Below are 144179 nucleotides of genomic sequence, written 5' to 3'. Positions count from 1 at the left end.
GTCCACTTCTCAGATTTCATATTTCAGTATACTAATTCAGCACTAATCCTTTATGGGTTCCAGAGTAGCATGCTACTCTCCAAAAAAGCGCTTCAACACCTTATCAAGGGTAGCAAGCACTATATGAATGCAAACCTTTTCCCCTCTATCCCTCCACTACCCTTCTCTATTCAAATAACTGAATAACATATCCACCACTCAAATTACTTTCATATTTTACTTTACTAACATTCAACACTAACCCTTTATGGGTTCCGGAGTAGAGTGCTACTCGCCAAAAAAGCACTTCAACACCCCATCAGGGGTAACAAGCGCTACATAAATGCAAACCTTTTTCCCTCTTCTATCCCTCCCCTACCTTTCTCAATCCAAATAACTGACTAACATATCCACCACTCAAATTACTTTCATATTTTACTTTACTAACATTCAACACTAACCCTTTATGGGTTCCGGAGTAGAGTGCTACTCGCCAAAAAAGCACTTCAACACCCCATCAGGGGTAACAAGCGCTACATAAATGCAAACCTTTTTCCCTCTTCTATCCCACTGCTACCCTTCTCTATCCAAATAACTGAATAACATATCCACCACTTAAATTACTTTCATATTTCAGTGTACTCATTTTGAACTCTAATCTTTTATGGGTTCCAGAGTAGTGTGCTACTTGCCAAAAAAAGCTCTTCAACACCCCATCAGGGGTAACAAGCGCCATATAAATGCAAACCTTTTTCCCTCTTCTATCCCTCCACTATCCTTCTCACTCCATATAATTGACTAATATCCACCACTCAAATTACTTTCATATTTTACTACTCTAATTCACCACTAATCCTTAATGGGTTTCCGGAGTAACATGCTACTCGCTAAAAAAGCGTATCAACTCCCCATCAGGGGTAACAAGCGCTATTTAAATACAAACCTGTTTTCCCTCTTCTCTTCTTCTGCTTTCCTTCTGAATCCAAATAACTGACTAACATATCCACCACTCAAATTACTTTCATATTTCACAATACTAATTCAACACTAATCATTTATGGGATTCAGAGTAGCGTGCTACTCACCAAAAAAGCGCTTCAACACCTCGTCAGGGGTAGTAAGCACTATATAAATACAATTACAATACAATACAATGGATAAAACTGTGCTGTATACCAGCATTTCACATCAAGAAGGCATAAGAGCATTGAAGCATTTTTTTAGATACTAGACCTATACTTACATCAGCATATACAGAGACGTCTCCAAATGATACCATGGTGTATGCAGAACAATTGTTTTTTGTTTGATCAATGGAAATACAGGCAAGTTAGAGGGATAGCTATGGGTACCTGTTTTGCCCCCAATTATGCTAATTTGCATATGGGCTGCTGGGTGGAGCACGTGCTCGCAGTCGATTTGCCCAGGATTGGTCCAAGAACATTGTCCTTGGGGCGCATTTTATTGATGACCTGTTTATACTATGGAAGGGCCCACCGGGGTGTGCAAAGTCATTTCCAGACAAACCTAACACCAATAATCTGAATCTCTCTTTTATCACAAACATAAGTACACCAGAGGTACACTTTCTAGAACTATTCATATTCATAAGAGACCATCAAAGCCACACAAAAACATTTAGAAAGTCTACGGCAGGTAATTCTATACTTCAACGCAGGCAGCTTTCATCCAACAAAACACACTGAACAACAGAATTCCCTATGTGGAGAATCACTGCATGAAATGAAGCTGTAGTGATGTGACTACACTGGAGGAAGTACAGGCGCTACTTAATGACAGATTCCCAGCCAGAGGATACAACCAGGCAATTCCTGATACTGCTAGGAAGAAAGCTTATTCAAAACAAAGAGATGCATTACTTTTTAAGAAAGGGAGCAAACAGTCAGCTGGTTCAGGTCAATGGAGAATGATTATAGGTTATTCAGTTTACCATCAGAAACAAAGGGGAATCCTGTCAACACACTGGGATCTCATTAAGAGTGACCCGGTACTTGGCAGACTGCTCCCAGAAACCCCCTTCTGACTTTCAGATGGGCAAAATCTATGCTCCATGAACTGGTGGTCAGTAGTCTAAAAATTAACAAACCAGAATCATGGCTGAGGGGCTGTCCAGAGTTCTAACGATGCCATTTGGTGTAAAGCATGTAAATATGAACCGAACACAAAGGAATTCAAGGCACCCTTACTCAACACCCGATTGAATATTCGCAGTTCATATAACTGCAGGAGTGTTTTTGTTGTTGATGTCTTGCAGTGCTCCTGTCCGAAAATATATGTAGGAGGCACAATTCATACGATGCATGTTAGAGTATTGCAACACCTAAGAGCCATAACAAATAAGGACAAGAGTTACCCAGTTACCAGCCATATTCATGATCACACGGGGGCAATGAAGTTGGTCTGGTCTATTTCATTATAGACTTGGTTCCAAAAAATGTCGGATGAGGCATCAGGGAATTAAAGCTAAGGAAATTAGAATCTGGTTATATAATTGTCCTATGCAGCAAAATGCTGAACAGTTTGGATTTGGATGAAGAATTATATGATCAAGTGTAAGACATTTGATGCCGACATCCTTTGTTCTGTTCAAATGGCCATGAGTAGATTATCACATGTTGAAAACTGAAATTTTGTTATTTTAAAGCACGCTGGGCCCTTTTTTGTTAATATAGACTTCTTAGATGAACAAGTTTGTATAATAAGGAAGGTGGTCCTTTAAACTAATGTGCTTGGAGGAATGAGAATATTTGGTCATTAATATAAACTATAGGAAGGAGAATGTTTCATCTTGAAGGTGCCATGGATATGGTACCCACCTCGAAGAATACATTAATTGAGTTTGAGCTATACATGTGTGATGTTGCTAAATTGAGTTTAATCATCTTCTTGATGATCTGTAGAGCTTTCCCACCTATGTTATGTGTTAAAGAAATCTTTGGTTGTCCTCAGCACATTGGAGGAATTAGGCACTAGACTGTCATGACTGACCTTTGACAATAATTGATTGTGATGAATTTAAAAAAAACATACTGATTTGGAAGTCTTGTTTATATGCACCCAATTCTTCCTGAATACATCTGTGGTGAACATGTATACAAACAGAAATGTGTGTAATGTAACTTATTTTAATTTTATAATTGTACATTAATATATTTTGCACAAAGCACCTCCGCATGATGAATTCAGGAAAGTAAAAGTGTTTTTACTATGTCCATGCCCTTACACGTGGAATCCTTGACGGTATATATTACATGCTAAATGGCATCCTTGCTGTGTGAGCAAGGTGGTGCAAACTACCGAAACGTGTCAGAGCAGTCTGTAAAATAAATGTTTGACAATCAAATCCAGCCGTGCCAGTGCCTGTGTTGAGGTGGCAAAGCAGGAGTGGGAGTGGAGTATATAGATGTATCCAAAAGGGAATGATAGTCAACGTTTTGACCCCTTCATGCAGTCAAGGTTATTGGGTCCTTAGACTGGGGTTTTCAACAGGACAAAAGAGGTGGGGAGCACCGAATCTGTAGGCAGCGAGAGAAAGCAGACTTCCAAGTCAGACAGCAGACAGAGATTGTTCTGTATCCTAAAAGGAGACGATTGATTCATTTATGGAAGGAAGCTAAGCAATGACGTGTTTAAGAAAGTGTGGGATCTTTTGACCCACCAATATCTGTGGACCGGACGGTCACTAGAAGATGAATGATCGCGCCTTGTTTTAGCCTTTGAACTCAAGAGCTTCAAGGAGCCCACCGTTCTCATTCTTCAGCCTGATTTCTCTCACTGCCTACAGATTTGGTGCAGGGGTCAAAACGTTGACTATTGTTCCCTTTTGTATACAAGCTTGATGACTGAGATTTGTTTTCTGTGTCAATACAGTGCTATGATTTTTTGTAATAATAATTCACATTTGTAAAGCGCTAACAATCATCCGTAAGCGTCTCCAGGCACTGGGGGCCGTCGGGAAGATTAAGCAAGCTATTGCCCAGAGTCACATGGTGCTGGACTAATCTGCCACCGGCGCCGAGGATCGAACCGTGATCCCCAGATCCCAGCGTCAGTCACCCTGGTCGTGGCTCCACACCTCTCCACACGTCTGGGCATACCCGGTGCACTTAGGGTGAGAAAGCAAAAGACACACAGTTGATGGACGGAATGCAGGACAAATGAAAACATTCACCCCAAGTCAAGAGATCATGAGGGCATACTAGCAAGAACCTTGTTAAAATTATCGCTATTTTAGCAGCAGGAAACTGCAGCTAAAATGGCGATAATGGGCTTGCTGATATGCGTTATAGAATTCCACTAGAAGCCCAGGTTGGATGTGCAGGACATCTAAACTGGGCTTCTATTGGAATTCTATAACCCATACTAGCAAGCCCATTATCGCCGTTTTAGTGGCAGTTTCCTGCCGCTAAAACGGTGATAATTTTAACGAGGTTCTTGCTAATATGCCCCTTGGTGCTTTGTGTTTAAAACACTAGAGATGTTCCTTAGAGTTCAATTAGTTACTTGTGCACGTGTAGGCCTCTATTCCAAGTACTACACAAAGTATACCACCCCTAAAGCAACTGTTGTGCCTGTTATAGGCTGGGCAGGTTTCAGCATGTAAATTTTATGTACATATGGCACATTACCTTTCTTTTTTTGCAAACCCTCACAAACACACTTTCCTCTTGAGCACTTATCTTCTTCTCCTCCTCCTGAGCACCGTTTTTTCAAATGTATAGACAATTGTGATGTCTCCTTCAATTTATTGATGTCTAAGAAAATAAACTGCATTTATTGCAGATATGTGATGGTGATGCTGTGAATGTCTTTATTAGCCTTTTGTGAAATTATCGCTACTGTGGCCACTATTCGCTAACACAGGCTGAAGTATTTGTTTAACCACTTATATACACATTTAGAGAGCCATAAAGGTGCTAAAACAGGCAGTCATATACAGGCACAAGGACTTAAACATGTCATGGCATTACTGCAAGTGCACTACTCAACTCTTTCAGGTATGTAGCCAAGTTCTGACACAACATTCTCATTTACATTTTTTAAACAACACAGAGCCTCTCTCTCACCCAAGTACACAGCCAGAGAATGACTTATAGATTCAGACAAATACTCAGGCACATACTCAGAAACACCTTCTGTATGCAGCAATATCAATGGCAGTTGTATGCACACCTACATACCCCTGTATTCCCTAACACAAGCAATTACGTATTTGTTCTAGTACTTCCCTACTTATCTGAGTGAGTGTAGGAGTGTAGGAGTACACTAGTAGCAAGCCCATTAGATGTTTAAGTAAATGTGCCTGTATGTGACTGTCTGACTATGTCTCTCTAAATGTGTACATAAGTGGTTGAACAAATACCTTGGTGCTGGCTGCTGCATGCATAAGTCATTTCTGGTCAGTGACTGTATACGTGCTTTTGTAGTTGTCTCATTAGGTGAGAGAGAGGCTCTATTCATTTGAGAATATATATATCAGTTACTTTAGGGGTGGTATACTCTGTGTAGTACTTGGCATGGAGGCCTACAAGTGCACAAGTAACTAGTTGAACTCTAAGGAACATCTCTATTGTTTTTAACACAAAGCACCATGTTTTATGGCATACACATTCAGAGAGCCATAGAGGTAGTGAAATTGACAGACCATGTCTACTACTTAGAGTTTCAGAAAAAGGACAACGGTGGAGGATTCCCGACAGAACAGCACCTGGTCAAATATTCTCACAGAATTAGTTTAGACCCACACTATAATATATGGGACAATATGTGTGCACACTTCAAAAACACCCACCGTTACAATGTTGGTTCAAGACATGAACTATGGTATACTTTAAACAAGGTCAAGGTGCACCACTTTAGAAATTGTAGAAACTGATAACTTTGATGAGGTTAACAGCAATAATCACATTAGTTTGTTACTTGTGTTCTTTGAGACTTCTTTATTGAGTTCAGTTGAGAGTAAAAAATACACACAGGAGCTACAGCCGACGCGTTTCGTCCTCTTGGGACTTCTTCAGGGCTGTTTACAAAAAAATGACAATATACAAAAGACATACGATTAAAATCTACATTAAAAACAAAAGCAGTTATGCTCATATAGAAAAAGCCAGGCTTCATAAACAATTCATTACAGGAATAAAAACTAGTGCAGGTAGTTCAGACAAATTGCTAACAACAGTTAGAAATAGATGTCTTCATTAATTTTGAACTTTTTGAAATTTTTCTAATGTGGTCAGGATGTTCTGGGTTATTGCATATTGTCCTCCATATAGGTCTATCCCTCTTGTGTCTGTAACCCTCCTCCAAGAATAATAGAACATTCTGTATATCTATAAGGAAGTGGAGAAACCAGCATCCAGAAGTTAGCAGAAAGGATAAACAATAGCTCTTCTACAGGAATAAGTAGCGCTTAAATACAGAACATACCACAATAAAGAATGAGATAATGTCCTTGTATCCTCTCCCGCAGTTATTATGATTCGTGGAACTGTCTGTGACGTTTAACTGTGCTCAAATAGGCATCTAGAAATAATTAATGAGAAAACATGGATGAGTGGTCAAGTGAAAGCCATCTTGACCAAAGAACAATCTAAGAAAAACGGGGAGGTTACAATAGCTATGAGTGGTTGAAAGTGAAGCCTAAAACATACCCTGTTCAACAAAATAATTTTCTGTGGAGGAATCTGATCTGTCCGCGCCGTTCTTGATCTTAGGCGAAAGGTATCTATTTGTAGTCTCGTTCTGCAAAAGCTCTTTTATAGGGGTATTTCAATATTGTACATATGATTCTCCTATAGGACAAACAAAGTGTTTTTAGAATTCTCCTCAATAATTGCTCCCCAGAATTATTACGTTTACTATTTATAAGATGGAAAGGCTAGTCAGTGATCTAAGGGCAACGGAACTAAATACTTCCATGATACCTTTATCATACCGTACTTGAGCAACCATTGGGGAAGGCTAACCAGTTCTAACTGTATAGGCAATGAACTAGAATCTCATCACTTACATCAAAATATGGATGATAGTCCAAGTAGAGCTGGAACCAAGGTAAAAGGCGTGGGATGTAGGTTCTGTCTGGCTATCTACATCAAAGCAGAAACAAAAACCGAAGCAACAACAAAAACAAAAAAAAAAAAAAAAAAAAAAAAAAAAAAAAAAAAAAAGCAAAGACACACAGAAAAAGTACTGCATGCAACAGTACGTTGCACTTCAAAAGCGCTCATCCCTGCCATGTGGTCAATAATATACCATTTGGCGAAATGTTGCGAATGCGAAGAAACTGCAGTACTGATGAGAGTTTCCAGACAAATATTAGAGAAACCGAGGAACGCTTCCTCCAAAGAGGTTATCCTTGAAAAATACTCAACAAAGCAAAGGAGAGAGTCGCCAAAATAACTAGGGAAAGCACATTGGAAAATAGGTTCCCAAAAAAGATCAATAAATTTCCCCTTGCTTTCTCTACGAAATTCACTGATGAGAACAGTAGAGTTTTTAATACGTTAAGAAAACACTGGCACCTCTTGACAGAGATCCCCAGCATCAAAAATGATCTCCCATCGAAACCCAAAATTGTGTACAGACGTGGTCACAACTTATATGCTTTGTCCCAGTTTGGTGACCGCTGTGGAACAGAAACACTGTTGGCTTCCGCCTAAAACCATGGTTTTTTTTACGTGCAGAAACTGCAATGTTTGCAATTTAGGAAAGGATAAGACAACATTTTTTTGTTTTAACACAAATAAAACACACAAAATCAAACATCTCATAAACTGCAACACTACTTTTGTAGTATATATTATAGGCTCCCCATGTGATACAATCTATGTGGGTAGCACGAAACGACCTTTGAAACAAAGGATTCAGGAACATAAATATGCGATGACCTTCCATATGCAGGACAAGCACAAACCAGATGACATATGTTAGGAAGTACTGAGACAATTTATTCATGTATGTAGCCAAGTATTTATTTAATCATGGGTAGAAACATAGGAACACAGTAGTTATGGGAAAAATTAGAAGGGAATGAAAAAACAACAGAAATATAATCAGTGAATAAAAAGGCATGAACAGTTTTTGCTCTCCAGTTACTTTTTCGGAATCGCAGTGCATTTCGTGTGCATTCCGTGCAGTTCATGTGAAGGATCTCATTTGACCGTTTGAAGGTATCTCCAGGGGTTTGCTTGTGATGTGACCTATACTTCTGGGGAGAAGTGAGGTGGTAGTGATGTGGTGGCCGTGTTGGAGAATTAGGCCAAGAGTGAATTGGGCTCATTGTGCCACTGGAATTAAGCTTTTCCTGGAATTCTAATTTTTCCCATAACAGGCGGTTTTCTATGTGAAAAGGTTATATTCAGGCAAAAGTTTTGATTAAGAAAGTCCTGAAGATGATCCCCTTATAATTGAGCTTGGGATCGAAACGTCCGTCGACTGCTTTAAGAGTGTCCCATGTTTGAAATTTATTGTATTAGAGTATGGCTGTCTAACTCCAGGTCACACTGTTGATTTCAATTTATGTCAGTGGCCTGTTAGCTCACTTTGTTTGCCTGATATTGTTTGCACTCACTGTCTTCTCTATTTCCTCCTTTGTGTATGGCACAGGACTGTGCCTTACAGTAACCTTGATGTCTTTGGTTACCTATTTCATTCAAACATCTGAATAGATTATTACTTGAATAAAGATTCCCTGCCCGGCTGGGTAAGGGATTTTATATACTATATAGTAGCCCATTGTGGTCTATATATTAAATTGCTAAAACTACCTTGTTTATGCTGGGGACCACTTGTTTTCTTTGAAATAATTGATACCCATGGTCCCAGGCCATTTATTGGGTTCCCCTTGTTCTTTCTAAAATATACCTCTAACCAGTGAGCCACACTGCTCTATATGAAGAGAAGAGCCAAAAATAAAAGGCTAAGTAACTTTTGCAATGTTTTCAGTGGTGAATAGAGACATACGTTAGGTACTGAGCCTTTCTTTAATGAAGAAAACTACTTGCACCATAACAGATTAGTGCATGCAGTTGAGGAGTCTGGACGATGTTATGAAATGAAGAATGGTTCCCTAATTCCAAAAGGTAATTGTAGCTAGAAATGTAGGGGAAGTGATAGCTGAAAACATACAGGGAAGGCGTAGACAGAATCCTGTATACAAATGGGACTATAGCAGTATTTGTAGTGTTCGGCAGGATCCATTGATATATTGAGACCTTTCTTACGGCAGTTTCCAAACAGAAGTCTAAAACAGAAAATTGTAGCTTTGCAAGGATTGGATCCATGCAACATAAGAAAGTATACATTCAGTACATACAGTATATGTCAGTACTGTTGTAAAAGTTGGAGGGCAACAAAATGCCAGCTAGAGCAGTCCACAACAGTTAGAATTAGTTCTAATCCCTCAAGAACTGCAAGACCTGCAATATTGAAATGTTTATAAATCAGTTCTAATACAGTCCAAACTATAATATGCATAGAGTCAAAGATAGGGAAGGTGCCTTCAACAGAGTTACAGAAAGGTCTTAAATGTAGAGTTGTATACTTCAAAGAAAGGGAGGTTCCCCTGTTATATGTATCAGGGAGGGGGATATTCAGTCATACAAAGTTGAAGGTCCCTGTTATGGTTGTGGCAGACTAGGATCACTGAGAGAGAGCTAAAAGGGGTTTTGTTGTTTAGTTTTTTTTAACTATTTGTCAGTTAAACAAGGGATTAAACAAGGCAAACTACAGAGCTAAATGTAAACAAATTACTAAAGTACACAAGAGTAAATGGCACTGCTGCAAGGAATGTAAAAATATACACAATTTATTTTAAACCTCCCATCTGGGTTACAATCTAAAATATAATATAAAACAATTTAAAATACCATCTGTGGTGGCAATGTAATAAAATAAACAAATATACAGTCAAAGTTATGTTAAAAAAAGGTCGACGCAGTGTTTCGGTGCTAATCAATCTTGACACCTTCATCAGGACAAAAAAGACATTTGACTCCGTATCTATAAATGAATAACAGTATTTTAGCATCATTGTGTACTCTGTTTTTTATATTTTATACATGCACTGCTTTTTAAAAAAAAAACATATTATCTGGACAATCCACACTATACTAATCCCATTTTTCTACCTAACCCCAGTTATAGATTTGTTGATGTTGTCTATCTGGCCATCAGGCTATCACTATTAGTTACCATGTCCCATTCATTTAGTTCTAAAAGGTATGGTTATATGTACCTGTATCTTAAGTTGGGAGAGCTTTTCAATTGTTATCCCACTCGATGAACGCTTTTCAAATAGTTATCACCGTTGTATTTATAAAAAAGAGAGCAAGTCTGGGGAGGATACAAAAACAACAATACTACTCCTTAATTTTATTATTACTACCCAAACTGCCACAAATCTTGTGGTGGTGGCTGATTTATTTACCTTCATATTAGAACTCAAACTTATCTATTTGCACGGAGGAACCAACGTTGATGATAAAAGAGGATCCTTTTCGGACAGCTTTGCTCATTCGCAAAGAGTCTTTTCTTAGTGACCTGAATATAGAGAGATCACGTGTAATAAGTCTTCTATTCGTTATTCTAATTATGAGATATGATATTCTCCTTATTTTGCTTGGTGTCCCCTACTTCATTATTCACCAGCTTGGTATGAGTTTGGTCTCTAGCTGCGGTTGAGTTAATCTTCCCCGCCCATCCGGATACTTTTCATAGATTCTACGAATTCCTAATTTGCACAGACTTCTGATATTTTTTACTTTTGATATATAAAACTCCCTTGTGTCCAAATTTCTGGTTTATTAGACCGATATCGGGCACCCAGCAGTGGTCATGTCACAGTTTGTTGTTATTCTATATTTGTTCGTTTTATGAAATGCAAAAGATGTATAAGGCAATCAGAGATTTAAGCGGTAGTCGGGGTGGTGCCTAGTTCATGTTTGGTTATAGGTCACAAAAACGAAAATTGTTTTGTGTTGTACCCACTAGTAATTTACTTAATTTAATATTGTGGGTATAGTCATTAGAGATCTATAGCTATATATCTAGCTGACAGAGTATATCCTTATTCCATTTTAAGGGCATCCTCCCTGGGGCACGCAATTTCACATACCTTAAGCTTTGGAATCGGCCTCTTTGCGAATGAGCAAAGCTGTCCGAAAAGGATCCTCTTCTATCATCAACGGTGGTTCCTCCGTGCAAATAGATAAGTTTGAGTTCTAATATGAAGGTAAATAAATCAGCCACCACCACAAGATTTGTGGCAGTTTGGGTAGTAATAATAAAATTAAGGAGTAGTATTGTTGTTTTTGTATCCTCCCCAGACTTGCTCTCTTTTTTATAAATACAACGGTGATAACTATTTGAAAAGCGTTCATCGAGTGGGATAACAATTGAAAAGCTCTCCCAACTTAAGATACAGGTACATATAACCATACCTTTTAGAACTAAATGAATGGGACATGGTAACTAATAGTGATAGCCTGATGGCCAGATAGACAACATCAACAAATCTATAACTGGGGTTAGGTAGAAAAATGGGATTAGTATAGTGTGGATTGTCCAGATAATATGTTTTTTTTTTTAAAAGCAGGGCATTTATAAAATATAAAAAACAGAGTACACAATGATGCTAAAATACTGTTATTCATTTATAGATACGGAGTCAAATGTCTTTTTTTGTCCTGATGAAGGTGTCAAGATTGATTAGCACCGAAACGCTGCGTCGACCTTTTTTTAACATAACTTTGACTGTATATTTGTTTATTTTATTACATTGCCACCACAGATGGTATTTTAAATTGTTTTGTATTATATTTTAGATTGTGACCCAGATGGGAGGTTTAAAATACATTTTGTATATTTTTACATTCCTTGCAGCAGTGCCATTTACTCTTGTGTACTTTAGTAATTTGTTTACATTTAGCTCTGTAGTTTGCCTTGTTTAATCCCTTGTTTAACTGACAAATAGTTAAAAAACCTAAACAACAAAACCCCTTTTAGCTCTCTCTCAGCGATCCTAGTTTGCCACAACCATAACAGGGACCTTTAACTTTGTATGAGTTGTATACTTGCCATTAGATTTCAAGCAGAATCTTGAAACTGTAGGGGTGCAGAAAGATTTGGAAGAAGCACTTATTATTTTAGTCAATGGTGTCCCTACAAAAAGCAAATAAATATGGCAAGAGCTAGTAGATGTTAGCAGTGTAAAAAAGCAACATTATATCTGGTACAAAATAATATTTATTATAAAGATGTAGTTGTTCTTCAAAATTTGGCACTTAGGAAGGATGACACATCAACATCAAGAGGCAAAATTGAAAAGGTGGATCAATCCTGGACAGGAGCAATGCATTATCACTACAGTATCTATCCTCTGTATTCTAAATAAATTATTCATGATGCAATTGATCTCTTTCAAATGAAAGAAGCAAGAGGACTCCCTTGAGTGTCTGGAAAAAAGGTTTAGAAGCTAAATTTGTTTTGCATCTCTTACCCACAGGAATGGGTGGTTGGTATGATGACCGACCTGTACAGATACCAGCAGTTGAGTGCAGATCAACCACACTATACTCAGAGGATCCTAGATCTCACAATTGCATTCCCTATACATTTCACCTTTTATTTGAGAGGGACTTGTCAGGCCTATCTTATGCAGTAAACCACATTCTCAAGATAGGAGGGAATCTGCAAAATATCACTGCAAGGGAATTCATGGACAAAGTTGAAGTAAATGATGAGAATCTTATATATAACTTGATAAATTTGATGGCGTGCCAACATGACACCGATGAATATTGGTATCCACATCACAGTGAGCTGAAATGCATGTTGAGAAACCTAGGGGCACTTACTTGATTTCTAACACTCAGTTGTGCAGAGTATGCATGGATGACCTCCTTGATTTCCTGTGAGAAGCTAACTCAAATATAAAAGACATCAATCTGAAGACTTAATGAGATCTTTGCTCACTGAATCCTGCAAACATTTGTAGATATTTTAACCACAGGTTTCAAAAAATGATGACTTTAATCTGTAACTAAACTAATCTTCCTCTTGACCAAGTAACTGATTTCTTTTGGCACAAACAGTACCAAGCTAGATGTGCTTCACATATTTACATGCTGTTATGGGTAAATGATGCCCCAAAATTTGGAGCAAACACGAATGATTCCATCTTGCCTTTTATGCAACACTATGTAACATGCACCGTCCCAAAAGATGGTGCCGACAAGGGCTTGAGACACTAAGTCCTATGGTTTCAAACACGCAGATGTGGAAAGTTCTGTTGTTGAAAATACAGATGCAAAGGAATATTTTACAAGAGATGTTGTTTTGGATTCCCACGACCACTTAATTCAGAAGGAAGAGCCAACAGATTTTTGTCTGCAGTCAGACTTACCCTGACATGGAAATCACCTAAAAATACATACAACCTCAGAAGAACAGACACTTCTAAGAATATCAGTGACTATAACCCTGTGATTCTGAAGATGTAGAATCCAAATATGGATCTACAATGTGTTGCAGATAACTCCATTGCTGTTGCTCGCTGCATGACTTAATATATAACAAAATCACAAAAGACAGAGATGAAAGAGATGTGGGAGGAGATTTCTGCAGAAAATAATCTTAACAAGAAATTGAACAGCTTCAGTTTGAAAATGCTTTCCTGCAGAGAAATAGGTTATTATGAGTGCTCAGACATGTTGAGCTCAGGTAGTTTGCTGTCAAAGTCAAGAGGGATTGTGTGGGTAAGCCTAGGCCTTACAAGCAGTCAAATTAGAGTACTAAAGTCTTTCCCAGAAATATAGTATCTCATATAATTCATTCCAGAAAGTCGAGATATTTTAAAAAACTAACATGCTGGATACATACTACCCAAGAAGAAGTCCTCCCCTTAAAAACATGTGTTTCTATGAAGTACTTCAGCAGTGCACATATGTAATGTAACGGAAAACATAGAAGAAGGAAGAGATGGAGTACTTGGATGTGATGGTTGTTTGGTCGGACCCAACAAAAGAAATGTAATTAACCACCTAAAGCTTAGTTGCCAAACCTCAGAGAGAAGAGAGTTTTTCTACTTGCCACTTTTGCAGTTGTTCAAGCTATGGCACGCAGAATCAGATTTACTTGAACACTATGACTGTTACGACAGCTCTTTCAGCGCTGTGAAAGAGACCATTGAGTGCTCAGTCTTTCCAACCTACCTTCAAATGTTGAAAGATGAGATTGAACAGGAAGAAACCATCGCTGCTGAGATAGCCAAGGAGAGTTTACAAAGCAGCCAAAGTTCTGCATCAGTGAGTCAAGATCTGTCAAGAACCAATTATTCTAAATGAAGCAGCTCTAGCTATGAATGAGGTAGAGACTGCAATGCAGCAAGAAAAGAGAGGAAACTGTGGATTTTTCACACTTAGGGGCCGATTATGAGTCTGGCGGCTCATGAGAGCACGACGGTAATGGTCTTCTGACCGCCCTTTTACAATAAGGGCAGTCGGAACAGCATTGCACCACTGCAGCTGCCAGGGAACTAGCGTTTGCTGGTGGTGTTGTGAAGGTCAGGAGGCAGTAATATGCTTGACGGGCCCGCCTCAGTCCTGCCAACCATGTTACAAGTTTCCTCCCTGCCATGGTTTTCATGCGGTACCACTTACATGAAAACCGTGGTGGGTAAGAAACAAAGGGAGCCGTACAGGGCAGCCTGGTGCATCACCCCCTGTGGATGCACACAGGAGGGCACAACATGTGTCCCCCTGTGTGCATGTGCACCATTTCCTGCACGGCATTGACTTTACAGTCCATGCCTTGCAGAAACTGTTTTTGGCATTCCCATATTTAGGGCACCACTGTGGGAAGGCCCAAAAAAAAAGCCCGCCAGACAGGAGGAAACTCCTAATCTGGCATGCTGTCTGACCACAGCTTTGGTGGTGCAGCAGCCAAGCAGACCCGACTCCGCACCGCCAAAGTGGTAATCAGGCCCTTAGTAGAGTAACTGAACAATGAGAAAAAATAAATTTACAGCTAAATTAAAGGTAAAATAGAGCATGCATTTCTCCACGAGAGGTAACAGTGTGAATGTTCTTTGTACAAATCAATATTACTATACATTAATGGTCAAGCGGACAAAGGAAAAAGCTTTGATATGAAAGTTCTCACTGGTTATCTACAGAAGACTACAGAAACAAATTTATCATGTGAGGTAATAGCACCAACAGGATTAGCTGCACATAACATTAAAGGTATTAATTTATGTCATCTAATAATGCTACCAGTTGAAGATGACAATAAACTGGAATGCCAGAAACTATCTGCTGAAGCTTGCCATGAGCTATCAAGAGTACTGAGGAAACTAAAGCTTGTAATCATTGATGTCAGCATGGTATCCAACTTAATGCTTGCTTGCTTTCATAAACTTAAGAATGCAGCAGATTTTAAGAACAAACTATGATGTACTCTTTGGAGGAATGCATGCAATTGTATTTAGTGACCTACTGCAACTCACTCCCACAAAAGCAAAACTTCTTCAAAAACATGTGCATAATAAAACAAGAAATTCTCTGGGTAGTATCGGCATTATAAATATTTGGTTACACTTTGAATACAAGGAACAAGTGAAACACATGCACCATGCATCTGATGTATATTATGCAGACATACTGAAGTACATTAGCATAGAAGTTCTACCAGAAGAGGTAAAATGTGCTTTGGAAAGTTGTCTTATCAAAAAACTATTTCCATCTAATAATACAGCAACTGAGCTAATTCACATTTTCTTTGAAGAACAGAAGTTTTTAGTTTAAACAGCACTTCAAGAGCGCTCCAACTTTAAAGAAAAAATATTATAACTGGGGAAAGAATATATCTAGCAAATTACAGTTATTACTCGCAGATAAACTACAAGCAAAATGAGATGCTTTGGAAAAGTCTGTCTCGAAAACTGCAGGATTAGAAAAGATTGTACATGCTAGCAAACACTGTTGAATTTTCTAGGAAGGGCTAGTAAATGGGAAATGGGCAAAGTAATTAATTGTATTGATTTCCCAAACAGAGATGAGGTTGAATACTTGGCAATAACATTTGATCAGATTGAAGCAGATAAGCTGTTGTGTTGTTTATTTTTTGCTAGTGAAAGACTTATATGTGCTGCACCAACAGTTCCCACTCACTCTAACGAATGTTGTAACTGTCCATAAATCACAAGGTTTAAGTATAGATACAGTTTTTGTTTATATCAGAAGTACTGTATTTAAAGAAGGAATGTCATATGTAGCATTGTCACGAGTTAGAACATTGGCTGTTTTGTTTTTAATTGATTTTGATGACACGAAAGTTAGTGCTGATGCAAGCTATGTAAGATAATACAATCAGTTGGGAAGTGTATAGGCTCATCATTTAGGCCAACACTATGTTTATGAGAAATGGATAATCTGTCCAAAACTGAAGATTACAAAAGAGTGCCCAGATGCTGAAGAAAAGAAATAACACAAGGACAAAGTAGAAGCTGTCAAGAATAGAAAACTGGAAATTGATGTAGATATTGTAGGTTACGAGTTGGAAAATAGTTCAGGTGTCAACTGCTATGTAAATGTTGTTCTCAATGTAGTATTTCATTTACCACACATAGTGAACTAGATTTATCGAAAAACAGATAAGAGATTGTGTTCTGCACTGTATCACATGCTCCAATGTGTAATGACTGACATAACTGTGATATATTCTGCTTCAGGTATTCAAGACCTTTTAGATATATGTAGTGGATCAATAATGTATACTCTCAACAGTCAACAAGATACACAAGAGTTTATTATGGTTATGTTTGGAGTTTTAGAAGAAGAAGATGTAAATATTGATGATTTATGTGGACTAAGTTACACATGGAACCATAACTGTGAATATTGTGATTATTCATCTACCACTCAAATAAATTCTGAGCGTTTTATTTATTTAACATTACCAGATTCCAAAACTGTGGCCTTTGACAAATTGTTGAAGAATGCTAACCAACATATTACCTGTCCAAATGGCAGATCAGATCATATCATTACATTAATCCCAAGAACAACTGGAAAATTGCTTATAATAACACTACAACAATGCAGAACAGATGGTTCCAAATTGGAAACTCAAATTATAAACTTCAAGGCTGTACAAATATCAATTTTGGGAAGAACGTTTACTACTTCAGCTATCATTTTTTATGAAGGAATTGATACGAGCCCTGGAGCCTACACTGTTTTTTTAAAGAGTGAAACTGGATGGACGACGGATTCAAACTATGGCTTTCTTCCAAATTACGATACTCTTATCTTTTCTTTCTTCAACCAAAGTTCTAGGGAGAAATTGTGGATTTAAAAAGTGGCATACGGTGTTTCTTTTATGTGGTTCAACAGTGTTTTTTAGACATTTCCCAGCCTATTCAGGGTAATGTCTTTATAATCTTCTTCGAGAAGGAAGAGAAATAGGTGGTGCACTGCTGAAGTAGTCACTTGTGTAATTAGGTCAAAAGTATGGGTGCACTCAAGGGTAGCGTTACCGTCAACGCTGAATTAATACGAATATGTGGTGTATGCATGGAACATGCAGGGACATCCCCTGGTGAGGCACTCCGAAATGGATCAATAGATTGATTCCAGAACTTGTATGAAGGTTTGTAAGATTTTAATGTTCAAAAGTAGTGAGGTCGCAGTATTTCACTGATATTTAAGTCATATCAATGGCATTAGTTGAATGCATACATATTAATTAGTGCGTCACGAACTCCAATGCATTTCGGGCGTGAACGCCCTTTATCAAGGAGAGCTGAAAGAATAAGAAACGAGCCCAAATTAGAATAAAAGAAACAAGTAACGAGGGTACTCGCTACTCCAGTCTACCGGTCTGAGATAGTCGAAGTGGATTCACCCGTGTCGGTGGACGCAGGATAACAAGAACACAGTAGACGATGAAAGTAAACATAGAAATAAGCAACAGATTAGCCTCCCTCATCTTTGCTTCATGCTCTCTCCTCTGAGGGGAAGTCATTCTCCTCTGAGCAGATGCATGCGAGTGCACAGATCTGTTGGAGTCCCTAGAAGGAGATCTATTTCTCCTAACCCCAAAGTTAGGCCTGCTAAGGGTCAGCACTGGGGGTCCCCCAGTTCCTTCCCTATGCAGGTCTAAGTTGGCCCTTGTAAGTCTGCTGACTATCACAGGGCCTTTGTCTGCCTCATCCCCAGATGGTTCTTCCTCTTCCTCCTCCTCCTCATCTACATTCTCTGTTTCAGGGAGGTCTGGATCACCAAGTGTACCTTCTAAGGGGGGCATGCTCCCATCTGGATTAGAGGGGCCTGCAGTAGCAGCCCTTCTGGCATCATATGTCTCTAAGAGACCTAACAGAAAAGGAGTGGTAGGGTTAGAACCCTGTTTCAATTTCCTGGAGGTACACCATTGTCTCATCTCCTGGAAACTGAGAGCTGCATATCTGGAAAGGACCTGTGGAGGGTCACTAACCACTAGGGGAGTCTCTGAAGTCTCTCCTTGGGTAGACATGCTTTCTAGTGAGGTGTAAGTGATGCACCTACCTACACTATGGGTTTTCCTACTGATCCCTTGCTAAGAGTTGTAGTCAGGGTGTGCTAGGCCCTTTCTACTACAACAGCTGGTTCAGTAGAACTCAGAGTATTTCTAAGCTTGTTATATGTACCTAGAGTACCTTATGTGATCTTTCGAATGATATTTCAAGATTATATGTGGTAAAAACAATAGCAAGCTCAAATCCCAACCGCTGCACACCAATGTGAGAAGTTGGCCTGATATATGATGCTCACTAGTTCTAGTGATCACCTTGTATCAGTCCAAACAACCCTTATGGTGATTGGTTGTAAGTCAACCTTATAGACCAGCTATCCTAATGGTAGCATGGACAAAGCAGTCTTAAGCTAAACTCTTTTGGCATGTGAAGCCCGCTGTTTTACCACAATATAACCCCTTGAATACCAGATGAAAGGACACCACACAGGTTGTTATGAAAATAAACAGTATATTTATTAATAACAACACCTCTGAACTCTTTATGAGGTCAGAGGGCTAAGCACATGACAATCTCTTAAGAAAAATACGACAAGTTGCACAAAATTACAATGGTGCCCTAGGGGCACCACAAACCATATACTAAGTAAGTGGAATGTGAAAGTCGATAAAAGGAATGGAGCTGTCCAGAGGCTGTAGGATCGATGGGACCACGCTACACTAACTCTAGGGAAGTAATAGGAGGCCCATGGATCGCGTGTGCAGAGTGTGAACTCACACACGAGATGCGTAACAACGTCTATAGACAGTACAGTTCAAGCAAAAGGTGAGTACGGACAATCCTGACTAGTTATGACAAAAACGACTGTGGAACTGGACACTAGGACAGTTAGACTACCCTTGAGCACCGAAATGCTCTCGTTACCTCACCCACGGGCTGCGGGTGCATAGGTGCCAAAGTGTGTCGGGTTCTCGCGTTGAAGTCAATGGAGCCTGAAAGAAAAGATGCTACAGGCGACCAGGAGGAAGATGTCCCGTGCGATCCAAGGGTGGATCGGTGAAGAAGAGGACCTGAAAGCAGAGGGGACAGTGTTCAAAGTCACTAGCCAGTGACCGGTGTGGAACCAAGGAACCAGATGCTGTCGTCGCGATCAGGTGAAGAGTGGACGCTTGACTCTGCAGCCACGTGGACCAGGAGGTGTCTTCGATGTCCAGGATGGAGGCACAAGCTGTCCCACACAGGCTCTCGCTGTCGGCCATGTCGGATCCGGAGTTGGAGTCAACAGGCCTTGGCAAAGGCAACCCACGCGGTGAAGGGAAAAGACGTCTGGTGCGGACTAAGAGAGTCCAGGGTGCCCCTCTTTTGGAAGGAAGCAAGGGCCAGTCTGGAGCAACCAGACCAGCAGCAAAGATTCAAAGGTTCGTCGTCTAGGAGGCCACTAGCCAGCCGGCAAGTGACCAGACAACGCGTCGAGCAGCAGACAAGCAGAAAGGCCCCACGCAGATCTCGTGGATGCTGGAGGGCTGATCTTCGGTGAAGGGGCTGCTCGGGGCTGGGGCTTCTCAGTCCCAAAAGCACTTGGTTGAGTTTACCTCAGGAATCGTGCTGGAAGTAAAGTGCAGTTTCTTTCAAGATGGCCGGTCCCACGTGTCTCGTCGCACCCACGGATCTCAGCTGTGCTGCAGATGTAGGTTGAGGTCGGAGAGGTCTGGGAATTGCCCACAAGGGAGATTTCTTCAGCCTTCTGTGGAGCAGAACGTCGAAGTCCAGAGTTTCTTCTTGTAGAGTAGTTCAGGATTAATCTAATTTGGAATGGGACCAGCTCCTACCTTTATCCTGCTAAAGGGGGCTGCACTACTGACTAGGTCCCTCCCCTGGGTGGGACCAGGAAGGGGGGTGGTTACACCCCCTATCCTTTGTCCGGTTTCCCGCCAGAGCTGGGGCTGGAGTGCCCCAGCAACTGGTTTGAACCGGTGTATGCACAGGGCACCTTGTGTGCCCCAGGCATGTCTCATTCCGTTCAGGCCTCCCTACCTCAATACACACAATCCTGTCTGGGGTGGTGCTAGCACCTCCCAAGGCAGGAAACCCTTTGTCCAAGCCTCCCTCGCTGGAAGGACTCCCAGCAGCAGGAGGTCAGACTTGTGTCTGTGGTGGCAGCATCCATTTTGTGATGCCAAGGCTCGAGTTAACTTTAACCGGGGTTCACAGTTACATACATGTCGTGTCCCTCTAGAAGGGTGGAATGCTACCCCCGTCGCTAGAATTGGCAAGGGGGTAGTATTCCAATTCGTATGACACCTTACTCGACATGTTTTGATAATGTTATACCAGAGTTAGCATTTAACCGCGAGGTTGATAATGCACTTAAGAGTATATGGTATAGCGTTATCATGGAAACAGCTAAAGGACTTGGTTCCGAAAGCTGTAGACAGGCTCAGCTCATGCTAGAGCACCATCTCACATAATTCCAAGCACTCTGCCTTCAGGATTGATAAGGCCTGCCATAGGAGTGACTGATAGGAGGATATGTGTCCATTTTTAGGGTTAGATATAGGTAAACTATATCTATAGCAAAGGGTGATTACACCACCTTGCCCCAGCTGTCATGCAGCCAGTTGTGTCAGTTTTATATGGCCAGCCAGGGGTGGCATAATACATGCTTCAGCCCCTGGTAGGCCCTGGGTACACCTATGCCCTGGGTACCTAAGGTCCACTGTACAGGGACTGATAAGGTGGCCCAGTACCAATTGGTAAATGCACCTAAAGTACATGGTTGTACATTTAGAGAGAGAACAGCTAGGCTGTGGGTCTGATTAGCAGGCCCACAGCCAGGGAAAGTCGTAAACCAGTGAAGCAAAAAGCAAAAAATCAGGGGTGACCATAGGATTGCAGACCCCACTCTCCTACATCTAGAAGCACCACATCAGAAAATATCATATACCCTTAGCGAATATAAGATGGAGTAAAACATGTAAAAGGTAAAAGAGACTGCATGCCTGACAAGCTGGCAAAGCTATCTGCTTTTTCTTGAAAAGTTAAGGGCATGAACTAAGGCCCTAGTAGAAATTTTAATTACTGGTAGGCCTGAGACCTGTAGGAGTCACCACACTTAAAGCCCTGTCCTAAATCTAGCAACACTGGGGAGTCTCAGAGTATATTAAGGATGACAGACAGAGTACCTTGTGGAGGGAACCAGCTCAATCATGAGGAACCTAGAGAGTCATTTTAGAAATATAAGTAGCTGATCCCAAGAAAGGAAAAAATATCTGCACGGGTATGACCGTCAGTAGAGGGATTACCAAGGCAATATTTATTGTGAGGGTTAGCACAGAACATGACACATTGTTAACAGGAAGGAAGAGTAATACTCTTAACTAGTCTTGGATAGAGTTGAAGGCCATCACAGGAAATAGTGCTTGATAAAACTGGAAAATATCTCTAGAAGGCTTCAGTGAATAAGGTTCAAATTACTTTTGTGAGAGGCACAGTCTAGTCAGACTCAGGTGTAGGAGCTGGATGCCTAAAACGTGCATCTATGTGAAATCTAGGTTGTTTTGGATCAAATATGACTTCTTAGTGGTTTTGATAAACCTGGGATTGCATAGTGTTGTTGCCTAGAATAAGGTAGGTATGACTCAGGTCACCTAAAAAGTGGAAATATCTATCAGCTCCTGTGTTTGAAGCTTTGGGTGATGGAGCTCAGTTCACTTTTATGACAAACTCCCAGACTTACCCTAAGGAATGTACCAGGGATCTCAGAGAACAAGAAACTGTAGTAGGCAGGTAAATCATCTGGCAGTTTCGCCAATGTATTTGTCATTGCCTGCTGTCACTAAGGAGTCCTCATATTGTAATTTCCATTTCCATTAACAATTTGGAAGACTATCTGTGCTGACCTTTGAACCATCAGAGAGGAGATTCATGGCCGGCAGACCCCTGGGTTCCATTGGATAATGTGCAGCCTTAAGCACCAGTACCATGACACTGCCCTGGAGGCTCTGTAAGACCAGACAAATATCCAAGGTGGAATTCTCGATCTAACTGAAGTGAGGATATGGGGAGGGTCTCTTTTGTTTGAGGCTAAATCAGATATCATCTAGAGGTCTGTGGGTTCAGTGGAGGTTTCCCCTGACTGCCGACTAAAGACAGAGCATGTTATTCAGACTGAGGGGTGTCAGGGGTTGCCTGATCTCCACCCAGAGGACAATCAGCTAGATTAAGTGGTGCTCCCAGGCCATGATAATGACGCAGCCCTGACCTCTAGGAGGACGGGAAAGACTGTTCCAGGGATGGACCCTTGAGACGAAGGCACCCAGGAGGGGTTTATGGATTCTCTTCAGGGTGAAGAAAGCAAGCCTTTTCAAACCACTGATGTTGTAGGAAGGATTTTTTTATATTGTTTTCACTCTGGTTAGTCCCAGCCAACTCGTTTACACTCACAAAACTTTACCTTTACCTACACTGAAGGGTGCTTTGTAATATCGAGCCAATCTATATTTGTGTTTTCGTTTTTTATCCTGCCCAGTTTTATGTGTAACTTTTCTCATAAAGTCTCACATTGATATTGATTGTGGCTGTGACAATGATGAAGAGATGAAAATAACTCTTGTCATAAGAAAACACTCTTCTTGGCACTTGTATTTGTAACTATTGAACATTTTTATTGACGTATGTACAAAACGATACTTAAATATGACTGCTACAAATTACGCTTTGGATCTTGAATATCAGAAACACTCTTAAGTGTGATCTGTTTTCTCATGTCACTTAGTACACATACCTTTATCTCCTCAGTGTTCTGTCTCTAAGCATTTTGCAGCAGCCAAAAAGGATGTGCTCTCTATGCCTCTTCTTACAAGGGATCATTTTCTTTCTGCCTTTATTCTCATTCTTATTAAGTAGCCTCTCTGTCTTTCACCCTCCTGTATTCTATTATTTCTCTGCTTCTCAGAAATCGTGCTTGTTATACACACTTCTATGAAGAAGCACCTCGAGACAAATGAAAAATATTGTAAACAAAAATGTAGGAACCAATGAGCCTCTAGTCACAAGTAGAAACATTAATTTTACGAAAATAAGGAAAGGACCAATTGGCTTTCATCTTCAAATAGTGGAAACGGTTTAGAAACATAGATAAACAAAAGTACTTCTGCCTATAAGTAGAGAAACGTGTACCTCCTTCCACAATTTCAAATGGGACAGCAACTGTGCCTTAATGTCATTTATTTGGCAAGGAATGTGAGGCGCTTTGTGAGTGTGCTGAGTTATGCTTAAAATGAAGGCTATTGCTGATGCAATTGTTAATACTATGAAAAATGTACATGACCACGCATGGAAAATAATGTAGTACATTGCGTATATTTTTATTTATTCTATTTATTTTACGAACCATGCCTTTGGTACATTACGTGTAACTCAGTTTAGAAATACATGAAACCATATTTTATCGTACAAACCTAAATGTAGAAGAAAAACCAATATGAGGCAGTAATAAGGTAAATCTGCACTAGAGGCAAGGAACATATAAAATAACAAAATATACAGCGAAGAAGTTCAGAGGTTGAGGATTAGTTTAAAAACAAAGGAGAGAGTTGAAAAATATTTTCTGATGTTTGATAGGGCGGGAGCTTTCCTAATGTCACTAGTAGAGCTATATTCAAAGCCTTTTTAGAACCAACCTTTAGCTTTTATTGAAGCAGGATAAACAAATAACATAAAGGACCAAGGGCCTGGATTCGAGAGTTGAAGGTCAAGATTTACAACAATGGTGGAAGGTTGAAAATTAGGTTTAGTATTGGTGTGGTGAGGCTCAGTAGTCATGTGATTGTGCATCCCATTATTGCCCATGTGAGGTTGACAGTGGTGCTTCCAACTCACTTGAGGCCTGTACAGCTATGAGTATCCGTCACCCAATGAACTTCTTTTGGTGCATGGAAAAGAACATGGGGACAAGATTTGTGTCTGTCTCCTCGACTGATACTCTGGTGGAACTCATAAAGTTTCACTTCGTGGAATTCCGTGCAGTTAGATAAAACGTCTGCAAGATTCTATGGAGTTCTGCAAATGGCCATTAATCAACACATCCTGTTGCTCACCCTTGTTTTTAGTAATGGGAGCTAATTTTGCCCTGAAAAATCAGCACGAATGGCACCACGCTGCATGCCAGAATGTGCTGCATCTCAGGTTGGTTTTGCTACTACTCGAGCAGATTTTCTACTTGACCGGCCGTTTTTTCAACACAAAAGGTTTGCAACCACCCCTGTCCACTTATCTTGAGAAAATCTCGCCGGGTGCCCTCTTAGAGCCCTTGAATCGCACTAGGGGATGCCAATTCTTGCTCACCCATGCCCACTACACTTGCCGAACTGCGCATGAGAGAAAACTCTGCCATGCAGCGGTTGGTGGAATTTGGCCGGGACTCCATGTTACATGTGTAATGCGAAGTGGCCAAAATACTATGAATTCCGCTGGCGGAGCGGTATTTTCTGCCAAATCCTTGTGTGTATCCACAATGCTGAATGAACCAGATTACTGACATACTATCTAAACCAACAATATAGTGTAACATAAATTTCATGTCAAAAATATCATTACACAAATATCATATCCCTATTCTTATAATGTCAAGTACAGAAATAGCTAAAAAAAATACTGTTTCACACTAATACTGTTAAAAAGATGTACAAATATTGTTTCTTAATAAATATAGTTTAAAGTTGTGATTCTTAAATATTTTGTTATATACCTTTAATATAATGTTAATTAAATAAATCTCATTAATATTTAATACTATAAATAAATATATACTTACATAAACACACATACATATATTTGCACATACATTTATATATGTTGCAGTCCACGACCACTTCTTGAACTGCAACAGGTGGGCTTTCTTCTTTGTGGGCGAAGCCTTCAGACATGGATAAGAGGGCTGCAGGACTGATATCCGATCACGTGGAAAGTCTCCTGAATTACCTGGGCACTGAAGAAGGCAACACTTTGCCGAAATGCATTCGCCACATTTGTGCTAATAAAGAGCTTCCTTCAATGTCCCCCGTTGTGGCCTCTGCTCTTTCGTGAGGAGGAGTTGGGATTGACATTATATATATATATATATATATATATATATATATATATATATATATATATATATATATATATATATATATACAAAAAAGAAGGGGAGAACTCTGGGTAGGTCTCAGTTTAGGTGGAAAGCAGCTCCTGTTAGAGCACTCTCAACACCAGCGACACTCTAGATCTGCTCGCCTCAAATGTCTGTTTTTCTATCAAAGTTTTTAAGCATAGGATTAGACAGTGCTATCCATGCCGAGATAGAAAATGACAAAGTTTTTCGCCATTTAAACAGCAAAGTCTTTAAGCATAGGACTAGTACAGTGCAGTCCTTGCCGAGCTGTCAAATAACAAAAGCCATTTATCACTCCAGGCACAATATTACAGCTTTGAATTGGTAAAATACCAACTCAAGCCAACCTGAATCCTATGCTTAAAAACTTTGATAGAAAAACAGACATTTGAGGCGAGCAGATCTAGAGTGTCGCTGGTGTTGAGAGTGCTCTAACAGGAGCTGCTTTCCACCTAAACTGAGACCTACCCAGAGTTCTCCCCTTCTTTTTTGCATAATTTATGCGTCACTCTATGCCTGAAAGGGTTTTGTTTTGACTTAATACTGGGTGCTCCCTTGTGTCTGGACAAAGCTATACCTCTCTGAAGAGCTCTAATTAGAGCGAAACACTGTGTCAGGGGTTGCTTTTATTCATTTCAGGTTGGCTTGAGTTGGTATTTTACCAATTCAAAGCTGTAATATTGTGCCTGGAGTGATAAATGGCTTTTGTTATTTGACAGCTCGGCAAGGACTGCACTGTACTAGTCCTATGCTTAAAGACTTTGCTGTTTAAATGGCGAAAAACTTTGTCATTTTCTATCTCGGCATGGATAGCACTGTCTAATCCTATGCTTAAAAACTTTGATAGAAAAACAGACATTTGAGGCGAGCAGATCTAGAGTGTCGCTGGTGTTGAGAGTGCTCTAACAGGAGCTGCTTTCCACCTAAACTGAGACCTACCCAGAGTTCTCCCCTTCTTTTTTGCATAATTTATGCGTCACTCTATGCCTGAAAGGGTTTTGTTTTGACCTAATACTGGGTGCTCCCTTGTGTCTGGACAAAGCTATACCTCTCTGAAGAGCTCTAATTAGAGCGAAACACTGTGTCAGGGGTTGCTTTTATTCATTTCAGGTTGGCTTGAGTTGGTATTTTACCAATTCAAAGCTGTAATATTGTGCCTGGAGTGATAAATGGCTTTTGTTATTTGACAGCTCGGCAAGGACTGCACTGTACTAGTCCTATGCTTAAAGACTTTGCTGTTTAAATGGCGAAAAACTTTGTCATTTTCTATCTCGGCATGGATAGCACTGTCTAATCCTATGCTTAAAAACTTTGATAGAAAAACAGACATTTGAGGCGAGCAGATCTAGAGTGTCGCTGGTGTTGAGAGTGCTCTAACAGGAGCTGCTTTCCACCTAAACTGAGACCTACCCAGAGTTCTCCCCTTCTTTTTTGCATAATTTATGCGTCACTCTATGCCTGAAAGGGTTTTGTTTTGACTTAATACTGGGTGCTCCCTTGTGTCTGGACAAAGCTATACCTCTCTGAAGAGCTCTAATTAGAGCGAAACACTGTGTCAGGGGTTGCTTTTATTCATTTCAGGTTGGCTTGAGTTGGTATTTTACCAATTCAAAGCTGTAATATTGTGCCTGGAGTGATAAATGGCTTTTGTTATTTGACAGCTCGGCAAGGACTGCACTGTACTAGTCCTATGCTTAAAGACTTTGCTGTTTAAATGGCGAAAAACTTTGTCATTTTCTATCTCGGCATGGATAGCACTGTCTAATCCTATGCTTAAAAACTTTGATAGAAAAACAGACATTTGAGGCGAGCAGATCTAGAGTGTCGCTGGTGTTGAGAGTGCTCTAACAGGAGCTGCTTTCCACCTAAACTGAGACCTACCCAGAGTTCTCCCCTTCTTTTTTGCATAATTTATGCGTCACTCTATGCCTGAAAGGGTTTTGTTTTGATATATATATATATATATATATATATATATATATATATATATATATATATATATATATATATATATATATATTACAAACAAAACGCCCTGAAGCATTGAAGGGGCACTCTCCCACACTCCAGACCTCGCGGTCTAATATTACCTCGTTGCAGTCTTTTCCTTCATTGCAATAACAGTCTTTTTGTTGTTAAAAAGCCGACGCGTTTCGAGGCATTCCACGCCTCTTCTTCTTGGGCAAACAACAAGCATTGATAGCTCACCATGTTGCTTTTCAGCCTTTATGTAGATCGCCTTCAACGGGCGGAGCTTAGTGCAATGTTCATTAGAGCATTTCGGGAGTTGAAGTCCCCCACAGTGAGCATTAGTGACATCCTTGGTAGGTTCAATGTCTTGAATTATTTAAATGCAATGTTCTGATTCCTATATATATATACATACACATATATAATGTAACACAATTATAAGAAATTAATATTTACATTATATGTATTTATATTATATATATACTTTTTATTTTTACATTGAAATATTAAAATCAATTAATTCAAATCCAAAACATTAAATTAATTACCAAACAAACAAAATGTAAAACAATATTATATATATATATATATATATATATATATATATATATATATATATATATATATATATAAATATATATATATTACCTACTGGCGGTCGCCAGTAGGTAGTTATAGTTAGGATTGTTTTTCATAGGGAAATCGCAACATTCTATTGGGAATAACTTTGGCGCCGGTTGAGGAATCTGCCTGAAATTTTCCTCAACTTTGCCGCACGGCGCTCTGGTCTTTCCCTGAAAGTTTGGGGGGATCCGTCAAGCGGAGGCCGAGATAAAAAGGGTGGTCCCAAAACGTGTTTTCCCCATGTTAATTTCCATAGGGCGGTCGGACTCACTTTTAGCTCGAACGGCTGAATGGATTTTCACCAAACTTGGCAAAATTGTAGGGACTGGTAGCCCGATGTGCTTTGCTATGTCGCAAGATATGTGCTCCAGAGGATTTTGAGTAATTTAGGTTAAAAAAAATATATATATCTATAGCCGCGCCCCTGTACGCGGACCGGGGAGCGCTCCGGGCGCGCCACGCGACTTGCGCACAGAAAGCTGATTGGCTTTCGGGTGTCTGTAAACATTCCAAACAGTCCGGAGCGGCCGCCATCTTGTGTCTCGGTAGGATCGAGACACAAGAGGTGGCAAAAACAAAGGGCGAAATAACGAAAAGGGGGCAGAGTAGACCCCCCCTGACCCCCTAGGTTTGATGTGGGGGCCATAAAAGGGTCCCGCGGGTGAAAACATTTTTAAATTTTTTTCGATTTTCGCGGGGGGAGCGCCCGGTACGCGCACCGCGGAGCATACCGGGGAGCGTACTTTGGGGAAAAATAGTGAAAATAGTAGTGTAAAAAAATCATTTTGAGTGATGAGAGGTAGGGTAGCTCTGAAAAGAGCTTTTGGGTTCTGTGGCTGTTTTAGGTACCTACAAGTACGTCCATACACACCCACACGCACACAACCCCACACCCCCACAGCCACACACTCCCCACACATACCTCACACACGCACACCTCCACCTACACCCAAACACCCCACACCCCAACACCGACACCTTACACATCCACACCCACACCCACACACCCCACCCCCCACACACACACCTCACCCCCCCAACACACACACACACACGCACACACAGATACCTCACAGACACACCCCACACATCCCACACACACACCTCCCTCCCCCCCACAAACACACACACCTCACAGACACACCCACACATCCCACACATACACACACATCCTACACACATACCCCCCACACCCACACACCTCCCACACACACCTCACACACCCACACCTACACCTACACTCAAACACCCCAAACACCCACACCCACACACACCTTACACACCCACACACCCACCCACACCCACATACCCCACACACCTACACACACCTATACACCTCACCCCCCCAGACACACACACACACACACCTCACAGACACACCCCACCATCCCCCACACACACCTCCCCCCCACACATGGGGAAAACTCACTGAAACTGTAAAATAATAATTTAAAGTGCTTAGAGGTAGGGTAGCTCTGAATAGAGTTGTGTTGTGTGGGTGATTTAAGTACCAACATGTAGGTACCAATGCAGAGTCTTAAATTCAATGTACACCTTTTTTCTGTAGATATCTTGCATGTTGTTACAGAAGTTATTGTGGTATTTGGAATCCATACCATAGTCTGTCAGGAAAGCAGAAACAGATCCTTTAAGTACTCCCTGAGAAGACCTAGGGGATCATGGGTAGTCTACCCTGCTCCCTTATGATGTTTTAAAATTGCACAGTATACTGTAAGTTTCACTTTATACTATAATATAAATATAAATCCTTTAAGTACTCCCTGAGAAGACCTAGGGGATCATGGGTAGTCTACCCTGCTCCCTTATAATGTTTTAAAATTGCACAGTATACTGTAAGTTTCACTTTATATTATAATATAAACATAATCATTTTGGTAGTACTTCATGAATTAGATATAAAAATGAATAATGTCTCAAACAATTTTTAATTATTAAATAAAAATGTATTGGTTAGAATTTTCATAGTTCAATAAAACTTCCAGCATTAGATCATCTGGAATCTCCTCAAAAATGCATGTTTCTATATCTTGTAAACATTCAATAAATTGTTGATCCAAAGACTGATCCATAAAATCTTCTTCAACCAAATCTTCATTAAGAATCTTCTCATATGTAATCTCGAAGGAAAGATAGATGTTTTCTTGCTCCCCTTCCATTTTTTTGCTGTAAATTGCATAAAAAATAACTATATCAGTAGAGTTAGGGCACTGTTGGGTTTAAGTTCAGACAGTAGTTCTGATTTTTTAACAGTGAAGTTAACTTTGGGCAGTGTATGGTAACAGGCAGGAAGTAGATATATAAAAAAGTGCCTGTGAAGAAGCGTAAGTAAATTCATATTTATAGCAGAGAAGCCTAAGTCAATCCATAAATATAACAGAGGAGCCTATCTCTATCTATAACTATAGCAGAGGGACAGTAAATAACTATCAGAAAACGTTTTTACAAATTAACTGAAAGTGCCCCTTACAAATTATCAACTTACTTTACAGAGAGGTGAAGAAGAAAAAATGCGAAAATCCTTTCAAGATGTACCTCAGGTAGTTGTAGTCAAAATGGCCATGTTTCCCTCTCATTTTTCATTTATATTCATGTACATAACCAATCAAATGTCAGGAAAAAAAAGTTGAAAATGAAAGTAACATTTTAATTGGTTGTAAATTCTAACACTTCAGATGTGTTTTTGTCATGTAATTTACCTCAGGATATTTAGACAATGCTACAGCTCAAATGGCTCAATGGAATTCCACCAAATTTGGGAAAATGGTAGGGATTGGTATGTAGTAGGGCCTATTCTATATTTGGTGAAAGTGTCTCCAGTGGTTTTTATGTAAATTAACTTTTAAACATTTTTGGGAGTGCTTCCCGGTGCGCACCCCAGCACGCGTACCGGCAGCGCTACGGGAGTCCTCCATCTTGTGTTTCGGAAGAGTTGAGACACGAGATGGAGGACAAACAACGTTGGGAATGGGTAAAAAGGGGCACGGTAGACACTCCCTGACCCCCTAGGTTTTCTGAGGGGGGCTTACGAGGCCCATATAGGCCCAAAAATATATATATTTTTTTTTTATTTTCTCGGGGGGAGCGCCCGGTACGCGTACCAGGGAGCGTATCGGGGAGCGTACTTTGGTGAAAAACAGTGAAAAAAGTTAGAGTAAAGTAATTGTTTTGAGTGATCAGAGGTAGGGTAGCCCTGAAAAGAGCTTTTGGGTTCTGGGGCTGATTTAGGTACCTACAAGTAGGTTCCAATGCACAGTCTTAAATTTAGGAGGAATATTCTATTCCCCTCATCTGAGAAGTGCACACCATCTCCTCTGTAGATATCTTGCATGTTGTAACGCAAGTTATTGTTGTATATTGAACCCATTCCATAGTCTCTCATGTAAGCAGAAACAGATTTATTCACATGTTTCCGTGCTTTCTCAAATTGTGGACAAAATTGGTTGGACCACCTCCATTTCTGTCTTTGGCATATATTGGAAAATACCAAGGCAGTTTGAGGAAAAAGTGCCATCAATTGCCCAAAGGTGTCCTTTAAAACCATTTCCAGACCTACCCCAGTCAAAGTGCCTAAGTCATTTCCTCCACAGTGCAGAATTATCAGGTGAGGGTGTGGCAGATGCAAAAAGGTTTTCACCAATGGTATCAATTGATGACATCTCAATCCTCTCTGGCCAATCCATTTAATGTTCACATTTGGTAAATCAAGGTTGTGAAAATTTCTGGTAGCTGCATACCTTTGAGCCCAGTGGGTGTAGCTATGTCCAATAATCCATACAGAATACACGGTAAGAGGAGGTTCTGGTGCAGTCAGATGAAGTGTGGGAATGAAATGGCAGTTGGAACAGTATGAGTTTAGAAAAAAAACTGTGGAGTTTCAGTGCTCTTCAATCACAAGCAATGATTGGTGGATTCAGATAGTTGAAAACTGGAAGTTAGAGTGCATGGTTCTTTTCTGTGAAAGAAGCAATTTGAATGGTTAAGAAAAAGTCACTTAAAGAAAGATTGCAGCGGATAAGCTGGTGTATTGAGAGGTCAAACATCCTTGCTTAGTTCATTTGCAACATTGTAGAATAAACATTTAACCCTGAGAGCTTAGTGAGGAGGGAGTTGCTATGGTAACAGGTAGAAAAGGCTGAGGGGGGAAGGGTGTTGGTTTGAAAATAGAGAGGGAAGAGTTTTGATTGGTTATCATGTGCAATATGTGTGTAGAATTAGAAGTTCTCTGTGCCATTCATGGTTGCAGTGCCTGAAGTACATACCTTTTGCTCTGCTAAAGAAATATTGGTGTGTGTGTCTGACACTGTTCTCAATCTCCTAAAGCATTTGTAAAGGTGAGTAATGATTCATTTAATATACATAGAGACTTGTATACTCTATGGAGTAGATTTGGAAGCAAATTGTGGTTTTTTAATGTTGCTTTGTGTCATGCTTTTTGATAATGCTTGGTAAAAAGTTTTTACTGCATAGAGGAATTGTATTTTGAAAATTATGAAGTTTGAGTAGTGACATGGAATGCTTGTACATAGGACCTGTGCTGTGTTTCTTAAATGTGATGTCAAAAACGATTTTGGGAAAAATGAATGGCTTTTACATTTTTTCGAAGGAATAAATAATGTGTGCATGTTTAAAGAAATACATTTGACTCTTTACAATGATGTTACCTGTGTTAACTCAGTGTAGGAAGCACATTGAGTTTCTTTGCATAGAGGAATTGTATTTTGTAAAATTGTGGTTTCAGCAGTGACATGGAATGCTTGTACATAGGACCTGTGCTGTGTTTCTTAAATGTGATGTCAAAAACGATTTTGGGGAAAATGAATGGCTTTTACATTTTTGAGAAGGAATAAAGAGTGTTTGCATGCTTAAAGACATACATTTGCCCCTTTCACAATGATGTCACCTGTGTTACCTCAGATTAGGAAGTAGATTGTGCAGATGAGGTGAGGCATGTCCAGAGGTACAGAGGAGGTGAGGCCTTTGTTCAAGACTGTAGTGGGAGAGAGGGTTTTCCTAGGGAGCGTAGGTGGTGAGGCTTGTGTCTAAGAGTGCAGTGGACTAGGCTTCATGAAGCCTATCCCAGACTGCACTCTTAGACACAGGCGTCAATTTGACTCTTTACAATGATGTTACCTGTGTTAACTCAGTATAGGAAGCATATTGAGTTTGTTTGCATAGAGGAATTGTATTTTGTAAAATAGTGAGGTTTCAGTAATGACATGGAATGCTTGTACATAGGACCTGTGCTGAGTTTCTTAAATGTGATGTCAAAAACGATTTTGGAGAAAATGAATGGCTTTTACATTTTTGAGTAGGAATAAATAGTATCTGCATGCTGAAAGAAATAAATTTGACCTTTTCAGAATGATGTTACCTGTGTTAACTCAGTGTAGGAAGCACATTGAGTTTCTTTGCATAGAGGAATTGTATTTTATAAAATTGTGAAGTTTTAGTAGTGACATGGAATGCTTGTATATAGGTGCTGTGCTGTGTTTCTTAAATGTGATGTCAAAAACTATTTTGGGGAAAATGAATGGCTTTTACATTTTTGAGTAGGAATAAATAGTGTCTGCATGCTTAAAGAAGTAAATTTGACCTTTTCACAATGATATTACCTGTGTTAAGTCAGTGTAAGAAGCACATTGAGTTTCTTTGCATAGAGGAATTGTATTTTGTAAAATTGTGAAGTTTCAGTAGTGACATGGAATGCTTGTTCATAGGAGCTGTGCTGTGTTTCTTAAATGTGATGTGAAAAACGATTTTGGGGAAAATGAATGGCTTTTACATTTTTGAGAAGGAATAAAGAGTGTCTGCATGCTTAAAGAAATAAATTTGCCCCTTTCACAATGATATTACCTGTGTTACCTCACATTAGGAAGTAGATTGTGTGGATGAAGTGAGGCATGTCCAGAGGTCCGGAGGAGGTGAGGCCTTTGTTCAAGACTGTAGTGGGAGAGAGGGCTTTCCTGGGGAGCATAGGTGGTGAGGCTTGTGTCTATGAGTGCAGTGGACTAGGCTTTATGAAGCCTATCCCCGACTGCACTCTTAGACACAGGCGTCAATTTGACTCTTTACAATGATGTTACCTGTGTTAACTCAGTGTAGGAAGCACATTGAGTTTGTTTGCATAGAGGAATTGTATTTTGTAAAATTGTGAAGTTTTAGTAGTGACATGGAATGCTTGTATATAGGTGCTGTGCTGTGTTTCTTAAATGTGATGTCAAAAACAATTTTGGGGAAAATGAATGGCTTTTACATTTTTGAGTAGGAATAAATAGTGTCTGCATGCTTAAAGAAGTACATTTGACCTTTTCACAATGATGTTACCTGTGTTAAGTCAGTGTAAGAAGCACATTGAGTTTCTTTGCATAGAGGAATTGTATTTTGTAAAATTGTGAAGTTTCAGTAGTGACATGGAATGCTTGTTCATAGGAGCTGTGCTGTGTTTCTTAAATGTGATGTGAAAAACGATTTTGGGGAAAATGAATGGCTTTTACATTTTTGAGAAGGAATAAAGAGTGTCTGCATGCTTAAAGAAATACATTTGCCCCTTTCACAATGATATTACCTGTGTTACCTCACATTAGGAAGTAGATTGTGTGGATGAAGTGAGGCATGTCCAGAGGTCCGGAGGAGGTGAGGCCTTTGTTCAAGACTGTAGTGGGAGAGAGGGCTTTCCTGGGGAGCATAGGTGGTGAGGCTTGTGTCTAAGAGTGCAGTGGACTAGGCTTTATGAAGCCTATCCCCGACTGCACTCTTAGACACAGGCGTCAATTTGACACTTTACAATGATGTTACCTGTGTTAACTCAGTGTAGGAAGCCCATTGAGTTTGTTTGCATAGAGGAATTGTAGTTTGTAAAATTGTGAACTTTTAGTAGTGACATGGAATGCTTGTACATAGGTGCTGTGCTGTGTTTCTTAAATGTGATGTCAAAAACGATTTGGGGGAAAATGAATGGCTTTTAGATTTTTGAGAAGGAATAAATAGAGTCTGCATGATTAAATAAATATATTTCAACCTTTCACAATAATGTCACCTGTGTTACCTCAGATTAGGAAGTAGATTGTGCAGTTGCGGTGAGGCATGTCCAGAGGGACAGAGGAGGTGAGGTATGTGTTCAAGACTGTAGTGGGAGAGAGGCCTTTCCTGGGGAGTATAGGTGGTGAGGCCTGTGTTTAAGAATGCAGTGGACTAGACTTCATGAAGCCTATCCCACACTGCACTCTTAAACACAGGTCTCACCTTCTTTGTACCCGTGGACAGACCTCTCTTCCACTACACTCTTCAATACAGACCTCACCTCTCCTGCACCCCTAGACAATCCTCACCTCATCTGCAACCCTGAATAGACTTCAACTAATCTGTATCCTTAGACAGGCCTCAGCTTATTTACACCCTTGGACATGCGTCACCTCATCTGCACCCAGTTACCATCATTTATACTCAATACATTGAGGCCTGTCCAGAGGACACAGATGAGGTAAGGCGTGTCCAAGGGTGAGAGGGGGTCAGTCCTCTCCACTGTACTCATGGACACTGAATGCTTGTACATAGGACCTGCAGTGTGTGTCTAAAATGTTATTGAAAAAACGATGTTGGTGCAAATCAATGAGTTTTAGATTTTTGAGAAGGAATAAATAATGTCTGCATGATTAAATACATATATTTCATCCTTTCACAATAATGTCACCTGTGTTACTTCAGATTAGGAAGTAGATTGTGCAGATGAGGTGAGGCATGTCCAGAGGGACAGAGGAGGTGAGGCCTATGTTCAAGACTGTAGTGGGAGAGAGGCCTTTCCTGGAGAACATAGGTGGTGAAGGCTGTGTGTAAGAGTGCAGTGGACTAGACTTCATGAAGCCTATCCCCTACTGCACTCTTAGACACAGGTCTCAACTTCTTTGTACCTATGGACAGAGCTGTCTTCCACTACACTCTTCAATACAGGCCTCACCTCTTCTGCACCCCTGGAGAATCCTCACCTGATCTGTCACCCTGAATAGACCGTTTGCTTTTTGTCATTGCTTTGTTGTTTGGTAATAGTGGTCTATAATGTGCTATTTATTTCTTTAACACAGATTGAAATCAAGATTTCAAGAGTAAGGAAAGATGCCCTCAAGGCAAAGGAGAAGAAAACATGATAACCGCAAAAAAACAAAAACAGCAACGGAATTACAGCACTCTTCCACAACAAATACTTCAAAAAACAGGAACAAAGCTCCTGGTAAGACAACTAAGTCTTTCTTACGGAACATATGTAGATAAAAAAAAAATGTTGGACAGCATGTAGAAAAAGAGAATGAGCGAGTAAATTTGAAAAGGAAGGAGAGACCCTCAAAGAATCCTACAACTAGAGCAGGAGAGAATAATATGTATAGGAATAGAAGGCAGAATCAGTTTAGAGACATTCGTAAACGAATGTTTCGCAATAGGGTGGTTTTAAATTTGTTAAAAAACATTAGGAAAGGTAAACAGAGAGCTGCTTTTTATAAGAAAAAGAAAAGTGTAGAGAAGATTGTTGATCAGGCTTTCGAAGTTAAGAAAAAATTATTTATTTTAATAATTAATAGAATTAGGACACTTAACAAGACAATTGATGTTTTCAAATCAAACAGTAGATGGAAAAGAGTAATTAATCCGACTAATTTTTGTAAAGTTTTTTCAGGAGAATGGATGCACAGTTCAAGTTGTGAGCCATTTTTTAATGAAGAGAGTTACTTCCAGGAAAATGATTTAGTGCATGCAGTTGACACCAGTGGTCGAGCGTATGAAGTGAAAGACGGTTGTCCGATTGAAAAAGAGAAACTTGTGCCTAGAGAACCAGAAGAGGTGTTAACTGATGAAGTTTTAGGGAGACGTACTAAGGGTCCAGTGTACACTTGGAAGTGTAGTCGTATTTGTAGTGTGCGACAGGAATCAATTGATTTGTTTTGTAATTTCTTACGTACATATAGTAAGAAAAGTCTAAAGCAGAAAGTGAAGTTGTTGCAAGACTTAGATCCTTGCAGAGTGAGAGAAAACACAGGTTTGCAAGGGCATTCACTGGCTTGTCTTTCTAGAAAAGTCTGTCAGAGTGTTTTTCATCATTTTAGGATGTTAGCAGTGCATCATACCAAAATGAGGAAATTAGTGAGAATGTTGTATTATGCAAAAAGTCCAGCACTTAAGCTTAAACAATTAAACAGTGCTCTTTTGCATGGAACTGAATTAGCTGTGAAGCAGATTTGTGAAGAAATTGAGATTTGTTATTTTGGTGAAAAAGAGGACAGTGTAGAAATTGACACAGCAATTCAAGGTAATGTGGAAGACAATGTACAGATTTCAAGTACAGAAAAGTTTGAGCAGGAAATTACCAGGTTTAAGGTGAAATCAAGTGAAAGGCCGAATTTTACTTGTGTGTGTTGTCGACGAAGTCATTATAAGCATCAAAGTAGATTAGTTGATTTATACGTAAAAAGTGAAAAGATAAATAATTATGAGTGGAAGGATTTTGCAACTTATTTGTGGGTGGAGAATTGTTTTGATTTGAGTTCTGATCAGCGTATTTGTAAATATTGTTATGATAAATAAAATCAAAACAGAATGCCTGCTAGAGCTGTTCATAGTAATCTGGAGTTGGTAGACATTCCCCGTGAATTGATGGATTTAAATACATATGAGTCTATTTTGATTCAATGTGTCCATCCTTTTCAGGCAATTGTTCGCATGGAGCCTAAGATAGGGAAATTGCCTCCTACAGATTTGCAGAGAGGATTAAAGGGAAGAGTTGTTTATTTGCCTCTAGATTTCAAAAAAAATATTGATACAATTGGTATAGAAAAAGTAGAAGAGGAACCTTTAGTTATTCTAGTTAATGGGGTTCCGACAAAGAGTAAGAAAATCTGGCAAGATTTAGTGGATGTTAGGAAAGTCAAAAAGGCAACGTTGTATTTAGTAAAAAACAATGAGTATTACAAAGATGTATGTGTTGCAGCAGAGGAAACAGCTGCAGATGAAGACAGTGATTGTTCAGGCGGCCAAATTGAAAAAGTTGATGTGTCTAGAAGTGAAGAAATATATGAACATTATACTGTTCATTCTTTGCATTCCAAAGAAGTAATGGGGAATGCAATTGAATTGTTTCAAATGAAAGCAGCAAAAGGAAGTCCCATTAGTGTATGGGAAGAAAGTTTGGAAGTTCGTTGTTTTCCACAGCTATTTCCAACAGGTCGAGGTGGACGATATGACGATCGACCACTTCAAATTCCTGCATCTGAATATCGAACTGTAAGATTATATGCTGAAGATCCAAGGTTTCGTCAATGCATTCCCTATTTGTTTCATTTACTGTATGAAAGTGACTTGTCTCGGCTTTCTTATGCCGTAAACCATATACTGAAAAGTGGAGCACATTTGCAAAATGTTTCGGCGAGGGACTTTATGGAGAAAGTGAATCTGCAAGATAATATTTTGGAATCTCATTTAATCAATCTCATGGCATGTCAGCGTGGTACAAATGAGTATTGGTTCCGTCGTCACGGGGAATTGAAATGTATGCTAAGAAACTTAGGAACTCCTACATGGTTCCTCACTCTTAGCTGTGCTGAGTATGCATGGGACGACTTACTTCAATTTCTACGAGAGGCAAATGCAAATATTTAAAATATAGAATTCAAAACTGCTGGAGAACTGTGTTCTTTGGATCCAGTGAATGTGTACAGATATTTCAATCATAGATTTGAAGCTATGATGTCTTTTATTACCAACAAAAAAAATCCTCCCCTTGGAGAGGTTTTGGATTTCTTTTGGAGAAAGGAGTATCAAGCGAGAGGTGCTCCTCATATACATATGTTGTTGTGGATTAAAGATGCGCCCAAATTTGGAACAGATTCGGATGAGACAGTGATGAGCTTCATTGAAGAGTATTCAACATGTGCTGTTCCGAAAACTACCGAAGAAAACAGTTTAAGGCAACAAGTTTTACGCTTTCAATCCCATCGTTGTGGAAAGTACTGTCGTCGAAAATTCAGAAACAAGGACAAGTTCTATACAAAATGTCGTTTCGGCTTTCCACGACCAGTGATTTCTAAAGGAAGAGTAAATAATTTGATGTCTTCTCTGCGACATACTGTGACGAGGAAATCACCAAAAAATACATACAATTTAAAAAGAAACGAAGAGTCCAAGTACATCAACGACTACAACCCAGTGATTTTGTCCATGTCGAATGCTAACATGGATATTCAATTCGTTGCTGACAACTCTATTGCTGTGGCTCGATATGTGACGTCTTACATCACAAAAAAAGAAAAGACAGAACTGAAGGAAATGTGGGAGGACATTTCACATGAAAAGAATCTAAGCAAGAAATTATACAGTTACAGTCTGAAGATGTTGTTGCATCGAGAAATTGGAGCATATGAATGTTCTGATCGATTGTCATCAGCAAGTCTCTATGCCAAATCTAGAACCATCATTTGGGAGAGTCTAGGTCTTGCTGCAACACGAAATCGAGTTTTGAAATCTGTACAAGAAATAGAGTATTTGGCGGAGAAAGAACCAGAAAGTACAGATATTTTGAAGACAAACATGTTGGATACATACTATCCAAATAGAAGTAGTCATCTTGAGAACAGTTGTTTGTATGAAGTTCTGCAAAACTATATTTATAAGAGAACCATCAGAGAAGATATCAACAATGGAATATATGCTATCATTGGGTGTGAAGGATGTCTAGTGAGACAGAAAAAAGGCCATTTGATTAATCATCGAAAATTGAGTTGCGAAAATCCAGAGAAAAGGGAATTTTACTATTTAGCTCTTTTGCAACTCTTTAAGGCATGGCGTACAGAAGAGGAACTACTTGGAGATTTTCTCTGTTACGAAGATTCTTTTAATGCAACCAAGGATACCATAGAATGTCCTGTTTTTCCAAATTATCTGCAAATGTTGAACGAAGAAATAGAGCAAGAAGCCACAATTGCTGCAGAGATTGCTAGAGACAGTTCTCAAGATAGTCAGAGTTCTGCTTCATTGAGTCAGGATCCACTTGGAGGACCAATTATTCAAAATGAAGCTGCCACTGCCATGGATGAGGTGGAAAGAGCTATGGAACAAGCTCATGATGATGTAGTTAACTTAGAAGATTTGGTGAAACAACTAAACCTTGAGCAGAAACAGATATATGACGAAGTCACAGAACAGATTGAACATGGATTCACTCATGAGAAAAAAGAGTACTCATGTACATCATTTAAACCTTTTGTACGTAAGTGGAGAAGCGGGAACTGGAAAAAGTTTTCTGATTAAAGCAAATGCAACTTATCTGCCGAAAAGGACTGAATCACCGCTATCTTGTGTTGTTACCGCTCCAACTGGGCTGGCAGCACATAATATTAAAGGGATTACTTTACATCGTTTACTGATGCTGCCAGTTGAGCATGATAACAAATTGCAATATCACAAGCTATCTGGAGATGCGTGTTCCGAAGTTTCGAGAGTCCTGGAGAAAATGAAACTTCTTATCATTGATGAAGTAAGCATGGTGTCAAATATAATGCTTGCTTTTGTGCATTTGAGAATGCAAGAAATTCTTAGAACAGACTATGATGTCTTATTTGGAGGAAAACATATTACTGTTTTTGGAGATCTACTGCAGTTGACTCCAGTGAAAGGACAACCTGTGTTCAAAATGCTCACGCATGAAGATACCAGGAAGTGCCTAGGAAGCATTGGAAACGTTAATATATGGTTAAACTTCAAATATGCAGAACTGCTTCAAAATATGCGGCAGGCATAGGATGAAGATTATAAAAATATTCTACAAGATGTAAGAATTGGTAAAAGTAAGTCAGCAAGGCAAAGAAGCTTTACATGGACGATTAATTTCAAATTTGTACCCAAATGAAAACATTCTTCCAGAGAATATTTTTAAGAAAATTAACGAGAAGAAATCTGGCATATGTTTGATGCCAACTCTGAAAGAATGTTCCATGTTCAACAACAAAATGTTAAAGTTAGAAAATGAAGAGATAGTGAAACTGGAAGCTATAGATAAAATTGAACATATGGGAGCGACAATTATTTTGTCTGAAAATTTGAAATCCAAATTTGATTCATTAGAGAAGACTATATCTAAAACTGCTGTTTTGAAAAGCCTCGAATGTGTGTTTAAATTGTCGTATCATTTTGAGAAGGAATTTAAATGCTGAAAGAGGTCTGGTAAATGGAGCAATGGGTCATGTTGTTGGATTTGTGAATTACAAAAATAGAGATGGAATTGAAATTTTAAAAATTAAATTTGATGGCATTGATGAAATAGAACAAATTTGTCATTGTTCAGCTAGATTTTTGCTTGTGAAAGACTTATATGTTCGCCGAAAACAGTTTCCTATTTGTTTGGCATATGCGGTGATAATTCATAAATCTCAAGGTTTAAGTGTAGATAGCGCTTTGGTGAACATTGGAAGTTCTGTGTTTAAAGAGGGTATGGCATATGTGGCATTATCACGAGTCAGAACTTTATCAGGATTTTACTTGATTGAGTGTGATGAAACAAAGATTTGTGCAGATCTAGATTGTGTTAAGAATACAATAGGTTAAGAAGAGAGTATGCTCCACATTTGCCTCAATATCCTCTGTTTGAAAAACGTGTGGTAGGCCGAAAAAGAAGAAATGAGAATAATTGCAGTGAGGTAGTAGCAAAAAGACAAAACGTAGATGAAACTGTAATTGTAAGGAGAAAGAAAAAGGATTCTGTTGAAGATGTTGTTGGATTTCAGTTTGAAAACAGTTCTGGTGTCAACTGCTACGCTAATGTAGTGGTTAATGTTGTTTTTTTTCTTCAAAATATACAAGAACAGATTGTTGAAAATCGGGATCAAAGATTCTGTTGTTTGTTGAATTCCGTGTTTGAGAAATGTAGCAGTGATAGAGCAAAAATAGAAAGTGTTTCAGAAATTCGAAATCTTCTAGACATATGTTCTGGTCAAAATCAATTTTCACAGAATATTCAGCAGGATTGTCAGGAATTTTTAATGTATATGTTTGATGTATTGGAAGATGAAGGTGTAGATATAAAAAATCTTTGTAGCCTTTCTTATCAATGGCAGCATGACTGCGACTACTGTACTTTATCAAGTACTACTAGAATAGACACTGAAAGATTTATATATTTGACTTTACCAGACTGCAAATCAGTGCCTTTTAATAATCTAGTTAAAGCAGCAGATCACAATATGGTGTGTACACAACGTAAGTCTGCAATGCTGTCCACATTATTTCTACAAAATTATGGTCAGTATGTCATTTTAATGTTCCAACGATGTAGACCTGATGGAACTAAATTGACAACTTCTATTAAAAATTTCGTGGCTTCTCAGTTATCAATATCAGGAAGAACCTTTGCAACTGTAGCGATTATTTTTCATGACGGTCCTTCTACAACATCAGGGCATTACACATGCTATTTAAAAAGTTGTAAAGGTTGGACCCACTGTAACAACACTCATTTGACTTTCAAACAACGTTTGCCTTTTGGCTTAAAAAAATCATACCTAGTGTTTTTACAACCAAAATTTAAGTAAAGGTAATTGGCCTATGAAGACGGGAGCAGTTAATAAAGGTTATTTTGCTGTTTAAAAATATATTCTGAGTAAAAGTGATCCAGGTAATATAAAAAATTGACTTGTCATATAGGTACTGTAAGTGGATCTCATAGTAAGTGATATTAGTATTATACAAAATGATGAACATGAGTGAGTCAGAGATGGTTTTACAAATACTTAAATATTGTGAAAATGTTGTATCAGCCTTTCTTTCAGAACGTCGGAAAAAAGGTAATTTCAGAGTTTCTTAGAATTAATTTGAAAATATACTCATACATCTGACACTATTTGGCCAAAAGGAAAGGTACAGGAATGAGTAAAGAGTCATGACTGAAAAAAAGGAGTATATGAAAATAATGTAAATATTTCAGATGTTCTTGGAGCTTTTCTTCTAGAAAGTCGATGAAATTGATTTTTTTGTGAACAGCAGAGTACTTTGCAACGAGAAAAGGACCTCCATGATATACTATTTGGCCTCAAGGAAAAGTAAGTCAATCAAAGATTAGTGTACATTTGTCATTTGTCAGTATCTAAGTTTTTTTTTAAAACACAATCTTTTAGATTGTGTTTTTTTTTTCCCGCTGTCATATGATGAGTAATTTGAACTCACTGTTTAAAGTGAAATTCAATCTATTCTGAGAACAGCAAAAATAAACTATGTAACATGTTGTACAAGTTATTCTATACTTTGGATTGTGTAACTTAAATTGTATTCCCATTCTCTGACACTCACTTTCCTTTTTCCATCCTCTTTCAGCTCTTTTTACTCACTTATAATGTCTTTCTCTCACTCTCTGTAACCCCCGTTCCTTTACTCCACTTCTTTGACAACCCCTCATTCTCATTTCAACTGTCTGCATCCCCTCTCTCCCTTGCATAACTTTTCAGCTTTCAGTCTCTCTGCTTTACTTCCCTTTTCCGTATTTTCCTCCTTTGCTCTTTTAGTAATTCCTGTTTACTCACTCAGCAGTATTATCGCACTCTATCACTATAAATCACCCACTCTCCCTCGCTTATCTTTGTTTGCTCCTTTCTTTTGACCTCTTCTCTCTATTTTTCGTTCACTACCTCTATGTTCTCAGTGCCTCACTCTCCTTGTGTTATGTTCACTTGTGTTTATCTACCTTCTATCATTTCTTTTACAACAACTTCACTGCTCCTCTCTCATCGTTCTTCATCCCATTTCTTTTACTCTGGTTCCATTACTATCCCTCATTTCCTTTCTTTCAATGTCCTTCTCTTTACTTTCATCACCAAATTATTTTCTCTCAGTACCACTGTTTTAGTCATCTTCTCCTCTCTTTCCTTTTTTTGCTCCCTTACTCATTTCCTTTGCTTACTCATTGTACTCCACCTCACTCAGTTTTTCTCTTAGTGTGTCTGTCTACTAACTTCCTCACTCCATTTCCCTCAATCATTGTATATTATCCTCTCTCCCTTCATCCCTTCACTCTATGACTGTTCTTCACTTACTCTCAGTTATCTTCTATTCCTCATTCTTCTAAATGCATCCTTAATTAGACTCTTTTCCGTCTCAGTCATTATCTTTTTACTTACTACTGTTTCCTGATTTAGTTTTGCTAACTCACATTCTTTTAGTATCTTTCTTACCTTCAGTTCATTTCTCTGTTATTCTCTTCCTCTCTGTCAGTGAATCTCTATGCCTTACTCTTAGTAATTTGCTCTCCTTCTATTTCTTTTTCTCTCTTTTTGTTCTTCTACCTTACTTTATTTCTCTTTCTGTGTCCTTCACTCTTACTTTATTTCTAAATACACTGTTATGATTTTTAACCTCTTCATTTGTATCTTTTATTTTAAAATAGATATTTTACTAATTATAACGTATTTTTTCTTCTCTCTTTCACAGATACAAAGTGTAGTAAAAAAATGTAATAAAAGTTACATTTATTATATGGTAAGTGTGACTAAAAAAATGTAGTTTGTCATCACCCTTTGCTTTAACCTCACTAATATTTTCTCAACGAACCTCACTCCTGTTTCTTTACTCTGCTTCCCTCACTTATTCTCCATGTTTACTCCCCTTTCCATATTTCCCCTCTCATATTCAACTTCTTTCAGTTCCCATTCTTTACTTCACTTACCCTCTGTTCCCTTCCTTTACTTCTTCACTCATTCTCTTTTTCCTAATTATTTACTTCACTCCTACACACACACCTCATCCCCCTCCCAACACATACACACACCTCTGACATACACCCCACACACACACACCACACACACACCTCATACACACACACACACACCCGCACACACTCTTCACACACACACACACATTCCATACACACACATACATCCCACACACATACCCCCCACACCCTTACATCCCTCACAGATATCTCACACACCCTCACCTCCACCCACACCGAAACACCCCACACACCCACACCCACAGACACACCTTACACACCCATACCCCGTGCTACACCCACTGACTCCCTATAAGTCACGCACACTGCATTACTTACCTTTATTTGCTGTTTCACTCAAACCCATTCAGGCACTGTTTCCTTTACTCTCTTTGTCCTTTCTCTTTGTCACTCCCCATGTCTTATCCTAATTCAATTTTTCACCCTCTTTCACCCCTCTTTACTTACACTAACTGGTCTTTTCTCACCCTCCTTCACCGTTCTTCATTTATCCCGGTTCCGCCACTACCCTTCATTCTCCATTTTTTACTGTCCTTTCTTTTTCTTTCAACACCCATTCACATTCTCCCACTATCTCTACTTTAGTCTTCTTCCTCTCTCTTCCTTTCTTTCGCTCCTTTAGTCATTTTACTTTTCTCACTTACACCCTATTACACCTTCTCTGTTGTTTACTATGTAATAAACAATCCCTCTGTGTTTCTCCCTCTAGCTCTATTTCTCTTAACATTACTCTCTTTGTGTTCTTCCCTCATGCTAACTCCTTCATTAATTTTTTTTTCTTTTTTTTTTGGTGCGCGTCTCGGATCGCGCCCCGGTGCACGTACCGGTATGCGTACCCTGCAGAAAAAAGATTGACAGAGATTCTTTAAAAATATAGGTTTATTTTTATAAAGTAAAGGTAGTTCTAAAAAGAACTGTTTTTTTTCTTCTTTTTGTTGTTTTATATTTTTTTTAATGTTTTTTTGAACATTTTGTACTTTTTTTGGCTTTTCTGAACACTTTTATATTTTTTTGTATTTTTTATGGGGAGAAACAAAAAACAGGGAATTGTAAATGGCTCAACTGGAGCAACAACAAAAATAAGGAAAAATTAGGGTTTTCTTAGACACTTATGGTTATCACCAGCAACCATGATAAGTTCGATACTTTGCTCACCATAGCAAAGTGTCTTGTTACAATATTTGCACACGATTTTGTAATCGGAAAACTTAGGTTGAATAGTAGCCAATGTGTCTCTTGCCCCCGGACCCGATGGAGTGGGTTGTTTTGATGTTGAGGGTCTAGACGTTGATGGGGGTAGCTTACTACAGAGGTCCCTTAACTCTGCATTAGAGTAATTGTTTGGATGCCAACGCATCATGTGGCGAATCATGGTATGATTCCCGAAGGAATATTTTTTGTTAGGGTTCCCCCTGGACAGCTCAGCACCACAAATCAAGCAAGTCACCTTTGCAGCGTTGACTTTTTTAAAACCCCTTGGGATTTTGTAGAACTCCCATACAAAGTGCTCTTTTGGTTTGTAGGGCTGTTTATCTTCAGGCAGGAACTGCCTTGTCTGTGCCTCCTCTTCATCATCCACCTCCTCTTCCTCTTGACCACCAATGTAATCTTCTGCTGGTCTTTTAGATGGTGGTGGTGGGACAGATGATCCAGCTGTTGCTGCTACTGTAGCCATTTTATACTAGTAAAGAGTAGAGATAGAACTCAAAACAGGTCTTCCTCAGTCAAAGGACAAAGTCAGAATAAGGAAAAAAGGTGGGGTCTTTCATCATTTGGAAAACAAAACTGTTCTGGACCAATGAAAAGTGTTATTTTCAAGTCACATGATCCAGGCTTTCATCATTTGGAAACGGCGTAAGCGAGTCGAGACATTGCGCGATCGTATGCGATCTCGTGCTTCCGGGTGCGCTTACGCAGTACGTCATATGACGCATCACGCGGCTGCCCGATACGTCACGATGTTGTTTTCGTTCGCGGCAATAGCGCTAACGGGACGCTCACAGGTACGCGCCCCGGGGCGTGCTGTAACATTGCGCTTACCCGTGCGTTCACCGGTACGCGCCCCGGAAGCGCTCCGGGCAAAAAATATAAAAAAATATTTTAAAAAAAACAAAAAACTATTACATAATTATACTATATAAAATTTGTTATAAAAAAAATATTACTTTTCATACCTATAGAGATTTGCTATTAAAAAACCATTGAAATTCACTGAAAAAACCATAGGTTTCACACCAGTTATAGTTAGGAATTAGCATTTAAAAAACCTATTAAATTCACTGAAAAAACCATAGGTTTCACACCCGTTATAGTTAGCTGGAAGTTTTACTCGCATAAAACCATTGAAATTCCCACGTTATAGTTAGTTGGACTCACTATAACTTGCGCGTGCAATGCACTGCTGATGACGTCACATATTACATCACTCATGACATGGTCAGTGACATCACTCATGACATCACTGATGACACCATCCTTGTGACAGAGTGACAGACTTCATTTCACTGTAATGTAACCCTTGAAACACATATTCAAAAATATAAATTACATTTTTCAAAAAAATGCAGATACCCATATCAGTTACAACAACCAATTCAGTAATTCCACCATCTATATACACATCCACTCATTCACAAACAGTTCTATATAGTTACTCATACATATACTCACTCATCATATGTAGTGATACACCTATACATCCTGTTACACACCGACAGTCATCCAAAAGTTACTCACATACATACTCACACATGCAAATAAACTATTGAACATCCATTTATTTGCATATACAGCTATACACACACTACCACCTTACTTCTAAGGAAACTTACACATACTTACTCTCTTAAACAATCACTTATAGAAACACATACTTATTTAAACAGGAACTCTAAAAAATATCTTACTCTCACATATACTCACTTATATACATCAATATTCACATATACTAGATTAAAACATATGTAGTTACTGATCAATACACTAGTGAGACAGTCATTCACTCACTAACATACACATATACACACTCATCCACCCATACAGTCCTGCACATATGCTGTCTTCAAAACACATACAAACAGAGAGTCAGTCACTCATGAATCTATGTGCTAAGTAATACCCCCACCAAACTATATAGGCACTCATACTGATATTAAAAAAAACATCTAATAACCCATAAACATACACATGTAGCTACTCACCAACCCATGCAGCCACTTATACACAAAGTGAAACACTAATCCATATATTTAAATATTTAAACATTACTCACTAATATATGTATTCACTAAGATACACTTAATAAGCCAGTTAACCAATCAATTTAAAAAACAAATACATGTAAACACTTATTTAAACATTTATTATTCCATCAACTTTTACATATACATATATAACACATATTTATTTTTCGGAAAGACACACATTAACTGGATGGAGTCATCAGTGATGTCATGAGTGATGTCACTGACCATGTCATGAGTGATGTAATATGTGACATCATCAGCAGTGCATTGCACGCGCAAGTTATAGTGAGTCCAACTAACTATAACGTGGGAATTCCAATGGTTTTATGCGAGTAAAACTTCCAGCTAACTATAACTGGTGTGAAACCTATGGTTTTTTCAGTGAATTTAATAGGTTTTTTAAATGCTAATTCTAACTATAACTGGTGTGAAACCTATGGTTTTTTCAGTGAATATATATATATATATATATATATATATATATATATATATATATATATATATATATATATATATATATATATATATATATATATATATATATATATATATATATATATATATATATATATATTACCTACTGGCGGTCGCCAGTAGGTATATATAGTTAGGATTTTTTCTCTATGGGATTTTTGAAAATTCTATGTCGAATAACTTTGGCGTTTGAAGACAGAATTGGCTGAAATTTTCAGGAAAATGGAACATTTTGTTTCTGAGCAGCCCCTGAAATTTTGGGGGGGTTTCGTCAAGGGGGGGCCGAGAAAAAAGGGGGGTCCCAAAACGCATTTTGCCCATGCAATTTTCCATAGGGCGGTTGGACTCACTTTTAGCTCGAACGGCTGAATGGATTTCCACGAAACTTGGCAAAATTGTAGATATTGTTTGCCCGATGTGCCTTTGCTAGGTCTCAATATATGTGCTCCAGTGGATTTTGATAAATTAACGTTCAAAAAAATATATATATCTGTAACAGCGCTCTGGTTAGCGCCCCGGTTTGCGTACTTGACGCGTAACGGAACTTCCGGTTAGCGCCCCGGTTCGCGTACCTGACGCGTAACGGAACTTCGCGAAGCGAAGCTGATTGGCTCTCCGGTGTCTGTCAACATTCTAAACAGTCCGGAGCGGCCGCCATCTTGTCTCTCGGTAGGATCGAGAGACAAGAGGTGAAGAAAAACAAAGGGGGAAATTAATGAAAGGGGGCAAGGTAGACCCCTCCTGACACCCTAGGATTGATGAGGGGGCTATTAAAGGGTCCCGCGGGGCAAAAAATAAAATCTGTTTTTTCGCGGTAGAGGCGCTACCCGGTACGCGAACCGGGTAGCTAACCGGTAGCATAACGGGAGTCCGCCATCTTGTGTTTCAGTCGAATTTAATCACAAGATGGAGGAAAAACAATGTGAGAAATGGGTATAAGGGGGCACGGGAGACGTATCCTGACCCCCTAGGTTTTCTAAGGGTGGCTGAGGAGGCTCATATATGTCAAAAAAGAAAAGAAAAATTTGAATTTTTCGCGAGGTTAGCTGCAGGTACGCGAACCGGGTAGCGAACCGGGAAGCGAACAAAAGTGAAAATTAGTGAAAAAAGGTACATTTAAAATTTTTAAAGAGTAATCATAGTTAAGGTAGCTCTGAAAAGAGCTTTTGGGTTCTGTGTAAGTTCTAGGTACTTATAAGTAGGTACCAATACATAGTCTTAAATTCAGGATGAAAATTCTGTTCCCCTCATCTGAGAAGTGAACTCCATCTCCTCTGTAGATATCTTGCATGTAGTAACGCAAGTTATTGTTGTAGATGGAGCCCATTCCATGGTCTCTCATGTAAGCTGAAACAGACTTATTTACATGCTTCCTCGATTTCTCAATTTGTGGACAAAATTGATTGGACCACCTCCATTTCTGTCTTTGGCATATATTTGAATATACCAAGGCAGTTTGAGGAAAAAGTGCCATCAATTGCTCAAAGGTGTCCTTTAAAAGCATTTCCAGACCTACCCCAGTCAAAGTGCCCAAGTCATTTCCTCCACAGTGCACAATTAACAGGTCAGGTTTTGGCAAATGCAAAAAGGTTTTCACCAATGGTATCAATTGGTGACATCTTAATCCTCTGTGACCAATCCAGTTGATTTCCACATTTTGTAAATTGAGGTTGTGTAAATTTCTGTTATCAGCATACCTTTGAGCCCAGTGGATGTAACTATGTCCAACAATCCAGACAGAAAACATGGTGAGAGGAGGTTCTGCTGCAGTCAGATGAAGTGTGGGAATGAAATGGCAGTTGAAACAGTAGGAGTTTGTAATTAAAAAAACTGTGAAGTTTCTGTGCTAATGATTCAGTAGCAGTGATTGGTGGATTTTGATTGCTGAAAACAGAAAGTTAGGGTGCATGGATGAGTTCTTTGAAAGATGTAATTTGAATGGTCAAGAAAAAATCATTTTATGAAAGATTGCACTGGATACGCAGGTGTACTGAGAGTTCAGAGTTCAATTGAAACATTGTTGTGTGAACTTGTAAACATGACAGGTCTTTCAGGAGGTGGTTGCTATGGAAAAAAGGCAGAAAGGGCAGAGGGGGGAAGGGTGTTGATTTGAAAAAAGTGAGGGAAGAGTTTTGATTGGGTGACATGAGAGATATGTGTGATGAATTACAGCATTTCTGTGCCTTTGTTGGTTGCAGCCTCTGGAGTGCATACCCTTTGCTCAGCTAAAGAAAAATTGGTGTGTGTCTGAGACTGTTTTGAAACTCAAAAAGTATTTGCTAAGGTGAGAAAAGATTCATTTAATTTAGATAGAGAATAGTATGCTTTAGGGAGAAAATTATGAAGAAAGTTGTGTATTTAAAATGTTGCTTTGTGTCAAGTGTTTTACAAATAGATTTAGTTTCTTTGAGTTTCATAGCCATGTTAAAAGTGACGCAAAAGTGGTGCAAGGGCCTTAAAAAAACGCTTTCATGTGTGTTAGGACATTTTAAGTCACTTCCCCATGAATCTGGGTGAATAATTTGCTTACTTGATGTGTTTAAAAACGTATATAGAAGTCAATTAGGTTTCTTGATATGTGCTGCTAGAGTTTCATAGCCAGCATGGGTCATATTTAGAAGGACTTTGAGCCACTTTCAACTTATTTTCCCTATGTTAAAGGTGACGCTAAAGTGATGAAAGGGCCTTGTAAATACACTCTCATGTTTGAGCCACTTTCATGTTATTTTCCCTATGTTAAAAGTGACGCAAAAGTGGTGCAAGGGCCTTGTAAAATATGCCCTCATGTGTGTTAGGGCATTTTAAGTCACTTCACCATGAATCTGGGTGAATAATTTGCTTACTTGATGTGTTTAAGAACGTTTCTTGAAATCATTTAGGTTACTTGATATGTACTGATAGAGTTTCATAGTCAGCATGGACCATATTTACAAGGCCTTTGAGCCACGTTCACGTTATTTTCCCCACGTTAAAAGTGACTTTAAAGGTGGTGCAAGGTCCTTGTAAATACGCCCTCGTGAGTGCTTTGCAAATTTAAGTCATTTCCCCGTGGTGCAAGGTCCTTATAAATACGCCCCCATGTGTGCTTGGCAAATATAAGTACTGACAGGGTGTGCTTGTACATAGGAGCTGTGTTGTGTTTTCAAATTATGACCAAAAAATAGTTTTTTTTTAAAAAAAGAAATGCTTTTTACATTTATGAGAAGGTCAAAATGGTGTCTGCTTCTTTAAATAAATATTTCACTTTCCACCATGAATATGGGAGAATAATTTCCTTGTTTGACGGTTTAAAAACACGTTTCTTGAAGTCATTAAGGTTTCACAATATGTTCTGCAAGAGTTTCATAGTCAACATGGGGGCAAATTTACAAAGCTTATGAGCCACATTCACGTAATTTTCCCCACGTTAAAAGTGACTTTAAAGGTGGTGCAAGGTCCTTGTAAATAAGCCCTCATGAGTGCTTGGTAAATTTAAGTCATTTCTCCGTGGTGCAAGGCTCTTGTAAATACGCCCGCATGTGTGCTTGGCAAATTTAAGTACTGACAGGGTGTACTTGTACATAGGAGTTGTGCTGTGTTTTCAAATTATGACATGAAAATGGTTCATAAAGAAAAGGAATGGTTTTTACATTTATGACAATGACAAAAAGGTGTCTGCTTCTTTAAATAAATATATCACTTCTCACCATCAATCTGAGAGAATAATTTACTTGTTTGTCGGTTAAAAAATTGTTACTTTAAGACATTTAGGTTTCACAATATGTACTGCTAGAGTTTCATAGTCACTATGATGATAATGATATACATTTAGAACTGTGTAGGAGGCATGGAGAAACTGAGGCTTCTGTAAGTGTCAAGGGAGGTGAGTAATGTACATTGCTCTGTTGCATACAGTCCTCATCATCTGCGTACTCTTGGATATGCTAGACTACATCTGCACAATGAAATACCTAAGCTGAGGAAATACAGGTGATGTGATTGTGAAATGAGCAAAAATATTTGCACGTTTTTTAATTATATCACCTGTGTTTCCTAACATTACAAATCACATTGGGCAGATGAGGTTTAGGCCTGTCCAGGGAGACAGAGGAGGTCTGGCCTTTGTTCAAGAGTGCAGTGGACATGACTCACTTCGTTGGTAGGCCTGCACATGTATTATCTCCTCTGTACTCTTCAACAAGCTTAAATTTCATCTGCAACCCTGAGTAGGCCTCACCTCAAACAAACCTCTGGATAGGCCACACCTTATCAGCATCCTGAATCAATCATTTAAAATGTTAGGGGCAGATTTATGATGGCCGTGCGCCTCTTTTGCGCCACCGTTGCATCACTTTTGTGACGCAGCAGCGGTGCAAAAGATGCACCATGTTGCAAGATAGGCCTCACTTCATCTGCAACAAGATACCGTCAGTTTAAACTGTATACATTTAGGACTGTGTAGGGGGCATGGAGAAGCTGAGGCTTCTGTAAGTGTCAAATTTGTTGCATACAGTGCTCACCTTCTGCGTACTCTTGGATATGCTAGACTACATCTGCACAATGAGATACCTAAGCAAAGGAAACACAGGTAATGTGATTGTGAAATGAGCAAAAAAATGTACACGTTTTTCAATTACATCACCTGTGTTTCCTAACATTACGAATCACATTGTGCAGATGAAGTTTAGGCCTGTCCAGGGAGACAGAGGAGGTCTGGCCTTTGTTCAAGAGTGCAGTGGACATGACTCACTTCGTTGGTAGGCCTGCACATGTATTATCTCCTCTGTACTCTTCAACAAGCCTAAATTTAATCTGCAACCCTGAGTAGGCCTCACCTCAAACAAACCTCTGAATAGGCCATACCTTATCGGCATTCTGAACCAATCATTTAAAATGTTAGGGGCAGATTTATGATGGCCGTGTGCCTCTTTTGCGCCGCCGTTGCGTCACTTTTGTGACGCAGCGGCGGTGCAAAAGATGCACCATGTTGCAATATAGGCCTCACTTCATCTGCAACAAGATACCGTCAGCTTAAAATGTATATATTTAGGACTGTGTAGGGGGCATGGAGAAGCTGAGGCTTCTGTAAGTGTCAAAGTTGTTGCATACAGTGCTCATCTTCTGCGTACTCTTTGATATGCTAGACTACATCTGCACAATGAGATACCTAAGCAAAGGAAACACAGGTGATGTGATTGTGAAATGAGCAAAAAAAGTGCACGTTTTTCAATTACATCACCTGTGTTTCCTAACATTACAAATTACATTGTGCAGATGAGGTTTAGGCCTGTCCAGGGAGACAGAGGAGGTCTGGCCTTTGTTCAAGAGTGCAGTGGACATGACTCACTTCATTGGTAGGCCTGCACATGTATTATGTCCTCTGTACTCTTCAACAAGCCTAAATTTCATCTGCAACCCTGAGTAGGCCTCACCTCAAACAAACCTGTGGATAGGCCAAACCTTATCAGCATCCTGAACCAATCATTTAAAATGTTAGGGGCAGATTTATGATGGCCGTGCGCCTCTTTTGCGCCGCCGTTGCGTCACTTTTGTGACGCAGCGGCGGTGCAAAAGATGCACCATGTTGCAATATAGGCCTCACTTCATCTGCAACAAGATACCGTCAGCTTAAAATGTATATATTTAGGACTGTGTAGGGGGCATGGAGAAGCTGAGGCTTCTGTAAGTGTCAAAGTTGTTGCATACAGTGCTCATCTTCTGCGTACTCTTTGATATGCTAGACTACATCTGCACAATGAGATACCTAAGCAAAGGAAACACAGGTGATGTGATTGTGAAATGAGCAAAAAAAGTGCACGTTTTTCAATTACATCACCTGTGTTTCCTAACATTACAAATCACATTGTGCAGATGAGGTTTAGGCCTGTCCAGGGAGACAGAGGAGGTCTGGCCTTTGTTCAAGAGTGCAGTGGACATGACTCACTTCATTGGTAGGCCTGCACATGTATTATGTCCTCTGTACTCTTCAACAAGCCTAAATTTCATCTGCAACCCTGAGTAGGCCTCACCTCAAACAAACCTGTGGATAGGCCAAACCTTATCAGCATCCTGAACCAATCATTTAAAATGTTAGGGGCAGATTTATGATGGCCGTGCGCCTCTTTTGCGCCGCCGTTGCGTCACTGTTGTGACGCAGCAGCGGCGCAAAAGATGCGCTATGTTGCGACATATTTACAACTTGATGCATCTAGGCAGATGCGTCACGCTGTAAAGTCCTGCGCCACATGAAACCTGCGTCAGGTTTCATGTGGGCGTTTTGTTGCAGGGTGGGCGTTCACTTGCATGAAAACCCTCTAAAACTAACACAGTGAAATTTACAAGATTTCACTGAGTCAGCTTTATGGCATTGCTGAATCAAATCCTTACGCCTGTTTGAAATAGGCATAAGGAGTGATGCACCATGCAATGTGTGGCTTGCCACTGTGCAGTGCAGTAGTCATGTCGCGCTTGCGACGTGATTTCTGCAATGCGCCGCTTTTGCGGTACAGATGCGTGACGCATCTGTGCTGTTTTTGCCCCATGGTGCTCCGCATTGTAAATGCTGATACAAAAAATGGAGTCAGGCCCTGGGACTTGTGGTTGGTTGGGCCGTATATATCTGGAAAAAAGGACAGGTACCCACCACACTCTATTTCCGTTCCTATCACTGCAAGGAAGTAACAAACCAATATCGTTTCAGGTCTGTTGGGCGTTTCTTGCCCTTTTAATTACTGTTTTTCTCTTTTTAGCAAAACATTTTTTCTTATGTGTAGGAAGAAGTATAAAACATTTAAAACATTTACACGAAAGTACAAAACATTTATCACATATATATACACAAATTATATTCTAACTGTACCAAATATTTCTTTTAGTCCAATAAATGAACTCAGATGCTTATCTAAATTTGACAAACTAGCTAAATTTGGCAAAATGACGCTTAATGTGGAACACAAGATATTTAAATGATATACACCGTAGTACAATTCATAGGTCTATAAATCAATCAATATCATATTTCATATGCCAAAAGATAAACCATATTGTAATTCATAGGTCTAACAATGTAATTCATATGTCTAACAATCACTCGACGTTATATTTTCTATGCCTACGCGTTTCGAACCAGTTGATCTTAATTCATAGGTTCTCTTCAGGGCTCTGTCTTTTAGTGAGTATCTGAAAATGTGTACAGAGATGGAAAAGTTTTAGTTTTTGATTCTGAGAGCAATTTTTCTTGTCCAAAACTACAAACATCTCTGTCTGTACCTATTTATCCAGCAGCCGCCGGTCTACAGGTATGACGTTCTCTTCTTGCTTGGTCGCTTATCTTTTAAGTCCTGTGCCTTAGTGAAAAGTAAATTTATCACTACTCTATTTCAACACTTGTTGAATACAACCATGCTTCGTCTTTGCTCTCATAGACATACCTTTTAATTCCCGTGGGTCACTGGCTATGATGTATTTCTCTTATGGTTGGTTGTTCTTTTTATGGGGGGCCTGTGGGTTATAAAGGTGCTTTCAGTAAGGCCCCTAGGATGTTATAGGCTTTTCTTGCTATATATTGGAGTTAGTCAAACAGGCATACCTGTATTGGTGTGTCACTTTCGTGATGTCAGCGTATCCAGTCTATATTTGTCGGCGCTGTGTGCCTCTCTTCAGTGTTTTCACATATTCTACAAAATTAAAGTATTTTTATAGCGTTAGTCTAATCTGTACTAGTTATTTCACTGTAGGGGCGGCTTTCACGCTAGAGAAGGCATACCGTCAGTATTCTTTTGGGGGAATCCGATGTTCTCCCTTGCACTCGTTCAGGCTGGCAATACCCTTCGTTTTATTGACCTGTGTGGTAAAGTGCCACAGTCAGTGTAAACTCTGATTATATTTAGCGTTGGCACATAACTACGCTATTTTGTCCTGACTCTTACCTCGGTGCGATCCGGCGTCTGCTTGAGCAATCCGTGGATGCCGCCGCCATCTTTGTTAGGGTTATTATAGTCAGTCAGTGAGGTTCTTTTTTGTCGGCCATATTGGGGAAGGTTATACTTATTATTCCGTGATTTTTGCCATTTTACTTGCACAAGCTTCGCTATAAAATCGTTGTAACCCAGCAATTTGTATTTTTAAGTTTAAGATGTAATCAAGTCCCAAGGACAGTTTTATCGCTTTTTGATGATGGACTTATTCCAGCCTCCGTGTACCACACGGAGGGTGCAATGATCATTTATTTTAGATGAAGTCACGTTATGCGCTTCATACATCGTTTATAATCTCATTTATTTAAATATACTTGTAAATGCGGCACACCATGGGTGGCAGAGCAGCGGCGCACCTTAACTGGTGCATCCCTGGGGATGCGCCAGTTAACATAAATCTGTCCCTTTACATTTAAGTATGAGCAGGGGACACAGAGTTGGTGAGGCTTATCCAAGGTTAAGAAGAGATGAGTCCTGTTCACTGAAAACTTGGACATAGGCCTCACCTCCTCAGCATCGCTGGACATGGCTAAATAATATCTGCAAAATGTTACTCTTGTTAAACAATTTTACTATTATAGTCTCTGAGATTTGTCTCTTACTCTGCAACATCTCATTGTTGTTCTCTTTCTTTAAAGATAACAACAACATCAACCATGAGTGATAATGAGCAATCTGTTGATCTTGATCTTATCATTGAACTTGTCATTGAAACGTCAGTGGAAGTAGATCCCTTGGATGATTTATATCCTGTGGATGATGAAGAATATGATGAGGATGCCGATTTGTCAGAATTGTATGACATAGGGTGGGAAGCTGACCTGCTCGAGCCTATGGAACTATAAAGACTTATTTTTAAAAGTTACTGGAAATAAAAAGTAACCATGTTAACCGTATTATTTAAAATTAAATACAACTTCAAAAACAGCTTGTGTGAAGTGTCTTTAATAAAATAGTGAAATATGCTAATAAAATTAGTTCAGATTCACATATAAAAGAGCACAGGTCAAATGTAGAAGCATTCCATTTCTTTGCTACTATTTGTGAGTTTTAAATGTGTCAATGCACTAAAAATTATTGTATGTAGAATTGACAACTAGTGTGTTAATTTTTTGACGACTGTTATTGATTTACTGTTTGGTAATAGTGGTTAATACCTTTTTTTAAAAATATTTACCACAGATTCAACTGAAGATCTTTTGAAAAATTCAGAAATGCCCTCAAGGCAAAGAAAAAGAAAAGAAGCAAAGCGACTTACACCCCACCTTGGTAAACCTTTGCAGCAGTCCTCTACAATAAAAACTTGTCAAGTCACCAGAAAAACTCCGGGTAAGACAACAAAATCTTTTTTAAGAAACATTTGCAGACGAAAAAGTATCACTACAGAACATGTTTTAGTCCAGAAGAAGAGAGCCAATTTAAATGGGAAGGAAAGGCCACTCAAAAATGTTACTGCTAGAGCAGGAGATAACTCTGTGCATGGTAGTAGAAGGAAAAATCTGTTTAGGGACATTCGTAGACGAATGTTCCGCAACAGGATAATTGGCAATTTGTTAAAAAATATTAAGAAAGGTCAACAGAAAGTGGCTTTTTATAAGAGAAAGAAAAATGTAGAGAAAATTATTGATCAGGCTTTCGAAATTAGCGAAAGTTATTTATTTTGATAATCAATAGAATTAGGAAACTAAGCAAGGCAATTTATGATTTCAAATCAAATAGTAGATGGAAGAGAACAGTTAATCGTAGTAATTTTTGTGAAGTTTTTCTGGAGAATGGATGCATAGTTCAAGTTGTGAAGCATTTTTTAATGAGGAGAGTTATTTTCAGGATAATGATTTGGTGCATGCAGTTGACACCAGTGGTCGAGCATATGAGGTGAAAGATGGTTGTCCGGTTGAAAAAGAAAAACTTGTGTCAACAGAGGCAGAAGAGATGTTAGGTGATGAAGTTTTAGGGAGACGTGCTAAGGGTCCAGTGTACACCTGGAAGTGTAGTAGTATTTACAGTGTGCGACAGCATTCCATCAATTTGCTTTGTGATTTTGTACGGACATTTAATAAGAAAAGTTTAAAACAGAAAATGAAGTTGTTGCAGGAATTAGATCCATGCAGAGTGAGAGAAGTGACAGGTTTGCATGGTCCTTCACTGGCTTGTCTTTCCAAGAGAGTATGCCAGAGTGTTTTTCATCATTTCAGGATGCTAGCAGTCCATCATAATAAAGTGAGGAAATTAGTGAGAATGTTGTATTTTGCTAAGAGTCCAGCAATTAAGCTTAAACAATTAAGCAGTGCTCTTTTGCATGGTTCTGATGTAGATGTGAAGAAATTGAGTTTTGTTACTTTGCAAGTAAAGAGGAGAATGTTGAAACTGACCCAGAAGAAGAAATCAAGTGAGAGGCCTAATTTCACTTGTGTGTGTTGTCGACGCACTTACTATAAGAATCAGACTAAGTTAGTGGATTTATATGCAAAAAGTGAAAGGGAAAATAATAGTGAATGGAAGGATTTTGCAACATACTTGATGGTAGAAAATTGTTTTGATTTGGGATCGGATCAACGTGTGTGTACTTATTGTTGTAACAAATTAAATCAAAACCGGATGCCTGCTAGAGCGGTTCATAATAATCTGGAATTGGTTGACATTCCTTCTGAATTGAAGGATTTAAATACTTATGAATCTATTTTGATTCAAAGTGTCCATCCCTTTCAGGCTATTGTACGAATGGAGCCAAAGACAGGGAAATTGCCTCCATCAGATTTACAGAGAGGATTAAAGGGAAGAGTTGTTTATTTGCCTCTAGATTTGAAGAAAAACATTAATACAATTGGAGTAGAGAAAGTGGAAGAGGAACCTCTAGTTATCTTAGTTAATGGGGTTCCGACAAAGAGTAAGAAAATCTGGCAAGATTTAGTGGATGTTAGGAAAGTCAAAAAGGCAACATTGTATTTGAGGGGGGCGCTAGAGGGCGCACTGCGGAATGGCTGGCGTGTAAGTCAGCTCCGCCGGACGGGTGAGGGAAAAGCGGTCCCATAACCCCCGAAACTGCTCCACTGCCCGCCAAAGACAGAGTAATGGCAATCGGAAGGTGGGCGTGTGTAACGGGGTGTCCCAGGTCAGCGTGCCTGTCCTGGTCCCCGCCCCCCCAGACCTTGCACCCCCTCATTCTGTCCCTAGTAACTGCTCTTCTGTCCCTCAACAGACTGCCTATCATGATATCGGGAACGACTGGACCGCTGGTCAGGACGCAGAGCAGCGCTGGCCCTTTAATGCTCAAGAAGACGATGAGTGGGCGGAGTCCTGGAGCGACCGCGGCGCGTCAAAAGAGGCCGACAACAACAACCCGGTGTGCTTGTTCACCCAGGGAGGACCCGACGTGAGAGGAGGAGAGACGGAGGCGGTTGGAGACGCGGCAGGAGGAAGACCGGCAGGACCAGGAGTAGGAACGCCAGGAGGCCAACGACTCCACGCATCGCCCAGCCACTCACCCAGGGGAGGTGCGTGGCTCACGCAGGTGCGTAACCGGCTCCGGGGGTTGATGGGTCACCGGGGGAGTGCTCCGACAGTTTAATAACCGCACCCTGGGTTGTCCCGTGTGTTGCGCACAAGCCCGAACCCCCCCCCTCACGAGGCCGTCTCCGCACTGACACCCGCTGACATAGCAAGAGGGCGACAAGGGGAGCACGTGTGTGTGGTGAGATCCCTCACTCCCATTCCCTGTAAAACGGCCGCTACAGAGCCGAACATACTCTCAAGAGGCTTTCTTGTGTTTCCTTTCCTTATTTTGGTCACGGAGCCCGGGAGGCGTCAAGGACCACGACGGACCCGGGAGAGTCCTCAACCCGACGGAGCCTGTCGGACGACAGGAGGACGTCACGCCTGGAAGCCCGGAGGAGAAGACGGTCCAGAAGTCGATCCCCCAGGCGTACTCCAGTGTTACGAAAGACTTGTTCAGACTTTCTGTTAACAGCAATAAAACCCTCTATCACAAAGACCCGCCTCTTGCCCTTTACTACGGAGTCCCCTCCCAGCGCCAAGCTCACAGCGTGATATAACGCTGACACTGCAGCACTGTGGCGAGGAGACATAGGGAGAAAACGGAGATCACCGGCCTGAGGATGACCGGCGATCCAAGATGGCGGCGATCGCGACTCGAGGCACCGAGTCGACCAGGTGCTAGCAGCCCCTAAAAACGACCTGTGAGCGGCTACAACCCCACACTACTGCAGGGGTGACGCAGCGCTGCCCGAAACGAAGCCCTGGAAGCTCCCGCAAGCGGTGCCGGCCCGGCGACGGGGATGCGTTCCACAGCCCACAAAATGGCGGCCGCGGTGACACGCACGGCCGGAGGGACCGCAAACGGCGATGCGAGCCTACAGTGACCCTGAGTGAGTACCCAAGCAGCGGGCAGCGGCCAAGTCGTGCAGCGGTCGGCTGGAGGGGACGGCTGGAGGGGTGGCAGCGGGAAAGACACTCCACCTGGGGCAACAGCACACGCCATTGTGAAGCAGGCGCAGCACTACACGCACAGCACGACGGATACCTCCTAACGACACCCACTGCCAGGTGGGCAGTGAACTGACAGCGCTGGGACGCGGCCCCGTCGCCTTGTGGGAGAACTCGGAATACCGCACGGACTACACCTTGCTGGGATGCCCGGCGCCTCCCTCTTTAGTAAGGGCGACAGAGACGGCACGGTGACGGCGCTGCAGCCCCTACAACAGCGCGACAGGGTGTACATGCCAAACCACCACGACGTTAGCTGGCAAGACTCCTGCTGGCAGAATGAATAGAGAGGGACCAAATGAATAAAACAGCGGCGATAGGGGCGCAGGGCAATCCATTGAGGCGAAAACGAACAGCGATAGTGTCCCCGGCTGCGACCAGTCCAGCGCAGCGCACCAGCAGTCCGATTGTGTCCTCCAGCGGCATGGGGAAACCGGATAGAAATCAATCAAAACTACCCTTCGAGTCCAGGAAACAAACGCCAAAAACCGCGCCTGCCACGGACGCGGAAGGGGATCAAGACCCGGCAGACGGTGCCAACATGGAATCGGTATTACGTGCTATCCAGCAGAGCCTGCAGGAGATGAACAACAAGATGGACGCGGTCGTCCTGAGGGTGGACGCCATGACGGCGAAAAAGGAGAACCACGAGGAGCGACTGGTGGAAGCGGAGCAACGGATATCGACGGTCGAGGATCTCTCCAGAGACACGTCTAAGACATGTGGCGCCATGGCAAAGACGCTGGAAACCCTAAAAGCGAAGGTGGAAGATCAAGAAGCCAGGTCCCGCCGCAATAATGTGCGCATTTCAGGCCTGCCGGAGACGACCAACACCGGCAAGGTGGAGGCAATGTTGAAAGACATTTTTGGCGCGGAGAGCTTCTCAGGGGTCTTCCTGATTGAACGCGCACATCGCTCCCTGGCGCCCACTCCAAAACCGGGGGCTGCTCCCAGGATGATCATCGCCCGCATCCTCAATTACCGAGACAGGGACACCATACTACGACTCGCGTGAGAAAAAGGCACAGTCACGTATCAGGGCAATACCCTGGAGTTCTATCCTGACCACACCATGGCGGTGCAAATGGCGCGGAAGGAATTCGCCTCCGTCAAACAGAAACTCTGTGACATGGGATTCGGGTATGCAATGCTCTACCCTGCAAAACTCAGAATTGTTACTGAGGGCAAACCAGTAATACTCCCGACGGCGCAAGCCGCACAAGAGTATGTCAAGAAACTCGGCAAACGCCGCAAAGAGAGGGAAAGGGGAGACAGACTGAGCGACAACGATTGATGGCAGCGCTGATGAGCTACTGCGAGCAAGCTGAATGATTGAACTTGGACTGGCTGCACAGGGCGGACACCGGATTGCGTTGAGCTGCTCTGAGAGACAGACGATCTCCTTTGGCTGAGACGAGTACCAGCAGGACTGAATGAACAGTGAGTAGATATTACCCCACAAGCTGCAAGGTAATTGTCTGCAACCGGTGGCTAGCAATACTGGGGGTGCATAGCCCTTGGCCTGCTGGGACGGCACTCCTGTACTGAGTGGAACCCTCCACCGATGGGACACCGTAGGTGCACTGGAGCGCACTACTTCACGCTCCACAGAGCATGGTTAGACTGTTTATTGAGATGGTTGCTACCCCACACTACAGTGTCGCAAGGGGGGATGATGAGGGACAAACTCTGGTACTTTTGCGACTGAACACCGCACCCGTCCACGTCCACTATGTGGATGGAGTCGTGTGCTCTTGGCGACACCCCCACGCGGGTGTACCCCAACTCAAGTTTCGAAATTGTTTTGAAGTTCCTATGGGGATGGCTTTGGCAAAGTTTGGGTGCTGAAGTGGGAGGGGGGAGGAGAGGGAAGTTGGGGAATGTTAGACTATATGCACTGTGTCTGAGAGGCATTGCGACTTCATCCGTTGCTTGTATTGATGTGGATACTACTATGCTCCCAGTAGGTAGACTACGGCACACATACAGCTCAGAGCTGCAAAACTGCATAAGGGGCACTATACCAAATACTAACGCACAGGCTCGACAGCCAGACACTCAGCGATGACGCGCCCTAATACGCTGAACTTTATCACGTGGAACATGCGAGGCCTAGGGAATCCGAAAAAGATACGACTCATGTTTGCGTACTTAGATAGAAACAATGTAGATGTGGCCTTCATACAAGAAACACACATAGCGCCCACTAACACATCGAAGCTGGGGAGTAGGTGGGCGGAATCGATCACTAGCTCCAACTACTCAACCTTCTCGAGGGGCGTTAGTATTCTGATAAAGAAAGGAACCCACTTTCAGATCACGGACACACGCAAAGACACGGAGGGCAGATACGTGGTGGTGGTAGGCAAGGTGAGACAACAGCAGATTGCACTAGTAAATGTGTATGGCCCGAATATAGATGACTCTAACTTCTACGAAACCCTGTGGCACACTCTGGCAGATGTTGGGGCAGACAACATACTATGGGGGGGAGATTTCAATGTCACGCTTAGAGACAGACTTGACAGAGCACTACATACTCTGGAACCACATGTGAAGGCGAGGGCGAAGCTGCTAGAAGCGATGACTGACTTACACCTGGTTGACATGTGGAGGGTAGCTCACCCTGGGGACTATAAGGCGACACACATAAACGCGGCCAATAACAGCTGGTCCAGGATAGACTACTGGCTAGGCACTCAGGACACATTAACATGGACGGAAGACGTCCAGCACCTCCCCAGAACACTGTCAGACCATAGCCCTGTGCTAATAAAGTTACGTATCCCTCACTATGTTCCGCCGCCATATGTATGGAGATTTAACGCACAAGCACTGAGAGATCCACTATATGCAGACACTGTCCTGAAGGCGATCACAGACTTCTTTGAGCTAAACTCACCTACAACGGAGGACCCTTGCCTCCTGTGGGAGGCATTCAAGGCAACTATCCGGGGGGTGTGCATAAGCACTACTTCTGGCATATTGAGGGACATAAGACACCAACTGCGGAGGCGGGAGGAGGAAATACAAGAGCTGGAACAGCGGTACACACACACGGGGGATGCTACACTGCTAGGGAACATCAGGGCCCTATTATCAGAACACACTAAATTTGCGGCAGATGAACTGAAATACATCTTCAAACGGACGACAGCCAGGAGATACGGCGAGGGAGGTAGACCTGGCAGGGCGCTGGCTGAGAAAATCTGTACGGGCAGGGCACCACAACACGTTGAGGCAATACAAACCATGACTGGCGAACGCACACACAACATACAGACTATCATGGGGGAGTTCAAGGGCACGTACGGGGCACTATATAGGGCTAGACCAATCATACCGCAAGAGGACCTGCTGACTTATATGGCGGACGTAGAAATAGCATGGTTGGCAGACGGACATAGGGAATACCTAGCGCGCCCTATCACAACACAGGAGGTTATAGACACCATTCAACGTCTCCCAAATGGCAAAGCCCCGGGGCCGGACGGCTTTGTGATCGAATTCTACAAAGCGCACGCAGACATCCTTGCGCCCCACCTAGTGCGACTCTATGAAGCCTCACATGAAGCGCAGACATTACCGGCAACAATGAGAGAGGCGCTCCTAATTGCAGTGTTGAAGCCTGGAAAGGACAAAGAACAATGCGACTCCTATCGCCCTCTCTCGCTCATAAATGTGGACACCAAAATACTGGCGAGCCTACTGGCGGACAGGCTGAAACCACTCATGCCACTGCTGATTAGGCCCGACCAGTCTGGATTCATCCCGGACAGATCAACCACGCATAATACCCGCACCCTCTTTGCACTGGCGCACTACCTGGCCCCAGACATAAAGGCGGTGGCGGTCCTACTGGACGCGGCCAAAGCTTTTGACACCATTGACTGGCCCTTCCTCCACGCGGTACTGATTCGAATGGGATTCCCGCCACTGTTTACAGGCTGGATTACCATGTTATATACGAATCTCACTGCGCGAATTAGGGTAAATAAGCACCTCTCTGGCCCAATTACCATTGAACGCGGCACCAGACAGGGATGTCCGCTCTCACCAATGCTCTTTGCCCTTGTGCTCGAGCCATTAGCGTGCAAGATCAGACAGCATTACCATCATTCGGCAATTCAACTTCCAACGCGTCCCATACACATATCGTTATACGTCGATGACATGGTCCTGTATGTCAAGAACCCTGAGCAGCATCTCAACCCGCTGCTGCGGGAATATATTAAATATGGCCAGTACTCAGGACTGCAAATTAATTGGTCTAAATCCCTAGTGCTGGCGCTAACTGACGGCACCCAGCCTACCGCGCTGGACTATCCCCTGGAGTGGCAAGACGAGCCGACTAGATATCTAGGAGTTTGGTTCCACAGGGACCCGGAATTGGTTATCCGCACTAACTACGGAAGAGCCATATCCTCGCTGGAAGATAAAATTAAAAGATGGGTTGGACTGCCACTGTCCTTGGCTGACAGAATTGCTATAGTGAAAATGGTACTGCTACCAAAATTCTTGTACCTGTTCAACAACATACCCATTAAACCCCCCGCAGAGGTGTTCCGTAATATAAAATCGCTCATGCTGTCATTAATATGGGCGGGAAAACAGGCCAGGATCGATCTCCAAACCATGACACTGCCATACGCTCAGGGTGGATTTACGGTTCCAGATATCTACCTCTATTATCTCTGCGCCCAGGCGCAATTTGCGCACTACTGGTTCCATGAGATACCCTTCCTCACACACGTGGCAGTGGAAAAGGGTGATGCAGACCCGATCCCGCTGACAAGCATTCTGCCCCATAGCAGACCACGATTACATGCACATGATATCAATCCGGTGAACGCCACAATTGAAGCGTGGAAATTGCTAGGCAAGACAGCGCGAAACACGCCGCTTTACGCACCCGCACTCCCACTAGCTCACCATCCAGCCATTTCTGTAACTCAAGAGCAAGTTGGTATGGACCTGCTAATGCAAGCTGGCATAGATAGGTGGGGTGATCTGTACAAGGACGGGAAGTTCGTGACGCTACACGACCTGACCTACATTAAAAACCCGACACTGCTCTTTATCTTCAACTACTATCGACTACAACGAGCGGTGAAGGAGTATTACCCGACATTCCCTGACGAGCCGCAGACACTGGCCCCTCTGCAAATGGTTCTTACCTCTACATCTGCCTCCCACTTGGTCTCTAGACTTTACAGCAGCGCGCAGACACACATTGGGAGTACCACTGCACGAGCCCGGGAGAGGTGGTGCGCTGCACTAGAGGATACACTCACAGATGTGGAATGGGAGACATCCTCTGTACTGACGGGGATGCTGACACCAAATGGCAATCTGAGACTCATACACTATAAATACTTGCATCAAGTGTATCACACACCTCACAGGCTGCACAGGTATGGCTTAAAGGATGACTCCAACTGCGTAAGGTGTGGGCAGGAAAATGCTGATTTTATGCACTTAGCATGGCACTGTAATTTGGTTGCACGATATTGGGTGCAGGTGATCCAAGCCATTAATGATATGCTGGGTGCGGCGCTGCCGTGCACTGCCAGGGTGTGTCTGCTGGGGTTGGTGCCGCAGCTGAAAGCGCAGAGGCGGAGACTGTGCGTGATCGCCTTACTCATGGCAAAAAGGAGAGTATCATTACACTGGAGCAGTAAACTAAAACCAACAGTTAAAAACTGGTTGGAGGACTTGGCGTATTGCTGTGACACACTAGCCACATACGAAGAGGAGTTGCCAGCGGGCTCGCGCCCTAGAGACTATTGGGAGCCCTTTAGACATTACCAGGCGGCGACCGAGGCAGACCAGGAACCGCAAGCAGAGCTGAATTGACACTGACCACATGTTAGTAAGGGAGTTGACTCGATGAAGTGATGGAGGGGGAAGAATGCTGTGATGCAGTGCTATATGTGTTTTCCTTTTTTTGGGGGTTGGGTTGAAATGTTCCTCCAGGTTACGGGGGGTTGCAGCTTTATGTAAAAGAAAAACTGAACAAAATGCAAGACCATAAGCACCACAATACCAGCGTCACACATTGTCTGATTGCACACTTGAAAGTAAACACATCGACACGCCGCCGGACCTCCGGTTGTCGGCTGATGGGCTGTGTATGTGAAGAGCTATGTTTTGTGACACCAACAAAAGTAGTGCCGGCCTCGTCAGGTTGTAGGCAAAGAGAGTGTATATTAACTCTGTGACAATGTGAAATAAAAGTCTTGCACCAAAAAAAAAAAAACATTGTATTTGATGAAAAACAATGAGTACTACAAGAATGTATGTGTTGCAGAAGAGGAAGTAAGTGAAGAAGAGGACAGCGATTTGTGTGCTGGACAAATTGAGAAAGTAGAAGCCTCTAAAAATGAAGAAATATATGAACATTATAGTGTTCATCCTATGCATTCCAAGGAAGTCATGGGGAATGCTATTGAGTTGTTTCAAATGAAACAAGCCAAAGGGAGTCCCATTAGTGTTTGGGAGGAAAGTTTGGAAGCTCGGTGTTTCCCACAGCTATTTCCAACAGGTCAAGGAGGAAGATATGATGAGCGACCTGATCAAATTCCTGCTTCTGAATACCGGACTTTACGATTGTATGCAGAAGATCCTAGGTTTCGTCAATGCATTCCCTATTTGTTTCATCTACTGTTTGAAAGTGATCTGTCTGGAGTGTCATATGCAGTGAACCACATCTTGAAAAGTGGTGTACAGATGCAAAATATCTCGGCAAGGGACCTTATGGATAAAGTCAATGTGCAAGACAGTATTTTGGATTCTCACCTGATTAATCTCATGGCATGTCAGCGTGGTACTAATGAGTACTGGTACCGTCGTCATGGTGATTTAAAATGTATGCTGAGGAACTTAGGAACTCCCACATGGTTCCTCACTCTCAGCTGTGCCGAGTATGGCTGGGAAGACTTACTTGAATTTCTACGAGAGGCCAATGGAAACATTGAAAATATCGAATTCAAGACACCCGGAGAACTGTGCTCTTTGGATCCAGTGAATGTATGCAGGTACTTCAATCATAGATTTGAAGCTATGATGTCTTTCATCATGAACAAGAAAAATCAACCTCTTGGAGAGGTGTTGTATTTCTTCTGGAGAAAGGAGTATCAAGCAAGAGGTGCTCCTCATATACATATGCTGCTATGGATCAAAGATGCACCCAAATTTGGAACAGATCCGGATGACTTAGTGATGAGTTTCATAGAACAGTATTCTACATGTGCTGTTCCAAAGACAAAGGAAGACAAAAGCCTAAGAGAACAAGTTTTACGCTTTCAAAGCCATCGTTGTGGAAAGTACTGTCGTCGTAAATTCAGAAACAAGGACAAGTTCTACACAAAATGTCGTTTCAGCTTTCCACGACCGGTGATTTCTAAAGGAAGAGTGAACAGTTTGATGTCTTCGCTGCGACATAATGTGACGAGGAAATCACCCAAAAATACATACAATTTGAAAAGAAACAAAGAGTCTAAGTACATCAACGACTACAACCCAGTGATTTTGTCCATGTGGAATGCTAACATGGATATACAGTTTGTGGCTGATAACTGTATGGCTGTGGCTCGGTATGTGACATCTTACATCACAAAAAAAGAAAAGACAGAATTGAAGGATATGTGGGAGGACATTTCCCATGAAAAGAGCCTCAGTAAGAAGTTGTACAGTTTCAGTCTGAAGATGTTGTCGCATCGAGAAATCGGAGCTTACGAATGTTCTGACCGGTTATCTTCAGTAAGTCTCTATGCTAAATCAAGGAGTATCATTTGGGCGAGTCTTGGTCTTGCTGCAACGCGTAATCGAGTTCTGAAACCTGTACGGGAAATTGAGTATTTGGTGGAAAAGGAGCCAAACAGTACAGATATTTTGAAGACCAACATGTTGGATACATATTATCCAAATAGAAGCAGTCACCTCGAGAATGTTTGTCTGTATGAGGTTCTACAAAATTACATTTTCAAGAGGAACATCAAAGAAGATATTGATAAAGGAGTGTATGCTGTAATTGGAAGTGAGGGATGTCTGGTCAAGCAAAGAAAATGCCAATTGGTAAATCATCAAAAATTGAGTGGCGAATCTCCTGAAAGAAAAGAGTTTTTCTATTTAGCTCTTTTGCAACTTTTCAAGCCTTGGCGTGCAGAAGAGGAACTGCTTGGAGATTTCCTCTGTTACGAAGACTCTTTCAATGCAGCCAAGGAGACCATAGAATGTCCTGTTTTTCCAAAATATCTAGAAATGTTGAATGCGGAAATCGAGCAGGAAGCAACAATTGCAGCCGAGATTGCTAGAGACAGTTCTCAGGACAGTCAGAGTTCTGTTTCATTGAGTCAGGATCCACTAGGAGGACCAGTTATCGAAAATGAAGCTGCCACTGCCATGATTGAAGTGGAAAGAGCCATGGCACATGCTCAGGAGGATGCGGTTAACTTAGAAGATTTGGAAAGACAACTCAACGTTGAGCAGAGGAAAATATATGACGAAGTTACCAACCAAATTGATCATGGATTAAGTCATGAGAAGAAAGAGTGCTCATGTACGTCATTGAAGCCTGTCCGACTGTACGTGAGTGGAGAAGCAGGAACTGGAAAAAGTTTCCTCATTAAAGCAATTTCATGTTATTTGCAGAAAAGGACTGAGTCATCGCTGTCTTGTGTTGTCACCGCTCCAACTGGACTGGCAGCACATAACATTAAAGGTATTACTTTGCATCGTCTACTGATGCTGCCAGTGGAGCATGATAACAAATTACAATACCACAAGTTATCTGGAGATGCTTGTTGTGAAGTTTCAAGAGTCTTGAGGAAAATGAAACTTCTTATCATTGACGAAGTAAGCATAGTTTCCAATGCCATGCTTGCCTTTGTGCATTTGAGAATGCAAGAAGTTCTTAAAACAGAGTATGATGTGTTATTTGGTGGCAAACACATCATTGTTTTCGGTGATCTTCTGCAGCTGACACCAGTGAAAGGACAACCAGTGTTTAAACTACTTACACATGAAGATACCAGGAAGTGCCTAGGGAGCATTGGCAACGTTAATATATGGTTAAACTTCAATTATGCTGAACTGCGTGAAAATATGCATCAAGCGAAGGATGAAGATTATAAGAATATTCTACAAGATGTTAGAATCGGAAAAGTGACCGAGCATGGCAAAGAAGCTTTACATGCACGATTACTGTCAAATTTGTATCCAGAAGAAGACGTTCTGCCAGAGAATATTTTTCGGAAAATTACTGAGAAGAAATCTGGAATATGTTTGATGCCAACTCTTGCAGAATGTGCCATCTTCAACAACAAAATGTTGAATTTAGAAAACCAAGAGATTGTGAGCCTGGAAGCTATTGACAGAATAGAGCATATGGGAGCAACAAATATTTTGTCTGAGAATTTGAAATCTAAATTGGATTCATTAGAGAAGACTATATCTAAAACTGCTGGTTTTGAAAAGACTCTGAATGTGTGCTTAAATTGCCGTATCATTTTGAGAAGGAATTTACATGTTGAAAGAGGTCTGGTAAATGGATCAATGGGTAATGTTGTTGATTTTGAGAAATACAGAAATAGAGATGGAATTGAATTTTTAAAAATTAAATTTGATGGCATTGAGGAAGTACAGCTAATTGGTCGTTGCTCTGCTAGGTTTTTGCTTGTAAAAGACTTATATGTTCGCCGTAAGCAGTTTCCTGTTTGCTTGGCATATGCGGTGACAATCCATAAATCGCAAGGTTTAAGTGTAGACAGTGCATTGGTGAAAATTGGCAGTTCTGTGTTCAAGGAAGGTATGGCATATGTGGCATTGTCACGAGTCAGAACTTTATCGGGATTGTACTTGATTGAGTGTGATGTCACAAACATTTGTGCGGATCTAGATTGTGTTAAGGAATACAATAGGTTAAGAAGAGAGTATGCGCCACATTTGCCTCAATATCCTTTGTTTGAGAAACGTGTGTTAGGCCGGAAACGAAGAAATGTGACCAATAGTTAGGGAGGTTGTAGCAAAAAGACGAAAAGTCGATGAACCCGAAATTATAAGCAGAAAGAAAATGGATTCTGTTGAAGATGTTGTTGGTTTTCAATTTGAAAATAGTTCTGGTGTCAACTGCTTTGCTAATGTAGTGGTAAATGTTGTCTTTTCTCTAGAAACTTTAAAAGAACAGATTGTGATCAATTCGGATCAAAGTTTTTGCTGTTTATTGAATTCTGTGTTAGAGAAATGTAGCACTGATAGAACAAAAATAGAAAGTGTGTCTGAAATTCGAAATCTGTTAGACAAATGTTCAGGTCAAACGCAATTCTCTCAAAATATTCAGCAAGATTGTCAGGAGTTTTTAATGTATATGCTTGATGTATTGCAAGATGAAGGTGTAGATGTAGATCATCTGTTTGGCCTTTCTTATCAATTGGAGCATGACTGTGAGAACTGTAGGGTATCAAGTACTACTAGTGTAGACTCAGAAAGATTTATATATTTAACTTTGCCAGACAGTAAATCAGTGTCCTTTAATAAGCTAGTAAAAGCAGCCGATCAAAACATGGAGTGTAGCCAATGTAAGTCTGCAATGCTGTCCACATTATTTATACGAAGTTATGGCCAGTATGTCATTTTAATGTTCCAACGATGTAGACCTGATGGAACGAAATTGACAACTTTAATTAAAGATTTTGTGGCTTCGCAGTTGTCAATATCAGGAAGGACTTTTGTAACTGCAGCAATTATATATCATGACGGTCCTTCAACAACATCAGGGCATTACACAGCTAATTTGAAGTCTAGAAACGGCTGGTCATTCTGCAATGATTCTGTTTTAACTTTTTAAAAAAATTGCCTTTTGACCTTAAAAATTCTTACCTGGTGTTTTTACAACCAAAATTTTAGGGAAAGAATCTCGGGATTTGCTCTAAGGAATTTCAAGAGGTTCTAATGGCTCCTACACTATTTGGCCTTGAGGATAAGTGTAGTACAGAGTGAAAAGTTATTTTTGAGTTTTAAGTAGTTCCTGAAAAAAAAGAAGGTTTTCTTACAGAAAGTGGTGGGCACGGATTAGTTAAAGGACAACAGAGTATTTCCCAAACCAAACGGTGTTCTTACCATAACACTTGACGTCATGGAAAAATAACTGCACTTTGAATGAGTTATGAAAAACTGTTTCTTTTAATAAGCTAATTCAAGCAGCCAATCAAAACATGGAGTAGAGGTAATGTAAGTCAGCAATGCTGTCCACATTATTTGTACAAACTTTTGGTTATAATGTCATTTTAAAATTCCAACTATATAAACCTGATGAAAGTAAGTTTTCAACTTTAATCACAAATGTTGTGGCTACACAGTCGTTGATTTTAGGAAAAACATTTGTAACTGCAGCTATTATATAACATGATGGTCCTTTGACAACATCCGCTTATTACACAGCTTATTTAAAATGTAAAAAAAGCTGGTGTTTCGGAAATGATTCCCATTTGACTATGATACAATGTTGCCTTTTGACTTAAAATATTCTTACTTTGTGTTTTCAGAAGAGAGAATTTAGGGTAGGTAACTGGCCTATAATGATTCTAGGAGTTGATATAATTTTATGTACTGTTTTAAATTGCTTTGTGATTAACAGTGATCAAGAGAATTAAATAATTGTACTAGTCATAGAGGTAGTGTAAGTGTGCCTCATAGTAAGCAGTATCAGTGTCATAAGAAATGTGGAACATGAGTGAGCAAGAAGGGTGAGATATTACTAGTACAGGATTGTAAAAATGATCTTGAACGTTTTCTTTCGGAAAGTTGTGGAAAAAGAAAATGACGGGATTTGCTTAGAAGAATTCCAAGAGTTATAAATGGCTCTTACACTATTTGGCCTTGAGGAGAAGTGCAGTAGAGAGCGAGAAGTCATTTATTGTATGTAACGTATTTGTCAAAACGATGGAGCTTTTCTTTCAGAAAGTGGCGGGCAGAAAATAATAACAGCACAACAGAGTATAAGCTGTTCATAGGACATCCTTCGACGTCATGGAAAGTAAGTTACTTTTCAGGAGTTCTGATTTCTGATTGGTTATGTTATATGGGTTTTTTAAACACTATCATTTTGATTGTGTTTTTTTTCCCCGCTGTTATATGATGAATACCTTCAACTCACTATTTTTAGTGAAATTTTATATATTCTGAGAACAGCAAAAATAAACCATTTAACATGTATAATTAATTCTGTACTTTGTATAGTGAATTTTAATTTGTACTCGTCTTCTCTCATGCTCACTCATCTTTTACTACCTTCTATCAATCCTCTTTACATACTCACATTGCCTTTTGTTTTATTCTCTTTCACCCTTGTTCTCTAACTCCACTTATCTTTCAACCTTTGTTTCCCTATTCCAACTCTGCTTTTTTCTTTTCTCCCTTGCACTATTTTCCAGCTTTTAAACCTTCTGCTTCGCTTGTCTTTTCCATCTTTCCTCCCTTTGTTTTCTAAATTAAATATTTTTGGGTTCTCCTTTTTTGGTGCAATCAGTTAGTATAACTCACCGTCACTCATTTATCTTTCTTTGTTGCCTCACTCAGTCTGTATCTGACACTCTTTCCTTCACTCTCTTTTCCTTATTCACCCTTTCCTTATATAGTTTACCTTACTCACTTTCTTTTAGTAGCTTACACAACTTCAATTTAGTTTTCTCTTCTATCCTTCTTTTCTGTCACTGAAAGTATCTTCCTTTTTTTTCTCTTAGTAATTTACTCAATTACAATTTCTTTTTGTCTCTGACTGTCTATCACCGTTTCTTTCTCTTTTTTCTGCATGTTTATCTCTAACTTTATTTCTTTGTAAAATTGGATGATTTTCAATCTTTTCCCTTGTCTTTTCTAATTTTTAAATACATGTTTTAATTTTTTTCCTATTTTTTGTTCTTTCTTTCACAGATTGAAAGTATAAAAATAACAAGTGACTAAGTTAACGACAATTGTAAGGTAAGTGTTTTGTACTCTTTTCGTTACATTTCTATCATATTTAACTTCTATTAGTTCCACTGCTTTATTTCTTTAACCCTCAGTTTCCTGCCTGCCTCATTCCTTTTTCTATTACTTACTTACTCTACTCCTTCCACTCCTTTTCTCAGTCCCTCTGTTCTCATAGTTCCTCACTCCTGTTCACTCACTCCGTCTCTATTACTCTCACTGTCTCTGACTCATCACTCTTTCACTACTTGTTCATTATGCTTTCTCCCTGTAGTTCAAGCACACTATGTTATTTACATTTCTTTGCTGTTTCAATTATTCCTTTTCTGTCACTTCTTCTTTTCGGCTTTCTGTTTTTTCTCTCTGTTATTCCACATGTTTTAACCTTAGTCACTGTCATACATCTTGTTTTATTCCTATTTACTTTCGCTCACTGTTTTCTTAACACTTTCCCTCAGGGTTGTTCTTTTAGTCCGGTTCTATCCCTACCTCTCATTCCACATCCTTTACTGTTTTTCTTCTTAATTTGAACATTCACTCACATTCTCCAAGAAACTCTTGTTTATTATTCTTCGACTCTCCTTTTTTTCTTTCACTTCCTTATCTATTTTGTTTTTCTCAATTATACCCTCTTACATCTTTTCTTTGGTAAATAGATCTATTAAACAGTATCTCTGTGTTACTCCTTCTAGCTGTCTTTCTTTTAACATTACTCTCTGTTTCCTTCCCTTATACTCACTATTCCTTTTTTTTTTTTTTTCTGTTTCGCTTCCGGTTCGCGTACCGGGGCGCGAACCGGGAAGCGAATCAAAAGAAATAGAGGTTGCCAGAGTGCTAAACATTCTAGCAATTTTTTATAAATGGGAGGTAGTTCTGAAAAGAACTTTTTTTTATTGTTTTTGTTGTTTTATATGTGTTTTTATTTTTCTGAACATTTTTTTACTTTTTTTGTATTTTTTGAACGGTTTTATATTTTTTTGTTTTTTTGGGGGGGGGAAACGAAAATGATTCATTATAAAGAGCTCAACAGGAGCAACAAAACAAAGATAATTTACTTTCTGGGGCATTTTGGACATTTATGATTTTCAATAGCTCTGTTGATTAAAGTGATGCTACTCTCCCTATAGCAAATTAATTTGCCACAAAAAATGCACACTTGCTTCACGACCCCGAAGTTCATCTGAATGTTTGGGACCATCTTCCTCGCCTCTGGTCCCATCACTGCCTGTTCAGTTGATGTACTGGCCACAGGAGGGGGGTTTTCCTGCAGGTCACGTACCTGCGCAGCACTATAATTTATAGGGTGCCACCTCTCCATGTGCCGATGCATGGTGTAATTCCCGTAGCTGTACTTTTTATCAGTCCCTCTGGACAGAGTTTTGCCACAGATCAGACATGTGACGTAGCGGGCATTTACTTTTTTTTGGCCACGGGGAAATGTATAGAATTACCAGATATAACTATCCTTCACATGGGACCTCCTTGGCTCTTCAGGCAAAAACTGTCTCCTCCCTTGCTCCTCTTCCTTTTCTTCCTCTTCTTCCTCCTCTTGATTAAGGATGACCTGAGGAGGTGGTCCTTCCTTCCTAGGAGGTGGTGGGGGTGCACCAGCTGCAGCTACTAATGAAGCCATTTCTTATTAATCAAAATAGGTCTTCCTCTCACAAAGTTGAAAGTCAGAGTGAGAAAAAAGGTGGGGGCTTTCATTATTTGGGGAAAAAAAATGTTCTAAACCAATGAAAAGTGTTATTTTTAGGTCACATGACCTAGCCTTACATCATTAGGAAACCAAAAGTGAAATGAACCAATGAAAAGTTTTATTAACAAGTCACATGACCTGTTACGCTTACGTTACGCGCTCCGCGCCGCGCCCCGGATCGCTACCGGGGTGCTGTGCTTCGCGCCTCGGTTCGTACTCCGGAGCACTTCCGGGTGCGCTAAGGCGGCGCATCATGAGACGCATTACGCGACAACGCGATACGTCGCGCTTACGCGACGCATCATGATGTTGTTTTCTAACGCGGCAGTTGCGCAAACGGAACGTTTACCGGTTCGCGGACCGGGTCGCGGCACCAAATTGAGCTAACGGGAAGCTACCCGGTGCGCGGACCGGTAGCGAAACAAAAAAAAAATTAAAAAAATATATATACATAAAAAAATTGTATTAAAAACATACAAAATATATTTTTTGATTTAAAGAAGAATACATTTTAAAGCTTTTGATATTTGCTATTAAAAAACCATTCAAATTCACTGAAAAAACCATAGGTTATAGACCATATATAGTTAGGAATTAGCATTTACAAAACCTTGAAAATTCACTAAAAAAACCATAGGTTATACACCATATATAGTTAGAATTAGCATTTACAAAACCTTATTTTACTCACACAAAACCATTGAAATTCGCATATATAGTTATTTGCACTAACTATATATCGCGCACCCGCAATCCACTGCTGATCATGTCACATATTACATCATTCATGACATGGTCAGTGACATCACTGATGACATCACTGATGACATCTCAAATGACATCACCGATGACATCACTGATGACATCTCAAATGACATCACTGATGACAACATCCAGTGACTGTATGTTTCTGTAAAGTTAAAATATGTCTTACATATTGAAGAATGAGTGGATTTATAAGTGTCTGGATGAAGGATTTAGTAGGTGCATGACTGACTGTATGAGTGAGTGATTAAATGTGTCTCACTGAGTGCATGGGTTAGTGACTAAACTGTCTTAATTTGTGCATCATTATATCTGTTGTTCTGTAAACTGCTGCATGTGTTGATCAGTAGCTATATGAGTAACTATATGGGTTATTGATTGGTTGCCCAAGTATTTGTATGGGAGACTGAGTGTGTGTGTGGGTGGCTGGGAGGTGTATGACTCTGTGCATAGATGTGTGAGCAGTTGATTCACTAGATGTATGGGTTCAAAAGTGCATGTGGAAACAGCTGTATGGGCGGTTGACTGTGTGCATGAGTGTATTGGTGAGTGAATGGATATCTCAGTGCTACATGTCAAAGTAAGTACATATGTAAAACACAGTACATTTGAGAGTTGACATATATAAATAACTGTGCATAAGAGCCAGTGAAAGTGTGAGTGGCTGTATGGATCATTGTGAACTTGTATCCGGGATTGTATAAGAGAGTAAATATGTGTTAGTATATGTTTGAATAAGTAAGGTGTGTATAACTGTATAGTTGAGAAAATGGATGTCTGATTGATTCTTTGCATGACTGACTAGGTGTGTGTGTAACTCCATGGATGAGTGACAGTCTGTGAGTGTCTGTTTACACTGAGTGTATCTAAGGTTATATTAGAGTCTGAAGAGGTTCATCGTATTATCACATGAATTATGTCATCAGTGATGTGATCAGTAATGTCAAATGAGATGTCATCAGTGATGTCATCAGTGATGTCATTTGAGATGTCATCAGTGATGTCATCAGTGATGTCATTTGAGATGTCATCAGTGATGTCATCAGTGATGTCATTTGAGATGTCATCAGTGATGTGATCAGTGATGTCACTGACCATGTCATGAATGATGTAATATGTGACATGATCAGCAGTGGATTGCGGGTGCGCGATATATAGTTAGTGCAACTAACTATATGTGCGAATTTCAATGGTTTTGTGTGAGTAAAATAAGGTTTTGTAAATGCTAATTCCTAACTATATATGGTGTATAACCTATGGTTTTTTCAGTGAATATATATATATATTCACTGAAAAAACCATAGGTTTCGGGAGTTATAGAGTTAGGAATTAGCTTTTACAAAACCTTTGAAATTCACTCCAAAAACTATAAGTTTTAGTGGTGTTATAGTTAGCTGGACATTTTACTCATACAAAACCATTGAAATTGCTCCTATATAGTTAGTTGTACTAAGTATATATCGCGCACCCGCAATCCACTGCTGATGATGTCACATATTAGATCATTCATGACATGGTCAGTGACATCACTGATGACATCTCAAATGACATCACTGATGACATCACTGATGACATCATCCACGTGACAATCACACATACACCTTTTCATTCCCCCTGCATACTGGGGGCCCCTGGGGGCCAACTAGCCCACCTGGAACCTCCAGTATGTGCCAGGGGGCTGCATTGCAGAGGTGTAATGAGGAAATGCCCCTTGTTACACCTCTCTGCAACGCAGCCGCCTGGTGCGTTTGCAGAGGGGGAACTAATTCCCCTTGCATAATGGGGGTCCCTGGGGGCCAACTAGCCCACCAGGAGCCTCCAGTATGCGCCAGATGGCTGCATTGCATAGAGGTGTAATGAGGTCACACCCTTTTTTACACCTCTCTGCAACGCAGCCCCTGTGCATGTTTGAAGAGGGGGAACGAATTCCCCTTGCATACTGGGTGTCCTGGCAGCCATCTTGTGCCTTGTTCGAACCAAGGCACAAGAAAGCAGTGAAACAAAGGTGTGAAACTCGCAAAGGGGCCAGAGTAGAAACACCCTGACCCCCTAGGCCTGCTCAGGGGGTCCCACAAGGATCCCCAAGGCAAAAAAAAAATATATATTTTTTTTTTTTAAAGTCGCGGGGTACAAAAAAACAATAAAAAAAATATGAAACAACAATAAGAATAAAAAAACATTTTTTGTCAGAACCACCTCCAATTTATATAAAAATGCTACATTTTTAAAAAACTCTGTCTTTCTTTTTTTCTCCAGGGTACGCGTACCGGTACGTGTACCGATACGTGTACCGGGGCGCGCACCCCCTCAAAAAAAGAAAAAGAAAATAATGAGTGTGTGTGTGAGTGGTGTGTGTGTGTGTGGGGGGGTGGGTGTGGGGTGTGTGTGTGGGGGGTATGTGTGTGGGGTGTGTGTGTGTAGGATGTGTGTGTGTGTGTGTGGGGTGTGTGTGTGGGTGTGTGGGTGTGTGGGGGGTGTGGGGGTGTGTGTGGGTGTGTGTGGGGGTGAGGAATATGTGTGTGGGTGTGGGTGGGTGTGAGGTGTGTGTGTGGGGTGTGTGTGTGTGTGTGTGTGTGGGGGGTGGTGTCAGAGGTGTGTGTGTGGGGGGATGTGTGGGGTGTGTCTGTGAGGTGTGTGTGTGTGTGGGGGGAGTGAGGTGTGTGTGGGTGGGGGTGTGTGGGGTGTGTGGGTGTAGGTGGGGGTGTGGGGTGTATTGTGTGTGTGTGGGTGTGGGTGTGTGGGGTGTTTGGGTGTGGGTGGAGGTGTGGGTGTATGAGGTATGGTGGGGGGTGTGTGTGGGTGTGTGTGTGTGAGACGAGTGTGTGTGTGGGTGTGTGTGTGTGTGTGAGGTGTGTGTGGTGTGTGTGTGTGTGTGTGTGAGGTGTGTGTCAGAGGTGTGTGTGTGTGGGGAAGGGGTGAGGTGTGTGTGGGGGATGTGTGGGGTGTGTCTGTGAGGTGTGTGTGTGTGGGGGGGTGAGGTGTGTGTGGGTGGGGAGGGGTGGGGTGTGTGGGTGTAGGTGGGGGTGTGGGTGTGTAAGGTGTGGGTGTGGGTGTGTAGGGTGTTTGGGTGTGGGTGGAGGTGTGGGTGTATGAGGTATGTGTGGGGGGTGTATGTGGGGGGGTGGGTGTGGGGGGGGTGTGGGGGTATGTGTGTGGGGCACCCCCTCAAAAAAGAAAAAATAATAATAAGTGTGTGTGTGTGTGTGTGGTGTGTGGGGGGGATGGGGGGTGTGTGTGTGTGGGGGGTATGTGTGTGGGGTGTGTGTGTGTAGGATGTGTGGGTGTGTGTGTGGGGAGTGTGTGTGGGTGTGTGTGTAGGGGTGTGTGTGTGTGTGAGGAGTGTGTGTGTGTGGGTGTGTGGGTGTGTGTGTGAGAGAGGTGTGTGTGTGGTGCGTGTGTGTGTGGGGGGGTGTCAGAGGTGTGTGTGTGGGGGGAGGGGTGAGGTGTGTGTGGGGGATGTGTGGGGTGTGTCTGTGAGGTGTGTGTGTGTGTGGGGGGAGTGAGGTGTGTTTGGGTAGGGGTGTGTGGGGTGTTTGGGTGTGGGTGGAGGTGTGGGTGTGTGAGGTATGTGTGGGGTTGTGTGTGGGAGGGGTGGGTGCGGGGTGTGTGTATGTGGGGGTATGTGTGTGGGGTGTGTGTGTGTATGAGTAAAATGTTCAGCTAACTATAACTGGTATCAAACCTATGGTTTTCTCAGTGTATTTAATAGGTTTTTTAAATGCTAATTCCTAACTATAACTGGTGTGAAACCTATGGTTTTTTCAGAGAATTTCATAGGTTTTTTAAATGCTAATTCCTAACTATAACTGGTGTGAAACCTATGGTTTTTTCAGTGAATTTCAAAGGTTTTTTAAATGCTAATTCCTAACTATATAAGGCCTGAAACCTTTGTTTTTTTCAGTGAATGCTAATTCTATTAGCGGATAACATTTATATATGTTAATATCCGTATGGGACCACCTGAACAGCCCTAGGGGGGTCAGAGTGTTTCTACAAGGCCCCCAAATCTTTTTTTTTTCTTGTAAAAAAAATGAGGTACGCGCACGGTGCGCGTACCGGTACGCGTACCGTAAGCGTACCCCGTGATTTTCGGATTTTTTTTTTTTTTTTTGGGCCTTGGGGGTCCTTGTGGGATCCCCTGACCAGGCCTAGGGGATCAGGATGCTTCGACCCTGCCCCCTTTTTTAGTTCTACACGTTTGTTTTTCTGCTTTCCTGTGCCTCAGTCTACCGAGGCACAAGATGGCTGCCAACAGTTTCTGTTTTGGAGTGTTGACAGACATTGGCAGCCAATCAGAATGCAGCTCGCGCACTAGAGGTACGCTTACGGTACGCGTACGTGCGCGTACCGTAAGCGCACGGGTAAGCTCACGGGTAAGCTGCTATAGATATATAAACATTTTTGAACCTAAATTACTCAAAATCCGCTGGAGCACATATCTTGAGACATAGCAAAGGCACATCGGGCTACCAGTCCCTACAATTTTGCCAAGTTTGGTGAAAATCCATTCAGCCGTGCGACCGACCGCCCTATGGAAATTAACATGGGGAAACACGTTTTGGGACCCCCCTTTTATCTCGGCCCCCGCTTGACGAATCCCCCCCAAACTTTCAGGGAAGGCCCGGAGCGCTGCGAGGCAAAGTTGCTGACAAATTCAGGCAGATTCCTCAACCGGCGCCAAAGTTATTCCCAATGGAATGTTGCGATTTCCCTATGGAAATCAATCCTAACTATATATACCTACTGGCGACCGCCAGTAGGTAGTATATATATATATATATATATATATATATATATATATATATATATATATATATATATATATATATATATATATTACCTACTGGCGGTCGCCAGTAGGTATATATAGTTAGGATTTTTTCTCTATGGGATTTTTGAAAATTCTATGTCTAATAACTTTGGCGATTGTGGACGGAATTGGCTGAAATTGTCAGGAAAATGGCACATTTTGTTTCTGAGCAGCCCTTGAAAATTTGGGGGGGGTTCGTCAAGGGGGGGCCGAGAAAAAAGGGGGGTCCCAAAACGTGTTTTTAACATTGAGTTTTCCATAGGGCGGTTGGCCTCACTTTTAGCCCGAACGGCTGAATGGATTTGCACGAAACTTGGCAAAATTGTAGGGACTGGTAGCCCGATGTGCCTTTTGTAGGTCTCAATATATGTGCTCCAGTGGATTTTGAGAAATTAACGTTTAAAAAAAGATATATATCTGTAACAGCGGACCTGGCAGCGTCCCAGGACGCGTACTTTACGCGCAACGGAGCTTTGTGAAGCGAAGCTGATTGGTTCTCCGGCGTCTGTCAACATTCCAAAAAGTCCGTAGCAGCCGCCATCTTGTCTCTCGGTAGGATCGAGAGACAAGAGGAGGTCAAAACAAAGGGGGAAATAACTATAAGGGGGCATAGTAGATCCTCGCTGACCCCCTAGGTTTGATGTGGAGGTTTTAAAAGGGCCCCGCGGGGCAAAAAAAAATAATAATAATAATAATCGAACGGCTGAATGGATTTGCACGAAACTTGGCAAAATATTAGGGACTGGTAGCCCGATGTGCCTTTGCTAGGTCTCAATATATGTGCTCCAGTGGATTTTGAGAAATTAACGTTCAAAAAAAGATATATATCTGTAACAGCGCTCCGCTTCGCGTAACGGAGGTTTGCGAAGCTGATTGGTCATTCTGTCACTGGGCTATAGTTGGGCTACATCTGGCTGATATTTGGGCTACATTTGTTTTTTTGTGTGTCTGGCGGCCATCTTTGGGCTACATTGGGCTACATTGGGCTTCATTGGGCTACATTGGGCTACATTTGGGCTCCAACATATATATAGGCCAATGTAGCCCAATATATATTTTTCAAAGTTAATTTTCGTAAAAACCACTGGAGCATATATCTTGAGACATAGCAAAGGCACATCGGGCTACCAGTCCCTACAATTTTGCCAAGTTTCGTGGAAATCCATTCAGCCGTTCGAGCTAAAAGTGAGTCCAACCGCCCTATGGAAATGAAGGAAATGAATGGGTAATTTGTAATTAGCAAATAGCTAATCGCAAACTAGGAATGGTAAAGAATCGCTATTTATTCCTTAAAGTTCGCTATTTAGGAAATGCAAAAAACTTTGATGATACATATGGCGGTTCATCTCTAACAAGATAAGAAGCATAGGGATACATTTATGATGACTGGCGCATCACCAGGGATGTGTTAGTCATTCTGTGCCGCTGTTCCGTCACCTATGGTGTGCTGCATTTACAATGCGGCGCATCATGGGGCAAAAACAGCACAGATGCGTGATGTATCTGTGCCGTAAAGGTGGCGCATTGCTGGAGTTGTATCGCAAGTGTGATGAAGCTCCAGCAAGGGTCGGGGGTGCCCCTGTCGCAGGGTTTCTGTTCTCACACAGAACTGTGGACAGAGGATTGGAACCTCGGCGAATTAGGGTGTCCCAAAACTCACGTTAGTAATCAAAAACTCCTTAGCAAGCTAGGTACAGTGTCACATTGGATATAACAAACTCTCAATGTTTAGACAATCCAGAATATGAACTTATAGTACCTCAGGATACGTGGAACTCATGAACAGTCGGTCGTTATATATTTCTTAGAAACCAGAACATGGAGTTAAGAAGAACACATGTGTATTTGAAATGTTTATTTACTAATGCCGTCTTCTCAGGCGTAGTATCTTAGATAATACAAGTACACATATTATCAGTAGCAAAATTACCAGCATAGTTACTAGTACATAAAAAGCGAATGGTGATAGTATGTTAACATGCTGTAAATGAATAAGAGTTAGCAACACTTATAAGCAGCCGCGGGCCGTGGAGGGAGTTACGGTGAGGCAGGGAGGCGGGGAGGGGGAGAAGCAGGGTGGAGAATACAAGTACACATATTATCAGTAGCAAAATTACCAGCATAGTTACTAGTACATAAAAAGCGAATGGTGACAGTATGTTAACATGCTGTAAATGAATAAGAGTTAGCAACACTTATAAGCAGCCGCGGGCCGTGGAGGGAGTTACGGTGGGGCAGGGAGGCGGGGAGGGGGAGGGGCAAGGTAGAGAGGGCTCCACCCTGCTTCTCCCCCTCCCCGCCTCCCTGCCTCACCGTAACTCCCTCCACGGCCCGCGGCTGCTTATATCTCACCCTCCCTAATACACATATTATATTATTTGCTAAGAAGGTCTCTTTGTGTTGGTTTAGGGCGTGCCCATACATTAGTGTCTTAGATTTGAAGGAATCACATCAGCATACACCAGCTCTCTCTTCATGTGAACCGCATCAACTGTTGTGTATGTGTGTTCGGCAAAGCAATATAAAACCCGCCTCATGCCCAGAATTGGCAGAAGTTGCACTTATGTTATGAGTATGAAGTCGTGGAGATCAGACCTCATAACAATTCTGTATCGTGTTGTTCTTGAAACTTTAGCACTCGCTGTACAGATATAGTTTAACAAGCAAAGCAGATAGTAGAGCAATAACATATTATTCTCATGTAAACCACGATGAACTACTAGGTGGAAAGCTAAAGCAACAACTAAGTGTCGTGTGCAGAAGTTGCAAAAAAGGAAAAATGGCGTTTAAACCGGTAATGAGCCCATGCTAACTTAACACGGTGTAAAGATATCCAGGACCTAGATGACACCTCCCCATGATCCGGAAACGAACTGAATAAGATAATAGAAGTGCCATCTCATGAGAGCAGATTGCAAGTTTATATGTGGACGGTCCGCAAGGTAAAGCATTAAAAACTAGGAAAATTTAATGCTAAAGAAAAATAAAACAGCCAAGTACTTTATCGAGTCTTAAGCCAATAGGCAAGGTAAATAATAAAAACTTGACAAATAAGTCAATGAATTGTCAATGAAATGCTAGTACTCAGCATATCAAACATGAAAAAGGTCTATGACATAACTGTGTATGCAAAATAAGCTGCAACAGCCTCCAATAGGAAGTCACCGTCTTCATCCGAAAACAGTTCAGCCATCCAATTTAAAAGCGGAAAAGAACATACGTGCTCTCCCAGCACCGGATCCTCTATCACCATCAGAGGACAGCTCGGTGGGTTTTCAAGAAAGCTCTGTTCCAAGAAAGACTGTGCTGCCGCCAGTAAATTCCAGGGACCAAGTAGTCCATGCATCAATGCCACAGCCATAATCCTTTCGCCAGGACAAACCAACTCGTGAGTAATGATAGGAGTCATCAGCTGATTAAAGTCGACGTCAGGAGAAACCGGTCCGCAGAGACACAAATCAATGGCCCAATCGAAATCACAGGTCAGGCAGTGAAATACAGGCTGGACACAGGTGAAGTAGGAGAATCGAAAAGATAATCCATATGCCGTGCTTAATATCGCCAACGGCATTGTGCCATAATATTCTAGCATGCGATTGCGGAACAGTGTCAGCAGCTGCAGGGTGGGAGGTTGCATAGGAGGGACATCCATATTTAAAAATGTAAAAAAGCACAAGAGCGTCCGCTGGTAATGCAAGTAAAAATGCCAATCCACGAACCAGAGTGGAGAAAATAGAATGAAAGGAAGCAGGGATGACTCCAAAGATTTTCTCAAATGAAGTCACGAGACCACTGGTAACAACTTTAAAAAAGTGCGCCAGGGTCTTTGTGGAGAATGCGTTAAAGATAGTCGGAACCATCTTGCTGAAATTGAAAGGCAAATCTGAATTAAAAGTATTCCTTTTATCGTAACAGTAAGTGAACGGGTTATTTGCTGCAGAAATGTTCTATTTCCTCCCACACATGAACATAGGGAGTTTTCAATCTGGCCACAAATACCAACCTTGGGACAGATTTCAACGGCATGGCAAGAATAAGAGCTCTTTTGTCTCAGAGAGAGGTGGCCTTGAGTTCGGCCCGTGAAACTTTCGTGCTTCACATAGCGAACACCCGTACAGAGGTGCAGACCCTTTTCAATTAACTCAGAACAATCTTCATTATTGAGCATCAAATAACTACCATTTTCCAACAACTTGAACGTGGGGATGATAGCAGGAACTGGCGTGCCTTGCAACACGCAAGCCATATTTGGTCGGTGTTTGTTGCATGAACCGTGTAACTGTATGTGCCTACACATTAGTGAATGATCTGGCGTCTCAGTGCATTCCTCTCCATTCAGATAAACTTCTTGATCATCTTTGAAACATCTGTATGTGTATGGAAGCGACCAGACCTCATGAAGAAAAGCACTACCTAAAGGTTCATAACGACCTATTGGTATATATTTCATACAATTTGAAAACTTATATAAAGCAAAAGGCAGCGTTATTAAACCGTGGATAAGGCACGTTGCCAAAAAACCCGCAATCCTCTGCTGATGATGTCAGTGAGCATGTCATGAATGATGTAATATGTGACATCATCAGCAGTGGATTACGGGTAATAGTATCTCTAGTTTACTCCCCTATAGCTGTCTTTCTTTTAACATAAGTGTCTGTTTCCTTCCCTTATACTTACTGTTTTTGGTTCGCTTCTGGTTCGCGTACCGGCGAGCGAACTGGGAAGCGAACTAAGAGAAATAGAGGTTGGCACAGTTCCAAATATTGTACCAATTTTTTAATAACGGGGAGGTAGTTCTGAAAAGAACTTTTTTTTTTATTGTTTTTGTTGTTTTATATTTTTTTTATTATTTTTCGGAACATTTTTTTACTTTTTTTGAATTTTTCTGAACAGCTTTATATTTTTTTGGGTTTTTCTTGGAGGGGGCAATGAAAACGATTCATTGTAAAGGGCTCAACAGGAGCAACAAAACAAAAAAAGAAGTATTTATTATTTTGGGCGTTTCGTACAAACTTGCATATGATAGTCAATAGCTCTGTTGATCAGAGTGATGCTTTTTTCTCCGTAGGAAATGAATCCATCGCAAAATACGCAGATGTGTTTTACTTCACCAAATTTCATTTGTATATTTGGCACCATCTCCCTGCCCTCTGGTCCCGTTACTTCCGGTACAACAGATCTTCTGGCCATAATAGGGAGATTATCTAGGTCGTTCCGAAACTGTGCAGCACTGTAGTTGTTAGGATGCCACCTAGTCATATGGCGATGCATTGTGTAGTTTCCGAAACTGTATTTTTTCTCGGTTCCTCTGGACAGTCTATCTTGACATATAAGGCAAGTTACGTATCTTGCATTTACTTTTTTCTGACCTTTGGGAATTTTAAAAAATTGCCAAATGAAGTTTTCTTTCCGGTGAGACGTCCTGGGCTGCTCAGGCAAAAACTGCCTCTCTTCGTGCTCGTCGTCCTGTTCCTCTTCTTCTTCTTCTTGTTGAATTATAACTTGAGCAGGTGGTCCACTCTTCCTTGGATGTGGTGGAGGTGGTGGGGAAGCACCAGCTGAAGCTACTAAAGAAGCCATTGCTCAGTGATCACAAAGGGTCTTTCTCTCACAATGATGAAAGTCAGAGTGAGGAAAGAAGGAGGGATTTTCATCATTTGCGAAAAACAAGAGTTCTCAACCAATCAAAAGTGTTCATTTTAGATTATATGACCTAGTCTTACATCATTAGGAAACCAAAAGTGAAATGAACCAATGAAAAGTGTTATTACCAAGTCACATGACTTGCTGTGTTTACGTTAAGCGCTTTGCAGGGCCTCCCGGTTTGCTTCCAGAAACCTGCGCTTTGCGACTCGCTTCGCGTACCAGTTCGCTAACGTAGCACGTCATATGACGTATCACGCGACAACGTGAAACGTCATGCGGACGGGAGGCGTCACGATGTTGTTTTCTAACGCGGCACTTGCGGTAAAGAAATGTTTACCGGCTCGCGGTCTATTTCGCGGCATCAAGGTCAGCTAACGGGAAGCTTCCCGATTCGCGAAGCGGGAACGAAGAAAAAAAAATATTAAAAAAAAAAATTATTCATAAACATATAAAATATATTTTTGGATTTAAAGAAGAATACATTTTACAGCTACAGATATTAGCTGTTAAAAAACCAATGAAATTCACAGAAAAAACCATAGGTTATAGACCATATATAGTTAGGAATTAGCATTTACAAAACCTTGAAAATTCACTGAAAAAACCATAGGTTATAGACCATATATAGTTAGGAATTAGCATTTAGAAAACCTTATTTTACTCACACAAAACCATTGAAATTCCATATATAGTTAGTTGCACTAACTATATATCGCGCACCCGCAATCCACTGCTGATGATGTCACATATTACATCATTCATGACATGGTCAGTGACATCACTGATGACATCACTGATGACATCTCAAATGACATCACTGATGACATCACTGATGACATCTCATTTGACATCAATGACCACATCACTGATGATATCATTCATGTGACAATACAATGCATCTCCTCACATTTTAATATAACCTCTGTTTCACCCAGTGTTAAAAAGAGAGTATAATTTTTGAAACCATTGACACACCAATACTAGTTACTACATACGCACTCACTGATTGCTACGTCTACACACACCTTCACTCATTCACCCATACAATCATTCATACATACAATCACTCATCTTTACAACACTATCATATGCACTCATACACCTATACAGACACTCACAGTCTGCCACTCATCCATGGAGTTACTCACACACCTAGTCAGTCCTGTAAAGAATCAATGACACTTCCATTTTCTTGTCTATACAGTTAAACATAGAGCACCTTACATTTTCAAACATATACTAACACATACTTACCTTCTTATACAATCATTGATACAAGTACAGATTGATCTGCACAGAGTCACACACCTCCCAGCTAGCCACACACACACTCAGTCTCCCATACAAATACTTGGGCAATCAATCAATAACCCATATAGTTACTCATATAGCTACTGATCAACACATGCAGCAGTTTACAGAACAACAGACATAATGATGCACAAATTAAGACAGTTTAGTCACTAACCCATGCAGTCAGTGAGACACATTTAATCACTCACTCATACAGTCAGTCATGCACCTACTAAATCCTTCGTCCAGACACTTACACATCCACTCATTCTTCAATATGTAAGACATATTTAAACTTTATAGAAACAAAAAATCACTGGATGTTGTTATCAGTGATGTCATCAGTGATGTCATTTGAGATGTCATCAGTGATGTCACTGACCATGTCATGAATGATGTAATATGTGACATCATCAGCAGTGGATTGCGGGTGCGCGATATATAGTTAGTGCAACTAACTATATATGGAATTTCAATGGTTTTGTGTGAGTAAAATAAGGTTTTCTAAATGCTAATTCCTAACTATATATGGTCTATAACCTATGGTTTTTTCAGTGAATATATATATATATATATATATATATATATATATATATATATATATATATATATATAAACAAATACTGTAAAAATAACATTACAAAGAAATATGAATTATAAATATATTTTATTATTATGGGACAGTGGGAATAATAGATATACTATTCTGACTCCCATTTATGCAACAATAGAGACGTTTGGTATTTTAGGGGATTATTTATACCTCTCCAACTCCAAACAGCACGACAGTAGCGGAAGCACTGGTCTTCAGAGGGGTTAAATTAACTATTTCCACTCCAGTCTGTGCAACAGTGTGGAAAGCGTTGAACTTTGGAGGGGTTACATTCTCTGTTTCTAGTCCAGTCTGTGCAACAGTAGGGGAAGCATTGAACGTTATAGGGGTTACATTTACCATTCCCACTCCAGTTTGTGCAACGGTAGGGAAACGTTGGGACTTCGTAGGGTGTAAAAGTACTATTCACACTCCAGTCTGGGCAACAGTAGAGAAAGCGCCGGACTTCAGAGGGGCTAAATTTACTATTCACACTCCAGTCTGAGCAACAGTAAAGAAAGCATTGGATTTCGGAGGGGTACGATTTATTATTCCCACTCCAGTCTGTACAACAGTGGGGAAAGCGCTGGATTTCAGAGGGGTTAATTTTACTATTCCCACTCCAGTCTGTACAACAGTAGGGAAAGCGTTGGACTTCGGAAAGGTAAGATTTACTATTCCCACTTCAGTCTATGCAATACTAGGCAAAGCACTGGACTTCAGAGTGGTAAGATTTTCTATTCACACTCCAGTCTGTGCAACAGTAAGGAAAGCTTTGCTCTTTCGTTGGGAGTAGGATTTACTATTCCCACTCGTCTGTGCAACAGTAGGGAAAGTGTTGGACTTTAGAGGGGTTATAGTTACTATTCCCACTCCAGTCTGTGCATCAGTAGGGAAAGCAATAGACTTAGGAGGGGTAATATTTACTATTCCAACTCCAGTCTGTGCAACAGTAAGGAAAGGGTTGGACTTCAGAGGGGTTACATTCACTATTCCCACTCCAGTCTGTACACCAGTAGGGAAAGAATTGAACTTTGGAAGGGTTAGATTTACTATTCCCACTTCAGTCTGTGCGCCATTAGGGAAAGCGGTGGACTTCAGAGGGGTATCATTTTCTATTCTGACTCCAGTCTCTGCAACAGTATGAAAAGCTTTGCACGTTCGGAGGAGTAAGATTTACTATTCCCCTCCAGTCTATGCAACAGTAAGGGAAAGCAATGGACAGTAGGGAAAGCGTTTAATTTTGTACATATAACATTTGCTATTCCACTCCAGTCTGTGCAACACGATGGAAAGTGTTAGACTTTTGAGGGTTAAGATTTACTATTGCCCCTCTATTCTGTGCAACCGTAGGGAAAGTGTTGGACTTCAGAGGGGTAAGACTTACTATTGCCAATCCATTCTGTGCAAAAGTAGGGAAGGTGTTGGACTTCGGCGGGATAAGATTTAATATTGCCACTCCAGTCTATGCAACAGTAGGGAAAGTGTCGGTCCTCGGAGGGGTTAGATTTGTTATTCCCACTCCAGTCTGTGTAAACAGTAGGAAAAGCCCCAATACTAGGGAGGGATTAACTTTACTATTCCCACTCCAGTCTATGCAACAGTCAGGAAAGCATTGGACTTCAGAGGGGTTAAATTTACTATTCCCATTCCAATCTGTGCAACAGTAGGGAAAGTGCTGACTTTCAGAGGGGTTATATTTACTAGCCACACTCCAGTCTGTGCAACAGTAGGGAAAGCGTTAGACTTTAGAGGGGTAAGATTTATTATTCCCATTCGAGTCTGTGTAAAAGTAGGGAATGTGTGGGACTTCAGAGGGGTTACGTTTACTATTCCCACTTCAACCTGTGCAAAAGTAGGGAAAGCACTGGACTTCAGAGGGGTTAAATGTACTATTCCCACTCCTGTCTGTGCAACAGTAGGAAAAGTGTTGGAACTCGGAGGGGTAAGATTCTATATTCCCACCCCAGTCTCAGCAACAGTAGGGAAAGCTTTGGACTTCGGAGGGGTTAAATTCACTATCCCTTTCCAATCTGTGCAACTGTAGCGAAAGCGTTGGACTTTGGAAGGGGAAGATTTACTATTCCCACTTAGGTCAGTGCAACATGAGGGAAAGCAGTAGACTTCGGAGGGGTAAGAGTTACTTCTTCTACTCCAGTATGTGCAACATTAGGGAAAGCGCTGGATTTCGGAGGTATAAGATTTACTATTCTCGCTCCAGTCTGTGCAACAGTAAGGAATGCTTTGTACTTTTGGAGGGGTAAAATTTACTATTCCTACTCCAGTCTGTGCAACAGTATGGAAAGCATTGGACGTTAGGGGGGTTACATTTACTATTCCCCTCCAGTCTATGCAAGAGTAGGGAAATGTTGTACTTCAGAGGGGTTATATTTACTATTCCCACTCCAGTCTGTGCAACAGAAGCGAAAGCAATGGACTTCAAAGGGGTAACATTTACTATTACCACTCCAGTCTATGCAACAGTATGGAAAGCATTGGACTTCGGAATGGTTAGATTTACTATTTCCACTTCTGTCTAAGCTACAGTACATAAACTAATTCACTTCAAATTTATTACATATTTGAAAAACCTTTTTAAGTTACAAAAAATATAAAGCTCCTAATATAAATATTATTACTTTACTTTATTACCTACTGGCGGTCGCCAGTAGGTATATATAGTTAGGAACGATTTCCATAGGGAAATCGCAACATTCTATTTGGAATAACTTTGGCGCCGGTTGAGCAATCAGGCTGAATTTTTCAGCAACTTTGCCTCGCGTCGCTCCGCTCCTTCCCTGAAAGTTTGGGGGGGATTCGTCAAACGGGGGCCGAGATAAAAGGGGGGTCCCAAAACGTGTTTTCCCCATGTTAATTTCCATAGGGCGGTCTGTCGCAGTTTTAGCCCGAACGGCTGAATGGATTTTCACCAAACTTGGCAAAATTGTAGGGACTGGTAGCCCGATGTGCCTTTGCTATGTCTCAAGATATGTGCTCCAGAGGATTTTAAGTAATTTAGGTTAAAAAATATATATGTATCTGTAAGCGCGCCCCGGTACGCATACCGGGGCGCGCTCCGGGCGCGCCACGCGACTTGCGCACGGGAAGCTGATTGGTTCTCGGGTGTCTGTAAACATTCGAAAGAGTCCGCAGCGGCCGCCATCTTGTGTCTCGGTAGGATCGAGACACAAGAGGTGGCAAAATCAAAGGGGGAAATGAGCAAAAGGGGGCAGGGTAGACCCCCCCTGACCCCCTAGGTTTGTTGTCCTTCCATTTTCGTGCTGAAATTTGCATAACAAATAAATATATTAGTTGATATAGGGCACTGTTGGGTTAAGTTCAGACAGGTAGTTTGGATTTTTTAACAGTGAAGTTATCTTTGGGCAGTGTATGGTATCAGACTGGAAGTAGAAATATAAAAAAAATATGTGATGAAGCCTAAGTAAATTCATAATTATACAAGACAAGCCTAACTCCATCCATAACTATAATAGAGAAGTCTATCTCAATCTATAACTATTACAGAGGGATAGTATATAACTATCAGAGAAAGTTTTCCAAATTAACTTAAAGTGCACAACATACTTCAGTTTTCAAAATAATAATTTACCTTTGAGAAAGCAGTTGAAGTTCTGAGTGAAAATGCTCTTGAAATGTACTTCAGGAAGTAGTAGTCAAAATGGCTGTGTTTCCCTCTCTTTCTTTATATGTATTCAGGTACATAACCAATCAAATGTCAGGTAAAAAAAAGTGGAAATTGAAAGTAACATTTTAATTGGTTGTCAATTCTAACACTTCAGATGTGTTTTTGTGAAGTAATTTACCTCAGGGTATTTAGAGAGGTATACAGGCTAAATGGCTCAATGGAATTCTATCGAATTTGGGAAAATGGTAGGGATTGGTATGTAGTATGAGCTACTCTATATTTGGTGAAAGTGTCTCCAGTGGTTTTGATGTAAATTAACTTTTAATATTTTTAGAGCGCTTCCCGGTGCGCGCCCCGGTACGCGTACCGGCAGCGCTACGAGAGTCGTCCATTTTGTGTTTCGGTACATTTCAGTCAGTAAATGGAGCACAAACAACGTTGGGAATGGGTATAAGGTTTTCTGAGGGGGTGTTAGGAGGCCCATATAGACCAAAACAAAAAAAATATATATTTTTTTTTTCGCGGGGTTAACGCCCGGTACGCGCACCGGGAAGCGCACAGGGGAGCGTATTTTGGTGAAAAATAGTGAAAAAAGTTAGAAAAAGATAATCATTTGGAGTGATCAGAGATAGGGTAGCCCTGAAAAGGGCTTTTGGGTTCTGTGGCTGATTTAGGTACCTACAAGTAGGTACCAATGCACAGTCTTAAATTCAGGAGGAATATTCTATTCCCCTCATCTGAGAAGTGCACACCATCTGCTCTGTAGATATCTTGCATGTTGTAACGCAAGTTGTTGTTGTATATTGAACCCATTCCATAGTCTCTCATGTAAGCAGAAACAGATTTATTCACATGTTTCCGTGCTTTCTCAAATTGTGGACAAAATTGGTTGGACCACTTCCATTTCTGCCTTTGGCATATATTGGAATATACCAAGGCAGTTTGTGGAAAAAGTGCCATCAATTGCTCAAAGGTGTCCTTTAAAAGCATTTCCAGACCTACCCCAGTCAAAGTGCCCAAGTCATTTCCTCCACAGTGGACAATTAACAGGTCAGGGTGTGGCAAATGCAAAAAGGTTTTCACCAATGGAATCAATTGGTGACATTTTAATCCTCTGTGGCCAATCCATCTAATGTTCACATTTTGTAAATCAAGGTTTTGTAAATTTCTGGTTCTAGCATACCTTTGAGCCCAGTGGATATAACTATGTCCAATAATCCAGACAGAATACATGGTAGAGGAGGTTCTGGTGAAGTCAGATGAAGTGTGGAAAAGAAATGGCAGTTGGAATAATAGGAGTTTGCAAAAAAAAAAACTGTGGAGTTTCAGTGCTCTTGAATCACAAGCAATGATTGGTAGAATGAGATAGGTGAAAACTGAAAGTTAGGGTGCATGGTTGTGTTCTGTGTAAGAAGTGATTTGAATGGTTAAAAAAAAAGTCATTTAAAGAATCCTTACGCCAGATAACCTGGTGTATTTGCAGGTCAAACATCCTTGCAGAGGTGATTTGCAACATTGTACAATAAACTTTTAACCCTGGGAGCTCAGTGAGGAGGGAGTTGCTATGGTAACAGGTAGAAAGGGCTGAGGGGGGGAAGGGTGTTGGTTTGAAAATATAGAGGGAAGAGTTTTCATTGGTTACCATGAGGAATATCTGTGTAGAGTTAGAGGTTTTCTGTGCCTTTATGGTTTGCAGTGCCTGGAGAACATACCTTTTTCTCTGCTAAAGAAATAATGGTGTGTGTATCTGACACTGTTGTGAATCTCCAAAACAATTTGTAAAGTTGAGTTATGATTCATTTAATATACATAGACACTTGTATACTCTATGGAGAAGATTTGAAAGCAAATTGTGGTTTTTAAATGTTGCTTTGTGTCATGTTTTTTGATAATGCTTGGTAAAAAGTTTTTACTGCATAGAGTAAATGTATGTTGTGAAATTGTGAATTTGTAGACGTGACATGGAATGCTTCTATGTAGGACTTGTGTTGTGTTTTGTAAATGTAATGTAAAAAACGATTTTGGATGGAAAAATAGTTTTTACATTTTTTAAAAGGAATAAAGATTATGTGTGCATGTTTAATAGAAATACATTTGACTCTTTACAATGATGTTACCTGTGTTAACTCAGTATAGGAAACATATTGAGTTTGTTTGCATAGAGGAATTGTAATTTGTAAAATTGTGAAGCTTTATAAGAAAGCTTTTGCCTCAGTCTTATCCCTGCTGTGAGGCAGATGGTTGTACATATGATCTGTGCTGTGTTTCCAAAATGTGATGTTAAAAACGATTTTGAGGAAATGAATGTTCTTTACATATTTGAGTATATTGTGGCACAGCGGTTTAAAAAATGATGCATCTAATTACATGTGTCTCTTTTTAAATATGATGCAAAAAAGTACATGTTTGGGCTTTCCTGGGGAGCGTAGGTGGTGAGCCTTGTGTGTAAGAGTGCAGTGGACTAGACTTCATGAAGCATATCCCTAAATGCAGTGTTAGGCACAGGTGTGCATTTGACTCTTTACAATGATGTTACATGTGTTAACTCAGTGTAGGAAGCATATTCAGTTTGTTTGCATAGAGGAATTGCAATTTGTAATATTCTGAAGCTTCATGTGAAAGCTTTTGCCTTAGTCTTATCCCTGCTGTGAGGCAGATGGTTGTACATATGATCTGTGCTATTTTTTCTGAATGTGATATTAAAAACGATTTTGAGGAAAGGAATGTTTTTTACATATTTGAGTATATTGTGGCACAGCAGTTTAAAAAGTGACGCATCTAATTACATGTGTCTCTTTTTAAATACGATGCAAAAAAGTACATGTTTGGCCTTTCCTGGGGAGCATAGGTGGTGAGCCTTGTGTCTAAGAGTGCAGTGGACTAGACTTCATGAAGCCTATCCCTGACTGCACTGTTAGACACAGGTGTGAATTTGACTCTTTACAATGCTGTTATATGTGTTGACTCAGTGTAGGAAGCATATTGAGTTTGTTTGCATAGAGGAATTGTAATTTGTAAAATTGTGAAGGTTCATGTGAAAGCTTTTGCCTCAGTCTTATCCCTGCTGTGAGGCAGATGGTTGTACATATGATCTGTGCTGTGTTTCCAAAATGTGATGTTAAAAACGATTTTGAGGAAATGAATGTTTTTTACATATTTGAGTATATTGGGGCACAGAGGTTTAAAAAGTGACGCATCTAATTACATGTGTCTCTTTTTAAATATGATGCAAAAGAGTACATGTTTGGGTTTTCCTTGGGAGCGTAGGTTGTGAGCCTTGTGTCTAAGAGTGCAGTGGACTAGACTTCATGAAGCCTATCCCTGACTGCACTGTTAGACACAGGTGTGAATTTGACTCTTTAAAATGATGTTATATGTGTTAACTCAGGGTAGGAAGCATATTGAGTTTGTTTGCATATAGGAATTGTAATTTCTAAAATTGTGAAGCTTCATGTGAAAGTTTTTGCCTCAGTCTAATCCCTGCTGTGAGGCAGATGGTTGTAAATATGATCTGTGCTGTGTTTCCTAAATGTGATGTCAAAAACCATTTTGGGGAAAATAGATGAATTTTAAATTTTTAAGTATAATGTGGTGCAGAGATTTAAGACGTGACGCTTACATGCGTCATTTTTCAAATATGGTGAAAAAAGGTACATGTTTGGGTTTTCCTGGGGAGCCTAGGTGGTGAGGATTGTATCTAAGTGTGCAGTGGACTAGGCTTCATGAAGCATATATCTGTTTGCATTCTTAGACACAGGTGTCAATTTGACTCTTTACAATGATGTTAGCTGTGTTTTAAATCAGTGGAGGAAGCATATTGAGTTTGTTTGCATAGAGGAATTGTATTTTGTAAAATTGTGAAGCTCCTTGAGAAAGCGTTAGCTTCACACACACACATGCACCCACACACACATTCTCTCACACACATACCAACACACACCCCCCACACACACACCCACAGACACACCCCACACACACACCCAGACATCCTACACACACACACTCCACACACATACCCCCGCACACACACACACCCAACCCCCCCACACACACACACTTCACACACACACCCACAGACACACCCCACACACACACCCACACATCCTACACACACACCCCACACACATCCCCACCCATACTCACATATCCCCACACACACACCCACAGACACACCCCACACAGACACCCACACATCCTACACACACACACTCCACACACATACCCCCACACACACCCACAGACACACCCCACACACACACACACACATCCTATACACACACACTGTACACATATACCCCTGCACACACACACACACACCCAACCCCCCCCCACACACCCCCACACACACACCCACAGACACACCCCACACACACACCCACACATCCTACACACACACACCCCACACACATCCCCACCCATACCCACATACCCCCACACACACACCCAGAGACACCCCCCACACACACATCCACACATCCTACACACACACAGCCCACACACATCCCCACCCATACCCACATACCCTCACACACACACCCGCAGACACACCCCACACACACACCCACACATCCTACACAGACACACCCCACACACATACCCCCGTACACACACACCCACCCACCCCCCCCCACACACACACACACACCTCACACACACACCCCCCCACACAAACACCCACAGACACACCGCACACACACATCCACATATACTACACACACATACCCCACACACATCCCCACCCACACTCACATACCCCAGATACCTCCACACACCTATACACCTCATCCCCCCTCAGACACATACACACACACATGCACCCACACACACACTCTCTCACACACACATCCATACACACCCCACACACACAACCACAGACACACCCCACACACACACCCACACATCCTACAGACATACATGCTACACACATACCTTCGCACACACACACACACTCACTCCCCACACACACACACACCTCACACATACCACACATCCCCTACACACACATCACCCCTTCCACACACAAACACACATCTCCGACACACACACACACACACAAACGCACACACTTCACACACACACACACACCTCACACATACCACACATCCCCCACACACACCTCACCCCTTCCACACACACACACATCTCTGACACACACACACACACACACTACACACACTTCACACACACACATGCACCCACACACACACACTCTCTCACACACAACCATACAACCCGCACACACACACCCACGGACACACCCCACACACACACCCACACATCCTACACACACACATCCCACACACATACCCCTCCCCACACACACACACACACATCCACTTCTCCTCTCCACACACACACATCACACACACACAGCTCCACACACACTCAGAGACGCACCCCACACACACACCGATACATCCTACATACACACACACACACACACCCCTCCCCCACATACACCTCACACACCCCACACATCCCCCACACACACCTCACCCCTTCCCCACACACACACATCTCTGATACACACACACACACACCACACACACTTCACACACACATGCATCCACACACATACTTTCTCAACTCACACATCCCACACATCCCCCACACACACATCACTCCTTCCCCACACACAAATCTCTGACACACACACACACACACACCACACACACTTCACACACACACATGCGCCCACACACACACTCTCTCTCACACACACCCATACAACCCCCCACACACACAACCATAGACACACCCCCCACACACACCCACACATCCTACACACACATACCCCACACACATACCCCTCCCCACACACACACACACACCCACCCCTCCCTCACACACACACCTCACACATACACACACACACCTCCACACACATGCCCACAGACACACCCCACACACACACCCACACATCCTACACACACACACCCTACACACATATCCTCGCACACACACACACCCACCCCCCCTCCCCCACACACAACTCACACACCCCACACATCCCCCACACACACCTCACCCCTTCCCCACACACACACATGTCTGATACACACACACACACCACACACACTTCACACACACATGCATCCACACACACACTTTCTCAACTTACACATCCCACACATCCCCCACACACACATCACTCCTTCCCCACACACAAATCTCTGACACACACACATACCACACACACTTCACACACACACATGCACCCACACACACACTCTCTCTCACACACACCCATACAACCCCCCACACACACAACCATAGACACACCCCACACACACACACATCCTACACACACATACCCCACACACATACCCCTCCCCCCCACACACACACACACACCCCTCCCTCACACACACACCTCACACACACACCTCCACACACATACCCACAGACACATCCCACACACACACCCACACATCCTATACACACACACCCTACACACATATCCTCGCACACACACACACACCCACTCTCCACACACACACACCTCACACATACCACACATCCCCCACACACACCTCACCCCTTCCACACACACACATCTCTGACACACACACACACTACACACATTTCACACACACACATGCACCCACACACACACACTCTCTCACACACACCCATACACCCCCACACACACACCCACGGACACACTCCACACACACACCCACACATCCTACACACACACACACCCCACACACATATCCCCATAAACACACACACACACACCCAACCCCCCCCCACACACACACCTCAAACACACACACACACCCCTATACACACACCCACAGACACACCCCACACACACACCCACACATCCTACACACACACACCCCACACACATCCCCATCCACACCCACATACCCCAGATACCTCCACACACCTATACACCTCATCACCCCTCAGACACACACACACACACATGCACCCACACACACAATCTCTCACATACACATCCATACACCCCCCACACACACCCACAGACACACCCCATAGACATACCCACACATCCTACACACACATACTCCACACACATACCCTCGCACTCACACCCCCCCACACAAACACACCTCAAAAATCCTACACAATCCCCATCACACACCTCACCCCTTCCCCACACACACACATCTATGAGACACACACACACACACACACACCCACAGACACACCCCAAACACAGACCCATACAAACTTTTAGACACAAGCTTCACCAACTACGCTCCCCAAGAAAAACGAAACAAGTATTTTTTTGCTCCATATTTAAAAATTGATGCATGTAGGTAGATGCGTTATTTTTTAAACCTCTGTGCCACATTATAATCAAAATTGTAAAAACCAATCATTTTCTTCAAAATCGTTTGTGACATCACATTTAGAAAACACAGCACAGATCCTATTTACAATCATCTGCCTCACAGCAGGGATAAGACTGAAGTAAAATCTTGCACGTGCCTCACAACAGGAATAAGACTGAGGCAAATGCTTTCTCATGGACCTTCACAATTTTATAAAAAACTATTTTATATAACTATATAACTCAATAATTTCTTGGGAAGCATAGGTGGTCAAGTCTGTGTATAAGAGAGCAGTGGAGTTAGACATAGGTCTGATCTTCTTTGTAGTTCTGGACATAGCTGTCTTCCACTATATATTTCAATACAATCCTCACTTTTTGTGCACCACTGGAGAATCCTCACCTGATCTGAAACCCTGTATTGATTGTTTGCTTTTTTTCATTGCTTTGTTGTTTGGTAATAGTGGTCTATAATGTGCTACTGTTTTTCTTTAACACAGATTGATATCGTTATTTGAAGAAAAAGAAAAAATGCCCACAAAAGAGAGGACAAAGAAACTGCACAACCGGGAAAAATCTAAAACAGCAACGGAATTACAGCATTCTTCCACAACAGATACTTCAAAAAACAGGAACAAAGCTCCTGGTAAGAGAACTAAGTCTTTTTTACGCAATATATGTACATCCGGAAAAAATAATGGACACCATGTAGAAAAAGAAAATGAGAGAGTAAAATTGAAAAGGAAGGAGACAACTTCAAAGAATCCTAAAACTGGAGCAGGAGAGAATAGCATGTATAGGAACAGAAGGCAGAATCAGTTTAGAGACATTCGTAGACGAATGTTTCGCAATAGGGCGGTTTTAAATATGTTAAAAAACATTAGGAAAGGTAAACAGAGAGCTGCTTTTTATAAGAAAAAGAAAAATGTAGAGAAGATTGTTGATCAGGCTTTTGAAGTTAAGAGAAAGTTATTTATTTTAATAATCAATAGAATTAGGACACTTAACAAGACAATTGATGTTTTCAAATCAAAGAGTAGATGGAAAAGAGTAATTAATCGGACTAATTTTTGTAAAGTTTTTTCTGGAGAATGGATGCACAGTTCAAGTTGTGAGCCATTTTTTAATGAGGAGAGTTACTTCCAGGAGAATGATTTAGTGCATGCAGTTGACACCAGTGGTCGAGCGTATGAAGTGAAAGATGGTTCTCCGATTGAAAAAGAGAAACTTGTGTCTAGAGAACCAGAAGAGTTGTTATCTGATGGAGTTTTAGGGAGACGTACTAAGGGTCCAGTGTACACTTGGAAGTGTAGTAGTATTTGTAGTGTGCGACAGGAATCAATTGATTTGTTTTGTAATTTCTTACGTACATATAGTAAAAAAAGTCTAAAGCAGAAAATGAAGTTGTTGCAAGACTTAGATCCTTGCAGAGTGAGAGGAATCACAGGTTTGCAAGGCCATTCACTGGCTTGTCTTTCTAGAAAAGTCTGTCAGAGTGTTTTCATCATTTTAGGATGTTAGCAGTGCATCATACCAAAATGAGGAAATTAGTGAGAATGTTGTATTATGCAAAAAGTCCAGCACTTAAGCTTAAACAATTAAACAGTGCTCTTTTGCATGGAACAGAATTAGATGTGAAGAAGATTTGTGAAGAAATTGAGATTTGTTATTTTCGTGAGCAAGAGGACAGTGTAGAAATTGAGACAGCAATTCAAGGTAATGTGGAAGACAATGTACAGATTTTAAATACAGAAAAGTTTGAGAAGGAAATTACCAGGTTTAAGGTGAAATCAAGTGAAAGGCCGAATTTTACTTGTGTGTGTTGTCGACGGACACATTATAAGATTCAGACTAGGTTAGTTAATTTATATGCGAAAAGTGAAAAGATGGATAATTATGAGTGGAAAGATTTAGCAACTTATTTGTGGGTGGAGAATTCTTTTGATTTGAGTTGTGATCAGCGTATTTGTAAATATTGTTATGACAAATTAAATCAAAACAGAATGCCTGCTAGAGCTGTTCATAATAATCTGGAGTTGATAGACATTCCCCGTGAATTGATGGATTTAAATACATATGAGTCTATTTTGATTCAATGTGTCCATCCTTTTCAGGCAATTATTCGCATGGAGCCTAAGATAGGGAAATTGCCTCCTACAGATTTGCAGAGAGGATTAAAGGGAAGAGTTGTTTATTTGCCCCTAGATTTGAAAAAAAATATTGATACAATTGGTATAGAAAAAGTAGAGGAGGAACCTTTAGGTATTCTAGTTAATGGGGTTCCAATAAAGAGTAAAAAAATCTGGCAAGATTTAGTGGATGTTAAGAAAGTCAAAAAGGCAACGTTGTATTTAGTCAAAAACAATGAGTACTACAAAGATGTATGTGTTGCAGCAGTGGAAACAGCTACAGATGAAGACAGTGATTGTTCAGTCGGCCAAATTGAAAAAGTTGATGTCTCTAGAAGTGAAGAAATATATGAACATTATACTGTTCATCCTTTGCATTCCAAAGAAGTAATGGGGAATGCAATTGACTTGTTTCAAATGAAAGCAGCAAAAGGAAGTCCCATTAGTGTAAGGGAAGAAAGTTTGGAAGCTTGTTGTTTTCCACAGCTGTTTCCAACAGGTCGAGGTGGACGATATGACGATTGACCACTTCAAATTCCTGCATCTGAATATCGAACTGTAAGATTATATGCTGAAGATGCAAGGTTTCGTCAATGCATTCCCTATTTGTTTCATCTACTGTATGAAAGTGACTTGTCTGGGCTCTCTTATGCAGTAAACCATATTCTTAAAAGTGGAGCACATCTACAAAATGTTTCGGCGAGGGACTTTATGGAGAAAGTGAATCTGCAAGATAATATTTTAGAATCTCATCTAATCAATCTCATGGCATGTCAGCGTGGTACAAATGAGTATTGGTATCGTCGCCATGGGGAATTGAAATGTATGCTAAGAAACTTAGGAACTCCCACATGGTTCCTCACTCTTAGCAGTGCCGAGTATGCATGGGACGATTTACTTGAATTTCTAATAGAGGCCAATGCAAATATACAAAATATAGAATTCAAAACACCTGGAGAGTTGTGCTCTTTGGATCCAGTGAATGTTTGCAGATATTTTAATCATAGATTTGAAGCTATGATGTCTTTCATTACCAACAAAAAAAATCCTCCCCTTGGAGAGGTTTTTGATTTCTTTTAGAGAAAGGAGTATCAAGCGAGAGGTGCTCCTCACATACATATGTTGTTGTGGATTAAAGATGCACCCAAAATAGGAACAGATTTGGATGAGACAGTGATGAGCTTCATTGAAGAGTATTCAACATGTGCTGTTCCGAAAACTACCGAAGAAAACAGTTTAAGGCAACAAGTTTTACGCTTTCAATCCCATCGTTGTGGAAAGTACTGTCGTCGAAAATTCAGAAAGAAGGACAAGTTCTACACAAAATGTCGTTTCGCTTTTCCACGACCAGTGATTTGTAAAGGAAGAGTAAATAATTTGATGTCTTCTCTGCGACACACTGTGACGAGGAAATCACCAAAAAATACATACAATTTAAAAAGAGACGAAGAGTCCAAGTACATCAATGACTACAATCCAGTGATTTTGTCCATGTGGAATGCTAACATGGATATTCAATTCATTGCTGACAACTCTATTGCTGTGGCTCGATATGTGACGTCTTACATCACAAAAAAAGAAAAGACAGAACTGAAGGAAATGTGGGAGGACATTTCACATGAAAAGAGTCTAAGCAAGAAATTGTACAGTTACAGTCTGAAGATGTTGTCGCATCGAGAAATTGGAGCGTATGAATGTTCTGATCGATTGTCATCAGCAAGTCTCTATGCCAAATCTAGAACCATCATTTGGGTGAGTCTAGGTCTTGCTGCAACACGAAATCGAGTTTTGAAATCTGTACAAGAGATAGAGTATTTGGCGGAGAAAGAACCAGAAAGTACAGATATTTTGAAGACAAACATGTTGGATACATACTATCCAAATAGAAGTCATCACCTTGAGAACGCTTGTCTATATGAAGTTCTGCAGAGATATATTTATAAGAGGAACATCAGAGAAGATATCAATAATGGAATATATGGAGTCATTGGATGTGAAGAATGTTTAGTGAAACAGAAAAAAGGTCACTTGATTAATAATCGCAAATTGAGTTGTGATAATCCAGATAAAAGAGAATTTTATTATTTGGCTCTTTTGCAACTGTTTAAACCATGGCGAGAAGAAGAGGAACTTCTTGGAGATTTTCTCTGTTACGAAGACTCATTTAATGCAACGAAGGATACCATAGAATGTCCTGTTTTTCCAAATTATCTGCAAATGTTGAATGAAGAAATAGAACAAGAAGCCACAATTGCTGCAGAGATTGCGAGAGACAGTTCTCAAGGCAGTCAGAGTTCTGCTTCATTGAGTCAGGATCCACTAGGAGGACCAATTATCCAAAATGAAGCTGCTACTGCCATGGATGAGGTGGAAAGAGCTATGGAGCAAGCTCAAGATGATGAAGTTAACTTAGAAGATTTGGTGAAACAACTAAACCTTGAGCAGAAACAGATATATGACGAAGTCACAGAACAGATTGAACATGGATTTAGTCATGAGAAAAAAGAGTGCTCATGTACATCATTTAAGGCTCTACTACTGTACGTGAGCGGAGAAGCGGGAACTGGAAAAAGTTTTCTGATTAAAGCCATTGCAACTTATCTGCAGTAAAGGACTAAATCACCGCTGTCTTGTGTTGTTACTGCTCCAACTGGGCTGGCAGCACATAACATTAAAGGGATTACTTTACATCGTTTACTGATGCTGCCAGTGGAGCATGATAACAAATTGGAGTATCACAAGCTATCAGGAGATGCGTGTTCCGAAGTTTCAAGAGTCCTGAAGAAAATTAAACTTCTTATCATTGATGAAGTAAGCATGGTGTCAAATATCATGCTTGCTTTTGTGCATTTGAGAATGCAAGAAATTCTTAGAACAGACTATGATGTTTTATTCGGAGGAAAACATATTATTGTTTTTGGAGATCTTCTGCAGCTCACTCCAGTGAAAGGACAACCTGTGTTCAAAATGCTCACGCATGAAGATACCAGGAAGTGCCAAGGAAGCATCGGAAACGTTAATATATGGTTAAACTTCAAATATGCAGAACTGTTTAAAAATATGCGGCAGGCAAAGGATGAAGATTATAAAAATATTCTACAAGATGTAAGAATCGGAAAACTAAGTGAGCAAGGGAAAGAAGCTTTACATGGACGATTAATTTCAAATTTGTACCCAAATGAAAACATTCTTCCAGAGAATATTTTAAAAAAATTAACGAGAAGAAATCTGGCATATGTTTGATGCCAACTCTGAAAGAATGTTCCATGTTCAACAACAAAATGTTACAGTTAGAAAATGAAGAGATAGTGAAACTGGAAGCTATTGATAAAATAGAACATATGGGAGCAACAATTATTTTGTCTGAAAATTTGAAATCAAAATTGGATTCATTAGAGAAGACTATATCTAAAACTGCTGCTTTTGAAAAGACTCTGAATGTGTGTTTAAATTGTCGTATCATTTTGAGAAGGAATTTAGATGTTGAAAGAGGTCTGGTAAATGTAGCAATGGGTCATGTTGTTGGTTTTGTGAATTACAAAAATAGAGATGCAATTGAAATTTAAAAAATTAAATTTGATGGCATTGATGAAATAGAACAAATTTGTCGTTGTTCAGCTAGATTTTTGCTTGTGAAAGACTTATATGTTCGCCGAAAACAGTTTCCTATTTGTTTGGCATATGCGGTGACAATTCATAAGTCTCAAGGTTTAAGTGTAGATAGTGCTTTGGTGAACATTGGAAGTTCAGGATTGTACTTGATTGAGTGTGATGAAACAAAGATTTGTGCAGATCTAGATTGTGTTAAAGAATACAATAGGTTAAGAAGAGAGTATGCTCCACATTTGCCTCAATATCCTCTGTTTGAAAAACGTGTGGTAGGCCGAAAAAGAAGAAATGAGAGTAATTGCAGTGAGGTATCAGCAAAAAGGCATAAAGTAGATAAAAGTGTAATTGTAAAGAGAAACAAAAAGGATTCTGTTGAAGATGTTGCTGGATTTCAGTTTGAAAACAGTTCTGGTGTCAACTGCTATGCTAATGTAGTAGTTAATGTTGTTTTTTTTTCTTCAAAATTTACAAAAACAGATTGTCGAAAATCAGGAACAAACATTGTGCTGTTTATTGAATTCTGTGTTAGAGAAATGTAGTACTGATACAGGAAAAATAGAAAGTGTTTCAGAAATTAGAAATCTTGTAGACATTTGTTCAGGTCAAAATCAATTTTCACAGAATATTCAGCAGGATTGTCAGGAATTTTTAATGTATATGTTTGATGTATTGGAAGATGAAGGAGTAGATATAAAAAATCTTTTTAGCCTTTCTTATCAATGGCAACATGACTGTGATAACTGTGCTTCATCAAGTAGTACTAGAATAGACTCTGAAAGATTTATATATTTGATTTTACCAGACTGCACATCAGTGCCTTTTAATAATCTAGTTAAAGCAGCTGATCACAATATGGTGTGTACCCAATGTAAGTCTGCAATGCTGTCCACATTATTTCTTCAAAATTATGGTCAATATGTCATTTTAATGTTCCAACGATGTAGACCTGATGGAACTAAATTGACAACTTCTATTAAAAATGTCGTGGCTTCTCAGTTATCGATATCAGGAAGAACATTTACAACTGTAGCTATTATTTTTCATGATGGCCCTTCTACTATATCAGGGCATTACACATGCTATTTAAAAACTTCTAAAGGTTGGAGCCAATGTAACAACACTCATTTGACTTTCAAACAATGTTACGGCTTTATAAATTCATACCTAGTGTTTTTACAGCCAAAATTTAGGTAAAGGTAATTGGCCTATGAAGACGGGAGGAGTACTGATATATACTCATACATCTGACACTATTTGGCCAAATGGAAAGGTGCAGGAATGAGTAAAGAGTCACGACTATAAAAATATTGAAAATATTTCAGATGTTCTTTGAGTTTTTCTTCTAGAAAGTCGATGAAATGGATTTTTTACTGAACAGCAAAGTATTTTGCAACGAGAAAAGGACGTCCATGATATAATATTTGGCCTCAAGGAAAAGTAAGTCAATCAAGATTATTGTACATTTGTCATTTGTCAGTCTTTAAGGTTTTTTTTAAAACACAATCTTTTGGATTGTGTTTTTTTTTCCCACTGTCATATGATGAGTAATTTGAACTCACTGCTTTAAGTGAAATTCAATATATTCTGAGAACAGCAAAAATAAACTATGTAACATGTTGTAGAAATTATTGTGTACTTTGGATTGTGTAAATTAAATTGTATTCCCATTCTCTGACATCCACTCTACCTCACTTATCTTTGTTTGCTTCTTACTTTTGACCTCTTCTCTCTTTTTTTCGTTCACTACTTCTCTGTGCTGAGTGCCTGACTCTACTTGTGTTATTTTCACTTGTGTTTATCTACCTTCTATCACTTCTTTTACAACCACTTCACTGCTCCTCTCTCATCGTTCTTCATCCCATTTCTTTTACTCTGGTTCCATTACTATCCCTCATTTCCTTTCTTTCAATGTCCTTCTCTTTACTTTCATCACCAAATTATTTTCTTTCAGTACCACTGTTTTAGTCGTCTTCTCCTCTCTTTCCATTTTTTGCTCTCTTACTCATTTCCTTTTCTCACTCATTGTACTCCACCTCACTCAGTTTTTCTCTTAGTGTGTCTGTCTACTAACTTCCTGACTCCATTTCCCTCAATCGTTGTATATTATCCTCTCTCCCTTCATCCCTTCACTCTATGACTGTTCTTCACTTACTCTCAGTTATCTTCTATTCCTCATTCTTCTAAATGCATCCTTAATTAGACTCTTTTCCGTCTCTGTCGTTATCTTTTTAATTACTACTGTTTCCTGATTTAGTTTTGCTAACTCACATTCTTTTAGCATCTTTCTTACCTTCAGTTCATTTCTCTGTTCTTCTCTTCCTCTCTGTGAGTGAATCTATATGCCTTACTCTTAGTAATTGGCTCTCATTCTATTTGTTTTTTTTAGCTCTTCATATGTATCTTTTAATTTAAAATACATATTTAACTAAAAATAACTTATATTTTCTTTCTCTCTTTGACAGATACCAACTGTAGTAAAAAAAATTAAAGTTACATTTATTATATGGTAAGTATGACTAAAAAAATGGAGTTTGTTATCACCCATCACTAACATTTTCTCAATCTACCTCACTGGTGTATTTTTACTGTGCTTCTCTCACTTATTCTTATTCTACATCTTATGCTCTCCTTCTCTTGTTTTTTTTTTTCTTTTTTTTTTAGTGCGCTAACGGAGCGCTTACCTGTGCGCGTACCGGGATGCGCACCAATGAGAAAAATGAAGTCAAGAGTGCTAAAAATGTTAGTATTTTTTAAAAAATGGGAGGTAGTTCTGAAAAGAACTTTTTTTTTAATGTTTTTGTTGTTTTATATATTTTTTGTTTTTTTTGTATTTTTTGAACAATTTTATGTTTTTTTTGGTTTTTTGGGGGGGAAACAACGAAAAACAGCCATTATAAAGGGCTCAACAAAAAACAAGAAACAAAAAACTGGGAATTAACAGTGGCTCGAGAGGAGCAAAAAAAAAAATGACTGCTTTCTTCTCTTGCTGCAGTTGTGGTTGTCGATGGAATCATTAATAAGGTGAATGCTTAGTTCCCCGTAGCAGAGGGTCTTTCCGCAAAAAATGCAGACCATTTTTATTACACCAAATTTTTTTTGTATATTTGGTACTGTTTCGCGCCCTTCTGGTGCTGCAACTGAAGATTCACCTGAGGAGGTGCTGGCCTGATGGTCTCTTTTTTTTTTTCTGAGCCAGATCCCGTACCTCAGCTTGTGCCAGATTGTTAGGGTGCCACCTCTGCATGTGGCGGATCATTGTGTAGTTCCCAAATGAATATTTTTTATTTGGGTTGCCCCTGGACATGACCTCGTTGCAAATTAAGCATGTCACCTTCGGGGCGTTCACTTTTTTTTGCCCAGCAGGGATGGAAAAATACTGCTATATATAATGAACTTTGACATGGCTTTGTCTTGGTTCTTCAGGCAAGTATGTTCTGGTTTGTTGGTCCTCATCATCTTCTTCCTCCTCTTCTTCAACTCCTGGAAGGATCTGGGGTGGTGGACCTTCCTTTCTGGGTGGTGGTGGTGGGGGTGCACCAGCTGCAGCTACTACTGAAGCCATGTCTCACAAATAGCTCTTGCTTTCTCAAAGAAAAAAGTAAGAATGAGGAAAAAAGGAGGGGGCTTTCATCATTTGTAGAAAAAAAAAGTTGAGAACCAATGAAAAGTGTTATTTTCAGGTCACATGTCCCGACGCGCTTACGCTACGCGCACCGGAGCGCTTACGTTGCGTGCTCCGGGTCGCGCCACGGAGCGCTTCCGGGTACGTTTACGGAGCGCGCCGAAGAAACGCATCACGCGGGTACGCGATGCGTCACGTTTACGCGGCGCATCACGCGACTACGCGAAACATCATGATGTTGTTTTCGTTCGCGGGAAAAGCGCTCACGGGACGCTCCCCGGTACGCGCCCCAGGGCGCTCACCCGTACGTTCACCGGTACGTGCCCCGGGAGCACCCCGGGGCGCGTACCGGGGCAAATAATTAAAAAAAAATATTTACACATTTTAAAATTTCTAATAAAAATTATTACTTTCATACATATAGATATTTGCTATTAAAAAACCTATGAATTTTCAAGGTTTTGTAAATGCTAATTCCTAACTATATATGGTCTATAACCTATGTTTTTTTCAGTGAAAATATATATATATATATATATATATATATATATATATATATATATATATCAAACAAACTCTCCAAAAGAAAGGCAGAGGCCACACAAGGGGAACAGCTTGGTGCTTCTTTATTTCAGGCTTGGCAGATAACGGGCGTATGCATTTCGGCTATAGAGCCTCCTCAGCGCCCAGTGTGGATCGGAAGAAGAGTTGTTTGCCACCAGAGTAGATCACCTGCACCAACTGAAATAGTTAGATTTCGCTCCGCCCTCCGATGACGATATTCACCTATCGCAGTTCACTGGGTGTAGAATGAGACTGCATCTCCCAGCAGGCAGCAATCTGCCGGGATCGGGCGGCCAAGTGGTTGCGCGAGTAGCAGTGTGGTGTAAAACCCTCTCGCATGTTTCTTCCATGCCCAAAGAAACAAACAAACACCTCGCGTCCCCAACTGCACAACCAGCAATTGCAGGAATCCATATTCACGGGGGTAAGTCCGCAATATATATATATATATATATATATATATATATATATATATTCCAAAGTTCCCAAAAAGGATTTGATGCGCACTCGGAAGGAGGGTAGAAAACACCAAGTTTTAATTTTGTAGTCGCTACGCGTTTCGAGACCCACCGGTCTCTTGATCACACGATACTCATTGTCTACCGCTACATGCATCAATAAAGTTTTCAAGTGATTGAGTGAGTAAACATAAAAGAGGCATTTGCAACCATCTGTTGTTAACTGAAAACATGGTGGCCATCTTGTAATGGAGTATCCAATGCACAAAGCTTGATTTAACAGTCATGGTCATGAACCTGTTACACGTTACATAATTGCATACTTTTGCAAGTCTTCTTTTCATCATGTTTAAAAACTATATACACAAAAGTGCCTGAAACAACAAGTGTTCATATTTTATACATATAGTCAATTGTATACAATAATAATAGAAAAAATAATTGTGTATGTTATTTTGACCACATGAGATCCCTGTGACTTACGGGAATATAGCAAGTGCTTAATCGCCTGCGCTTTTGCTCCACCTTCATAACTTTTGAAATAATCCATATTTCATGTATTCAGACTAGTGCCCTTAATTACTATGCTTTAGGTCTAGTGCCTTAATTTCCAACTAGAAGCCACCTGGCATGAAAGATACTGTACCAACATAAGCTGGTAATGGTACAATTGATCTCTTTTTTTATGTATAAAAAATTTGAATTACACCCACGAGATTTACCACTGTGCATAGATGTGATGATATTGTGATTTTTAACATATATTGTAGTATATTTTTCACGAAAACTTGAAAAACATAAATATATGAAAAAGGAAAAAAGAAAAATTGAAGAAATGTTCTAATTGTGTATTGTACATTAATAATAGCCTTTTTCTTCTTGTCCTGTACCTTTTCGCAGGTCTAATCTTATGAAGAAAAAGGGTAGGAAGCCGTGCATCTTATAAAAGTGAGTTGTGAGAAAGGCCCCTTCCTTTTCCTCCTATAAAATAAACAAAAAGGAAAATAAAGTGTGTTAAAACAATGTTAAAAACCATATATGTAATCATATATATCATCAATTTTCATTTGAAACAGACATATTCATAACAACAGGAATTCAAATGTTATCATGTGTCATGTAGATGGGTTGCTAGCTCTTCATCCAGATTGTGCCCCCCCGGAGATCTCGTCTCGGGCTCCATTATCCAGCTAGATTCTCTTTTTCTCAAGGCAATAAGTATATTGCCCCCTCTGCCACTCGTATGTACTTGTTCTAAGGCAAAGTATTTAAGTAGAGCATTATTAGACTGATGATGTGTCTGAAAATGACGTGCAATGGGATAGTTTTTGTCAACATTGGTAATGGCACGAGGATGTTCTTGGACTCGTTTTTTCGCCATGCATATGGTACTCCCCACGTATTTTAATTTGCATGGACATTCCAAAACATATACCACAAAATTGCTGCTACATGTCAGGAATTGTTTTATGTTGTGTTTCCTATTAGAGCCTGGTATCTCTACTTCTTTCACCATGGTGCTGGATTTACATGCACGACAGTGTCTACAGGGATAAAAACCTTTCAGGTTATGTGAACTGACACTGTTTTTTGGGCTAATATCCCCTTTCACTAGGATATCCCTTAAGCTTTTGCCCTTTCTGTAGGTTACAGAAGGTCGATCCCCTATCTTTGTGCCAATGATGTTGTCGCTTTTCAGGACATTCCAGTTATCAACCAATACTTTATTCACCTTTCTAGAATCTTCATTGAAAGTGGTGATAAGCCTTGTGATTGATTCCGTCTCTACTTTGGGAATTCTAGGTTCTAGGGTGCCTTCCCTTGTTCTCTGACTTACTTTGAGGACTGCCTTGGTGAGAACCCATTCTGGGTAGCCTCTCTCTCGGAATCTATTGAGCATGGTGATTTTTTCCAACTCATATAGATTCTCTTCGCTACAATTAAGTTTAGCTCTTAGGAGCTCCCCAGAGGGAATGCTCCATTTGAGACTCTCAGAGTGGGCACTTTGGGCGTGTAGTAGGCTATTCTATATCTTTTCTGTACAGTTGGGTCGAAAGACGACCATCTTGTACTGTAACTTTGGTGTCCAAAAACTCAATACTTTCAGTGCTGGTATTCAGAGTGAGTTTGATGTTATATGGGTTTTCGTTGAGTTTTGTGACAAAATTCTGGGCTTCTTCCTCGGATCCGTTCCATACTACGAATAAATCGTCGATGTAACGGATCCATGTCCTGACCTTACTGAATTCCACATTGAGCAGATGATCTTTGCGAATCTCCTCCTCCCATTTGCCAAGGAATAGATTTGCCAGACTCGGAGCAAAGCTTGAACCCATGGCGGTCCCACGCACCTGCCTGTAGAGATCGCCATTAAACATAAAGATGTAGTTTTTTAAACATATTCTTAGCATCTCCACAATCATGTGCGTATGGTCTAGATATGATATGTCTCTTTCCTGCATAAAATTTAGGCATGCCGTTATACCCTGCTCGTGATCGATTATAGTGTAGAGTGAGCTCACATCCATGGTCATGAGTGTGAGCCCATCTTCCCATGTTATGGTAGAGATTTTATTCAGAAAATCCTTAGTGTCCTCAATGTGTGAAGGCAGTGCACTGACATATTCTCGTAAAAAGTGATCGATATATTTAGAGATGTTTTCATTTACACTGCCTATCGAGGACACTATAGGTCTCCCCGGTGGTCTCCTAGGATCTTTATGTACCTTCGGCAGAAGGTTCAGGGAGGATCCTTTTGGGTTATGGATATATATATATATATATATATATATATATATAAAAGGAAAATGAAAAACAATTAATAATATAATAAATAATTTTCAATTGAAAGATAATGGTCATTTAATTATTGTTGAACTAATTTGCCATTCTCTACACCTACAAGCCTAGCCTAAAATATAACAAACCCACACCTAACATATAACTAAAATAAATGCATATAAAACAATTTACGTAATTGATAACCAATTACATAATTAAGTATAAGTAAGTTAATTCATTATTACTTATAGAAAATCCCACCCTGAAACACCACAAACACAGCAACCCACACCTAGCATATAACTAAAACATGTAAATATTACACAATTTACCTAATTATTAATCAATTAAATATTTAATTATACATGAATCATTATTATCAATTAAACATGACTTACCTTCCCACCCTGTACCCCAAATAAACCTAGCACTCCACATCTAAAATATAACTGAAATAAATCAATCTTACATAATGTACATAAGAGGAGTTGGCCTAACGGCTAGGGCCCTCGACCTCAGACTTGGGGAACCGGGTTCGAGTCTCGGTAATGACGCTAAACCTCCTGTGATTCTGGGCAAATCACTTAATCTCTCCGTGCCTAACAAAAATTCATGTGTGTCCTCATGTAACGTAACTGGTGCTATGTAAAGCGCTCTGATACCCGATTCGGGTCAAATTCGCGCTATAAACTCTGCAAAAAAAATAATAATAATAATCAATTCAATCATTAATAATACATTATTAATTAGTTGTTAATACATTTTTACTTAATTAACTTCCCATCCTATACAAACCCTGCAGCCCGCACCTAAAATATAAGCAAAATAAATCAGTGTTACATATTATACATAAATAATTTGACTCACATACTTACATAGTGGCTTCAGGATCTTTGTATGGGTCTTACGACTCTACTACAACCCTGAACCCTCCCACTTCCAACATCCAGGTAATCATCAGAATGGGCGGAGGTACTAAACCTTCTAGGGCCACCAGGCCACCATCTCAGTTCACCATAGTACCGATGATATCCCCTTACCAGAAGCACACTAGAAGCAGCATGACAAACTGCATACTCATAAATTGTAGTTCAGCAACCAAGCATGCAAAGGAGCTGGCTGAAGCCATCCTGTACCACAACATTGAAACTGCACTCATCACAGAAACTTGGCAAAATGTATCCTTCTATCTGACACTTGACTTTCTAGTCCCTCTAGGCTTTTCCTTCATTAAAAAGGGCAGAGAGGACCACCATGGTGGTGGCATAACAATAATACATAAAAACAGTATCACTATGGCAGAAGTAAATTCCCTCTCCTATCCCACATTTGAAGATCTCAGCACCACCATAAAGCAAAAAGACACTAAAGTAACTAAATGTCACCTCACCTACCACCCACCAGGGAACACACTCTCCTTCAGTGTGATAATGCACAACTCTCTCTCTAACACCAACAACATAATCTTTGGTGACTTCAAACTCCATTTGAACAGCAAAAAGGACACACTAATCCAATCCCTAAATGAACTCTCACGCAGCAAATATCTCAACCAACATTGCAAGGGGCAAACCCATAACAAAGGCTCAACACTAGATGCCATTGTAGCCCACAACGAAGTGATGAGCATAGTCAAGACACTTTCAATTGACTGGTCAGATCACCACATCATTCTGTTCCACATCAACAAAGCAGAAGCACCTTCGGACCAATCCTGAAAACGCCAATGGTCTAGACACTCAACCAGATCCCCTTAACTGACCTGGAAGATAAAATGTCTTCTCTACTCCCCACTCCTTCAGACAATGTCACAACAGAGGAGCTTACAACTCTCTACAACTTGGCGATGAAAATCACCCTGGACCAGTTAGCCCCCCTAAAAAAGATTCAGAAACACTTCCCTCAAGATTATGATGCAACAAAGACCTCAATTTAGAAAGAAGACAAGAGTTTCTGAAAGACTCTGTAGAGTCAACCCATCTACAGCCCACCTCTACCAGCTCAGAAGAGAATGCAGGAAATACAAAAATTACATCCTGAAAGAAAAAGCCTCCTGCTTCCGCAAAGCGCTTGACAAAACAAGAAGAAACCTCCGCAAAGAACTCTTTAACATCATCAAACAAGAAACCACTAAACCAACCATAGATGACCCCCTGTCTTGAAGGACCGCTAAGACATCTTTGCCAAATTCTTCAATGACAAAATCACAAAGATCAAACTCTCCCTGGACCGCGCGGGCTTCCACTAGCAACTCCTCCTCTACAACAGAGGTTAATACAACCTCAGAACAGTCCCTGATCCCTAATTGAGAGGCGTCTCTCGTAGAGACTACTGGACGCAACCAGTGCCCAACATCCCCAACAGCAGCAAAGTTTTAGAAGGCACTCTACCCACTCATAGAAGAGGACAGATCAATGGTGATTGCAAGATCCAAGCCCTCCTCCCACTAGGCAGACCCACTCCCAGCATCCCTGGCAAAAAGTTTCAACCACGCCGTACGCCCTTTATGGACCAAGATAATAAAAAGGTCCCTGACCTACGGGATTATGCCTGACTGCCTCAAACAGGGACAAATCACACCCTGCTAAAAAAATAAACAGGTGCAGACCCGAAGGACCCCAAAAATGTCAGGTCTATATCATACCTTCTCTTCGTGGCAAAATTCTCATAAAATGTGTTGTCTCCCATGTCAAGCAGCACATTGACATCAATAACCTACTCAACTCACAGGAGTCGGGTTTCACAAAAAGATGCAGCATGAAAACAGCAATTCTGAATATAGCAGATGGCATTCACAAATCCCTAGATACAAACAGATGCTGCCTGCTTATCCTCCTAGACCTATCAGGGGCAGTCGTCATGGTCAACCATACGCTGCTTTTGGATGCCCTAAAACAACAAATCGGAGCAGATGGCACAGTTTTGCAATGGTTCACCTCATTTCTGCACAATAGTCCCCAACTAATCAAAATAAACAACTCAAAGTCTGACACCTCTGCCACCACCAGAGGTGTCCTCTAAGGCTCAGTCCTCTCATCAACTTTCTTCAACAGCTACATGGAGCCCTTGACCACAATACTCAGACAAGGAAGCATTGCCTACAACCTTTATGTAGACAACACCTCCACTTTGAGTGACATACACAGGCTTAATGCCACGCTTATAAAACTTAAAAACTGCATTTCGCACAACCACCTAAAACTCAACCAAGAAAAGACGGAAATTCTCATTTTGTCCAACCAATCACCACAGCCACAAGAATGGCTAAATAACCTGTACGCTCTAAATGGCAAACTGACTCTGGCGGACTCCGCCAAATCTCTGGGGATCTCCCTGGACTCAAATTTGAAAATTAACATACAGATAAGGTCTGCAGCGAAGGACGCCTTCTATAAGCTACATTTTTTCAACTAAGTTAAGCCCTTTCTCCTATCAAATGACCTATTAGTCACCATCCAACCACTGAATGTATCGAGACTGGACTACAGAGATGCAACACTCACAGGCGTGCCGAAAGCATACTTAGCCAACTAAGAGCCACTCTAAATGAAACAGCAAGTATGGTCATCAGAGTAAAGATATACAATCACACCTCCCAAACAATGAAAAATCTAAAGTGGCTACCAATCGAAGCACAATGCTGTTTCAAAACTGCGTGTCTAACCCTCAAATCTCTACACACTGGCAAACCAGGCTACCTTGCATCAAAACACACAAAAGCAGGCAAAACAAGAAATCTAAGAAGCTCCAACACACTTTTCATTCTCCCTAAAAAACATAAACAAAAAGCCCTCTCGTGCTCTTTCTCGGGCAATGCACCCAAAATCTGAAAGTCTCTCCCAGTACAGATCAGACAAAACCCCTCCTTCATGAGCATTAAGAGACAATTGAACTCCTCCTAAAGCAGCACCTTAACATTCAGAGAAATAACTCCTAACCCTCACTGGAAAACTACAGCAGTATATGCATATCTATCCCAAGGTCTTTAAAAGGATTCAACACTCGCCACTACAATGTACACTATATTTGAGAGACAAAAGTTAGATTTCTCTTATACGAGACGTATCAGACATATATATAGTGTTAGCATGATGTATCTATATAACTTCTATGCATAATATACATATTGCATAACCTCTATCTGCTTTAGCTAGTAGGAAAAGGTTTATTCTGTTTGTTTGTGCTATATTAATAGAGCAGGCCGAGAACCATGCAGACGCCATCTTTTCTCTGTCTGTGTCAGACCCGAGCAGTGATCTCGTGTTACTCTCCAGTAGTTGTCAGGTCCCAGTTCATTTGAGTTACTAAGAACAGCTGAAAGTAAACCATTCTCCCTCTGTCCTGGGACTCAAGGTCGCATCTGGCTTTGGGTGCGATAAGCGCATTCCTGGAGGCGCCGTGCCTACACTCCCGGGCACCAGGACGAAAGGAAGTCAACCCTCCTGACGTCCCCAGTAATAACTTCTGTAAAGCTTTGAAACCAATCATGTGTGCAATATATGGTCCTTCCTCGTGGCCCAAGAGCCAAGTGGTGTTTTTCTATTTACGGTGACTTCATGTGTTGAATTGAAAGTATATATGTGCAGTTTTGAATGTAAGCCAGCAGTCTTCTCCACACACCTGATGGGTGAGGGTTAAAGAGGCTCCTCTATAGAGTTTGTTTGCATAATAAACGATTGAACTTTCTTCACTGCCAACTGACTGATTATTTGGTAATGGTATTGAGGCTATTGGTAGGTATAGCTCTTTATGTTATTTTTATGGTACGACATATTGTTATTGACGATAACGATTGGACTCTCGACATTACAATCGTACTGTTTTATGACTGTCTGTGAATGCCTTATTCTTTTTTATTTTATTTATTTTTAAAGTTTTATATAGCGCTGGCTAGACCCGGAGGTATCAGAGCGCTTTACATGAGCATCAGATCATAGTTACAGGTTACATCATTACAAAGGTTACACAGTTCTTAGAGCATGGCAACATAGTTACATGTAAGGTCAAGATAAACAATAAGCACAATTACGAAAGGGGAAAAGCAGGCAAGGTGAGAGATTCAGGGGAGGGGGGGTGGAGCACTGGAAGTAGACAGATAATGAGGGCGGAAAAGGGAGGGGAGGGTGGGAGACACAGCATGGAAAGAGGAGGGGAAGGGTGATGGGGACACAAACCGGTAGACGAGTCAAGGCAACGTCCAAAGTCCAGTAAGCTGTGATCCCAGGGCAGACAAGGGGAGAGATTCAGGGGAGAGAGGATAGGAGCTAGGGAAAAGACAATAAGGAGAGACGAAAAGAAGTCTGCCTAAAGACCGACTGGGTAGGTGACGAACAAGGAGGGAATCCACAGCCCATCTCCCCTATAGCTAAACCAAGTAGCTCCATCGGCCGTCAGACAAAATAGTTCAGACTCAATACATTGAGAGAGGAGGGAAGGAGAGACATAAATAGAGGGAGGATGCGATAGGAGACGACAGGAGAGACAAAGGAAGTGTAACAATGTGGTTCAACAATATACCAGAAAAGATCAACAAGTAAAACATTATATTAAACAATCAGCAATACAATTAGGGGAGGAGAGATAGGAGAGAGAAAGTAGTGGGGGGTAGAGGTGGAGGGAAAGTGAGGATAAGGGGAGAGACAACCATAGAGACGAGAGGAAGTCTGTCTAAAGACCGACTGGGTAGTTGACGACCAAGGAGGGAATCCACGGCCCATCTCCCCTATAGCTAAACCAGGTAGCTCCATCGGGCATCAAACAAAATAGTTCGGTCCCAATACATTGAGAGAGGAGGGAAGGAGAGACATAAATAGAGGGAGGATGCGGGAGGAGACGACAGGAGAGACAAAAGGAAGTGCAACAATGTGGTTCGACAATATACCAGAAAAAGAACAACAAGTAAACATTAAATAGAACAGTCAGCAATACATTACGGGAGGAGAGAAAGGAGAGATAAAGTAGTGGGGGGTAGGGGAGGAGAGAGAGTGAGGATAAGGGAAGAGAAAACCGTAGAGACGAAAGGAAGTCTGTCTAAAAACCGACTGGGTAGGTGACGACCAAGGAGGGAATCCACGGCCCATCTCCCCTATAGCTAAAATCAGGTAGCTCCATCGGGCATCATACAAAATAGTTCAGTATCAAGTGGCAAGGGAAGAGGTTCACAGAAAAACAGGGTGGGGACAAAGGGCAGGGGCATGCGAGGGCAGAGGACAGAAGCTGGAAAGAGTAGGAGCGGAGGGGGGGAGGGTTGGGGGAAGTGGGAGTGGGAAGGTAAGGTCAGGAGAGACGCGGGTGTGTTAGTCCGAAGCCCGGCTGGGTAGGTGATAGTCAAAGGAGGGAGTCCAAAGTCAATCTCCCCCATAGCTATCGAGGTAGCTCCATCGGGCATCATACAAAAGTATGCAGGTGGCCCCTCAATTCGTATGCCCCAAGTCCTGCGGTAGAGCTCCAGTCTGCACTCATACACCACTCGCGGTCAGTACAATAACAGGGCATCAATATTGCATTGGGGGAAGGGCGCAAGTCACGCAGTACAGCGCGCCCTTGCAGTCTGCACATCTCCCCACCTCTGTGCTCTTACAATGATAATAATGCTTATAATGCTATAAAGGGCTCCGGTACCCTCGGGTCCTGCCAGCACTATATATAATTCTCTCTCTAAAATTCTTTTCGATTAATAATTAATTATTACTTAATTATTTTCCCACCCTATGCCCTACAAACCCAACAACCCTTAACTCTATAAATTACTATTAGCAAATACATTAAAAATTCTAAATCACTCAAAATTACAAAATATATTTTTTTAAATATTAACAATTATACAAACAATAGTAAGCCATAAAATGAATATTTGAACTAAAACACATTCGAATAATTAAAAACAATATTGTTTACAACTATATTATTGAAAATTATATTTAACAACAACAATATTACTTACTTGAGAAAACAATATTCTTGACAACAATATTTCTGCATCATAGTATTTTTATAAACACAAGGAGATGATGGAGGGAGCGCTGAAACTTACCCCAGTCACAGATCTGGGTTGAATCCATCATGGTTCTTTAGCTCACTTCGCCAGACCAGTTCAGACCCAGCCATATGCAAATCAGTCTTGACCCTGTTCGTGTTGGGAACAGTCTAGCCCAAATTGCCAAGCCAGGTCTTCACTGGAACGGAAACAAAGGATCCTGGGACCAATTTTGGGCTAACACCCCTCATCAGCCGGGTTAGCTTGAATCCAGTGGCAAAGTGAGTAAAGGACCCACGTCTGGGCATACCCTGCCAACTTGGAGCGAACAAAGCAAACACAAGGAGATGATGGACGGAGCACTTTAACTTTCAGACACTCAACCCCAGTCACAGATCTGGGTTGAATCCATCATTGTTCAATATTTTTTGTATCATTATCAAATAATTGCATTTTAGGTATAACGCTTGTTCCTACATATTTAGCTTGCCACATTACAATTAACTCAGATGCAAGTAACTTCTCTGTTTCACCTAAATGTTTCGTAATTAGTTTGTGTTTTGATCTATGTGTTTAAATTGTCACCTTCTCACAAATGTCACACTTTCTACGTACTGTTGTGGATACAGGACTGTATCCAACTGGATATCTTTACTGTCTCTGACAGTTAGTATAATCAATTATAAATAAATGTCCTACCCGGCTGGGTAGCCTATGTAGATTCCATTGTGTTCTACATGTATTATTTAGATTTAATCCTCTCTTTCACAAGGACCACTGTTCTATATAATTAGGCTACCTGGTTTTAGGTTTAAACCTCTAATAACTGATAAAAACCCCACTGAAAGAAAAAGAGCCATCACCGGTGTAAACATATAAACACTGAAAAACACCTTTGCAACCACAAACTATTTTCCATGCAAAGGAAGGAAACGAGGAGTGAAAGAGACATTTTTATTTCTTCCTGAAGGAGCCAATGCAATGTAACGTTGTTATACAAGGTAGCATCAAGAAAGACTGGGCTAACATTATTCTGCTTGAGTTTTGTTGTTTACGGATGTCATTAAAACATTGTCTCTTCTTCCTTCTGCTTTTTTCAGTTTTGTGGTCTTTGGTCTAAAGTTGCAGTATTTAAAATCATTTTTATTCTTATTTAGTTATTTTATGAACTATTGAGAATCGGGAAATATCAAAATCATGTTTGATATGTTGACTACATTTGATTTCACTGATAGGTATAATGGGTGGTTTCATAAGAATCTTTCCTAATATATACCATCACATTTACCCACAGACAGATAATGGGTGAAATCCTTTGATACATCTGCCTCCTTTTCTAGTGAGTCAGTATTGATTGTAAGTGAATTGCCAAACACCCCAAGTTTTAAACATTTCATGCAAGATGTAGTGACAGGTATATGTGAAAAGATTGTTGTGACCAAGCATCTGAGATATTGGTGAAAACATGACACCAGCATTTGGTAAACATGGAACAGAGTGTCACTTGCTGCTGAAAAAAGTTCCTACCAAGTTCAATAAAGATTGGAGTAATATTGTTTGTATTTGCAGTAATTCAGCAACGTATGTGAAAAAGTTGTATGATGGTCTGTCAAAATCGATACCTGAGCTGAAGTGCTTCCCTGTAAGATCCTTGTCACTTGCTAGATGGTATACAATCTTCAGAGTTAGTGAAGAATGCTATTGACTTCGTAGTCCATCCTAGTGCAGTAAAAATGTATTTGGACCTAATATACCCTGTGCACACGCTATCTATACATATGCACTATCAGTGCAGAAAGCAAGCAATAATTTAAATTAATTTAAAATTCCATAAATACCGGAAAAAACACTGTTTCTGTTCTTTTTAATGGCGCCAAAATGTGTAACCACTGATACCCACTGTTTGTTTAAGGTATTGAAAAAACTGAAAAAACCCCACCAGAATTTACCAAAAATAGAAACTGAAAACAGGAAAGCCTATATATAATATAAAGAGATGCACTGGCAGAGAGGTGGCTGTGAGTGGCATCGCTCCTTTTCCTATTACCTTGGAAGAAATACTATTGGGAAAAAAAACAGCGATTGACTCCTTCTTACTTCTTAACAATAGGGCTGAAGGTGGGCTGGAGCTGACTCCCTCACACTAGTATTCCCGTAGATGAACAAGTCAACAAATGCTGAGGTCAAGTTTTATAAACGGGAATTAGAGGTGGCTTCTTAGATTTCTAGATAATGCACAACTCTTGTAGTCAGTCACAATGCTTAGTGTAGAAGAAGAGGGGGTTAAAAAAATCAATGTTAAATCTCAAGATGTTTTGGCTTTAGATAGGCGTGTCCAAAATTGCTTATTGTTTTAATGAAATTTAGACCGATTTCCTGATAATTAGATAAAATTACATTAATGGCACACAATGTGGTGTGTCGGTATCTTGAATGATATTTCAAAATAATGGCATACATCTTCTGAAACTAAAGTGACATGAGATTCTGACAGAAGACTGGTTTGAGTAGTAATTAAAATTTCTCCCAGGCCTACTTTTAAACCGTGCGATGTTTTAAGGCATGGCCATGGTTTGAGACCTAATGACTGTCAAGGCTCGGTTCAGGAATCTTATGTCCAGGCTGTGCTTGTGTTTTATAGAGGTGGGTGGAGCTCACGGAGCTGTTCTCCGTGAAATTTGGCAGAGTTAGCTAAAAACTCAGTGAGATTCTGTGGTGTTCAGCTAGTGGCGGAATTCCGGTCTGACCGCCATACACGCTCGTGCTAAACTAGTTGTATATTCACCTCGGATCTACCTGTGAATATGTTGGTCGTCCCCCTCCAGACTCCTAAAGAGGAGAGGCGCACTGGTGGAGTGCATCGATACTGCTCATTTCAGTTTTGCACTTTGCACTGAGCACTGAGCACTGGCTGACTGGACATGGAAGAGTCTGTCATTGCACTCTGTGTCCGGTGCTTATGAAAGTTGGATAATTCTGATTTGGAAGTCACGTATATAACTCACAAATTGCTTTGTATAATTGCAGGACACGCATGGTGCTTTGTAGTACAAAACAAAGCAATTTTGTGTAGCTATATAAAACAAGATGTTCCCCAAAGCTGTAAATAGCTTTCAAAAAAATAATTTTCATTGCAATGGCAATTACGCCCTCTGTGGGTCAAGGAGAGTCAAATCAACTGGGGCACAACTAAGGCAAGAGGAAAACTATAAGGTTCGTCAGGTCGCACTTCGCAGTCACAAATGGCCAATCTGTGCAGCAAAGGCACTTCTAGCTTCACTTTAAAGTTCCGGAGGCACCTGGTAGAAAATGAACCCCTCAATGTCTGCTCTGGGCTTTGCTGTTCTTTAGTTTTACTTTTCATTGGTCAAAGGAAGACACGCAAACCCCATCACAAGCCACACCAAGAGTCCTGGCTCCCATTTGTTATGGTCAAATCAGGCAGATTTCATAAGACATCCTGCCTTTGAGATTGATATAATTAGGTTGATATGTGTACATACTTGTACTGTCTAATTATTGCTTTTAGTTCTTTAGACTTATTTGTGATTGCAGTTGCAGTCAATACTCCTTCATATTTAACCAGCGGTGTGTAATAGAGTCTGAACAAAGTTTAACTTTTTACTTTACACGAACACACACACACACACACACACACACACACACACATTCTCACAAAATTACACACAGCAGGGGTGGCCTTAATATAATAATCCTATGAGGATGGATACATATTTGCGTGGCGGCCCCTGTCAGGGATTTGGCGGCCTGTTCCACTTCCACTTCCAAACACCCTGACCTCACTGGCCTCTGCGCTCCACCCCGCCCGGACCTCCTCTTCCGGGGGCCCCCTACCTATGCTCCCTGCCCAGGGCCGCCATGAGCCTAGAGCCGCCTTTGCATACAGACAGAAACGCTCACACGCACACTCGGGAACGTGTAGAAAGTAAACACACACTCACACCGTTAAGCTTTCATGTAAATTCTTACACAGACACCCACCCACAAGTAAACATAGACAGAAACACAAAGACAGTGACATAAAAACACATGAACACTGTGAGACAGGCACACAGAAATGCTGCCTGATAAGTTAGACTCTAGATTACTGCTGTACTGTGACAAATGAAGGCAGGCGCTGCTGCATCCATGAAGCAGTATTTCATCACTGGCTATGTCACACCACCCCCTCGGGCTGGCAGCCAGGACTGTTAGAACATCTGTGCCACTGTCTGCAGCGGTGTTTGGATCAGTTCTGTTTAAAGTTTTCTGTGGCACGCTTGGTTTGCCAGGCTCTGAGATTTATCTGTACACCTGCCTACACCTTCCTGCCAAGACCACTGCATGTAGGATCTTGCAATTTCTATGTGTTAAGTAGTGGTATATAATAATGATGGGCAGACTATACATGTGCTCACTGTTTTCTAAAGTTTACATCACAATACACTGGAAGATGGTTGAATGTAAAAATGTATGTTGTACTCTATTAACATGATACAAGTTTACAGTTTAAGTTCAGCTATACCCCGTCTTGTCTTGCACCACTCAGAAAATGTGTTGCAAATGCTAACTTGTATGACATTCTGATGATTATCTACACTTTTATACATGCTTTGATGCTGTGCTCCGTTCTGCATTTGCAAGTGCTGTAAATAGGTTTGTGTCGTGCTTTGCGGTGCCACGGAATTCAGTTCCACCGAATACTGTGTGGCACAACAAGACGAGACCTTTGCTGAATTAAACGCCTCCCTATACTCTCCTTGTTAAATGGGCCCATCTGTATCACAATAGAACCTTAATGACCATGTTTCCTGGCAGGTAAATGATTGTGTCACCTGTGCCCAGGGATTGTTTTTTCACAGAGAGCAAGGCATGAGGGGAATGGCGGATGTGGGACTGCCCTGTGTGCATGGCACCATCATCATTACATGACTCATCTAATGGGTTTCAAAACACAATGCATTGTACAGCACCTCTTCCGCCATGTGCCTGCCGGTTCACACTGCAGCAGTGCTTCTCTCTGGAATGATGAGGGTTCAAAGCTCAGGGCTTTTGGTTGTAGAGACTGAAAAGCAGCTGAATGAAGTGCATGGGGAAGCTTTTAAAGTGTCACTCCATCCATATGGAATAATTTACCTTTGCCCCCACCCTTGCTTCTGGCTAGGGGTGAGCGCTGGTAAAGTCTGCTCTGCTGGCAGAGGTTTTTTGCCAAACTCCGTGCTCCAAGCGAAGAGCGGAGTGGCCAAAACTCTGCAAACTCTGCCGGCGGAGAGGAGTTTTCCACCCACCCCTAGTGTTTTACTGTGGTAGCAGTGTAGAGTGTCTTTCTTCACTCCAGTGATAACACTGCATTAGTGAGAATACACAAAGTGGGAAAGTGGAAGCAAAACCAAATTCAGAAGATACTGTCACCTTCGTTGGCACCTGAAGGCCTCTGTCCTAACTCTGTCATTGTCTTATAGTATGAGTGTGCCTGGGACCAAGCAGAGAGTTTTACTGTGCAAACAAAGGACACAGAATTACCTAGTGTACTGAATATTCATTTCAAACCGTATTTTGAGTAAAATTCCTTGTCCAGTAACTGTTTTTATGGTCACATCTGCTGAAGCGAACACACCATGAGCAAGAGCCCTACTTAAAAAGAAACAAATCAATGTACAGTGTTCCACATGCTGTGTCCCCACTACGCGATATAAAAGGGGATGATGGATGGAGCGTTTGAGCAAATCAAACATTCACCCCCAGTCAACTGATCTCGGTTTAATCCATCACCATTCTTTAGCCCACTCAGCCACCCCATTTCAGACATGGCCATATGCAAATCAGTCTGACCCAGTGCCTCATGGGAACAGTCCAGCCCGAACTGCCAGGCCATGTCTTCCATGGACCGGAAACAAGCATCCTGGGACCGGTTTCGGATTCATAATCCTCATCAGCCAGGCTATCTTGAATCCAGTGGCCAAGTGAGCAAGGGACTCACGTCTGAGCGTACCCTGCCACACTTAGGGCGAACAAAGCGATACAAAAGGGGATGATGGACGGAGCGTTTGAGCAAATCAAACACTCACCCCTAGTCAACTGATCTGGGTTTAATCCATCACCATTCTTTAGCCCACTCAGCCACCCCATTTCAGACATGGCCTTATGCAAATCAGTCTGACCCTGTGCCTCATGGGAACAGTCCAGCCCGAACTGCCAAGCCATGTCTTCCATGGACCGGAAACAAGCATCCTGGGACCGGTTTCGGATTCATAATCCTCATCAGCCAGGCTATCTTGAATCCAGTGGCCAAGTAAGCAAGGGACTCACGTCTGAGCATACCCCACTACAGCAATAAATACCTGTTATACAGACTTGCCAACAAACTGTGACCAAAATGATTTAGGATTGTTCAGTTTTTAAACACTTTCAGCACAATAAATATTATTACTGGAACATGACTTCAAGTGACCATTGGCCTGATTTTAACAATATAGGAAGTTGCATTACCAAACTTTTAGGAAAGAGCTGTGTGTGGCGTTTGATCCAGATGGCATCAGAATAAATGGCATTACTTGAATACATGAACTTTGAATGCTGTCACTAGCCTTGCATTCACAAATCTTTGTATCAAGAAACAGACCAGTGCACTGAGACCAGAGAATGTTATCCTTCTCACTGAGACACGTTGTGTGATGGTGCTTCAGGTTCATTGACTACCAACATTGGGAGTGCTTAGAATTAATGTAATGGCGTGTTTGTAAGGAACAAGAATATTTCCACTCATTTTGCAACTGATGACTTAGAAAGCAGAGTAAAATAATTGATTACACCTTGCGCCAAGAAACTTAAATAAGCATGAATCTTAACTTATGACATATTACTGGTTTTTATTCTTGCCCAAATAACAAGATTTTGGATAAAACAAACTTTGTATTTGCTTTTGTCCTCGTACCACACAATTTGGTAATGCTTAGAAATTATCTAAATGTTAGTGTTAAGAACTGTAGATGCCACCAGACATCTCTATTTAGTTTGCAAATAGATAGTAATAACAGCAGGGAACGAAAATTGTTGTTTCTCTTACACACATGTTTTGTCTCCCAAAATTACTTATTTATTTTATTTATTTATTTTAAAACTTTTATAGCGCGCTCTATTACCACGTGGTATCCTGGCGCGGTGAGTAGTATAACCTCATGAGTGAAAAATCTGGAGCAAGTCTGTTATAGTGGGGCATTAAAAAGATGGGTCTTAAGATCTTTCTTGAAGACAGTGATGGTTGGAGAGGCTCTAAGGTAAAGGGGGAGGGCATTCCAAGCATAAGCTGCCTTAACTGAAATAGATTGGCCTCCCAGTCGAGCATATCTATATTTGGGGACAATCAGTTGGCATTGATTGGCCGATCGCAGAGCACGATTGGGAATATAGAATGAGAATCGTCTCTGCAAATACATCGGGCCCTGACCATGAGCTGCTCTAAATGCCAACACAAGAATTTTAAACAAAATTCGGTGTGGTACCGGGAGCCAATGCAGGCTACGTAAGTGGCTCCGCACGCTCGTCCTCCTGGGGAGCGAGAAAAGCAGACGTACTGCAGCATTTTGTATCACCTGAAGGCGATGAATCATATACCCAGGCAGGCCGCTAAATAAGGCGTTAGCATAATCGAGCCGAGACAAAATCAGGGCTCGAAGAACAGTTTCCTTAGCAGCCCTGGGGAGGAGAGGGAAAAATCTTCTCAGGGTTTGCAAGGTACCAAAGCAGATGCCAGTTAATTTTTTTACATGATCCGAAAACTTCAAGCCCTGGCCGAACCAAACCCCCAAGTTCTTAGCAGGGCCTCCCATCGCATTAGGGCAGGGTAGGTCTGAGGGCCAGATCTGATCCTTGAAGTTAACAGGGAATGTGCCAAAAAACAGAACCTCCGACTTGTCTTCATTGCACTTAAGCTGGACTTGTGCAAGCCACCGAAAGACTTCCGACAAACAGAGCTTTTTGTCCCTCAAAATGTAGTCAAAGTAGGATGAGCTCACAGGAAAAGAGGTGTGTGGTTGGTTAGAAGTCGCAAGGTTTAGTAGTTACTCTTAACATGGACGTCATTTAAGGCTTGCCAATGATCGCAAATGCATCCCCTGGCTTTTGCCTCCCCCTGGCATCTGCGACCCATGGCACTGCCTTCACGACTCCTAACCTCAGAGGTAGAAAATCAGTTCCAAGAGAAAAGAAGTGGCTCGATATACCTTATTTTCTGCCCATCTTACAATATACTAATAGTAAATAATATTCTATTCACCGTTAATGTACTATAAAATGGAGCACACTTATGAACTTTCATTGCAGCTGTGGTGAGTAAAAATTAGGAGGCGAAAATACCGGAGGGACTCACACACGGCCGGGCTTGGCTCCGCTGTGTGTCCTGTGGCCGGGCTGGGCTCCGCCGACCTGCGACCTGCGTCCTGGTGACAAGAGGGCCGGGCTTGGCTCCGCTGTGTTTCTTGTGGCCGGGCTGGGCTCCGCCGACCTGCAAACCACAACTCCCATCACCCCCTGCGGCAAGGACGACGACGCGCCGCCGCGCAGGCAAGCAGGAAGCGCCTGGGGGCGCATAAAGGAGCTCTTGCGATGGGGAGCTAGTGGGAGGCGAAAATACCGGAGGGTATCACACACGGCCGGGCTTGGCTCCGCTGTGTGTCCTGTGGCCGGGCTGGGCTCCGCCGACCTGCGACCTGCGTCCTGGTGACAAGAGGGCCGGGCTTGGCTCCGCTGTGTATCCTGTGGCCGGGCTGGGCTCCGCCGACCTGCAAACCACAACTCCCATCACCCCCTGCGGCAAGGACGACGCCGCGCTGCCGCGCAGGCAAGCAGGAAGCGCCTGGGGGCGCATAAAGGAACTCTTGCTCCCTTGTCCCGCGGGACGCGCGCGCGCGGGCGCGCCCGGGAGAAGCCCGGGACAAGGGCGGGCCGTCTGTGGCCGTCCGGGGCAGGAGGAGGCAGGGCAGGGCCACGACCCTTGGCAGTTTCGCCCCTGGATTGTAACAAACTTGCAGTGAGTGTTTAGCTACCTTTTCTTGTAACTTTTTTATTAATAACAAGCTTGTCCACTGAGTGAATGGCAAAACTGCGCTCTGCCAACACCCCTGCCTTAGCCGGGACTATGGATAATTATATGGTCAAGATGGTAACAAAGATTAACTCTGACCGCCGTCAGTCGCTAGGCCGGAGTAGCCCTCCTGCTTCGCCCTCAGCAGCTGTTATTACTGTAGACAATCTCGATATTGATAACAGAAATGAAAGTGTTCTATGCGTTCCTCCCCCCGTTGTTTTGGACACTGACATTGCTTCCTCTTCCTCCTCTTCTTCGGCGGATATTCCTGATATTCTTGATAGCAATGTTGTAATATCATCTTCTCCTACTGCTGTTCCATCTTTGTTTCGCCGCCCAGTTAGGGCTTGTAGAAAATTGATCAATAAGCGTGGGGGCCAACGGAAAAAGAAATCTGTAACCTCTCAGTCTCAGTCTGTTAGGGCAGAGGTAACAAACATTGATAGTAATGAGGGAGCTCAAGAAGCTGTGAATAACAATCAGCTTCAGCTGCTGGCCGACATGATGACCACTAAGATGGAGCTTATGTTTAAACCTCTGATAGCAAAAGTCGATATGGTCACAATAGAGGTAGCCAGATTGAGCAGTTTACTATCTCCACCAGCCCCATTGAACACCGAAAACATTACGAATGTTAGTCAGAGTGACCTCTGTGAGGGTGCTGTTGCAGACAGGAAGGGGGTTGATTACAAATTAGACCAAGTTTCCAAAGAGGTTTCCAGACTTGGGTGCCTCCTATCCACACACTTGTCACAGACTAAGCCACCTCCAACCACTGGACCAGAGACATCTGCAACGGCAGCCGTTTCTGGTTCAAATAGCGGTAAGGGGGCCAAAGGTACATCTCTGGGACATTCTGTCACTCGTGTGAATCCTGCTCAACCCCAGTTAAAGCCTGTTACCATAGCCCCCACTCTACAGATGAAAACAGCCCCTAGTAAGGCAGGTGAAAGTGGTTCGGGGAGGGCTATGGGGAGGAGAAAACCTGCTGTTAACTTACCCCCTGATTGTGCACCATATACAGTGGTCCTAACAAACGTCCCTCCTGTAGATCCAAACTCTTTTGAGGCACGTGATGAGCTGACCAGCTCACTAGGCAATAAAGTCATTGCTTGGCTAAATAAATTTTGTGGGTTTCCCACCGCTTTTTGCAACGACATATTGTCAGTGCGCAGGGTTGACTGGATTGGCACCTCAAGAAAATCATCCAGAGGCGACTGTGTTATTGTAAATCTAAGACACCCGCAGCACGTCGCAACTGTTTTGTTAAGGGCGGCTTCTTTACCAGTCACTGAGGATAACATAAGTGTGCGTCCGTTGGGGTATTTTTATAATCATTTGAACATGACTCTTACTCCAAACCCTCATGTTGGTCAACAAACCCTGGCTCTCCCTTTAAACAGGCAGGTCTCTTTTCCGGGGATGTATCAGGAACATCAACCTTCGGTGAACATGGACTCCTACTGTTATAATCTGTGTAGACCCAACCCACAATCCCCCCCTGTTTTGCCTCTGTTTAATCGGTTTGCACCTCTTTCATCCCTAAGCGAAAATGATTGACTGTCTACCAATGGGGGTTCCCTAAATGAACATTGTCGGATAGTGACCTGGAACATTGCCGGCATTAGGGCTAAGGCAGGGAACGATGAATGGATTAATACACTAAAGTCCTTTGATATTCTTGCATTCCAGGAAACTTGGGATTTAACTAATAGTTTTTCTTTGGACGGATATACACATTTTTCTTTACCCGCTATCAGGGAAAGGGCAGGCAGACCAAGGGGGGGTTTGCTAACATTGTTTAAATCATCTCTTAATGGGGTGCTAACACATCACAATTCTGGAGCCGAAAATTTTTGATTGTGGAATTTAATCCTCCCTCTTTTTCGAATATTTTGTTTATTAATTTTTATAATTCTAGTCCTAATGAGGACACTAGGCAGAATTTAGATACTATTGATTCTTTTTTGTCAGTCTATAGAACAAAGGTTAATGAGTTCGAAGTTATTCTTTTAGGTGATTTTAACATTCATCCCTGAAATCAGTTATGCACAGATCCCTTAGTAGAGGGGCCTTTGTATTCCGTACTTTCACACTTTGAGCATTCTACTAGGGGGGAGACTCTTGAATATTACCTAAATGTTTGGAATCTGTATGAATCTAGCTGTAGGGAAAGTGACAAAAGAACTCCTACCTTTAAAGGTAATGGCAACGGTACTGTAATTGATTATATATTTGTGTCTTGTCAAATTTTAGAGAGGGTGGTTTTGTATGGCACTATGGTCTCAGCATTCAGCGATCATAACCCCGTTGTAGCGGAGTTATTACCTAGTGCCTTTTTCAATCAGAGTCGGACAGGGGGAAATAGAAGTCAAGATGTGGTGTTAAAGGATCAGGGACGTAGATTGAAGTGGTCTTCTGTTGTACCAGAGGATGTCCTCCACGCAGTCCTTAATACCACTGAAAATGATGTGTTGACATGTTTAGATACAACGGCATCAAATTCTCAAGTTATGTTTGCCTTCGGGAACATCTGTAAAACTATCGACACTAATCTGACAAATATGAAAAAACATTCCAAGCCCAGGGAGAAAAAATGGTTTGATCATGCTTGCTCAAGTGCCCATTCTGCTCTGCTCAAGGCCCTCAAAGCTGTCCCTAAAGACCGCCCATTAATAATCACATTAAGATCCTTATATAATAAGGCCCAAGAAAACAGAAAGAAGGAGATTAGGGACACAGCTTGGTCACATCTGTCTGATCCCGAGATTGTTAAAAATAGTGCTGATTTTTGGAGGGTAGTTAATCAGCCCTTTTTTTCAGACAAGGACCAAGCCTCCCTTGAACTAAACATCCCGGATCGTGATTGGATTGGTCATTTTGAGGCCATATATTCGAGCAACCTAGTCGAAGACGTGTTAGACAGTCTTCCTCTTGATTATGAGACGCAGGGAGTTGTTTTTGAGGTATTCGAGGTAGAGAAGGCTATTGATCAGACCCAAAAAAACAAAGCACCTGGGCCTGATGGAGTCCCTGCTGACTTTTTTAAAATGGACCCTAAGCTCTGGTCAAGGGTGCTGTGTGGTGTTTTTAATGCTCTAACTAGATCCAGTATTCCGGCTTCTTGGAAGGAATCTGTAATCATTCCAGTATTTAAGAAGGTTAGCAGGGTGGACCCGGCATGCTATCGCCCAATATCTCTTATTGATTCGTCAGTAAAAATTTTGGGCAGGGTCATCCTTTTAAGACTCCAGTCATGGCTTGATGAACGAGGGGTTTTATCCAACCTGCAGTATGGTTTTAGATCTAAACGGGGCACTATGGACCAGTGCCTTAATCTGCAGATGATAGTGGATAAATACACTAGGGCCAAAGATGGGTCGTTATACTTGGGGTTCATGGACCTATCTTCGGCCTTTGATCTCGTGAATCGCAATAAATTGTGGCATATCCTTGCAGATTTGGGTCTTGATCCAGCACTTGTAAATCTTCTTGCTGATCTTCACTCAGATCTCCGTGCTTCCGTTAGGGTTGACCCTGGGGGACGTCGTACGAGCCATTTTAAGTCCAAAAGAGGGGTCAGACAGGGGTGCATTTTGGCACCCCTGCTCTTCACTGTTTATATTAACGCCCTTGAATCCGATTTAGTGACAGCAACACCGGACATACCACGTATAGGAGAGACCTGTGTCCCTGTCCTCCTGTACGCGGATGATGCGGTGCTCCTGGCCCGTACAGGACTGGGACTCCAGCGGCTATTGGATGCCTTTGGGCGCTTTATGGCTTCATTAGATCTTAGAATTAACGCCAAAAAATCGCAAACTATGGTGGTTGGTAAAGGCGCACGCTGTAAGAAAGTTAAAACATTTTACTGTAGCAACGTGGAAAGGCAAAGAGTTTCGACATTCCCATATCTAGGAATCACGTTTGAGGATAAGGGGAGTTGGTGTCCTCAAATAAGAAACAGAAACAGTGCCCTAGTGAGAACATCCTCTGCCATTTTGAGCTTCAGCAGAAGGCTGGGGGCTAGGCCAATCCCAGCCCTCATGGCCATCTATAACGCCAAGTGCGTGTCTGTTGCAACCTATGGCTGTTCATTATGGGGATATGGAACAATAGATTGCCTTCAGGTCTCTGAAAATAAATTCTTTAAATCAGTACTGTCTTTACCTCAGTCTTCACCATCTTATTCGATTCATTGTGAACTGGGGGCCGATTTTATCACAGACAAAATTCGTCTGGCCCCTCTAATTATGTGGCTTAAAATCTGGCTAAATAATGAATTATCTTTAAACCAGGCCATTCTGAAAGATTGTCTTCTACTTGACAACGCCCATAAAATCAAATGGTTGACCTATGTCAAAAATGGATTCAGCGCTCTGGGTCGACCTAACCTCTTTTCCTCACCGGAATCTATATCCCGGAATGACATCGTCAGAACTAAGAGTGATATGCTTAAGAGGCTGTCACTATCAAGAGAGGAAAAGGAGTTGATAAAACCTCTGGTTAGAGCACACACTCTGGTTGCTAACTCTTCAGGTCCAGAATTTTATCTCACTTTGGTTAACCGCCCTTTTCATAGGTTTTTACTAACTCGTTTTCGCTTCAATATGATTCATCTAATATTAGGTCAGTACACAACTTGGTGTAAACCTGATGAACTTCCTCCATGTACCTGTGATGGCTTTTCGATCCAAGATACCACACATTTTACCTTATTTTGTGGCCACTTCAAAGTGGAAAGGAGGAAGTATCTTGTGCCAATTTTAAAAAAGGCTGGGTTCCTGCAAGTAAGACCAGCACTTCTTTATCTGCAGCTGTTAAATCATCCCAGTATTGTCTTTTGTGTAGCCAATTTTTTGGTGTCTGCGGTGCGTACCAAGAAAAGACTTATGGAGAATGCGAAATCGGCAACACCGTTGTGAGGTCTTTTGTACCTAGCACTTTATTATAAAAAATACTATCATATATTAAGAATTATGTCGATAGCGGTATGACGATGTATTTTAGACTTTTATGACATATCTTTTGAGTTACTTATGATGATTTTAAAAGTCGTTTCTATTTTTGTATTGTTTTATAATGACCTTGATATGTGGTTTTTTAAACACAAAAATGCTGATTTTTTTAACTTTGTATGTATGTATAATGTGTGTATTCTCTTTATGTATCGTGCCTTTTTTTGATATTGATTTATCGAATAAAGATTTTTGACTGACTGACTGACTGAGTAAAAATTATTTAAATATACGTTGTGCGCATGTCTGCAGGCGGGAATGTGTTTAAATGAGAGAGTACCTGTGTATGTGTGAACAAGTGTGGCTATATGTGTAAGCATGTGTGAGAGTGAAAAGTGAATGAGAGTCAGTGACAGGTTATGTGTGAGATTGTGGCAAAGATTGACTATTTTTGACACAAGGCAATAGTGAACCAAAGATGCTGTGCTGCCTAGCGTCAAAGAAAGAGAAAAAATGTGCTAAATCTACTAAGATATGACGCGTTTATTCTGTCATTGTGGGCGGGTGCACTTTTGGCAGCCATGTGCCAACACATACAGCCTTGTGCCATTGTGCAAGGGTGTGCGCATTCTATGAACCATAGGTTTGGTACTGGAAGGGGTCTCTTCTTGTACAAACACTATGCTTTAAGGCTTTCCCTACTTTGTGTGTGTGCTGTACAATGCAGCAAACATGCAAAGTTGAAACAACAATGAGAAATGAAAACATTTCTCCCGATGTTCCTGCCTCGAGGAGGCGAGCTATTTGGGAGCAAATTCCTGACTACCAATGTTTGTAGATAGGGATTTGCTTCAAAAGCCATGGGTGATGGCATGGCAAAGCCCAATCATCACCCATTGAATGCCCCCTTAATGCAAAATAACACAAAGTAGCACATAGCTAGGGATTTTATAAGGCAAATCCTGATTTGCGTATGATAGTAAATCCAACCCTAACATTTTGCGCTGAGTTTACATCACAAAGTGACACAAACCCTGCGCAAAAGTATTGGTAAGCCTGGGCCAGAGTGTCAGTAAGTATGAGCGAATGAGAATGAGTGAGATTAAGAGTGAATGAAAGTGATTGAGTTCAAATTCATAAGAATGAGTTTAAGGGGCAGTCGCGACCGGCATGACTCGCAGGTTGGGTCGGGCATAGGTTCCGGGGGGACCATGTGGGGCAGCGGGGGGTTAAATAAAAATAAATAAAAATAAACTTACCGTCCAGCGTGGTCTCAGCTCCGGCCGTGTCCCGTGTTTTGCTGTATAGAAAGCAAGCAGCCTCCCTCCCCTCCCATAAGCCAATCACAATGCTGCAATGGCAGTGTTGTGATTGGCTGGGACGCCGACCCCACAGGCATCTTTGGGGAGGCCATTTTCTCCATGTAGGCTGCGTGCAGCCTACATGGAGAAAATGCAGAGTGCGTATGACTGGTTTTGTCGGCCTTGGGGCAGACCAAGCAGTCAGCACACTTAGAGTGGGCAAGCCACTCCTCCCCTGGACTCCAGCAGACCCACTCGCCCCCAACCAGGCAGACCCATCTGCTTTCTCACAGTGTGAGAAGCAGAACATAAATGTTTTTTTTTACCATTTTATGTTTCTGCTTCTCGCACTGCGAGAAATCATGGGGGCGATGCTCCTCTGCCCTAATGGGGGTGCCACCCCTGGTAAGGAGGCGTAAGAGAGTGTGAGTGAGAATGAATGAGTATGTGTGAGTGAGAGAAAGAGTGTGAGTCAGTAAATGTGAATGTGAGCAAAATTGATGAGATGCTTGCAAGTTTGCCATTGGCCCTAGCATGCTGAAAGTAATTATTGTCTTATTGAGATACCCAGGGCTAGTGCTGACATACCTGCAGCAATTCTTAGCATGCAGACACCTGGAACAAAATACTGGCATTGGCATTCTGGCATTAATTTTCGTCATAAAGGGCACCCATACTAAATTACTGATACTAGTATACTAGAGGTAATTCATGGAATATAGGGCACCCATTGAAACATACTGACATGACATAGGAACTTCTCGACATGGACACCAGTAAAAAGGAACAAATGCAAAACAATGCAAATATTCACCCCTGCCGCAGATCTCGGTTTAATCCATTGTTCTTCTGCTCACCACGCCACTTCAGTTTAGACCCAGCCATATGCAAATCAGTCTTGACCCTGGTCCTCATGGGAACAGTCCAGCCTAAACTGCCAAGCCAGGTCTTCCTGGACCAAAAACAAGCATCCTGGAACCGGTTTTGTGGTAACACCCTTCATCAGCCAGGCTAGCTTGAAACCAGTGGCAAAGTGAGCAAAGGACCCACATCTGGGCATACCGTGACAACTTAGGGCGAACAAAGCAAACACAAGATGATGGATGGAGCACTGAAACATGGACAGGAAACAAGAATCCTGGGATCCGTTTCGGGGCATCACCCCTTATCAGCCAGGCTAGCTTGAGTACAGTGGCGCAATGAGCACGGGACCCATGTCTGTGCATACTCTTCCCACTTAGGATGACAATAGCAAAAAGGAAAAAATGATGTACGGAATGCTGAACAATGCAAACATTTACCCCCAGTTACAAAGATCTGGGTTTAATCCATTGTTCTTTTGCTCACCACACCACCCCAGTTTGGACCCAGCCAAATGCAAATCAGTCTTGACCCTGTTCCGAAACTGTTCCTAGGATGATTGTTTGTTTCCAGTCTAGTGAGGACCTGGCCTGGCAGTTCGAGCTGGACTGTTCCCATGGGGGACAGGGTCAAGACTGATTTGCATATGGCTGGGTCTAAAGTGGGATGGCATGGGGAGAAACAAAACCGATGGATTTAGGCCCATATCTCTGCACATGAGTGAATGCATGCCATTGTTCAGCATTTTGTCCCTCAGGTGTTCTTTATGCCTTTGTCACCCTGTGTGGGAAGGATATGCCCAGACATGGGTCCTGTGCTCTCCATGCCACTGGAGTTAAGCTAGCCTGGCTGATGAGGTGTATTCACCCGTAAATGATGCTAGGATGCTTGATTTCAGTCTAGAGATGGCCTGGCCTGTCAGTTCGGGCTGGACTGTTCCCATGGTGAAAAGGGTCAACACTGATTTGCATATGGCTAGGTCTAGACTGGAATGCATGGGGAGCGAACAAACTATGAATTTAGCTCCAGATCTATGTACTAGGGTGAATGCATGACTCTGTTCAGCATTCTGTCCATCAATTGTTCTTTTTGCATATGGAAACCAGTGCCAGAATGGTCTGGCTTTAAAAGGCTATGGCCCTGAACTTTCAAAGATCATGTAAGCTCCAGAATATAGGTGGTATATAAAATAGACCTTTGTCTGTTTTCTGCTGTTACACTAATCATTCATTTATTAAAGTACAGTTATTATGGTATTTCAGCAATTTCAATTGTTGTGAAGTTAGGGTCATGTGACATGCCTTCCAGGACAAAATCAGGGTCATGGATCATATGAAGTCACTTCCTGTGCTGTCGGTAAGGTCAAATGGCATGTGATGTCTTTTCCCATACAACTGGCATTTTGGTGAATCGACACCCATGTGTTTACACGATCAGAACCAAAGCCTCAAGTTAAATCCTGGCATACTAACTTACCAGAATGGTGGGATCTTGGACACTTATTTTTATAACTTGTCCACAAGTCACTTTAACTTAAACGAATTATGAACGTTCAGAGGAGGTCAGTACGAAGTCATTATACAAGAGGCTCATGCAGAGATGTGCAGGAGAAGGAATACACCAAATTATCCTTCTCACTGCTAGTACCCGCTTATGTAAGCCCTGCTACAATTGACAGCAATGGGCATGTGTTCCAACCCGACCCAACAAAGGCATATGATGGCACGATCCCTTTGAACCTCTCCCACCACCCTAAGACTGCCCCTGCTCTCACTCGTCTCCTCTGCGCTCTACAATTTCGGAAATCGCTCCCCACCTTAAGAAAATGACTTGTTTTGATTTAAAAGAAAGAATAGTTCCTTATACATTATTTAGACAACCGTCTGTCTAGAAAGCTTGTGCAGGGACAGAACTCACATCACTACTGCACAATCCTCCCTCTGTGAACCACTCCCTAACAGAAGAATGTTATGGGGCGGGAGATGAAAGGGGGATTGTTCGAGGTGCAGATAGTCTGTGTCCTGGGTGCCCAGAGGCACATATTTAAAAGCAGGAATGTAAAGCATTGCATTATTTTTCTGTGCAGCGATGAATGTGGACTGCTCAGCGATCCCAGGCGGCCTGTTTATATTTTTCAAAGAAGCCCAGGGGCGCCAAGAACTCCTGCAAAGTTCCGCGATTCATGGCAGCCAAATGCCAGTCAACAATCTGTAGCATTATAATGTGAAATTCGATAGGAATAGCTCGAATGCGTTACCCTGAATTGCTAGGGTTGGCAAGTATAGTTACACACAGTATTACTCATGCTTTAATGTGGAGTTCTGAAATAAAGTTTGCAGCAGGCTAACAATGGTGATGTCCGTCTTCTCATGTTACTTGTGCAATGGCCTGCTGCTAGTTCTGCCAGGTTGTTGAGCAGACAATAAACATTTGCCTTTCTTTATATTGTAGATTAAAATTATGGTTGACGGTGAAGCAAAATGCCAAAGGGAGGAACAGGTACGTCTGAGTTATGCATGCGCAGTACCTACATTGTTTTAATTGCCATTGATTATTTTTTTGTACTTTCCTCAGGCTCCCAAGTACTGCAGAGATGTAAAAAGAGACTGGTGTAGCAGACGTGGGGAAAACACAAGTTGGTTACTGTGATTCTTGGAGCAGTCAATAATAGAAGTAGTAGGACACACCATCAACACCTATCCCTTGAGACCGGGGGCCAGATGTATCATTCTTTGACGCAGCAAGACAACTTGCTGTTCTGTGTCGAAAGGAGAGGGCAGGATTATGCCATATTTACCATAGTATGGTGCACTTCTGCTCTCTTTGCACTGGTTCACTATGTGTTCCCTAGCACCAACGCAGGCACCCTTGCGCCATGGTATAAGGCTGCCTGTGTTGCAGTCAGGATTGTTTTTATGCAGGGAGAGACAGGTTCCTGCACAAAAACAATCCCTAAAGGATTATTCCTCTTTCTAAGTATGCTTGAAAATGAAAGAGGAAACAACAATGAGAAATAAATATATTTCTGCTTGTTGCACCTCCTCTGGAGAGGCGTAGCATTCTGGCACGTTCCCAGGTTTACCAGTCTTGGTAAATCTGGGAATGTGTCAAAATCCATGGGTGGATGTAAGGGAACACCCATGCTTCACCCATGTAACGCATTCCCAGTTCAGAGTAACGTAAGGCAGCGACTTGAGCTGCCTTTCATTACTTCAGATTTACCAAGAAATGCAGGGCCACGCAAGGTGGCCTTGCGTTGCTTGATAAATCTGACTTAAGTATTGTGTTACCCTTGCAACACCATGCATGGCTCAAGGGCAACACAATACAATGATAAATATGGCCCCCATGCTTTTGAGGCAACCCACAAAGTCGTCTTCAATACCTCAATTGTGTTGTGCGTGTACAAATTCCCCGTAGAGGACAGCATTAATCTGATGTCTCTGAAATAAATCCACATACTCAGATAGTTTCTCTGTGGGTCCACCTATTCCAGACACAATGGGTCTAACTGGTGGGAAAGGGAGATTTGTATGCACTTTAGGTAGTGTATACAAGCATGTTATGTTATGTTATGGGAAGGCAGAATTTATAAAGTGCACGTACACCGGAGAGGTTTCATGGCGCTAATCTGGTTGAGATCCAAGCTCTAGAAGAAGGTTTAGAAGGCCTGTCAGAAGAGCCAAGTCTTTAAGACACTTCTAAAGCCAAGAAGATTAGTGCAAAAGCGGATTTCGGAAGGGAGAGAATTTCAGAAAGTGGGTACCAGAAAAGAAAACCTGGCAACGCCAATGCGCTTTAAACTGAATTGAGGGGTAAGTAATACATTTTTATGGGCTGAGCGAAGATTCCTTGTAGGAGCATATTTAGTAAGCATATTGTTAACAAATTGCGGGCTCCTGCCGTAAAGTGACTTGAAAATAAGGCATCCAATCTTAAAAGCACATCGCTGGGCAATCGGCAGCCAATGTAGACTCTTCAGAAGAGGGGTGATATGCTGTCACCTGGGAAGATGAACGATCAGGCGAGCAGCCTGCTTTTGTATTATTTGCAAACGTTTGGAAAGGAAAAAAGGGATGCATAATCCACGTGGGACATAACCAGGGCGATAATCACCTGAATACGGGCATCATGGGTTAGCAATCTACAAATCTTTTTTATTTTACGAAGTTGAAAAAAACAAGTGGAAATCACTGAGTTAATCTGGGATTTCAAAGTAAGTTCCTGGCTAATGACCACTCCAAGACTTTTGGCTGAGCTAGAAAGGACAGGGGGCTGGCCCAGCTCCTTAGGCCAAAAGTGGGGTCCTCAATGGCTTCCAACGATACCACCCGTTAAAACCAACTCTGACTTGTCCGGGTTAAGTTTAAAATGATTCTTGTTCATCCATTCACTGATGAACAGCATGGTGATTGGAAAGCATGAATCGATACCGGAAGTAGAGAAAATAAGTTGGAAATCTTCTGCGTAATTGAAGGTGCAGACTTTGCGCTCCTTCAAAGCTCGGATAAGAGGGAGGAGGTAGAGGTTGAACAACCGGGGACTCCACATGAGATTTTAACTCTAGGGGCCGTAAACTGGGCAGTACAGTCTGCCTGAGAGCAGTTTTTCAGGAAGTAGCTAATCCAGCTTAGGGCAAGGCCAGAGATTCCATCGTCCCTCACACGGTCGACCAGGATGTAATGGTCGACCGTGTCGAAGGCAGCAGAGAGGTTAAGCAAGACAAGGGCCTGAGGAGAGCCTCTGTCAACCCCGCTATGCAGAGTATCCAAGACTGTGAGGATAACTGCCTCGGTACAGTGCGCCGGACGGAAACCGGCCTGGTGAGAGTCAAGGAATTTGGATTCCTTCAAAAAGTTTGTAAGACAGCCTGTGACATAGGCTTCCAGGATCTTTGCTTAAGAGGGAAATAACAACTGCCTCTTTAAAGGTTTCATAATGATACCCTGAGACAAAGACTGATTTAAAAGATTAAGAGTAGGGGGCGTGGCTTCGAGAGCGGCAATGGAGGTCGCAGCTTTCTAGAGCTCCCGCTTGCCCGCGATACATCCGTTCAATTATCCTGGTCCCCGAGCCTCTCCAACACACCCCAAGTGAGGCGATTGTAGCTGAGGGCACCGGGCCTCCTCCGGTGTGGTTGGCGGCGATTCTGGTGCGTTGCCCCCGGCTGGGTGGCAGGGAGAGGAGTGCGGCCTGACGTGCGGCCGAGAGCCGGGACCTCGATTTTGGCGCTCCCCGTCCGGGGAGCATCTGCGTGGCGCGGCCGCCTTGCCGCTTCTCCGGCGTTGAGACAACCCGGCGGGGTGAGCATTGACTGACGCTGTCCCCCCCCGGGAGCCCAGCCACTAATCTACGGGTCCGGAGGGGCGAGGCTCGCTCCATTGGTTGCGGCGGCCTAGCGGAGCCAGCGGGGCCGGGGGCCTCGAGTTTCGCGGCTCCCGCCCGGGGATTGCGGCGGGCTGTGGCCGCTTCCGGGACTGGACGACGCCTCACCGCTGCTCCTCTACAAACGACGGCCTGAATACAGCGGACGACACATAGTGAGTACCCGCATCTGGACCCAGGGCATTCCCAGCGGTGGCGGCAGAACTAAGGGCGCAGAGAGGGTGAAACACGGCCCAACCTATACATTGAGTGATTTACGGGCCACTGGTGACGTGGGGGTGGATCCCGAAGGCCTACCTTGACTAATTTGAACTGCGATACTGGATTGGGTGCCCGTGAGAGCACATCTGGCAGTGGGAAGTGATCGGCGGAAGGGGTCCCCGTTGGGCTGGACAGACGGAGTGGGAGACCCCATACTGCCACGCCTGTATTGACTGTTGGTGGCCCACGGGCAGGTGGCGATCATGACCCGAGGTGGAGGCGGCAATCAAACCAAGCAGCCGACCATAGACAAGTTCACGGGACCTACTGGAGGCCCAGGCCCCTTCGGGTGGGGGACAACAACAACCATCCCCCCCCGGATAATACAGCTCTTACGGCCGCCATCACCCAGTCCAGGGACATGGTGGACGCCAAAATCGGCGCGGTGGGCGCGGATGTTACCTTGATACGCCAAGACCTACGGAATGCTGTGGCGCGGATTACCGACGCGGAATCCAGAATCTCTGTGGTGGAAGACGATGTGGGATCCTTGAAGAAACGCCTAGCGGTAGTGGAATCGGTGCAGAAGAATCTGGCGCTTAGGGCTGAGGATGCGGAAGGACGCGCTCGTCGTAATAATCTCCGCTTTGTTGGCTTTCCGGAACGCTGTGAGAAGGGGAACATGGAACAGTTCCTTGCTCAGTGGCTGCAGAGCTGGCTGCCTCCGGGGATTCTGTCCGCTTGCTTCGTCATTGAACGCGCACATCGCGCCTTGACCCAGAGGCCGCCGGAGGGTGAGCGGCCCAGGGCGGTGATCGCTAGACTGTTGAACTACCATGACCGCGATGTTATCCTGCGGGAAGCGAGGACCAGGGATGCCATCCTCTATGAAAACCACAAGATCATGGTTTTCCCAGACTATACCAAACTCGTGCAGCAGAGGTGACAGTCCTTCATGAATGCTAAGGCGAAGCTCCGTGGTTTGGGGCTCCAATACTCCCTGCTGTACCCGGCTCGCCTGAGAGTGATCTTCCAATCCAAGACGCTGTTTTTTGACTCTCCAGAAGATTTGTTTAAATGGACGGATGAAACGGTGGCGCTCAGGCCACATGCCCAGCCGGGACTGAATCCGGGATCTTCGAGGGGTTCCTCGCCGGAACGAGGAGATCAACCGACCAAGAGTAGGAGACACCGGCGATCCAGATCACGAAAGCGGTCGGCCTCTGTCTCTGGGGCACAGGGTAGCAGCAGAACCGAAGATTCGGACCAATCTGGGAAGTGACACTAATGCTTTCAGGTACTCTTTGATGGTATGGCTCCCTGGGACTGGAGCGGTAAGGGCGGTGGCCCAGCGAACTGGACGCTTTATTGATGCCTCAGCGTCAGCTCGAGACTGTATTCTGGGATTTGAAGGGGGTGGTGGGAAATGGCTCGGGGACAGCTGATTGGGGGCTATCCCTCTCCTACCTTCGTAGGAGTTGCTTTTTGGGGGGGGGATGTGACAAATGGGTTTGAGGGTGTTGGGATCCATTGGCATGGTTGGTCTTAGGCCCTCCGTTTTGGGCTTGGGACTGCCCATGCCGTGACAGACGCTTCATAGTTTTGTGAGGTGTAGGGGGGGGGTTGGGGGGAGTGGGTAGTAGGTATAGAGGGAGTTGGGGTTGGGGAGGTTCGGGGTACGAGGGCAGAAACAGCTGTTGCTTTTCTTGAGGTTTTTGGGTTTTGGGGCAGATGGGGGGGGATGCACGTGATCTTTACAAAGCGGCAGATGCTGAGGCGTGGTGGGTGGTGTGGGTGCAGAAGGCCTTTGTGGTGGGATACACCTGACTATGGCTGATATAGTACATAAACTCCCAGCGGAGTCTCTGCGAGTGATTACATGGAATGTCAGGGGGATGCTGGACAAGGTGAAACGTGGGGCGGTCCTCCGTTGGGGAAAGGGAGCGGCTGCGGACGTGCTCCTGCTTCAGGAGACCCACATGATGGGTTCAAAGGTGCTCAGCATGCAGCGGTTCGGTTATCAGCAGGTATTCCACGCTGGCTTCTCCAGGGGATCCAGAGGGGTGGCTGTCTTAATTCATCGTAGAGTGGCCTACATCCATGAGAAGACGTGGGCGGACCCGCAGGGCCGCTATATATTTGTCAAGGGCGTAGTGGGCACAGAACCCGTGGTCTTGGGGAGTGTATATGCTCCCCCCCCTCTGCAGTGGGCCCTGGCTGAGAAACTGTTCCAGATATGGGAGGATATCCCTGAATCCCTGGCGATGATTGGAGGAGACTGGAATGAGGTGATGGACGTGGGGATGGACCCTCTGA

At 41.6% G+C, this 144179-nt stretch overlaps 1 long non-coding RNA gene across 1 annotated transcript; it reads right to left on the bottom strand.

Moving 5' to 3' along the window:
- Positions 1–23349: 23349 nt before the first annotated feature.
- LOC144827708 (uncharacterized) lies at positions 23350–113691 on the bottom strand. Its single transcript, XR_013610321.1, has 3 exons — positions 113566–113691; positions 111206–111296; positions 23350–23503 (listed from the first exon to the last, which is right to left on the bottom strand). It is a non-coding gene; the product is annotated as an uncharacterized LOC144827708 (long non-coding RNA).
- Positions 113692–144179: the final 30488 nt, after the last annotated feature.

This window comes from Lissotriton helveticus, chromosome 4_1 (assembly GCF_964261635.1).
Source record: "Lissotriton helveticus chromosome 4_1, aLisHel1.1, whole genome shotgun sequence".
Taxonomy (NCBI): domain Eukaryota; kingdom Metazoa; phylum Chordata; class Amphibia; order Caudata; family Salamandridae; genus Lissotriton; species Lissotriton helveticus.
The sequence above is the reverse complement of the archived record's forward strand: the minus strand, read 5'-3'. Positions and strand labels throughout refer to the sequence as shown.